The 121,896-nt window shown below is 57.9% G+C and overlaps 11 protein-coding genes and 6 non-coding genes across 24 annotated transcripts; 11 read left to right on the top strand and 6 right to left on the bottom strand.

The window, feature by feature from the left end:
• Positions 1-1,279: 1,279 nt before the first annotated feature.
• On the top strand, positions 1,280-42,779 carry PER1 (period circadian regulator 1). Of its 7 annotated transcripts, none has more exons than XM_048516362.1 (23): positions 1,280-1,379; positions 20,894-21,308; positions 21,723-21,821; positions 22,481-22,635; positions 23,589-23,710; positions 24,796-24,997; positions 25,444-25,498; positions 26,407-26,564; positions 27,559-27,637; positions 28,667-28,773; positions 28,927-29,080; positions 29,195-29,303; positions 29,677-29,808; positions 30,357-30,465; positions 30,753-30,906; positions 31,600-31,730; positions 32,170-32,370; positions 34,426-34,674; positions 35,046-35,779; positions 37,530-37,710; positions 38,737-38,929; positions 40,003-40,153; positions 42,036-42,779. In XM_048516362.1, the coding sequence occupies exons 2-23, from the start codon at positions 21,070-21,072 to the stop codon at positions 42,243-42,245; spliced, it is 3,924 nt and encodes a 1,307-aa protein (XP_048372319.1). In that variant the 5' UTR covers positions 1,280-1,379; positions 20,894-21,069; the 3' UTR covers positions 42,246-42,779. The 7 variants fall into 7 exon arrangements, with proteins under 7 accessions (XP_048372319.1, XP_048372325.1, XP_048372321.1 ...); XM_048516364.1 differs by lacking the exon at positions 1,280-1,379 and adding an exon at positions 15,138-15,397 and having other exon boundaries at positions 30,369-30,465; XM_048516365.1 differs by lacking the exon at positions 1,280-1,379 and adding an exon at positions 15,139-15,397 and having other exon boundaries at positions 26,422-26,564.
• LOC125443959 (histone H2A type 2-C-like) lies at positions 41,114-56,650 on the bottom strand. Its single transcript, XM_048516376.1, has 3 exons — positions 56,218-56,650; positions 41,596-41,599; positions 41,114-41,125 (listed from the first exon to the last, which is right to left on the bottom strand). The coding sequence occupies exon 1, from the start codon at positions 56,606-56,608 to the stop codon at positions 56,219-56,221; it is 390 nt and encodes a 129-aa protein (XP_048372333.1). The 5' UTR covers positions 56,609-56,650; the 3' UTR covers positions 41,114-41,125; positions 41,596-41,599; position 56,218.
• LOC125443954 (histone H1-like) lies at positions 46,886-47,730 on the top strand. Its single transcript, XM_048516370.1, has one exon. The coding sequence runs from the start codon at positions 46,945-46,947 to the stop codon at positions 47,635-47,637; it is 693 nt and encodes a 230-aa protein (XP_048372327.1). The 5' UTR covers positions 46,886-46,944; the 3' UTR covers positions 47,638-47,730.
• On the bottom strand, positions 51,160-51,615 carry LOC125443957 (histone H3). Its single transcript, XM_048516375.1, has one exon. It carries the CDS (start codon positions 51,597-51,599, stop codon positions 51,189-51,191), a length of 411 nt encoding a protein of 136 aa, XP_048372332.1. The 5' UTR covers positions 51,600-51,615; the 3' UTR covers positions 51,160-51,188.
• On the top strand, positions 51,897-52,261 carry LOC125443963 (histone H4). Its single transcript, XM_048516381.1, has one exon. It carries the CDS (start codon positions 51,918-51,920, stop codon positions 52,227-52,229), a length of 312 nt encoding a protein of 103 aa, XP_048372338.1. The 5' UTR covers positions 51,897-51,917; the 3' UTR covers positions 52,230-52,261.
• An 8,767-nt stretch (positions 56,651-65,417) lies between the features above and the next one.
• Positions 65,418-65,488, top strand: TRNAG-GCC. The gene has a single exon. It is a non-coding gene; the product is annotated as a tRNA-Gly (tRNA).
• Positions 65,489-66,214: 726 nt separating this feature from the next.
• LOC125444426 (transcription initiation factor TFIID subunit 9-like) lies at positions 66,215-69,995 on the top strand. The gene is made up of 5 exons (XM_048516836.1): positions 66,215-66,356; positions 67,693-67,774; positions 67,906-68,042; positions 68,917-69,051; positions 69,855-69,995. Exons 1-5 carry the CDS (start codon positions 66,297-66,299, stop codon positions 69,993-69,995), a joined length of 555 nt encoding a protein of 184 aa, XP_048372793.1. The 5' UTR covers positions 66,215-66,296.
• Positions 69,996-91,154: 21,159 nt separating this feature from the next.
• KIF4A (kinesin family member 4A) lies at positions 91,155-105,072 on the bottom strand. The gene is made up of 14 exons (XM_048516369.1): positions 104,845-105,072; positions 101,685-101,824; positions 100,955-101,069; positions 100,152-100,342; positions 99,896-99,988; positions 96,948-97,114; positions 96,577-96,671; positions 95,851-95,970; positions 95,535-95,710; positions 93,551-93,612; positions 92,820-92,952; positions 92,313-92,371; positions 91,611-91,716; positions 91,155-91,319 (listed from the first exon to the last, which is right to left on the bottom strand). The coding sequence occupies exons 2-14, from the start codon at positions 101,805-101,807 to the stop codon at positions 91,248-91,250; spliced, it is 1,512 nt and encodes a 503-aa protein (XP_048372326.1). The 5' UTR covers positions 101,808-101,824; positions 104,845-105,072; the 3' UTR covers positions 91,155-91,247.
• A 200-nt stretch (positions 105,073-105,272) lies between these two features.
• On the top strand, positions 105,273-110,524 carry PDZD11 (PDZ domain containing 11). Of its 2 annotated transcripts, none has more exons than XM_048516372.1 (6): positions 105,273-105,629; positions 105,949-106,032; positions 106,164-106,220; positions 106,638-106,736; positions 108,556-108,616; positions 109,391-110,524. In XM_048516372.1, exons 1-6 carry the CDS (start codon positions 105,471-105,473, stop codon positions 109,423-109,425), a joined length of 495 nt encoding a protein of 164 aa, XP_048372329.1. In that variant the 5' UTR covers positions 105,273-105,470; the 3' UTR covers positions 109,426-110,524. The 2 variants fall into 2 exon arrangements, with proteins under 2 accessions (XP_048372329.1, XP_048372330.1); XM_048516373.1 differs by having other exon boundaries at positions 105,284-105,569.
• Positions 110,525-112,962: 2,438 nt separating this feature from the next.
• TRNAQ-UUG lies at positions 112,963-113,034 on the top strand. Its single transcript has one exon. It is a non-coding gene; the product is annotated as a tRNA-Gln (tRNA).
• Positions 113,035-113,708: 674 nt separating this feature from the next.
• On the top strand, positions 113,709-113,781 carry TRNAF-GAA. Its single transcript has one exon. It is a non-coding gene; the product is annotated as a tRNA-Phe (tRNA).
• A 485-nt stretch (positions 113,782-114,266) lies between these two features.
• Positions 114,267-114,348, top strand: TRNAS-GCU. Its single transcript has one exon. It is a non-coding gene; the product is annotated as a tRNA-Ser (tRNA).
• A 1,055-nt stretch (positions 114,349-115,403) lies between these two features.
• Positions 115,404-115,475, top strand: TRNAD-GUC. Its single transcript has one exon. It is a non-coding gene; the product is annotated as a tRNA-Asp (tRNA).
• A 902-nt stretch (positions 115,476-116,377) lies between these two features.
• On the top strand, positions 116,378-117,172 carry LOC125443956 (histone H3). The gene has a single exon (XM_048516374.1). It carries the CDS (start codon positions 116,414-116,416, stop codon positions 116,822-116,824), a length of 411 nt encoding a protein of 136 aa, XP_048372331.1. The 5' UTR covers positions 116,378-116,413; the 3' UTR covers positions 116,825-117,172.
• Positions 117,173-117,978: 806 nt separating this feature from the next.
• On the bottom strand, positions 117,979-118,433 carry LOC125443961 (histone H2B 1/2/3/4/6-like). The gene has a single exon (XM_048516378.1). It carries the CDS (start codon positions 118,398-118,400, stop codon positions 118,020-118,022), a length of 381 nt encoding a protein of 126 aa, XP_048372335.1. The 5' UTR covers positions 118,401-118,433; the 3' UTR covers positions 117,979-118,019.
• Positions 118,434-120,940: 2,507 nt separating this feature from the next.
• Positions 120,941-121,012, bottom strand: TRNAA-UGC. Its single transcript has one exon. It is a non-coding gene; the product is annotated as a tRNA-Ala (tRNA).
• A 116-nt stretch (positions 121,013-121,128) lies between these two features.
• LOC125443962 (histone H4) lies at positions 121,129-121,848 on the bottom strand. Its single transcript, XM_048516380.1, has one exon. It carries the CDS (start codon positions 121,827-121,829, stop codon positions 121,518-121,520), a length of 312 nt encoding a protein of 103 aa, XP_048372337.1. The 5' UTR covers positions 121,830-121,848; the 3' UTR covers positions 121,129-121,517.
• Between the last annotated feature and the right edge of the window lie 48 nt (positions 121,849-121,896).

Raw genomic sequence — 121,896 nt, 5'->3', positions numbered from 1 at the left:
TATCATGTAGGGTGTGTGTATGTGCCCAATCAATTATATGCATGCTTTATGAAAGACCACACATTCAATTTAGTGGGCTAATTGAAGCATAAATCAGGGTTTTTTTCCTTTGCAAAATAAATGTTTTATAAACTCATTTATGTATAGTGTATTTTTGTTCGTTTCATCTGGCATACCCCCGGTAACAGTTGCTGGCCCTCTTTCTAGTTATGTGTTTCTCTCACTGAATTTTATAATTAGAATTTTTTTTAACTTTTATTTTTAATTGCTCAAATGTTTCTGTCCCTGCCAACTTGTGGACTCCAGCTGCGGAAGGCAGCGTTAAAACATTTTAAATAAAATAAGCGCTACCCTTTTCGTGTATACAGGCACCAGATATGCATGGATATAATTAGACAGGCACGTGAGGCATACGACATTTTGTGTGAGGTTTTACACATGTTTATGTCACAATAGTCACAACAGTCTTGTGTTATATAAGCAGCACTTTCCTATAAACTGCGAGTATAGACTGTTGCATTTTCAAGGTGCATTAGCGACAGGAGAAGTAAAGTTTTAAAATGTAGTCCTGCAACTTTCATAGTCTGGGCGGGTTTGATCGAAAGGGGAGCTTTCCGATAGCCTGGATCATAATCCCATCAGCCCTGCCATGCGGCCAACTGCCAGCATGGCGGGGGCTGATGGGATTTGTAGTCCATGAACATCTGGAGAGCCGCAGGTTGCAGACCTTGGGAAGGATTTTGCTCTAGTCTTCAAAGACTCTCGGCACCAGCACAGCCCCGCCCCCTCTGCCACAACAGCTTTCCAGCGGAGGCCACGCCCCCACTCCTGCCACGCCCCCTTGCGCACTCTCCGAGGATTGTAAACAGTCGCAGCAGCAGCCGCCTCGTGAGCCCTTCCCGCACGTTTTTCCTTCTGCTGCGGGCCGGGCCTGCGCGAGCCAATCGGGAGCCTGATAGGAGGGCCCAGCCAATCGGTGCAGGAGGAGGGCGCGGCCGGAGCACGCGGACCTTAGCATGCTGCCGCGCAGCCACCCAATCAGAGACGCGCCGAGGCCGACCGGAGTCAAGCGCTCCGGGAGGGGGCGCACCTGCGCAGGGACAGGCTTCGCTTCACGTGTCTTTGTGCATGTCGCGGGGCTGGGTGACCAATGATGCGGCGGCCTGGGGATGACGTCCGGGAGAGAACATCCAATGGGAGCCGGCGGGGGAAAGGGGGCGGAGAGTGGTCACCGAGTCGGCCAATGGGAAGGCGGGAGTGAGGGGGCGTGCCCAACGGTATTGCAACTCACGCAGACGGGTGCATGGTGCCTGAGCCGAGAGCGCACGTCTGGATTCTTGGGCTGAGCGGAAGGTCGCAGGAGAGGGTCGGCTGTTGAAGTAAGGGGAGCTGAAGGGGGGCGGGACCTAATAGGGCAAATGCAGGATCCTAATAGGGCAATTGCAGGATCCTGGAGGGCGGCAATTGGGCGCCAGGGGAAAAAAAAGTAGAGGAAAGAAGATCGCTTATGGGGTGGGATCAGGGAGGGCAGCTTGTGGGGAGGAGAGTTTGGGGTCCAAGTGGGTCACAGTGGCGAAGGGCTTGAGGTGGAGGAGTGGGGCTTAGGGGGGGCCATTGGGGCAGGCTAGGTCTCAGGCGACGAAAGGGAATTCTGGGTGGCTTTTGAGAAAGGAGGGGCAGGGTTGCCAGTTTCCAGGTGGAGCCTGGAGTTCTCCCGGAATCCAGCTGAATTCCATACTAGAGATCAGTTTCCCTGGAGGAAAAGCTTTGGAGGGCAAACTGTTAATACCATAAAGCCAGCCAAAGCTTCAAAGCAAACCTAAGTCCCTAGAGTAACAAATTGTGACTCTGCTGAATTCTCTCTCCACAGGGCTGCAAAAAATCTCCTCCGGGGGTTTCCCAATCCAGAGTTGAATATTGTCCCACAAGGAGGGAAGAGAAGGGTGGGGGAGGAGTGCCTATTGGGAAATTGGGGGGGGGGGGGGTTGTAGGGTTTGAGTTGGGTGGGAGAAAATATTGGGATGGGTGAAGAAAATGGGTGTCAGGAACCCCAGAAAGGATATGATTTGGTAGCTAGGGGCAGGCAAAAATGGAAGAAATGAAGGCTGTAGAAATAGAAGGAAGAGAGAATGTTAGAAAACATCTTGGAGTGGGAGATGAGAAGGGATAGGGCGGGGTTCCCTAGGAGAAATTCCAGATTGGGGCTTAATTTTAATTATGTCACTTGCAGTTTGCTTTTCCTCACTTGGGCTGAAGGCAGATTACACAGAGTGAGTCAACACAATTGAAAGGCTCAAGGGACAGTCAGTAAACAATCCAGCAGCATTTAGGGTTGTAGAATCAATCAGAGGTCTAAAAATAGAACTGAACCAAAGCCTATTAACATGATGCATGTTGAGTAGGGGGGCTTGAGCAAAGGTGAGGGCATTTAGAGTGGGGGTGTGTGTAGAGAAATCGGGGAGGGGAAGGCTTTGGGTGGGGTCAGAAAATTAAGGGAGGTTGCTGAGGAAGGGAGTGGTTCAGGATAGGAAGGGGACTTGGGGATCTTGTGGTTGGGAAGATGGGATTTTGGGTTGTGAGGGGTTCAAAAAGAGACAGGGTCTGCAACCTGCAGCTCTCCAGATGTTCATGGACTACAATTCCCATCAGCCCCTGCCAATGTGGCCAATTGGCTATGCTGGCAGGGGCTGATGGGAATTTTAGTCCATGAACATCTGGAGAGCCACAGGTCGCAGACCCTGAACTGGTTTTGGGTGGGCAGTAAAGAAATGGGATGTGAAGGAAAAAGGCATTAAGGACCGTAGGGGGCCGAACAAGCCGGGGAGGTCTGAGAAGCAGAACTAAGTGTGACCTCCAAGAAAAAAAGAAAAGAGGGTTAAATGGTGGAGGTTGGATGGGATGGAGGGAGAAAGTTGATTGGGGTTGAGGCACCGGAGGAAAATTGGGAGGCACAGGTTGGGTTTATGCCAGGCTGTTCCATGCTAATATTTTCAAAGTCCCCCCCCCCACCTTTTCCCCCAAATGCATTGTACATGAACTTTACTAAAGGAAGCTGGTTTCATATCCAAACATTCATGTAAGGAGGAGTCTTCAGCCTGAATAGTTTGGTCTTTACTAAAGATTTTATTTGTGTTTTTGATAAACATGTCAACGAACAATCCCCATTGTCTCTTTCTATGTAGCCTCACGACTCCTATATATAAAAAAGAGAGCCGAGATAAATGTTTGGAGGGGGTGTGCGTTTAATTGTTCAGCAGCCTGGGTTTCAGAAAGGGACAATGGGGGCGTTGCAGATAATTGGACGATGTCAGGAATTCACACTATGAGAAGCGGGGAAGATAAAAAAGGGAGGGGCATTTTTGTTTTGGGGAGAACATTCAGGCAGATTGAAGGACTCCAGTCAGGATGCTCTTGAGGAAAGGTAGCTGATGCCTTTGGCAGAAAAGTTAGACGTGAAAGTTGTGAATAACAACAACAACAACAATGATGTATTATCAGACGTCTAGGAAAAGGGGTCTGGTGGGAAAAGAGTGGAAAGGTAGCCTGGGGTGAGCATGGTCTGGATATGCCACGCAGCAGGACTGTACCACTTCTAGGCTATATCATTTGGGACCAGTGGTCTGTTGGTCTGTTGAAAGGCTCCTTAGGGAGTTCTACTTTCATGGGGAGTGGGGGATTTGGACCAGAGGTATTTGTGTCAAGTGTGTTTCTGTACAGAGAGATCATTTAAGCACAGGAGAGCAAGAAAGCATCCCAGTACGGGAAGGATCAAGAGCAAGACATCTCTTAGGTGAATCGAGGGATAAAGCAATACAACGAGGGCACAGGGAGATCAGGAGAAGCTGATTATTGTAGGTCAGGCTAGAGCGGTAGTACTAAGTAGCGTGTTTGCAAAAAAAAATAATCAGCTGATTGGTGTGTTGTTCCTATTTAAATTGGTTTCAGTCTGGCTCTTGAAAACTCAGGCTGTGCACATTTACAAGCAGGTAGGGATCCCAGGGTTGTGTGTGTAGAAACCGGAACAGCTTTTGCTGTGTTTGTTGTGCAGCATCGTGCGTTCCCTGGGCTCGGGTGTTGTATTCCCCACCTGCGTGCGCCTCTGAGATCTGGGGCGCTGCCTGTTTGGTTTTCTTACCGCTAGTGGGCAGAAGTCGAAGCCTCCCTTCTCGCAGCTTCAGATGGCTGAAAGAGATTAGAGCGACGGACAACAGCAGGTCCTGCCATCTGAAATACTCTTTCTTGAAAGTTGCGCGTGTCTGATTTCTGCGGGTGCCGGGAACCCGGGGAAATAGTGTTGTGCCTTATGCCGGTCCAGGCCGGCGTCCTTACCTGCGTGCGTCTTTCGTAAGAACGCAGTGATTAGGTAACTGCTGCTTAGGAATTGTGTGTGGCACCGGCTATCCGCTGATATTATGTAATAACGGGGCAGGGAAGCGAGAGCATCTTGCGAGAGGGGCCTGCTGGGGTTTTGCGCTCATGTAATATTCCTCGCCAGAGTGAGTCATGTTATCTCACCGGGGCTTCACCTGCTTCGCTGTGCGGCCCTGGGGTTTATCTGAGTGGGTGGGTGCACAGAGGGGGAGAGTTAGGGGCCGTGGGTGGGGAGCTGCTTGGTTTGGAGAGGGAAACGTGGTTTTACTCGTGGCAAACAAGCTATTGTGCTGACCTTTTAATTGTCCTGGTTTTGTAACAGGGTGCAATTTGTGCCCACGTAGGCAAGTTAGCGACCAAGAAATGGTCAATATTGCCTCCCTCCCAATGTAGAACAATGAGTGGGGGCATCCCGGAAGGCCTTCTCAACAGTGGCCCCCATACCATGGAATATCCACCCTCCAGAATGTTTGCTAGGCACCTACTCTCTTGGAGTTTCATCACCTGGTCGTTTGACTGAGCCCCTTCACTTGGAGGGGTCTGCTGAGGTTCTGTTCACCTCTCCCATTTTTGTGGGTGGGTGGGGTCGGTGTTTGAGGTTTTAGATTGTTTCAGGGCATTTAGGATGGGGTTTTATTGTAATTTTTATCATTCTTGGATCAGATTTTGTAGAGTTTTTTATTTTATTTTCACTCGCCCTGAGAGTGTGGTAAAGGGCCAGGAATAAATGTAAACAAATAAACATTATTCAGCATATCTGAAAAGCCTTCCTGGTTCAGACAGATAGTCCACCATCTTGTCTTAAGCAGCAGCCAATCAGTTTCTCTGGAGGGCATAGAGGCAGAGGCCTTCTCCATATGTTGCCTTGGGGCACTAAAATTCAGAGGTAGACTGCCTTGGATCGTGGAGGTTCTCTTGTAGTCACCATGGCTAGAAGCCACTCCTCCGTTAATCTGGCTAACCCCCTTTTAAAGCCATAGATGCCTGTGGCCATTAGTACATCCTTTGGCAGTTTTGTCTGCCCCGACGAAGGAAACGCAAGTGAGCATTTTGTCAACGAAAGAGAGCAACGCAGCCGACCGATTGTTCAGGTGTCCCAAAAAGGTGCAGCCATAGGCCAGGTCGATGGAAATAGCTCAAGCTGCAGTTAGCAATTGGTTAACTTGCGGTACCTGAAAACTGACATCTGACCTGGGTCTTTTGAATTCCTTCTTGTGGCCTGTGGTCATCTTGTACCAAAAGCTCCTTTTCTTGCCTAATCGTTGAGTTCTGTGGCTCGTGAAAAGTGCATTGTTCAGGTGGGAACGTCTCCTGCTCAGACACTGCTGCATAGGTGTCAAACTCACGCCCCTCCAGATGTTATGGACTACAGTTCCCATCTCCCCCTGCCAGCTGGCAGGGGATGATGGGAACTGTAGTCCATAATATCTGGAGGGCCGCGAATTTGACACCTGTGTGCTAGATCGCTTCTTTATGAAGGTTAGGGAGACTTGCGTCCTGCCGCTCACTTTTCCAGGCATCTGCGGTGAATTTGTTTCCCTGTTCTTCATTTGCATTTCCTGCTACTAAGTTCCTTTGTCAACGGAAAGCAAATAATTGTCAGTGTAGCCCCAAGCAGAAATAAGCCTCGGATGATTCCTGAGTGGCTTTAATAGCAGGACCGACGTGGCAAACGAATCCTCAGCAATGCTCCCCCCACCCCCAAAAAATAGCCATACAGGATTTCCTGCCTCTTAGTCTTCTGTTCGTTCCTCTGAAGATATAAGAGGCATTTTGCTGGCAAGGAGGGCCGTAAAATGAAGCCCCCTTTCCTAAGGTGCGCTGTGGAAATGTTACCTAGAGCAGGGGTCTGCAACCTGTGGCTCTCCAGGTGTTCATGGACTACAATTCCCATCAGCCCCTGCCAGCAGGCTGATATGCTGATGGGAATTGTAGTCCATGAACATCTGGAGAGCCACAGGTTGCAGACCTCTGACATAGAGGAAGGCCACGAGCTTGGGGGTTTATATTCCCACCCCCTTCCAGTTGTCTCTCCCCCCCACACACACAGAGCGGGAGATGGATTGCTTCTCTCCTTTTCTGACATTCCTTTTTGGATGGGTGTCCCGCCCCCTCCCTCTCAGCTTCCTGTCATTGTGTGGGGGTCAGTCTTTCGTGCCTCCCATTTCTGTCAGCTGAGGATGAGTTGCATTCATTGGTGGGAAAGTCCAGCGCGATGGTGGTACTGGAAGGAAGGAAAATTAAGACAAGAGAACATCGGGCAGATAGATAGAACCCAGCTCCGGTGGGCAGCTGAGACGCTTCCAAAGCAGAAGACGAAAGGGTTTGACATGTACGCTGCGTATGGGTTCCTGAACTTGTAAATGACGCTCCCACCCCCCCTGCCATGATCCCTCTGTCATCGCCTGACCCAGAAAGCCGGTCAGATGGAGTGCAGAGACGTGGCGAATGCCGCCCTACGTGGTGCTGCCGCCGGGCCAGGCAGATGGTGGGACAGAGCGTGTGACGGAAAAAGGACGGCTAAAGCGAAGCTTAATTCTTGACGGCCGTGATGAGCGGGCTCCCGAGAGCTGCAAGATTAGCGCCAAGAACATCCAAGCCTGGGGCATCCCGGCAGGGGTCAAGGCCCCTCTGGCGGGATCAGTTATAATTATCCGCAGCCGTTAACCGGCCCGTTAAACCGTGTTCCCGGCGAAGGCACGGCTGGCATTCCGGTGCAGGGACAGGTTTGCAAAGTTTGCAGCTTCCTGCAGGTGATCCGTCGGGTTCCCGAGGAATGACCCACTCGAAGGTACCAGTTTCTTTCTTCCCTGGGATGTGAAGGTGAGAATGAAGGAAAAGGGGCGTTCGAAGTATCTTGGTCTGGGGCCACGTTGGTTGGTGAGGTGCTCCAAAGTGGTCAAAAACGTTAACAGGCAACAGGGTTGGGTGCGACGGAAAAAAATATCAGCCGACGAGACGTGCCTCGCTGGTCACGGAAGCGCATTTGTATTCCTGCAGAATCTTTTTAGGCTCCGTTAAGGACTTTGGGTGCTGCTGAATCCTCTCTAGTGGAAGCGGTATCCGAAAAAGCAAGGCGGACTTTATATATCTACTGCATCTTGATCTGGCGTTGCAGAGTGCAGTCAAAATGGGCATTCCTGACCAGCTCCCTCCTTTTGCCGGGTCTGCCAACTTTACAGTAACAAAATGTTCCCCCTGTACAGTAGGACAAAGGTTATTGGGGAGGCTGGGTGGAGCCGCGGTGACTCAGGTTCTGGGTGCCGATCTCTCTGCCAGCAGCGTCCCGGGGCGTGTGTTGCGGAGCGCCGAGCCACGTGTGGGGCTCTTTTTCCCAGCGTCTCTGCCGTGTGCTACTTCTCCTCCAAGGCGCTGCCCCACTTCTGCTGTTCTGGAACATAATGTCCCGGAGAAGTGTGTCTGGGCGAGGCGCTCCTGCAAGAAACAAAAACTGTCAGGCCGACATTCCTGGGCCAAGCTGGGCGCTGTCAGCAGAGGGCAGCCATCTTTTGAAACCGGAGAATCTGGAAGCACGGCACTGACCCTGATGCAGCATTGTTATTATTATTTATTGACTTAATTTACACTTCCCCTTTCTCCCCAGAGTGGTTTAAAGCAGTGCCCTCCCCTCTGTTTCGTCCTCACAACAAATCTGTGGGGTAGATTAGGCGGAAGGGATATTTCTGGCCCAGGGTCGGTTCCGTAGCCAAGCAGGGATTCGAAGCTGGGTCTCCCAGATCGTAGTCAGAAATACTGCCTTTGGGGTTGGTTGCAGCCCACAACAGCGTCTAGGCCAGGGGTAGGGAGCCTTTAACAATCAAAGAGCCATTTGGACCCGTTTTCCACGGGAAAAGAAAACACTTGGAGCCGCAAATAATTTTTGACATTTAAAATAAAGATAACACTGTATATATTGGGTTTTTTTACCTTTTACTCCACTCATTCTGAGAGGCGCATGGATGCACCCGCCCTGCAGGGCGGGCAAGGATGGGGCCAGCGGCTCGGCCTTGCCGGCCGCCGGGAAAGCACCCGCCCCGCTCGAACAAGGCGGGTGAGAGGGGAAACCTGCGGCACTGCCCAGCCGGCCGCGGGCAATTGGTGCGCCCGCAAGGATGAAGCCGGTGGCTCAGCCTTGCTGGCCGCTGGGAAAGCACCCGCCCTGCTCCAACGGGTCGGGTGAGAGGGGAAGCCCGCAGCGTGGCCTAGCCGGCCGCGGGCAATTGGTGCGCCCGCCCTGCTGCCTGCATGGTGGGCAAGGATGAAGCCGGCGGCTCGGCTCATGGAGCCGCAGTGGAAGGGCAGAAGAGCCGCATGCGGCTCTCGAGCCGCAGGTTCCCTACCCCTGGTCTAGGCTGTGAGTGGTGTCAAGAAAGGGGGCGGTGTGTGTCTTTAACTCTGCCAGCAAGGCCTTTTGCTGTGAGAGACAGCTCCTTCAGCAACTTGATTTGGAAGGAGGGCAGGTCATGGAGGCCTTCCTGGGTGATTCATCATCATCAGTTCTACAGAGCCAGCTGCATGCTAGTCTTTTGCACCAATAAAGAAACAGTCTCGTGGCTTCTTAAAGACCAGGCGTCAAGAGGTGCAACTATGTGCATTTGGGCCAGGGTCCAAAGGATGGCGTAGGGTCCAAAGGATGGCGTAAGAGCAAGACACTGGCTCCTCACAAAATTTGATACCTCGGGGAGTTTTAGGATCCATCTTGTGTCTCCAGCCCGGGCAAGGAAGCAGTTTGCTGCTGAACTTTCATGCCGGCACTCAGGTGCACCTGGCTGGACAGCGGGTCTAGCTAATTCCCACGGTTTTACCCTAAAATGATTTAATGATTTAATCGGTCTGCAATTTAATCCCGAGCAGACCGTCGCTTACCCTATCTGCACTCATCTTGGCCACCAGTCAGTATTCAAGGGGACAGCCCAGGAATTCTCTTGGGTCCTGGCGACTTATCAAGGCTCTCCTATCTTTTTGTGGGCCCCCTGAAAAATAAGTCAATTCTTTGCCTCTTGGCTTTACCTGCCAGTTTCCCTCGTACTATCTCAGGACCCATTTGGGGGTATAAAAATTGGTCCTTTGTCCATTCAGTGTGTGCATGTGTGTGTGTTTTCTGCATCCATATGTTCACCCTTCCTTGCGTGCGGGCTCGTTGTTTTGTTCCTGGAAGCTCTGGTTGTTTTCCTCTTCGACATCGCTTTCCCTGGACGTCACTTCCAACCTGGTAACTATCACCGATCAGTTTGCAGCTGCCTCGCTTTCCTCTCAGCCGGCCCTCGTGTGCCCTGTATGGATTTTCTCATAGCTTAAAATATATATTTCTTGCTTCCACTACTGAATTCTTCAATAAAAATCCCCTTCAACGAACCGTTCCTGCTCATTTGAGAGTTTTCACCTAGGACTCTCCTGTTGTGTGTAAATTATTGCTCCCGGTTATCCCCTCTTGCCCCTTGTCTCCAGCTAATCCCCCCCCCCCCCACTAAAGTGGAGACCTCCTAAAGCACAGGTGTCAAACTCACGGCCCTCCAGATGTTATGGACTACAGTTCCCATCATCCCCTGCCAGCATGATGCTGAACTGTAGTCCATAACATCTGGAGGGCCGCGAGTTTGACACCTATGTCCTAAAGGATAACATAACCCTGTAAGATCATTACCCCTCGCCCTCCCTTCCCCAGTGATTGGAAGGAGGATTCAAACCCACAGCCGTGGGATGGCGGCTCCCACCTCCTGCTGGTTTTCCGTGTTCATCTCTCAATCTTCCCCGTCCCCTGCTTCGCCATCCCGATTCACACCCCTCCTTTATGCTGTGTGTACCTACCACAAATCGCTTCAGGTCTCCCATTCCCCTTTCTCGGGGCTGCTTTGCAGACACTCACAGAGATGAATGCAGCAGTGGGTGGCTTTTAATATCTTCCCCTTCCTCTAAAAAAAGAAAGAATTGGAATCTGAGCCTCCGTGCCTTCCCCAGTGCCTTCCAGCCTAGGCTTGGTTCTCCTCGGTTTGCTCCTCTGATGCTGACTCCCTATTCATTATCTTGTTCCCGTCTGTTTGAAGAGCCAAATTGGAATGTTTACTGTGGAAAGAAGGGCGGGCAGCTGGACCTGTCGACGGCGGAGCCAGAAGAACACAATGTTCCCGCCTGCCTTATATGGGCCACCGCCTCTTGTTCCTGCCGCTGGCGGTGTGGAAATAACTTGCGCTTGGCAGTCCAACATGCATGCAGGCAGGCGGGTGAGAGGGAGGGAGGGAGGGAGAGGAGGGGCTTGCGGCAGAAGCTCCGCCTCCTCCCAGCTGTGGGCGGGAAGGAGGGAGGGTTGTACAACACAACACAGTCTGGCCCGTGTGAGCTCAGCTGGGAGGTGTTACATAAGAGGTGGCTGCGGCCCGGCGGCCGGATCAGATGACCTGGTTATGGAAAGAATGTGGCCCACACTCGCTGGAAGCCAACGCTGGCTCTGGTTACGGGCCGAGGCGGAGAGCTGGTGTGTCTGGGGGGGCATTCTTGGACAGCGTTGCCAATCTCCAGGTGGGGCCTGGAGAGTTAGCAGCTGATCTTCAGACGTGCACACCCCCTGGAGGAGATGGCTTCGAAGGGCGGACTGAAAAGCATCAAAGCGCTGCTGAGTTCTCATCTCTCTGCCACCCCAAATCTCCAGGACTTTTCCCCCCAACCTGGACTTGGCAAACCCTTTTCCGACACGAAAGCTTGCTTGCTGGGTTCCCTGGGTTCCTGTCACGAGCTCTCAGCCCGGCCTGCCTCACAGGGTGGTTGTGAGGAAACGGAGAGAGGGGAGAATGGCGTTTTAAGCCGCGACGAGAGAGAGAGGAAGTGGGATGTAAATAAATAAACGAGATGACGTTTTGCCGAAAGTGCGTCACTCTGGGAGGGTCCTGCAGGACCAGAAATGCCCCCTCCCCTACTTCTATGCCCTGCTTATAAGCAGTTTGGGTGAGTAGGTGTCAGGGATGCCAACCTCCTGGTTGGGTCTGGGCAGTGGTAGGATCCAAAATTTTTAATAACAGGTTCCGCTGGTGGTGGGATTCAAACAGTGGCGCCGCCGCACACACGCACCTCCAGTCCCTGTTGGACTGGGAGGTTGCCTTAGTGACCCCCTTCTCGGCACTCAGAAAAAATTAGTAACCACTTCTAGAGAAGTGGTGAGAACTGGTTGGATCCCACCTCTGGGTCTGGGTCTTTCCTGGGATTATAGTTTATCTCCAGACTATAGAGATCAGCAGTGGCGTAGGAGGTTAAGAGCTCGTGTATCAAATCTGGAGGAACCAGGTTTGATTCCCGGCTCTGCCGCCTGAGCTGTGGAGGCTGATCTGGGGAATTCAGATTAGCCTGTGCACTCCCACACACGCCAGTTGGGTGACCTTGGGCTAGTCACAGCTTCTCGGAGCTCTCTCAGCCCCGCCCACCTCACAGGGTGTTTGTTGTGAGGGGGGAAGGGCAAGGAGATTGTCAGCCCCTTTGAGTCTCCTGCAGGAGAGAAAGGGGGGGGTATAAATCCAAACTCCTCTTCTTCTTCTTCTTCTCTCAGAGAAAAGGGATGCTTTGGAAGGGGGTGGGCTCTATGGTATTGCCCCCCCCACTGAGGCTCCAGTCCTCACCAGGGCCCACCCCCAATCTCCAGGTGTTTCTCAGCTTTGAGATGGCAACTCTGCCCCCCCCCCCCAATCCCCTCCTGCTGGTCGCTGGGCGGACCCAGCAACCCCGGTTGGTGTCCAAGCCTCATTTGACGACAGGCCTGCATTTTAATGAATAGCCAAACCAGAAGACGCCCCCCCCCCCCGCCGCCCCGACCGAGGGAGAAGGGGGTCGGAGGCGAGCCTGTGTCACTCCTGGGTACGCAGCGGAGGATTGATAGAAGACGTAATTATGACTGATGCGTCCCAGCTTGGGCACTGAGGGCGAAGAAAACGGACCAGGGGAGTCATTCAGAATCCCGCTGTTCCCGGCGACAAAAGATTTCGCAACGGGGGGCTTGGTGGCTTTTGTAAGGGGAGTGTAAAGGTTGTGTGTGCGTCTGAGGACCGGCGGCCAGCAGCTTTCTTGCCTGACTTTCTATTGACGCACGCATGAATGATTTGGGGCAGCTACGTGGAAAACAACATCCATTGCTTTCCTCTCTGCTACTCCGGCTGTAGTCTCTCTCTTATGGTTTCCCTCTACTATGTGTACTTTTTTTGGGGGGGGGTGACTTTTAAAGCATGCCCCTCCCCCCCATTGGGGATTCCATATTAAGATGCCAAACAAATAAGCTCAGATCTTTGCAACACCCATAAAAAGAGGGACGTGCCGGCAAAAAGGTGTAGTGGTCGGAGCGTCCGTCTGGTATTTGGGAGACTCGGGTTCTAATCCTCCCTCGTGACACGAAAGCTTTCTAAGGTATATTGGGCCAGTGACATTATTTCAGCTGAGCCTACCTCACAGGGTTGTTGGGAGGATAGAATGGGGGTATGGAGAAGCAGTGTACGGCACTTCCAAGTTCTCATTGTGGAGAAAGATGGGAGTAATGAACTGAATAAATAAAATGGTGCAGTCATGTGAGGTTTAAAGTGCTTTAAACGCCCGCCTGCTGGTGATGACTATTTGTGAGGCTTTTTTGTATGTGATAGATGCCAAAAAAAATTGTGGGACGGCCTCTCTTTTTTTATTTCCCTTTGTACCTAAATCCAGATGGATTCTTGAAGGACAAACAAACAATGACATGTATAAGCGAAATGGACACATAGGACAAATTGAGCAAACAATTACATAATATGTCCTAGCAGCTTTAGTGTGAGTAAATCTAGATACCTGTGTACAGGAACTCATTGTGGAAACTCCCTGTCCCGAAGATTTTACTAAGTGCCCTCCTTATGTATGCAAAGGAGGATGTGTTATTTCTGTGAGGCAGCTTCCATAAAAAGCGCGTGAGTCACTCGGGACAGTCACAGTCTTTTTGTGACCTCTGGGACTGAATGCCTTTTTTTGTGGTTTCTTACAGTGGTCTTTTTCTTGGCTTGCTTTGGAAAGGAGCTGGATAGTTTTCATTTCTGATTCTTAGCTAGAATGCAGGCAGAAGCAACTACTCTCCTTTACAGTCTGTGGTCAGTTTGGATCTCCTGCCGGTGATGAAGCATGGAAGTTTTACACGTTCTTTTTTTAAAAAAAAACACATGGTAGTCTGCCTCGTAAAAAGCTTATAGCGTGATTACTTTTGTTGACTGGTTTCACAAGGTTGTATGCAACCTGTCAAAGCATTCCAAGGTATGGGGAGGTTGTGAGGTCTCGTAATGAGCCACAGAGAGACGACGTGAACTTGCCCCCGGGTTGCAGAAATGTTGGTGGACTTTACACCCCTCAAAGCAAAGAGCATTGTTGTGAGTGGAGCGGGGTGGGGGTGGGGGGGTGATCGGAAGGGCCTTAGCAACCTTTGCTTCATTGCTCTGGAAGCTGCTACTAACCAAATATTGATTTGGAGGTTTATTGTGGGAAAGTCATGAGTTATGGTTTTCAGATAATAAAACCCAGAGTCAATATTGTTATACCTTTTCCTCTGAGGCCCCACTAGGTGCCCCATTCTGCTGGCTTCTGAGGCGCACCAGATTTCACAGACCGCTGGCCTGTACAGATGCAGAAGCACTTGTGATGACTGAAGTGGATTTTAACCACAGGCTTTGCTTACTTTTGCCGCTGTTTGAATGGCATGTGGGCCCTTGTCCTAGCCCCCCATTCCTGCTTTTTCAGTGGGTGGGTGCTTCATATTTGTGACATTCTTCTGGAAGAGGTTGGGGGTGGGGGGGATTCTAAACTCCTGGCTTTTCAAGGAGGCTTGAAGACCAAATTATTTCCAGATAATTTTTTTGTGTGGCAGTTTTAGGATTGCCAAACCAGGTTGAGGGATTTTTGGTGGTGGAGACTGGGAATACTGAAGTTTGCAGGGTTACCTGCTCCAGAGTGGGGAAATCCTGGAGATTTGGGTGTGTGTGGTGGTGGAATCTGGGTAGGAACTCCAGCGGGCGATAATGCTACCTCCCAGAGCAGTCATTCTGGCCTGGGGAAATTATATGCTGAAGCTGTCATTTACTCACAGGGGTCTGCAACCTGCGGCTGTCCAGATGTTCATGGACTACAGTTCCCATTTGATGGGATTTGTAGTCCATGAATATGTGGAGAGCCGCAGGTTGCAGACCCCCTTCTCCGGGGGGGGGGGTGATCCCCCCAGCTTCCGGATGGGATTCTGGGAGGTCTCCATGCCCCACCTGGAGGTTGGCAACCTCTAGCTTCAGCACAGACGTCCATCCGTAGAGTCCCATCTGCTGCCGCTGTCATTGGGCACTTTTGCACATGCAGAATAATGCACTTTCAATCCACTTTCACAACGGGTTGCAAGTGGATTTTGCTATTTCACACAGTAAAATCCAGCTGCACGGTGCATTCAAAGCGGATTGAGAGCGCATTATTCTGCATGTGTGAAAGTGCCGCACAGAGGGGGGAGTGATTCCCGCAGCCTCGGGAAAGGATTCTGGGAGGCCTCCAGGGCCCACCGGGAAGTTGGCGACCGTCGCTCCCTCTGTTGGCTTCGGGCTCCCCTCCCCTCCCGCGAATGGCGAGGCGTCTGCCGCCGATTATGCAGTCGGAGCGCCGCCGCCCGATTGGCTGAGCCGCCAGCCAATGGGAGCGGTCCCGGAACCGCTGGTGGCAGCACCAGGGTACACGTGCGGCGGGCTGTGGAAGGCGGGCGGGGAGGGAGGGGGGCGGTTCTTGCGTCAGCGGTTCCGCGGCTGCTCCGCCCGGCTGTTACCCAACGGGGCCAGTCCTCGCCCGCCCGCCCCGGCCCCGGCAGACGCTCCAGCGCAGCAGCTCAGGCTGAAGAGGCTCCGCCGCCCCCCCTCGTCTGTCCGAGCCCCCCCCCCCCGGGAGGATGTATTTGATCCGCGACGGAGCCCCCACCCGCGGCTGCTCGAGAGGCTCGGGAGAGCAGCTGTCCCCGGCCCAGGCGTGCGTCGGCTAAGCGCGCCCGCATTCCTCGCCTCGGCCGCCCCTGGTGAGTGCGACCCCCGCCGCTGGGCCTTTCTGGAGACCCCCTCCTCATTTGCGCCTCTCTTGCATGACCGCGGGGGGGGGAGGGAGGGGGGGGTGGGAGAGGGAAAAAAATGGAGCGTCTTTGCCCCGCCTCAAGCTCGGCCCCCTCGGCCGTCACGTGCGCCGCCACTGCGGGAACGGAATGTTCCCTGCGCCAAGCGGGTTCCCAAGCCCCCTGGCCTGCCTGTGGGGGCGGGAAGGCGGCAGGAAGGCCCCCCCCCCCACCAGGCGCTGCGGCCAGCCTGAGAAGCGCCCGGCAACTTTGGGAGGGGGGGGGCGTGACGGAATGTAGACCCCTTGGAGGGGGGGCACACGTTGGAAGGGAGGAGGTGGGAAGCAAACGGGCAGGCTGCTAAAGGGGCGATCCGGTGGGGTGGGAGCATGGCACTATGGGAGGGAGAAGTGTGGGGGTACATCCTGCAGGAGAGAAGAAGTTGGGCGTATATAGGAAGTTAGTGGCAGAGGCTGTGGCTCAGTGGCGGAGTGTCATCTGGGCATGCTAAAAGTCTCAGATGCAGAGCCTGGCATTTTCAGTTAAAGCAGGGGGTGTCCGACTCTGGCAGGGGCTGATGGGAATTGTAGTCCATGAACATCCGGAAGGCCAGAGTCGGAGACCCCTGAGTTAAAAGGCGACACGAAAGACTCTGCCTGAGACCGCATCTTGCCGCGTCATGTGTACATAAGGATGCCCAGTTGGCGGAGGAAAAGGGGGTGTGGGGGTCTTAACAGGGGCGTGTCCCTCTCTTAATAGGAAAAAAGGGGGTGTGGTGGAGCCTAATGCAATCCCCATCTTGTGGGGGGGCGGGTGTCGAATTGAGTTGCCAAAGCGACGCTTCTGTTGCACGCTGCTGAGCAGTTTCGAGATTGGCCCAGGGGTGCGTGGCCTTCGGACGTCAGCGTAGCGGAATTGATCAGCATCAGCCCTTTAGAAAGGACGGAGTCGAACCGCAGTGTGACGGTACACCTTTGTGCAAAGTCCCCAGTGGCAGGCTCTTGTTTGCAGGTAGTTTTTTGTTTACTGTGTGACGGCTTTTGGGGGGTGGGCGGGGACAACAACGTGGTTTGGCATGTGTGTGCCTTTGTATTCTCTTTTGGGGTTAAGCAGTTTGCCACAAATCTTAAAAAATGGCCTTTCAGTAAGTTTGACCAGAAACCTGTAATGCCTTTGTGCCTGGTTCCAGAGGTGGTTTTCTCGCCGGCTCCTGCAGGTGAGGCTAATGGGGTGTTTGTGTGTTTGCATGGGCATGGGCGGGGGGGGGGGGGGGAACACACCCAGACAACCGTGCAGTGTTTTGTTCGACTTTGTCTCCAAGCTCTGGAGTTGCTGGCCTGCCTATCTCCTCCTCCTGTACCTTTTTGGCAGCAATTTGCATTGCATACGTTGCTGATAATAATATTTATCGTTGTGGCGAGAGAGCGTGGGGCTGCCAATTCCTGCGCATCAGACAGTTGTTGAAGGTGCGATAGCGCCCCCTTCTCCAGTTAAAAGTGCTAACTGGGGCGTGAGGTGAGGTTCGCTGGGAAAAAATATCTATTTCTGTTATGTCGCTGAAGTCTCTTTTGGAAAATAGAAGGAAATTATAGACTGGCTCTTGTTTTTGAAGCTTGCTTAGAGGCCTAAAACAAGAAGGTTTCTTTTTTTAATCTGCTTAAGGGCAAAACGAAAGTGGCACCTCATGTGTTAACGTGGTGTGAATTTTTGAAGCGGTTTTGTCATCCAAGAAATGTGTCGTTGATGAACTGCCCGGCTGGATTTTCCAACCAGCTCAGCAACTTGCAAATCCGTGTTCTGCCTTCCAAAAGTGTTAGGAATGTTCTGAAATCCAGCTTGACTCAGTTCCGAGTACATATGATTCATTCCAAAACATTCAACAATTAAATCAAACCTTGGCAGGAACTCGGCACCTTTTCTACAGATGCAGCCGTTCAGTTCAGAGTATGACTTATTCTTGTCCCAGGACAGGAATGTTCTTGGGCTAGAACAAATCCTGACTCTGGCAGGGAGAGGCCGCTTCAGTCGCGATGACGGGTGACAAATCTGGGCTCACGGTTGCCAACTTTGGCAGGGGAGGTTGGAGAGGGGAGGAATCTCAGCGAACCATAATGACATAGATCCCATCCTCCAAAGGAGCCATTTCATGGGAATTTTGCTGAAGAGATTAGTTGTAATACCAGGAGATCTCCAGGCTGGAAGTTGGCAACCATGTTTGGGTTTGGGTGGAAAATTTTTTAAAAAATGTGAACTAATTAAGGAAGTGTTGGGTTTTTTTTCTCTTTCTAAGAGAAGGACGCTTTTTATCTAAAGGAAACGTTGTTCCTTGAGTGTTACGCGTAAATGGTCCTCATTGCCGTCCACCCCAAGGAAGAAAACAAACAGTAACAAATCCATAAAAACGTGAATGAAGGCGGTAGGAAATGCTGATGAAGTATTACCCTTTAACCCTTTTTTTCTTGGGGCGGCTGACTTGCTGTTGATGGCCTTCCCGCGGAACAGACGGTCGCAGCTCTCCTATTTCCCCACCGCTTATTTGGGGATTAAAAAAAAGGAAACCTACTCAACTGAGGAGGGCCGGGGTGCGTAGCCCAGCAGAGACATTTTGCCATCTCGCAAGGCTTGCCCTTCAGAAGAAGACGGTCTTTGCAGGATGGCTCGACATCTCGGTTGGGCTATACCAATTGGCCATGCTGGCAGGAGCTGATGGGAATTGTAGTCCATAACATCTGGAGTGCCAAAGGTTCGCCACCACTGGGCTATACTGAGTGGGGTGGGGAGTAGAAACCGTCTTGCTCCAAAGCCTTAAACACACTTAGCAGAGGTTTAGTCACAACAAAGGATGCGCTTGCAGGAAGAAACGGCGCTCCCTGCCGCTAGGTGGAGGTGCTCGGCGTGCGCAGACGATGCAGCTGGAACCTGGCCAGGGTTGCCATGGCAACCACTCGCTTCCCCCCAGCGTCTCCGGAAGAGTCACGCTGCATAGCTGGCATCCTTTGCAACGGGCCAGCATCATAAACAGGCTACTGAGTGGTCTTAAAGAACCAGGGTTGTGATGCATGATGTATGCATGCATTGTGAATTTGCGGGCTGGAGAGAAACTTTTCATGATGTTTCTTTCATGCAACAATTAATTGTCATTTATATTTGAATATATTTTTTTTTTGCCGTAGATTTCTCTGATTCCCAGAATTCGGCCTTTGGTACTCCCCGATTGTATTCCCGGCAGGGCTGTTGCTGCCGCGCGTGCTGCATAAGACACTTTCGATCTATTTTGCAACTGGATTTTGCTGGACGGAACGGCAAAATCCTCTTGCAGATGATCCCTAAAGTGCGTTATTCAGTGCGTGTGGAAGTGCGAACAGGTGTGTATTTGTGTGGGGGGAAGGTAGAGGTCACCTTCGCCCACACGCAGCATGCCAGTGCAACGATGGGGGGGGAGTTGCTCCTGTTGAATTCCAGCCTGCAACACACCTGTTGAATGCACAGCATTGCCCCTGCTTGAGAGAGGGGGAGTTTAAGGGTTTGCATATATATCTTTTACCAGAAAGTGGAATATTTTTTTTTTTGCTTGATGCTACTTTAGTTGAAATGCCTCCTGATTAATAAAAGGGCAGTGGAAGTAATTTTCTGCAGGGGGGGGGGAATATTAAATTGGTAGGATAGAAAGGGTTTATGGTCAGAAAAGATACGCAAGTTGAGGCACCTGTGCGATCTGCTTTCTGACTACACTTTGTCACCAGGTTTCCGGCCCTGGCTTATTCCTCCTCTGTGCTAGAGCGTAGAAAGAGGGGATTAAGGTTTTTTTTTTTTCATTTGAAGGCACGTATTAGTGACGTAGGTCAGCCACAAGAAATCATCCCCGAGCTCTTTTTATAGAAGCGTGGCGGAGGGAAAAGAGGAAATGGTTTGTGCCGAAAGCGTTCTCCGAAACCATTTTCATCGCTCTCTTGTTTGCCGGAAGAGCTGATAAAGGACCGGAACGTTCAAGAACGGCCGATCAGCCCTTCGGTTTACTGGAGTTGTCATTATTTCTCGTGGTCGTTAAATCGGTGGCTGTACGGTGTCCAGCAAAAAAAGTGAAACAAAAATTAGGGGGAGGGGGGGATCAGGTCTTTACCCTGAGAAGCTACCCTTCTTGAACTGCACAGATGCTAGCCCAGGGATGGCGAACCTATGGCACGGGTGCCAGAGGTGACACTCGGAGCCCTCTCTGTGGGCACGCATACACAGAGTTCGTCATGTGGGGAGTGGAAAATCACCCACCACCCCCCCACACACACACACACATCTAGGCTGGCCTGGGCCACTGAGCACGAGGTGCGTGCACCGTGGTGAGCAGGGAGGACTCGGCTGGCGGGGTAGGGGTGCAGAGGAGGCAGAGATGCTAGAGAGGCACAGAGCAGTGCGCACAGGACTTGCTGAAGGCTAGAGCAGGCTGGCCCCTGCTCGAGCGGGTGGGGCGAAGAAAGAGGGAGCCAACCAGTTTTTTTCTAAACTAAAACGTCAGCATTCAGGTTAAATTGCCGGGTTGGCACTTTGCGATAAATAACTGGGGTTTGGGTTGCAATTTGGACACTCGGTCTCAAAGAGGTTCGCCATCACTGTGCTAACCAGTAGAGCCTTTATTGGCATAAACAGAACAACAACAAAAAACCCACAGCAAACAATAGGGTTTTAAGAACATAAGAAGGAGCCAGCTGGATCAGACCAGAGTCCATCTAGTCCAGCTCTCTGCTACTCGCAGTGGCCCACCAGGTGCCTTTGGGAGCTCACGTGCAGGAGGTGAAAGCAAGGGCCTTCTGCTGCTGCTGCTCCCGAGCACCTGGACTGTTAAGGCATTTGCAATCTCAGATCAAAGAGGATCAAGATGGGTAGCCATAAATTGACTTCTCCTCCATAAATCTGTCCAAGCCCCTTTTAAAGTCCAAGCCCCTTTAAAAGCAAAAATATATATAGCCGATAAATACAGATTGTTACTGACTCTGAATTACCTTCCGTAACAAAGCTCGCAACCTCTTCACAACAAAAAAACAACAACAGCCAAGCCAAGAAACCTGGAGGTTTGAGGAAGGACCGGGGCAGGAGATCGAATGGGGACGTTGTATAGCTGTCGTGTTGTATAGACCTAGACGAGAGCAGCTACTGATGCTGGGTCTGATAAGGAGGCCGTTAAGAACTCATTACTTAATAATGCATGTTTTGGTTGCCCGGCATAAAGGCTGACACTCGATGCTCGTTCGGCGGCGCGCTCAGGCCACATCCCACACGGAAGAGCCGCAGAGCAGAAGGTGGGGGCATCGCATTTCCAGGGGGTCCTCCGTGACGCACAGGCCCCTCCCCGCTTGCTTGCGTACCTGTTTACTTGCGCAGGCACCGGTGGGCTGACTCCACGGCGTGTTTCCATTGTGCTTAATCCAGAACCGTTGTTTAATCTCTCTCTCTCTCTGTCATCTCCCTCCGTAGGTATCGCTTGAGACTCGCTCTGCTCCGATCCGACTGTCCTCCTGCATCGCCGGCCGAAGAGATCTCCTCTCGCCCGTTCTCCATCCTCCTCGAACGCCTCCGTCGTGGAAGTCCCCACCTTTTTCGGCCCCCTCCCCCTGGTTCCCCAGGCAGGCGCCCATGTCCCAGAACCGGTCATGAGCGCCGGCTGCGAGCCCGCCCAGCGCCCCTATGAAGGGACTGGCGGGGGCACCTCGGGAGCCCCCCGCAGGGCCAGAGCGCAGCACGGGGGAGACGCCCAGGGCCAAGCCAACGACGACATGGACGCCAACAGCAACGGCTCCAGCGGCAACGAGTCGCACGGCGATTCGCACAGCAGCTCCCGCAGCAACGGCAAGGATTCGGCCCTGCTGGAAACCACGGAGAGCAACAAGAGGTGAGCCTTAGGGGGCGGATGCGTGGGGCCGGCATCCTTCGTTCAGGCTGCCCTCGGCCTCTCTGCCCTGCGGTTGGCCCTCCGGAGGGGCTGGTTGGCCAAAGTATCAGAAGGATGCCGGTTTTGATGGGCACTCGCTGGTCTGATCCAGCAGGGCTCTTGTGATGCTCCGAAAGTTGCCCCGTTGCATGGCTGGATGGGCACCCCCCGTGCCGCGGGGGCCTGAATGGGTGGGAGGACTCCTGCCTGTGCGCTCGATTTTCCCGGGGGTTGTTGTTGGTCTCGAAGGGCGGGAATGTCCCAAACAAGCAGAAAAGCGGTCTCGCTTATTGGATTGGCGTTGTTTGGCCAGCTTTGGAGCGCCACGGGAGGTACGCCATCCCGCGAGGCTGACCTTGTTGCGTCTTTCCGCAGCTCCAATTCCCAAAGCCCGTCTCCTCCGAGCAGCTCCATCGCCTATAGCCTCCTCAGCGCAAGCTCGGAGCAGGACAACCCATCGACCAGCGGCTGCAGGTGAGTGCTTCACAAGAACGTTATGTGTTACATAACAAGAATGTTATGCAACGAGAACATTGTAAGTTATATATACAGTTGGAAGGGGGCTTCTTGCCCAGGTAAACGGGACTGTGGCTTATCTGCAGGTTGCAGACCCCTGTCTAAGTATACTAGGTAGTTTCTACACCACCTAACAGGTCACGTTCAATTCCTCCTGCTCTGTTTGAGCCTTCCGTTTGTTTTCGGATTTCTGTAATCCCAACCTGTTCAGTTGAAATCGTTTCAGCTCGTTGAGATCTAGAAGTGCGTGACGCTGACATACACCTGCCCTTGTAAAGAGGAATCCCTTTCTGAGTTTTTGTTTTTTGCCATGCACGGAAGATACACCGTTTAGAGAGATTGGAAAATAGAAGGACTCTTATTAGGGGCAGCAGAAAATGAGTTGGAAGAAATCAAGAAGTCTTCATCGGGATTATTTAGCATTAGGATTGTTTAATCAAAATGGACATTTTTACTTGATTTTTTTAAAGAAGTCCAGTAACGTAGAATAGTGTTTCTTTCAGTGTTCGATGCCAGGGGAGGGGACAGTTTGAATATGGCAGGAGAAGTGGTAGAACGGTTGTGGTTAGTCCTTGTTGCTACAACTCCCTTTCTCTTCCAAATCCGTGCCTCTGCAGTAGCGAACAGTCGGCACGAGTGAAGACTCAGAAAGAGCTCATGAAGGCGCTGAAGGAGATGAAGATCCGGCTGCCCTCTGAGAAGCGCAGCAAGGGGAAGTCGGGGACCCTGGCCACCCTGCAGTACGCGCTGTCCTGCGTGAAGCAAGTCCAAGGTAGGCTCCGTCCGCTGTCTGCCGCTCCGCTTTTGCGGGAGCGGAAACCAGAGTTGCTTGGGGGGCCTCAGAATTGGGCAGTACTGATGAGCCAGAAATTGCTAGCACAAGTTAAGGCGAGGGTGTCAAACTCATGGCCCTCCAGATGTTCATGAACTACAATTCCCATCAGTCCCTCCCGACATGAGCATTGGCTGTACTGGCAAGGGATGTTGGGAATTGTAGTTCAGGAACATCTGGAGGGCCGCAAATTTGACACCTGTGAGTTAAGGCCTAGAGGAGCCCAGGCAGGGCCTATTTGCACACCTCCCCATTGACGTGACTAGGACAGAGTTCAGAGGGAAGGAGAGGAGGTTTCAAGAAGAACTGCTTCCTGGTGGAGCGGCCCGGCGGATTTTGGGTCACGGAGACGAATTTTGCTTTCTCCTTGCAGAGTGCCTCTGCTGGTGACCCCGAAGCTGCTTCTGTCATGAACTATCTATCAGTCAGTTTATTATTACAGTCAAAGACCAGCAAGTTACAGTCAGGGACCGACAAATTCTAGACAGCAAATTACAGTCAAGGATCAACAAATTCTATACACACTCTCAACCTTGTGATTCCCAGTGTAATTGTAATATATAAAATACCCTAAAATCAACACTGAGGCCTAATTTGTTTCACTTGTCCCATACATACGGTAACTTAGCGTTAAAATACATCCAGTCCATAACTGAGCTGCTTCTGTCTGATTTTAATAATAATGTTTCTAGGGAATTGACTGTTGTTTTGTTATGTTGTAAGCCGCCCTGAACCCTTTGGGGGAGGCCGGCCGACAAGTCGAAAATATAAACAAACATATAAATAACGGCAGGGCTGCAAAGGTGCCGATTCCTTGCGCCGGCTGCGTGTTGATCTTTTTTTCCAGATTCTGCGTCTAATCGAGTTCTCTTCCTCCCCCCTCTGCGTTTCAGCCAGCCAAGATTACTACCAGCAATGGACCATTGACGATAGCCAGTCCTGCAACCTGGACATGTCCACGTACAGCATCGAGGAGCTGGAAAATATCACCTCCGAGTACACCTTGAAAAACCCCGTGAGTGTTCCGGTTCCCTCCCTGTGGGATCCTTTTCTTGGGAGTAGTTAGTGAGTCTTGCCTCTTAAGAACATAAGAACATAAGCAAGAGCCTGCTGGATCAGACCACAGTCCATCTAGTCCAGCTCTCTGCTACTCGCAGTGGCCCACCAGGTGCCTTTGGGAGCTCACATGCAGGAGGTGAAAGCAATGGCCTTAAGAACATAAGAATGAGCCTGCTGGATCAGACCAGAGTCCATCTAGTCCAGCATTCTGCTACTCGCAGTGGCCCACCAGGTGCCTTTGGGAGCTCATGGGCAGGAGGTGAAAGCAAGGGCCTTTTGCTCTTGTGGAAGGTGCCCTGGGACCTGCAACCCAGCAAAGGGTGGGAGCCCCCTGCCCCTGTGTTTTCCTCATGGGCATCATGGGCTTTCTGTGGACTGTGTTGGGTTAAGCTCCTCATGCTAAGAACGCAACAAGTGAGCCAGACACAGGGCTTCCTAGACCACCGCTCCATCTTCAGCAGCAACCAGGCCTATAATTATGGAACCCTGCCAGCCATCTGAGTAGTATTCAAGTGGGAAGTAGCTGTTGACACTAGAGCAGCGGTGGCGAACCTATGGCACGGGTGCCAGAGGTGGCACTCAGAGCCCTTTCTGTGGGCACACGTGCACAGAGTTCATCATGTGGGGGGGAGAATCACCCCCCCACACACACACACACATCTAGGCTAGTCTGGGCACGATCCTTTACCTGGGAGTAAGCTCGGTTGCTGGCAATGGGGCTTGCTTCTGAGTAAATCCTCCTAGGGTCGTGATTCACCCATTTGAAGTGTTGTACGGTTGCTTCACCAAGCTTACTCCTGAGTAACGCGCGCCTCGGAGCCAACCATTTTTTCTAAACGAAAACCTCAGTATTCAGGTTAAATTGCCGTGTTGGCACTTTGCGATAATAAGTGGGTTTTGGGTTGCAGTTTGGGCACTCTGTCTCGGAAAGGTTCGCCATCACTGCGCTAGAGCTCAATTTCTTAGTTGTGGTTCTGTGACGCCTTTGGCCAATCGGTGGCTCCCGTCTCCTGACACTTCCTGTTCCTTTTGTCCTCAAAGGACACCTTCTCGGTGGCCGTCTCCTTCATCACGGGGAAGATCGCCTACATCTCAGACCAGGCTGCCTTCATCCTGCGCTGCAAGAGGGACGTCTTCAAGGGGGCCAAGTTCGCCGAGTTCCTGGCGCCCCAGGACGTCAGCATCTTCTATGGGTCCACCGCACCGTATCACCTGCCCTCCTGGAGCATCTGCACCTCTGCCGGTAAGCTCTGCCTGGGCTCAGAGGGTGGCGGAGGCCTGCTTGTAAGCAGAGGCCAGGTTGGCTTCAGGATCTGTTGTTGTCGAGAAGGGCTCTTTTGGGGAGGGGCTCTGGCCAAGTGGCAGGGGCTGATGGGAATCGTAGTCCATGAACCTCTGGTGAGCCACAGTTTGCAGACGCCCGGGCTAGGAGATAGCCAGGGTCAAATCTACACTCTGCCACGTAAGCTGACTGAGTGAACCTTGGGCCAGCCACGTCCACTCAGTCAGACCTACCTCTCAGGATTGTTGTGAAGATTAAGTGGAGAAGGGGAAAATGGCATCAGCCACTTTGGATCCCCGTTAAGGGGAAATGACTGGGTGTGAATGAAGTAAACAAAGAAATAAACCGTGATCGAGTGCGGTCCTGTTTATTACAAATTTTAACACCCAGTTTCTCTCTCTTCCTAGCTGGTGCTGCCGCCATGGATTACACCCAAGAGAAATCCGTCTTCTGCCGGATCAGGTGAGTTCCAGCTTGCGGGAGGGGGGAATAAGAAGAAAGGGGGGGGGCGTTTGTGGGAAACCAGTCTGTATAGGTGTTGAGCAACAGGCCGCTTAGGTGGAGTGGGCGGGATTTTGTAATCAGGGCTCCTTCTCTGCCCATTCTCTCACTTCACGCATACTTTCAGGATTAAGCGGCACATGGCACATGCCTGCCACCAGCAAAGGAGGAAGGAGGTGTGGGATTCTAGCGTGGTGGCTGCGCGTGCAATCTTTGCACGCGCAACTGCGTTTTGAGAGTTGTGTGCTCCAAAAACGTCCGGCGCCACAGCCAAGCGTGCGTGAACTCGTGCTTTCTGGGTCCGCCTGTTCACACACTCCCCCTTTTCCCATCTCTGGCCGGGTTAGGGATTCCAGCCCGCCAGCCGGTGCTTTCTCCTCTGCCGAGTAACTATTAATCATGTTCTCGGTTTGTTGTGCAAGCTACCTCGAGCGCACAGCAGTGGCCAGAATGTGACTTAGAAATGTAAACAGTCTCAGTCCTGGGTTCAGGTGTCCCGCCGTACAATAGCCTGGACAGGTGTCCCAAGGGGTCACGGGTCCTCTGCCTCAGTTTGTCCACCTTTACCTTTGTAGCATTGTTGTGAGGGCCAACTACCCGAGGATGGGCGGAGGTTCTTGCCTCCATGTTTAGGGGTTCCGCAGGGAGAATAAATGCAGAGTTAGTGTAAAGATCCAGAGAGCACATATCTTACCGTAGTAGTTAGTGAGGAACCCTCCGCTGGGCCTGGGCAGTATCCTGATGGGTGCTCCGTAGGTGACGGTGGTACTCAGTGAGCTGTGGGAAGTGGGGTGGGGTGGGGTGGGGGGTCGAGGGTTGTGCTCCCTCCCGGTCGTCCTGGTCTCCTCTGGCCTCTGGTCTTATTGCAGGCGTTTGTTTCTCAGCGGAGGCCACGAGAGCGGGCGGGAGCTGCGCTACTACCCTTTCCGACTCACGCCGTACCTGACCAAAGTGCGCGACTCGGACAGCGCCGAAGGACAGCCCTGCTGCCTGCTGATCGCCGAACGCATCCACTCCGGCTACGAAGGTGAGAGAGAGGCGGCGCGCGTGGAAAGAGGGGGGGCTTTGGGAATTGGCCTCCTCCCTCCTCCTCGGACACATGGGCATGGGCAGTCACAGTTCTCTCTGGACTCTCTCAGCCCCACCTGCCTCACAGGGTATTTGTTGTGGGGAGAGGAAGGGAAAGGAGCTAGTAAGCCACTTTGAGTCTCCATACAGGAGAAAGAGATGGAGTATAAATCCAAACTCCTCTCTCTCTCTCCTCTCCCTTGATCTTCCTCGGTGGCCTCTCATTGAAATGCTAACCGGTGCCTTAACCTGCTTAGTTTCAGAAATATGGTGAGAGCAGGTTAGCCTGGGCCACGCAGGTCAGGCATAGCTTGGTTAGCCTTTAATAAAGACGTTGGGTGCGCTCTTAGTTTCTGTCTGCAGCGGAGTGGAGTTGCATTACTGTGACATATTCCCCATCTGACCACAAGAGGGCAGGAGGGGGTTAGTCTATGTTCAGTCTTCCTGCCCTTCGCACAAAATGGCGTGGAATACGTCCCGCCCCACATTGTACAGCTTCCCCCTTATAAAAAAATCTGCCTGATTCAAGTCCTTTGAGACCGACAGGATTTCCAAGGTGTGTCCTTTTGAGAGTCGAGTTTTGACTTTCGACAGCTCACACCCTTGGACGTCTTGGTCGATCTTTAAGGTGCTTCTGGGCCCAAATTATCTCTTCTACTGCAGACCCGCGTGGCTACCCTTGGAAATCTTTTTGTAACAAACCCACCTTGGGAGACTCAAGCGCCCCGGCTTGAGGAGGAGGGGTGCTTCACGCTCTCACACGCTGGGTTTGGGTCCCACACATCTTTTCCGCAACTTGTCACACTGTCTCCTCGACAAGACGAGGCTCTTGCATTTGGGAGCACACCGCTGGCGAGGGGACAGTGTCTCCTGTGTGTGTATCTGTGTGTGATGCAGGGGGAGGTCTGTAAAACTGCCCTAACCCATGTCCTGTTTCCCTCCTGCTCCCGCAGCACCCAGAATCCCTCCAGATAAGAGAATCTTCACCACCAGACATACTCCCAGCTGCCTGTTCCAGGACGTGGATGAGCGGTAAGGAATATGGGAGGAAGCAAGATAAAGGTTGGAGGGGGTCGTCTGGAAGGAGGGGGTCTTTTTCTCCGGGCTGCGAGGTCAATTGCCTGGGGTGAGCAGCAGCGGCATAGTGGTTAAGAGCAGGTGCATTCTAATCTGGAGGAACCGGGTTTGATTCCCAGCTCTGCCGCCTGAGCTGTGGAGGCTTATCTGGGGAATTCAGATTAGCCTGTGCACTCCCACACACGCCAGCTGGGTGACCTTGGGCTAGTCACAGCTTCTCAGAGCTCTCTCAGCCCCACCCACCTCACAGGGCGTTTGTTGTGAGTGGGGAAGGGAAAAGAGTTTGTCAGCCCCTTTGAGTCTCCTTAGGAGAGAGAAAGGGGATATAAATCCAAACTCTTCTTCTGTGTGTGTTTGTGTCCCTGTGGTGCGACCGTCCAGACCTAAAAAAAGCCAAACATCCCGGGAATGTCAGACTTGGGGGTCGGTCATTTTAGTGGGCTGGCCCCCCAGTCAGGGTTTGAATTAGGCCATTCATTCGTCCACTCAGCAACTCTGCCTGCAGGGGTGCTCCCATTGGACAGCCAGGAGAATTGCTTCCCGAAGAGAGCCAGTGTGTTGTAGGGGCGAGAGTGTTGGACTAGGATTGTGGTGGCGAACCAATGGCACTCCAGATGTTCATGGACTACAACTCCCATCAGCCCCTGCTAGCATGGCCAATTGGCCATGCCGACAGGGGCTGATGGGAATTGTAGTCCATGAACATCTGGAGTGCCATAGGTTTGCCACCACTGGAATCCCTCCCCCCCACTCTGCCACGGAAGCTTACTGAGTGACTTTGGGCCAATCACACACCCTCAGCTAGGCTTACCTCGCAGGGTTTGGGTGAGGATGTAACAGACAAGGGAATTATGTCAATCATCTCGGGTCTCCTTTGGGGAAGGAAAGTGAGGTATAAATGGAGAAAAATGAATAAATGCAGAGGCAGAAGTGACCTCTCTGCATGGGCACCGTTGTGATTGCTGGCCTGCTCTTCCATTTCAGGGCCGCCCCCCTACTCGGCTACCTTCCCCAGGACCTGATCGGAACCCCCGTCCTCTTCTACCTGCACCCGGAGGACCGGCCTCTCATGCTGGCCATACACAAAAAAAGTGAGTCCCGAGCAAAGCGGGAGAGCGGCCCAGGAGGCCGATCTGCCGCAGAAAGGGCTCAGAGCGCTCGAATCCAGTCGGGCTGAGCGGAGGCGGCCGTTTGGGTGCCGGCTGCCCTCTGATCCCCTTTCTGACCCGTGCCGTCCTCTCCAGTTCTGCAGTACGCCGGGCAGCCCTTCGACCACTCCCCGCTCCGCTTCTGCGCCCGCAACGGCGAATACGTCACCATCGACACCAGCTGGTCCAGCTTTGTCAATCCTTGGAGCCGCAAGGTCTCCTTCATCATGGGGAGGCACAAAGTCCGGACGTGAGTGGGCCTGCCTTTGGGGGTCTTTGGTGGGGGGGGGGGTTTGCCTCGCGCTCCCCTAAGCTGGATCCCCCTTGCCCTGACTCTCGGCTCCTTCCCTCTGCGTCCCCACAGGGGTCCCCTCAACGAGGACGTCTTCACGGCCCCCAAGGCTCAGAAGGTGAAGCCGCTGGAGCAGGACATCCAAGAGCTGTCTGAGCAGATCCACCGGCTCCTGCTGCAGGTGAGGAGCGCCCCCCCCCCTTCAACCTCCCCTCCCTCCGTCCCCACCGGCGGGTCCTAACTGAGAGCAGGCGTGGCGTCATGCTTAACACTCTCATCCGGAGAACCGGGTTTGATTCCCCGCTCTGCCTCTTGAGCTGTGGAGGCTTATCTGGGGAACCCGGTTAGCTTGTGCACTCCCACACGCGCCGGCTGGGTGACCTTGGGCTAGTGGCAGCTCTCTCAGAACTCTCTCAACCCCACCTCACAGGGTGTTTGTTGTGGGGGAAGGGGATTGTAAGCCCCTTTGGGTGTCCTTGCAGGAGAGAAAGGGGGGGATATAACTCCAAACTCATCTTCTCTTCCGCCCCCCATTGTCCTCCCCCCCCTTGCAGCCGGTGCACAACAGTGGGACCATGGGGCTGTGCAGCATCGGCAGCAACGCCTCCCACGAGCAGTTCCTGAGCATCGCCTCCTCCAGCGACAGCAACGGCATCCCCAACGAGGAGGCGCAGGCCGTGCGGCCGGTGAGCGCAGGGGGGGTTCGCCAAATGGGAAGCCAGTCTCTTAAGAGCCGCCTCGCAGGGGTGGCGTTGTGGGGATACAGGAAGCGAAGCTGTGGAGTAGCAGCGGTCGATGCAACCGGTGGGAAGGGAGTGGGCCGTGTGTCATAGGCCAGACAGGGGCTGATGGGAATTGTAGTCCATGAACATCTGGAGTGCCAAGGGTTCGCCACCATGGTCATAGGCCCTAGCCCCATGGTAGTGAACCTATGGCACTCCAGATGTTCATGGACTACAATTCCCATCAGCCCCTGCCAGCACGGCCAATTGGGAATTGCAGTCCATGAACATCTGGAGTGCCATAGGTTCGCCCCCACTGGCCTAGCCTCACGTTTTGTGCTGGCTACGCACCTTTGTCTTTTGGATGTTCCTTTCCTAGAGAGATCTGGGGGGGGGGTTTAGGGGAAGGGAAACCTATATCAGGAAGTGCTTCCAGAGTGGCGCTCTCTCGGAGGGTGGGGCTTGGGGTTCCGTGGGCGGCGGCTCTGACCGGTCTCCCTTCTTGACCTCAGATGACCTTTCAGGAGATCTGCAAAGACGTGCACATGGTGAAGAACCAAGGCCAGAAGGTCTTCATCGAGTCCCGAGTCAGGCCGCCGGCCGCCAGGCAAGCCCGAGCAGGTGAGGTGGGGAGGGTCTGTGGTTCACCTCCCCTCCGACCCCCCAGTCCCACGCCCCAAGGGCTGCCGGGTGCCCCTCGTTTCGCTACGTCCCCGCCGAGGTCTTGCTCTGAGGCTGCTGCGGTGGTGGTTCAGAGTGTTGGGCTGTTATCTTTAGGAGACCTGGGTTCGAATTCCCACTCTGCTGCAGACGATCCGGGTCGTCATAACGCAGCTGCGCGTGTGTTCGTGTGACTGGGGTGGGTTTGGCCCAGTTGTAACCCCCCCTCTCCCCCGGTTCCTTCTCAGCTCTTGAAGCGCCAGCCGGTCGCAGTGTGCAGCCAGTGAAGACCCTGAGGGTGCTTGACAGACCTGGGAACGTGGCCACTTCCGAGGAATCCGTCAGGAAGGAACCCTCCAATTACTCCTACCAGCAGATCAACTGCCTGGACGGAATAATCAGGTGGGTCTTGGGAGGAGAATTCCCCGGCGACTCTCTCTCTTGGTTAGGGGGCAGCTGGAAAGGCAGGAAGGGGAGCCACGAAACAGGAAGTTGCATTGGCTTCTGGGAAAAGACAGTCAGGCGTTTGCTTTCCATTTCCCCCCTCTCCTTTCGAGAGGCGAAACGTGAGAAAGGAAACTGTGTGGTGCTGTGTTGGCCAGGGGAGCATTATCCAGACATTTCCCCCCCCCCCTCAATTTTCCTCCCATGTTTCATGTTAAATCCTGATTGGTTGCGGGCTCTGTCACGTGGTCCTACTTGGCAGCGGTGGTGGTGTAGAGGAAAGTGCCATCAGGTCGTGGCCAACGTATGGTTACCCCGTAGGGTTCCCTAGTCGGAAGACGTTCAGAAGTGGTGTGGCCATTTCCTGCCTCTTCCTGCCAACCCTGAACCGCCAACGGTGGTCTCCCATCCAAGTTAGGCGTGAACCCTGCCTAACTTCCCGGATCTGACAAGATTGGGAGAGCCCGGTCCTCCCAGGTCAGGTACTCTCGAGCTTCCACGCATAACACCTCCACCTATTCTTTTGAGACAGCAGCGATAGCTTTCTAGCGAATTTGAACGAGCAGCGTCAGCCGTGCCGCAGAAGGGGCGGGGGAACGCTTCGAAACGCCGGGCCCTTTCCTTAATTTCCCCGCTTCCTCCTCCCGACAGGTACCTCGAGAGCTGCAACATCCCGAGCCGGGTGAAGCGCAAGTGCGGCTCCTCCTCCTACACAACGTCCTCCAATTCGGACGACGACAAGCAGAAGGCGGCGGGCGAGGAAAGGACCGGCCTCAGCAAAGGTGACTTCCCTTCCTTCCCGCTTTGGCCCCGCCCCCGGCAGCCCGGTGTCCCCGTTTCCCTCCTCAGGGCTTCGTTTCTGCCCCACCTTGCCTCCAAACGCAGCGACCCACATTCGTTGCTCGGCCTCGCTTCTCCTTGCTCGCTCTCCCGTCCGGAATCTGGCTGTTGTAGGGAGGAGGCGGAGAGGGGCTGTTCCCTCGCAACACGGGCAGCCCCGGATCTCCCCCTCCTCGCTGCGAATGCTCTTGATGCCGGCGGTCTGCCGGACTGGCTCTTTTGACGCTTCCGCCAGGCCGGCTCCTCGCCCGGGCCTGGCCGCCGCCTCTTGATGCCCATTCTTGCCGGTCGGCGCTCTTGAGGCCCCCCGTGGACGTTTGCGTTCCTGATTTGCTCCCCCCCTCGGCCCCGATGCTAACACACTGTTGTCTCTTTGAACAGATGTGCCGGAGGAAATGCTGCAGACCTTGGAGAGCCAGCCCGAGAGGGAAGAGCCTGGGACGGCAGCAGCTGCCGTGGTCGGAGGCCCGCTCACGCCGTTGGCCTTGCCTAGCAAAGCCGAGAGCGTGGTCTCTGTGACCAGTCAGTGTAGCTTCAGCAGTACCATTGTCCACGTCGGAGACAAGAAGCCCCCTGAGTCGGGTATGGGAGGTGGCGATCATATTCTTCTGGGAAATTACCAGGAGGGGGACGTGGCGGGAGGGGCATGCTCGTGAAGCGTAGCGTGGCGGGGTGATGGGTGGGGAGGGGAGTCTGGAGGAGAGGCCGCTAACCGCTTCACCCCTCACGGCCACCACAAGGTGCGGGGGCTTTGCTCTTTTGCTTCCCCAGTTGGTGGTATGAACAGAGATCCTTCAACCCATGACACACGAGTAGCTCTTGGAACACACAACCCCCTGATGCCCCCGCTGGCTGCGGGCATCTCTTTGCTCAAAGGCAGGGTAGCGGGGGAACGTGCCACGGAGCTGTAGCTGGCTCATGGCGTTCCGACAGGGCTTTCAAGGCAAGAGGTGTTCAGTTTGCTCCTCGCCTGGCTCTGCGTGGCCACTCTTGCGTGGCTGCGGTGGTCTCCCATCCAAGTACTAACGAAGGATGATCCTTCTTAGTTTCTGAGGCCAGGGTAGCTTTTGGGTATTGTCACCTTGCTGCGCTTGGGGTCTTCCTGCAGCATCTGTCTGGTCAGAGGTGCAAAGGGAGGGTGACCTTGGGCGAGTCACAGTTCTCTCAGAACTCTCAGCCCCACCCACCTCACAGGGTGTTTGTTGTGGGGGGGAGGGAAGGGAGATTGTCAGCCCCTTTGAGTCTCCTTAGAGGAGAGAAAGGGGGATATAAATCCAACTCTTCTTCTTCTTCTTCTTCCTCTTCTTCTTCTTCGTTTACATGGCAGTTCTTATCAGTATGCCAAGTTCCAGAGGCAGCCAATCCCAGTCATTAGTATATAAATGGTCCTCTGCTCATGTGCAGCTGGATGGTGCCAGGGCTATCAGTAGGGCTAGGTCGGCTCTCGGTGCCCGCCTGCCACGCCTTGAGCTGGCCACGTGCTCTTTTATTATTCCGTTCTTCACCAGCCCTCCTTTTCATGGCCGGGAACCCGAAAGCCCTCTCGTGAAGGGACATCTAATGCAAACACCCCACCTCCTCCCCAGCCGTCAAGCAGTGGCTGGACACACACTCGCCAGGCTGGACCCTGCCTTGAGCAGGAGTCGGACTTGATGGCCTTTAGGGTCCCCCTTCTTGCTCTAGGATTCTGTGATTCTACTTGGGCTGCCGAACTCGAGTCTCCTTTCGGTGCTATGTTCCGGCTCCGCCGCCCTCTTAACTTCTTTGTTTCGAAACCTTTTTTGAAACACACGGTTGGAGCCTGCCCAGCTTTTCAGGGAAGTAGCCCGCAACCCACCTTGTCCTCCCCGCTGTCTTCTTGCAAGCTAGTCAGGGAGCATCCAGGAAAAGGGGGTCAGACAAATTTCCCTGCAGCTCTTTCTTCCCCCCTTCCTACCTCTTCTCTTCAAAGAACAGCCCTCTCCGGCTTCTGCGTTATGCAGCAGCTCAGACCCAGGAGCTCTGCTCCGCGTGGGCCTCGGCCTCCAGCTGCCCCAGTTTGCTGGCGTTCCTTCTCTCTGCGACTGTCAGTCAGAACTCTCCCTTGAGGACTCAGTTTGCACTCTGCTGTTTTTAACTGGGGGGGGGGGGGTTGCGTCCGGTGGGGCTTTAAGCTGTCCTTCTCATTTGAGAGTTTTCACCCAGGGCTTTCCTGGCCCACACAGGTTTACCTCCCCTGGCCAGCGTGGGTGTAGTGGTTAAGAGCGGGTGCACTCTAATCTGCAGAACTGGGTTTGATTCCCCACTCCACCTGAGTGGCGGAGGCTGATCTGGTGAACCAGATTAGCTTGTGCACGCCAACCCACAGCAGCTGGGTGACCTTGGGCTAGCCACAGTTCTTCGGAGCTCTCTCAGCCCCACCCACCACACAGGGTGTTTGTTGTGGGGGGGGGAGGGCAAGGAGATTGTCAGCCCCTTTGAGTCTCCTTACAGGAGAGAAAGGGGGGGGTATAAATCGAAACTCCTCTTCTTCTCTCTGTATGCCCCTTCTAAATCGAGGCTGGAATTAGACCTGTCGAATGCTGGAGATTGTGTCCATCAGGACATGGTGACAGGTGAGCTAACCACTTCCTTTCTTTTCCTCTCCCCTCTCTCCAGACATCGTGATGATGGAAGAGGCCGCCCCCAGCGCCACCCCTCCGGCCCCGGCCCCCAGCGTCACCCCAGACCGGGAGCAGCAGTACCGCAGAGTGGGGCTGACCAAGGAAGTGCTCTCCGTCCACACCCAGGAGGAAGAGCAGGCCTTCCTCACCCGCTTCAAGGACCTCAGCCAGCTGCACGTCTTCAACTCCCCCTCGGGGATCAGCTGGCAGGAGCTGCGCCAGGCGGGACCCCGTGCCGAGCAAGGTAAGCCGGGGGCGGACCGTAGCGGAGCGATGGGGGCCGTGGCGGAAGAGAAGGGGCGTCCCTCAGCCAGCGTGGCATAGTGGTTAAGAGCAGGTGGATTCTAATCTGGAGGACCGGGTTTGGTTCTGAGTAGCAGAGGCTTACCTGGTGAACCAGATGTGTTTCCACTCTCCCACATTCCAGCTGGGTGACCCTGGGCCAGTCCCAGTTCTCTCAGAACTCTCTCAACCCCACCTACCTCACAAGGTGTCTGTTGTGGGGAGAGGAAGGGAAAGGAGCTTGTCAGCCACCTTGAGTCTCCCTACAGGAGAGAAAGTCGGGGCACAAATCCAAAATCTTCTTCTCACCACCTTTCCTTCCTGTTTCCTCAGGGCACAAAGGTCCACGCCAAGGGGCCCGTGGTCCCGGCTGCCGCGGCCGGAGCCGGAAGTCGAAAGCCAAGCGTATCAAGCAGAACAAGTCGTCCGACAGCACCAGCTCCCCACAGAACTCAACCGCCCCGCGGCAGACTCCGGGAGCCCACCCCACCCCCTCCTGGCACCCCTCGGCCAACTCCCAGGCCAGCCTGCCCACTATGCCATACCCAGCCGTCATGCCCACCTATCCCATCCCCGTCTTCCCCCCTCGCCCTGCCCCCCCCTCCGGCACTGAGCCTTCCCCGAATGCGCTCCCGGCTGCCCAGTTCCCCGCACCTCTGGTCACCCCCATGGTCGCCCTCGTCCTCCCGAACTACATGTTCCCCCAGATGAACTGCCCGATGCCCCAGTCTTACTTTCCCGGCGGACCCGTCTTCCCCTTCGGCCCCCAGCTGGGCAGCATGCCCGTGCCCACGCCCGAAGCGGGCGCCCAGGCGCCGTCGCGCTCCTCCACCCCGCATTCCATGAGCCAGCCCGAGCGGGCCAAGTCGCCCCTCTTCGAGTCGCGCTGCAGCTCCCCCCTGCAGCTCAACTTGCTGCAGATGGAAGAGATGCCCAAGGCCTGCGACCGGCCGGAAGCCGCCAGCGCCAGCCAAGCGGCGCCCGCCAGGACCGCCAGCGACTGGACCGGCATCGCCAACGGGCCGGGCCTGGCGAGCGAACTGGGCGCTCAGAAAGAAACGTGCATGGTAAGTCCCGCCTGTCTGCCCGAGGGGGAGAGCACGTCCTTCCCCTGTGCGTTGTGGGAGGGCTCCGTTGTGGATTGGGGAGGTGCGTAGACCCGGCGGCAGATCCCCCCCCCCTCGGCGTTCCTTCTGTCTTTGGCTACGGAGCAGCTTGTCATTGGGTGCCTGCTAGTGGTGACGGGAAACGTCCTAAAACCACGGCCAACATTGCAAGGATCTATTGCTCCAGCCCGTAATTGAGACTCAAAGGGTTCCAGAGCTTGCTTGCTTGCTTTATTTATTATTTAAATTTATAGACATCATCTATATACAATATATAACAAGGGTCACAATAGTGACCATATATACTAAAATTCATTAAAACCATTAAAAACCACGTAAACGGCGGTCAAAAACAGTAACAATAAAAATGGCGTCCTGCAACCCAATCCCTTTAAAACCACCCCAAAAAGAAGGGAGCGACCAAACTCCTCCCTAAAAATAGCAATAAGTATGCAATGAGCTTTATTGAACTGTGTCGGGACCTTAGCTGTGGGAAGCCACAGCTGGGGGCTCGGGCTGCAGCTCGCATCTCCAAACTTCCCCGCTTCTGCAGGCTCCCCCCTCCCACCTGTTCCCACAATAGAGAGGATTAGAAGGGCAGCGATAGACTCATCCGACCTCGGGGAGGAATGAGGAATGCGTTTTTCACTAGTTACGAGCACCGCGACTGAAGCAGAACGGCCCGTTGACCTTGGCACCAGCCGGTTAATGTCCAGGCCTGGGCAGGAGCCAGGCCTGACAGACACATGGCAAACCCGTCACGCAGGGGTTGTTGAAGCAGCAGATTTACTCGGAGTAGACCACCTTGCAGGACGCAACGTAGACAAGAACTGATAGACACACAGTCACCAGTTCAGTTCTGTTTATTGCTATCTACTGGCAAAGTGCTTCGCCAGCCCACAGGTGTTTTCAGGCACACCTCACTCTGCTGTCTGTGCTAACTATATACAAAAGTAGTACCAATCAGGTGCCCTTGCCTTATCAGGTTTTGCACATGGTACAAGCTGTGCCCTCGGTACTAATCTGCACACGGCACCTGCTAGAAGGAGGGTCCAGCTGTCATTTAGATTTTGTTCATCTACACATGTTCTGACAGGGGTGTCCAACTCGTGGCCCTCCAGATGTTCATCAACTACAATTCCCATCAGTCCCTCCCAACATGAGCATTGGCTCTACTGGCAAGGGCTGATGGGAGTTGTAGTTCATGAACATCTGGAGGGCCGCGAGTTGGACACCTGTGCCGGCATAGGGTGTTGAAAGGAAGGAATAAAAGAAGGTGCATTGCCGTCGATTCCCTCCATGTAGCAAACCACGGCGTGGCAAGAGCTTTGGGAAATCAATCCTCTCGTGCCCTGGGATTGCTCGAGTCTGCCAGAATTGTGAGGCTGGACATTTTGAAGTCATTCTGGGAAGGTTTGGGGGGGGCAAGAAACTACTGTAAGAGAGGAAGAGATCGCACAGAAAGGATGTCCTGGAACGGGAGCAGAGTGGTACTAGCTTTGGGCAGCAGGCAACTCACACTCTGGATGGGCAAGGGTTAACGTGCCCCCTCCCTCAGAAGACCTCCCCCCTTCTGTTTCTACCTGGGAGGAATGCCGGTCCTGCCTTCTGGCTGGTCAGAAGCATCGAAGTCGGGGTTTGTCCCCTCCCATAATCCCCCTGTCTGGATCTGCCAATCACAGCCTTCCCCCCACCCTCCATCTCATTGCAGGTAGAAGCGCACGACTCCTCCAACAACGACGCCCTGTCCAGCTCCAGTGACCTCCTGGACCTGCTGCTGCAGGAGGACTCGCGCTCCGGCACTGGCTCGGCGGCCTCCGGCAGCGGCTCAGCAGCCTCGGGCTCCATGGGCTCCGGATCCAACGGGGGCAGCACGTTAGCCAGCGGCACGAGTAAGTCAGCCGCTCTGCGTTCATCTCAGAGTGGGAAGCCGAGCGGGGTGTATTGCCCGGCTCACTGTGTGTGAATGGGGGTTTTGCAAGGCGGAGTGGGATCCGTGCCACAGGGGCACCAAGTGGGGGGCGGCGGAGTCACTTCCCGTTCCCTGCCCTGTTTGCCACTAGCCCCAGGAATGGCTCTTTGCAGCAAGCACAGCATATGCCAGCTTCCTTAGGGAGCGAAGGGCCGCCCAAAAAGGATCCAAGGAACACTGTGTGTGCCTCGACGAAGGCTTTCCTGGTCAGCCATTGTGGATTTTCTGGGCTGATTGGTCTGGTAGTTTTTGGTCTGGCAGTTTTTCCTCTTAGAAGAAAAGAAAGAGTTTGGATTGATAATCCCCCCCTTTCTGTCCTTTAAGGAGACCCCAAAGGGGCTGACAATCTCCTTGCCCTTCCCCCCTCACAACAAACACCCTGTGAGGTGGGTGGGGCTGAGAGAGCTCGGAAGAACTGTGACTAGCCCAAGGTCACCCAGCTGGCGTGTGTTGGAGTGCACAAGCTAATCTGGTTCGCTAGACAATCCTCCACAGCTCAAGTGGCAGAGCGGGGAATCAAACCCGGTTCCCCAGATTAGACTGCACCTGCTCTTAACCACTACCAGGGGACTGCAACCTATGGGCTCTCCAGATGTTCATGGACTACAACTCCCATCAGCCCCTGTCAGCATGGCCAATTGGCCGTGCTGACAGGCTGATGGGATTTGTAGTCCATGAACATCTGGAGAGCCACAGGTTGCAGACCCCTGATTCTACACCATGTTTTATCTGCATCTGCAATGGGTATACCCTTTATTAAAAGGACCGGTTAATGCTCAGCTGAATAGTAGAACTGTACCTTGCTTGAACCCCCCCCTCCCTATTTTTGCCAGAGATTCCCCCGACTTTTCTTTCCCCTGTGCACTTTGAGCTGAGCTGCTGCTCGTTCTTCCTGGTTCTCCACGGGGTCTCAATTGCTTCTCTCCTTTCCCTCCGGCCTCTCCAGCCAGCAGCAAGAGCAGCAACACCAGCAAGTACTTTGGCAGCGTCGACTCCTCGGAGAACGACCTGCGGGGCAAGAAGCGGGCTGAGGCGGAGGACAACGAGCACTTCATGAAGTACGTCCTGCAGGACCCCATCTGGCTGTTGATGGCCAACACCGACGACAAGGTCATGATGACCTACCAGCTGCCTTCCAGGTGAGGAGGACCGGCCCAGTGGAAACCCCTCCCACACTGATGGAAATATCCCCCTTCGGGCCACCTTGCGGCTCCTCTGCTGCACGCCGTCCCTGCGATCTGTGCACCCTCTGGACCCCGAATCCCTGACTCCCACCTGAGGGTTGGGGGTTTGGAAGAAGAGTTTGGATTTATATCCCCCCCTTTCTCTCCAGCGGCTGACAATCTCCTTTCCCTTCCCTCCACAACAAACACCCTGAGAGGTGGGTGGGGCTGAGAGAGCTCCAAAGAACGGTGACTAGCCCAGGGTCACCCAGCTGGCATGTGTTGGAGTGCACAAGCTCATCTGGTTCCCCAGATAAGCCTCCACAGCTCAATCTAGTTCCCCAGATAATCCACAGCTCAATCTAGTTCCCCAGATAAGCTCCACAGCTCCCCGCAGAGCAGGGAGTCAAACCCGGTTCCTCCAGATTAGAATGCACCTGCTCTTAACCACTACGCCACTGCTGCTCACCCCTGGCAATTGACCTCGCAGCCAGGAGAAAAAGACCCCCTCCTTCCAGACCAACCCTCCAACCTTTATCTTGCTTCCTCCCCCATTCCTTACCGCTCATCCACGTCCTGGAACAGGCAGCTGGGAGTATGTCTGGTGGTGAAGATTCTCTTATCTGGAGGAATTCTGGGTGCTGCGGGAGGGGGAGGGAAACAGGACATGGGTTAGGGCAGTTTTACAGACCTACCCCTGCATCACACACAGACACACACACAGGAGACACTGTCCCCTCGCCAGTGGTGTGCTCCGGAACGCAAGAGCCTCGTCTTGTCGAGGAGAGAGTGTGATGGGTCGCGGGAAAGAGCGCACCAGCTAGTTCCCCAGATAAGCCTCCACAGCTCAAGTGGCAGAGCGGGGAGTCAAATCCGGTCCCTCCAGATTGAGTGCCCCTGCTCTTAACCACTAGGCCACCGCTGCCCCTCCTTCGCACAGAAATGTCTACCGCCTTCTCTGACCCAGCGAGGGGGGTCCTCGTTTTTGTAATCACAGCGGTTCCCTTGGAGCCTGTTCCTGACCCCGCGGCCCCTCTGTCCCTTTGCAGAGACCTGGAGACGGTGCTGCAGGAGGACCGGGAGAAGCTGAAGCAGATGCAGAAACGGCAGCCCCGGTTCACGGAGGAGCAGAAGAAGGAGCTGGCCGAGGTGCACTCGTGGGTGCAGAAGGGGGTCCTGCCCAAAGCCATCAACATCACGGTGAGGGGGCGACTCTTAGGAGGGAAGGGGGCGGGAACGCAATTTAAGAACTGTTGCCAGCAGCAGCCTAGTCATAAGAACATAAGAACATAAGAACAAGCCAGCTGGATCAGACCAGAGTCCATCTAGTCCAGCGCTCTGCTACTCGCAGTGGCCCACCAGGTGCCTTTGGGAGCTCACATGCAGGAGGTGAAAGCAATGGCCTTAAGAACATAAGAAAGAGCCTGCTGGATCAGACCAGAGTCCATCTAGTCCAGCACTTTGCTACTCGCAGTGGCCCACCAGGTGCCTTTGGGAGCTCACGTGCAGGATGTGAAAGCAATGGCCTTAAGAACATAAGAAAGAGCCTGCTGGATCAGACCAGAGTCCATCTAGTCCAGCACTCTGCTACTCGCAGTGGCCCACCAGGTGCCTTTGGGAGCTCCCATGCAGGAGGTGAAAGCAAGGGCCTTAATAACATAAGAAAGAGCCAGCTGGATCAGACCAGAGTCCATCTAGTCCAGCTCTCTGCTACTTGCAGTGGCCCACCAGGTGCCTTCAGGAGCTCACATGCAGGAGGTGAAAGCAAGGGCCTTCTGTGGTTGTTGCTCCCGAGCACCTGGTCTGCTAAGGCATTTGCAATCTCAGATCAAGGAGGATCAAGATTGGTAGCCATAAATCGACTTCTCCTCCATAAATCTGTCCAAGCCCCTTTTAAAGCTATCCAGGTTAGTCCTCTCCGAACTGCAAAACCTGCCTCGCCACACTCTCAGAGCCCGGGCCCCCCGCACCTTTTGAGCTGGTGGAGAGCTCTGGGATGCTGATAACGAGTGGCGGGCGCACCCCCAATATGGCTTCCGGAGGTAGGGCCAAAGAGAGAGGAAGTCCCAGCTGCAGGGGAGAGGAGGGGCGGTTAAAAAACAAAAAAATGCTGGGAAAGAGGAGCGAGATCGAATGATGCCAACTCTGTGGTGGTGGGTCTGCTGGCAGGGGCTGATGGGAATTGTAGTCCATGAACATCTGGAGCGCCGTAGGTTGGCCGCCCCTGTCTTAGGGGATCTCCCACCAAAGGATGAACCAGGACTGACTCCGCCCAGCTTTACGAGATCTGGCAAAACTGAGCTGGACGGGACGGGATAGTCTCACTAGATTGGGTGCTGTGTGGTTTCCGGGCTGTATGGCCGTGTTCTAGCAGCATTCTCTCCTGACGTTTCGCCTGCATCTGTGGCTGGCATCTTCAGAGGATCTGATAGTAGGAATGGAAAGCAAGTGGAGTATATATACTGTGAGGTCAAAAGGTGAGGCCCTCTGAATAGAGTAGCCTGGTATGTGAGTCACAAAGAAGTCTGTAGCCTGGGAGTAACAATGAAGATAGCAAGGTCAATAGGTGAATGCATCTGAGTAGAAGTATCCTGGTCTTTGTTTCCTTGGTTGCTTCTACTCAGATGCATTCACCTATTGACCTTGCTATCTTCATTGTTACTCCCAGGCTACAGTCTTCTTTGTGACTCACATACCAGGCTACTCTATTCAGAGGGCCTCACCTTTTGACCTCACAGTATATATACTCCACTTGCTTTCCATTCCTACTATCAGATCCTCTGAAGATGCTAGCCACAGATGCAGGCAAAACGTCAGGAGAGAATGCTGCTAGAACACGGCCATACAGCCCGGGAACCACACAGCACCCCAGTGATTCCGGCCGTGAAAGCCTTCGACAATACATAGTCTCACTAAATAATCTATCCAACGGGAGATCCTGGTTGTCCGGGTTGCACCCATCGGAGGAGGCTGGCTTGAGAGACCCGAGTGAGATCCCAGTGGCGCAAAATGCTGGCGCCCAATTCGAAGGCAATAACGGACCCGCTCAATATGTCTCCTCTCCTCTCTCTGACCCCCCCAGGCCTGCGTGGAGTGCGGCAGCAGCGCCGTCTCCAAAGTCGCTCCGCCCTACGACGTCGAAATCCACGACATGGACCTGAACAGCCTGCTGGAGCCGGTGCCCATGGAGGAGGGCAACAGTGGGCACAGCTGCCTTCCCTCTTTGTCCCAGGAAACGGCCATGGAGGAAGAGGAAGCCGGGCGAGAGGCGCCGGCAGAGAACTCGGGCTAAGCACCAAGGTGCCAAACCACAAACTTCTCCCTGCAAGCCGGCAGCCACGTCTGCTTGCTCTGGACTGAGGACGCTGCCACGCGGTGGGCAAGGCCTGGAGGCTGGGCCTCACACAGCTGTTGCCTGGCCGGAAAGAAGTGGCCGGCGGGCTTGCAGACATGCGGCCGGCTGCGTGGTATGCAGGAGAGACCACGGACGGCCAGTTGGGACGTTGCACTCGGGCCTGGCCTGGGACGGCCGCGGCTCCTGGGCTGTGGACAGGCCCTTCTGCCCTTTGCCGTTGGACCAGCCGCCCTATCCTTATGCTGCCTTACTGAGGATTTCTTCACAGACCTCCTGTAAAGCCGGGTGGGAAGGAGGGAGGGGAGGGGACCGACTGTAATTTATTTTTTTTGCAGAATTGTCTGTCTGTTGTGTATTTTTTTGTTTTTGTTAAAGAGACTTTCTCTTTTTTTTTTACTGATCTGTGAGCGAGCTCTTGACGGGCTTGTTTGTGGCACTTATAATAAAAAAATGAAAGAAAACAAAACAAAACTGGAAAGCCCAAATCCTTTTTCTCTTAGCTTCGCGAACTTCCCCCCCCCACCCCCTTCACCACAAACCTATGAGTTCTTTCTTCTTATGAAATGAATGTGCTACGTTCAAAACAATATAAGATACACAAACACTCGTGGCATATAGGCGCTGGCTCAAGCAATTTATATTACCTATCAGTTACTTGTAAAGTATGCCAAATGGTTGGCTAATAGATTTATCAAACTATTATATCTCCATAACACATATATATCTCCCCTTTAAATCAAATTCATGCAACAATTTATTACAAGACAGCCGTGTTGCATGTATCTTATATTCTTCTTATGCCTTTGCACTGGGGAAATCTGCAAGTTTCTGCTTTCCTTGGTTCTGAAAAACACATCCTTGCATCTGCACAAAACCTTCCTTTAGAATAGGGGGCCCAGCCTTTTTTTAGCCGGTGGGCACCTTTGGAATCCTGATACTGCGGTGGGGGCAGGAGCTGGAGACAACCGCACACAGAAAGGCCGGTGCAAGGGAGAAGAGGGTTAAAAATACACTGTACAAAAGAGGAGTGAGAGAGAGAGAGAGAAAAAAGGCAAGGCCTTGGGGGCGGCAGCATCTGTTATTTTAATCCACGCAGCCACTCCACCACTGCTGGGCAGATATCCCAGCGGCCCCACCCAATTTCTGACCTCACTTGGGTGCCAGGAAAAGTGCCGGCGACCACCAAGACAGCCACAGGGGCCACGTCGGGGACCCTGCTTTGAAAAGAATCTGCTTGGAGGAGAGCGGTGGCAAAGAGCCCCCACTAACATTGCAGAACGGGAGAGAAAGCTGGTGCAAAGGTGCCTTTTCTTCTCCGCAGGGGCAGGGCAACAGCCCAAGCCGCCCCATCTTGGAGACTCTAGGTGGGAGAATTGCCGGCTTCGACCAGGCGGGAGGACACATAGCCCCCGTCTCCCAGTGGTGGTGGGTGCACAGTGTGGGTTACGTAGAATTTTGCTTTCCACTGCCTTTGCCTGCCTCTCTGCTCCTGGTGGGGGGTGGAAAGGGCTGTGAAGTCACAGACGATGTAGGGTGGGTGGCCCTGTAGGGTGTTCAAGATGGTTTGCCCTTGTCTGCCTTTGTGGACCAATTTTGGACTCTCTCATCCAAGCAGAGGTGATATCCAGCAGGTTCTCACAGGTTCCCAAGAGTAGGTTACTAATTATTTGTGTGTGCCGAGAGGGGGTGACTAATGGGTGATTTTGCCACGTGATTTTGGCCTTAGTTATGCCCCTCCTCTCAGCAGTAGCGCGCAGAACTGGAAGCAGTCTAGCAGGAGGTTCACCTGCGTGCGTGGCACCCTGTGCCTGTGTGCATTCGTTTTCCGCCCAAGGACCGCCGCAGCGGCTGCGTCCTTGCCACAGCCCCGCCCAGGAATGCCCGGCCACGCCCCCGTCGTGCCCTGCCCAGCCCCATTGGCGCTTCGCCACAGTTTGAATCCCACCCCCATGGGAACCTGTTACTAAAATTTTTGGATCCCACCACTGCATCCAAGTGTAGTATGGTGTAATGGTTCAGAGCAGGTGCACACCAATCTGGAGAACCGGGTTTGATTTGCAGCTCTGCCACTTGAGCTGTGGAGGCTCAAGACTACGCCGGGGCTCAGTTTGTCCCCTTTACTCCCACGAATCTCAGCCATAATTAACAGGATCTTCATACTGTAGGAAAACTCTCCACCACTGGCCGAGGGCCTTCTCCCCTCCCCTTCTTTACTTGGTTTATACTTTGTCTTTCTTCCTCATGGGGCCCCAAAACAGCTTACGTCCTTATCTATTTTATCACAACAGCCTTGTGAGGTAGGTCAGGCAAAGAGTGTGTGACTGGGCCAAGGTCACCCAGTGAGCTCCCCCCCTTCTTTACTTTGTTTATACTTTGTCTTTCTTCCTCATGGGGGCTCAAAATAGCTTACGTCCTTATCTATTTTATCACAACAGCCTTGTGAGGTAGGTCAGGCGAAGAGTGTGTGATTGGCCCAGTGAGCTTTACACGGCAGAGTGGGGATTTCAAACCTGAGCACCCCCAGATTCGAGTCTCACACTCCAACCGCTATGCCACACTGTCCAAAGTGTCACTACCCCCTTTCCCTCCCTGGGCTAAGTGGTGGTCTCCCTCAGGGGGTCTGTGATGAGGGCATGCTACATACAGGTGTGGGACCCGATGCCACTCGTGCTCCTTCACAGACACGCTCACAAATTCTTCTTCACTAGTTCATAGCAACAGGCTTCTGCCTCAGGGTGAGACCAAGAGATGTAGCACAATGACCACAGTGCCTGTTCACACACAAGTGAGGCTGATCCACCTTCCCACGTTAACCCCATAAATAATGCAACTAAGTTAGAATCCGAGAGCTGGAAGAGACCCCCAAAGGCCATCCAGTCCAACCCCCTGCCATGCAGGAACACACAATCTAAGCACTCCCGACAGATGGCCACCCAGCCTCTCTTGAAAAACCTCCAACGAATGAGACTCCACCACTCCCCGAGGCAGTGAATTTAACTGTCAGACAGCCCTTCCCTGCCCCCCCCCCCCTGTTTAGGTGGAATCTCTTCCCCTTCCCCTCGAACCCATGACTCCTGTTCCTAGTCTCTGGAGCAGCAGGAAACAAGCTTGCCCCACCTTCAACATGACATCCCTTCAAATATATAAACCAGGAGTCATGGGTTCAAGGTCAAGGGAAAGAGATTCCACCTAAACAGCAGGAAAAACTTCCTCACAGTCAGGGCTGCTGGAGGGTGGAATGAACCGCCTCAGAGGAGTGTGGTGGAGTCTCCTTTGGAGGTTTTTAAAGAGAGGCTGGATGAACATATGTCAGGAGTGCTTTGATTGTGTGTTCCTGAATGGCAGGGGGTTGGACTGGATGGCCCTTAAGGTCACCTCCAACTCTATGAAGAAGAGTTTGGATTTATATCCCCCCTTTCTCTCCTGCAGGAGACTCAAAGGGGCTGACAATCTCCTTGCCCTTCCCCCCTCACAACAAACACCCTGGGAGGTAGGTGGGGCTGAGAGAGCTCCGAGAAGCTGTGACTAGCCCAAGGTCACCCAGCTGGCGTGTGTGGGAGTGCACAGGCTACTCTGAATTCCCCAGATGAGCCTCCACAGCTCAGGCGGCAGAGCAGAGGATCAAACCCGGTTCCTCCAGATCAGATACATGAGCTCTGAACCTCCTACGCCACTGCTGCTCCATGATGCAGTCCAATCACCTTCACAGCTCCCGGAAGGAGATACACAGCAAAGTGGGGGGGGGGGGGGGGGGGGCAGTTTTTGTAAACAGCCAGGTGATATAGTTTACTTCAATATAGTTTTTAAAACGAGGTGAATGAACGGGCATCTTCCCAAGGCTGGCTGCCCCAGAAAGCCTTCCCAACACCTTGCACTTGGCAGCTCCCAGAGGGAGGCAGAAACAGCAACAGTGAAGGGGGGGGGGGGCAGTTTTTGTAAGCAGCCAGGTGCAATTGTCACTGCTCAGCAGAATCAGGTCATTTAAAGCGGCTCCAGCCCCCCCGCGCCCCGCTGCCGCTCTGGTCCTGGGGGCCGCCGAGTCAGGCCGCCTTCTGCCAGCTCCGTCCCGAGCTCCTTCTCGGATGTGTTACTTGACCCGCTTCAAGAAGCGACTGCGGCGAAGGGACCGGCCCGAATCCCCCCCTTCCTCCACGGTCCAGGAGCAGACCCTCTGGCCTTTCGGAACCGGCAGCTGCCCCGGCCCCCGCGGGGGCGGGCCCGGTGCAATTTTCACCCAAAAGCAAAAGTTTGCAACCGGAGAGGCGGCCGGAGCCGGCGGACGCTGCTTTCCCGCCCCGTTTGCAAAGCGATGTCGCCTCTCCCGGCCGTGCAAACGAGGCCACCGGGCCCGGACCGTCTCCTCTCGGATCCCGCCGGGTCTGGGGCCGATCCGCCGCGAGGCTTCCGAGTAATCGGTTGTTTTGTGCCGAGCAAGAAACACAAAGTTGCACCGGCCCAGGGGGGACAGCTCCGGGCCGCGGAGAGAGGTGCGGGGAACGCACCAATCAGAGCGCAGCTCCGCCCCTATAAATACCCGGCGGCTGCCTGCGAGGCGCTCATTCGGCGCTTGCCCTCGAGAGAAGAAAGAGCTGCTGCCGCTGCTGCCGTCGCGAGGGGACTTCAGGACCGCAGGACGATGACCGAGGAGGTGCCGGCCGCGCCCGCCGCTGCGCTGCAGCCCGCCAAGGCGCCGGCGAAGAAGCCCAAGAAGGTGGCCGCGAAGGCGGCGCGGAAGCCGTCGGGCCCGAGCGTGACGGAGCTGCTGACCCAGGCGGTGTCGGCCTCCAAGGAGCGCAGCGGCGTCTCGCTGGCCGCGCTGAAGAAGTCCCTGGCGGCCGCCGGCTACGACGTGGAGAAGAACAACAGCCGCATCAAGCTGGGCCTGAAGAGCCTGGTCACCAAGGGCACCCTCCTGCAGACCAAGGGCACCGGCGCCTCCGGCTCCTTCAAGCTCAACAAGAAGCAGCAGGGCGGCGGCGGCGGCGGGGCCAAGGAGAAGGGGGCCGCCTCCGTCTCTGCCCGGAAGAAGCCCGCTGGCGCCGCGGCCAGGACCAAGAAGCCCTCCTCCGCCGCCAAGAAGCCGGCCAGCAGCGCCGCCAAGAAGGTTAAGAAGCCCGCCGGCGCGGCCGCCAAGAAGCCCGTCAAGAAGGTGGCCAAGAAGCCTGCCGGGGCGGCCGCCAAGAAGGCGGCGGCCAAGAGCCCCAAGAAGGTGGCCAAGCCCAAGAAGGCCGCCCGGAGCCCCGCCAAAGCCAAGAGCGCCAAAGCTAAGCCTAGGACGCCCAAGGCCAAGACGGCCAAGCCCAAGAAGGCGGCGCCCAAGAGGAAGTAGGGAGCGAGCGAGCGCGCGCCCTCCCGACCACACACCCCCTCTCCCCAAAGGCTCTTTTAAGAGCCACCCACCGCTTCCCGGAAAGAGCTGAATGTCCACTCGTGGATCCTTCACCAAGTGATCCCCTCTTAAGTTTGGGATGGCCTATGATCTGGGAGGGTCCCCAACACACGTGTAGGGCAGGAACGTGGGGATTTCTGCACTGGTGACGGGTGGGTTAGGACTGGGATCAATTCCCTTCTCCACCATGGACAGCGATCGCCAAGCTTAAGAGATAACATGAAGTCATGTTAGGTTTCTGGTGGTGTAAGTTAGAGTAAGCCTTTTAGTGGCATAACAGTAGCAGAAACGTGTATGTATATGGATACTATAGGTATAAGAATAACAGCTTAGTTTATTTAGGGTTAACAACCAGTAAAACAATTCATAAGGAGCCAAATTCCAAATTATTTATAAATGCAGGGTTAGAAAGTTACAAATATAATTAAAACTTATTTTGCCATTCCTCCATAGGAATGAAGGGTCTTCTGTCCGCCTGCTCTCCTGTATTTGAGCAATAAGCGTAAAATGCACAAAATAAACAACATAGAGTGTGTGTGTGTAATATTTCCAAAAGATAATCTGCAGCCATCACAGAAAGAGGGATCTGGGTTATGTAACAAATAGAATAGTCTAAATAAATCAGGGAGATCAGTTTGGAATAAGGGGGTAAGGTTCATAAACTTAGATCTGAAATCTCTCTAGAACAATGCAATAATTGCTGGGCCAAGGATTCAACATGTCCATATTTCTGCTGGAGTGAAAAAAAAAAACCCTTTCCAAATTGGGGAGTCCAGGAAGGGAGAATTTGCTTAGTTCAAAGGATAGCTTTAATGTAACAGCTACACATACTGGATTTATTTAATCACTACTGTGCACATTTCCTGGTCACACAAAACAATGTTACATTTCCTTGCTGCTTACAAGTAAGGGACATAACTTACACATGCTGCCAGATTCAGTATTACTAAACAGTCTGTATTACTAAACAGGCGTAATGATCTCATAGTTAGCAATTTTATTGCCCCCCCCAATCCCCATTTTAAAAGTTTTTACAGACCTTTTAAATGAATTGATCCTGTTATATTTATATTTGCAACCTTTAAACACTTAATCTTTTCAGTATTTATGCTCTGCTCCCATTAATTACAAACCAAATTGAGGAAATTGGCATTTCTCGTGAATCTTTGGGTATGTTGTCCCTTTTTGAAACCTATAATAGTTTGAGGGGGAAAAGATGACTAGAAACAGAATCTCAAAATCTATTTCCAGCGGCATTCAAAACATAATTCACCCCTTAGCTCTTGGATACCTTTTAGACAGGGATGCATAGCAAATTATATGTTTATCATGTTATGATCCTATTTATTACCCCATATTTATTGATGGTTGTTGTATGATGTTATAATTTATGATGTTATGTTTATTGACCCTGTTTACTGATGGTTGTTCTACAATGTTAGGTTTATTGATGTTGTTATGTGGTTGTGCAGGGCCCTGAGTCTTTGGGGGGGGGGAGGGCGGTGTATAAATTAAATATACAGTATGCATAATGCTGAACCCTAGTCTTAGGAGAGCCATATCAGCGGCTAGGTTTAATGTTCTGCTCTCAGAGCTGCTATATGGTAGATTTTTAAAAATAGAGTCAACAAAGAGACTCTGTTACTTAAATCAACTGGAAACTTTAGCCCACTCCCCCTCTTCCATTGCATGAAACATGAGGGAATTAGGGGGAAAATATGCCATTGCTCTTCTCTTAAACTGTGACAGGATATCAGGATAAGCATTTATTGTCATTGTGCACGCACAACGAAATTTACAGCAGCATTCCTCGATGCACACAATTCCAGACTCATACATCATACTCATACAATTTCATACAATACATCATACTCATACAATTTCAGACTCATACATCATCCTCACTTCCCCCTTCCTCCACCCATCCCTACACAGCCCCAAACACATCAACATGAAGCCGCGGAGTTTAGCATAGCCACAGCTCTAGAGGAGAAGCTGTCTCTAAGCCTCTTTGTCCTAGTTTTGATAGACCTGTATCATCTACCGGATGGTAACAGTTCAAAAAGAGAGTGTGCTGGATGAGACGGGTCCTTCAGAATATTTTGGGCTTTTTTTAGGCTTTGGGAATTATAGAGTTCTTCCAAGGAGGAGAGAGGGCAGCCGATAATCCTTTGTGCAGTAGTGATCACCCTTTGGAGCGCCTTCCTATCTGCCACTGTGCAACTGGAGAACCATACACAGATGCAGTAGGTTAAGACACTCTCTATAGCACAGCGGTAAAAGGACACCAGGAGTTTTCCATCCAGTTGTTGCTTCCTTAAAAGTCTCAGATAGTACAGTCTTTGCTGGGCCTTCTTAACCACCGCGGCAATCTGTATGCCCCAGGTTAAGTCCTCTTTAATCATAACGCCCAGAAATTAAAAACTAGCCACCCGCTCTTCTTGATCTCCATTTATAGTCAAGGGCTGAATTTCTGAACTATTCCTTCTATAGTCCACTATAAGCTCTTTTGTCTTGTTAGTATTAAGAACCAGGTTATTTTCCCTGCACCATGAGAGCAGTCGGTCCACCTCACTCCGATATCAGATGCTCAAAAGGTCTTATACTTGCTAAATAACTTATTTTTTGTAAAAAAAATTATTGTATCATTTGAATATTCCATTTTATATTAATACTCTTCTTCATAAGTTTTCAAATAATACATTTTCCCTTTCCCCCTCCCCCCTGTATTTTCTTCATAATTTTATCAAACAAACAGCTAAACAACTTCTGACCCTGTTTATCTAGAAATTATATACCCTAAAGGACAGAATCCTAGAGTTGGAAGAGACCCCAAGGGTCATCCAGTCCAACCCCCTGCCATGCAGGAACACACAAAGCACTCCCGACATATGTTAATCCAGTCTGTTTAAACAGCTCTGGATAACTGTGTTTAATTGTCAGTTATAGATTATCATGCCATCTCCGCTACATAGAGGAAGACTTAAAGGTCTTTCAAGCGATAAGAGGTTCTGTCCCTGTAGCATAGGGCAGCTGGATTCCATCCCATCCATTCTCCTGAACTGCTTATTATACCAAGATCTCCGATCCAGCCTGTTATCCCAAGCTATAGACTCTATGGTTTATACTGAATCAGATAAAGTAGTCATGCTTTTAAATTGTCAGGATTCTCATTGTTGCCTTATAGTGGCAAAGTTTTTGTCAGAAGTTTGTAAATTGTAGATTATTATTCTATCTGGGGATTTTTTTCAATTTGTTTTTTTTTTTGTAACCTGTATTGTCATATATGCCAATAAAGGCTTGTTTGGAAAACTTTTTGCGCTGGACTATTAACCTAAGTAAAAACTGATTTGCTTTTAGAGTAAGTTTTCAACGTACATACTACAAAAGTAAAAGCTTATGAGTTCATGATTCAGCCGTTTCGTGTTTATGTGGGTGGCTCTTAAAAGAGCCTTTGGGTCTTTGGATTGGCAGCGGTCTTTGCAGTGGCCTTAAGCCCTCTCCCCGCGGATGCGTCGGGCGAGCTGGATGTCCTTGGGCATGATGGTGACGCGCTTGGCGTGGATGGCGCACAGGTTGGTGTCCTCGAAGAGGCCGACCAGGTAGGCCTCGCTGGCCTCCTGCAGGGCCATGACGGCCGAGCTCTGGAAGCGCAGGTCGGTCTTGAAGTCCTGCGCGATCTCGCGCACCAGGCGCTGGAAGGGCAGCTTGCGGATCAGCAGCTCCGTGGACTTCTGGTAGCGCCGGATCTCGCGCAGGGCCACGGTGCCCGGCCGGTAGCGATGGGGCTTCTTCACCCCGCCCGTGGCCGGAGCGCTCTTGCGGGCAGCCTTGGTGGCCAGCTGCTTGCGAGGGGCCTTCCCGCCGGTGGACTTGCGCGCCGTCTGCTTGGTACGAGCCATCCTGCCTGCACACAACAACGAGCTGCAGCAACAAACGAGGCCGGTCGGGCGGCTGGGTATTTATAGGCGACTTCTCCCGTCCTGATTGGCTGAACATAGCCCAGCAGCCGTTGGAGCAATTTGAATTTCCCACGCTCTGCAGCGATTGGCTGTATAGCAACGGCAGCACTTCCAATAGGCTTGTCGTTCGAAAGGACCTTTCTCAGTAGACCATGACTGCAGTTTTCATTCTGGTCGGACTTCATTCTATATAAGCGCTAGAATCGCTTTGGAAGGGACAGTCTTTCAATTGTAGAAGTTGGAGAGAGATTGTTGAAGATGTCTGGTCGCGGCAAGGGAGGCAAAGGGCTGGGGAAAGGGGGCGCCAAAAGGCACCGCAAAGTGCTCCGCGACAACATCCAGGGCATCACCAAGCCGGCCATCCGCCGCCTGGCCCGCCGCGGGGGCGTCAAGCGCATCTCGGGCTTGATCTACGAGGAGACCCGCGGGGTGCTGAAGGTCTTCCTCGAGAACGTCATCCGCGACGCCGTCACCTACACGGAGCACGCCAAGAGGAAGACGGTCACCGCCATGGACGTCGTTTACGCTCTCAAGCGCCAGGGACGCACCCTCTACGGATTCGGCGGCTGAGCCCCCCCGCGCCCTCCCAACACCCACCCACACAAAAGGCCCTTTTCAGGGCCACCCACTTTCTCCAAGAAAAAGCTGATTTCCTTGTGCTAGTTGAACCTAATAGCAAAAATGTAGCCTCAGTTCAAGGGGGACGTGTGCTGATTATGTTGAGTCACTGAAGATTTTATTTAGAAATCGTGTTCATGGGGTTGAAAGTATTGGAAAGCATTCAATCAATATCAACAAGCCTCTATTGGCATACGGAACATATAGTATAAATACAGTTAAAACCATAAGGTAAAAACTTCACATTTGATCATAAGTTCAGTTTGCAAGCTTCAGCCAGGAACTTTGCCACTGTGAGACAACAGTTAAAATCATTGCAGTTGTTTTTAAAAGCATATTTACTTTATCTAGCTCTGTATGGGTTTTCATAGAGTCAATAACCTGTGATAATAAGCTGGATCTTAGATTCTGGTAAAATAGGCAGTGGAGGAGAATGTGCGGAATGGAATCCAGCTGCCCTGGACTGCAGGGGCAAAGCCTCTAATCGCTCGGTAGACCCTTGAGTCTTCCTCTATGGAGCGGGGATGGCATATTGGAAAGCATTGTATGACATTAATCAGCCATTGAGAATAGCAAAAAGGAAAACATAAGATTAAAGTCAAAGTTGAAGGAGAAGGAAGAATCAGGCAGAAAAAGATTGTAAAAGAATATTGTGGGGGTTTTAAAAATTCATGAAGGATAAAATCTTTACAAGACTTAAAAGGAGTCTTGATTGTATCCTTTTGCAGGGGAATGGCCTCCTGTCTTAGGAAGAAAGCAGCGCAATAGGCTCATCCTGCCCCAGTCAGTCCACTGACTGCACATCCCTTTGGGAATTGTTAAAAAGAATCCCTTTTTGTCCGGATCTGAATCTTGCTCCTCTGTTGGGTCTTTGTGCCGGTTTGAATCTGGATTTGAAGGGGGGCTGGAAGGGTCTGTTGGGGGGAGGGGGCTGGAAGGGTCTGTTGCTCCCTTTCTGGCTCGTGAATCTCAGTTTAATCAGTTTTATTACAGCCATTATTTATTCATTTATTGGGGTGCTGTGTGGTTTCCGGGCTGTATGGCCGTGTTCTAGCAGCATTCTCTCCTGACGTTTCGCCTGCATCTGTGGCTGGCATCTTCAGAGGATCTGATGGACTTGATCTGATGGACCATCAGATCCTCTGAAGATGCCAGCCACAGATGCACAAACTCAGGAGAGAAACCGAGAAAAAATATACAACCGCTAATCCCAATCTTCAGTCGATGAAAAGCCTTAAGACAATACATATTCATTTATTTATTCAAATTATTCACATGTACAGAAATCCATGGTATAAAACCTACACGCAAAAATATAATCAGCTTGTAAAATTATTACAGTCACCATCATGCAATATGGCTCTCTATCCTAACATGGATCTACGCTTATTATGTGCCAACATACAAAATTAGGCTACCTGCTGAGATATAAAGGAAACTGGGTCTTCCAGTAAAATTCTTACAAGAGCTGAATCAGGATTGATTGAATTTGTATAATGAGCTAACAGTGGATGCATTGAAGACTTCCTTTCCGCTTTATGGAGCTCACAAGGCAATAGGAAGGATGTGTGACACTTCCCCTGAATTGTTAACACATACTCTCCCATGCCCTGGGATTTTTTGAAATCTTCCTATTAGACTGGCTGATTGAAAAGTGCCAAAATGGGGCCTAAAAAAGACCCAACGGAATTTTGCAGCTACTATGTTAAACCAGGTAAGGGACAGCCAAAATATCATTAATGTCAAATTTGCCTGGTGATTGAAGTGAGCCCAGGAGGGCAAGATGGCTTCCCACGCACTCCCCACCCCCCCACCAGACGTTTGCTGGCTGCATCTGCTTTGATGTACGCTGCATGCTTCATGCATCAGGTTTTTCTCCTTGATCGAAATGACTTTATTGTATGGCTTGGGTAACAGCTGAAGGTACATCAGATTTGTATATAGGCATTTTATTGACGAAATGTTGTAGAAACTTTTAAGGGCTGGTCTTTGACCGTAATAATACAGTTCTGTTCTGCTCAAAATGACCCCCCCCCCCCATCCTTATCACATCTGAAATACTTGAGTGAGCCCCATTGAATATAGGGGGGTGTCTACAAAAATCGTGAAGGATAAAATCTTAAAGGAGACTGGTTCTGGTGGGTTTTCCGGGCTGTGTGGCCGTGGTCTGGTTCCACAGACTTTTCTCTGTGATACACCTCTGAATATGCCAGCCACAGATGCAGGCGAAACGTTAGGAACAAAATCCACCAGACCACGGCCACACAGCCTGGAAAACCCACCAGAACCAGTTGAATCCGGCCGTGAAAGCCTTCTTAAAGGAGAGTTTGCATGGTATCCTTTTCCCTTGGTTACAGCTACAGCAGTGAAAGGGGAGGGGGATATAAATCCAAACTCTTCTTCATCCTGCAGTCAGTCCATTTGTTACTTCAGACCAACCTGCTACAGCAAATAACCACACATAAAAATATTATAAAAGTAATATTTTTATTTTCGAGAGGCTGGGGTCCCTTCAAATGTGGGAAATGAGCTCCCTGAACACAGAGAAAGGCAAAACTCTTATAGGAAATCAAGAGCACACATCACAGGCATTAGTTGCTATGTAGCAGGGCAAACATGGGCCCATCAAGGACCCCCCCCCTCCCCCCAGACATCCTGGCACTTTAATGGTTTAATTGTTTTCACACCATTTCCCCCATCCTTGGGACTTGTTTTGCTTATCTCTGAATGTTTCTTTTATGGCAGCTTGTAGTAACAAAAGATGTTCTCTGGTTCTCATCCCATCTGGGCATCCTGACATACGGGCGGCTGAATAGATATTGAAATTGTTGCCTATTGCTTGGGGAGACTGGGCTTCGTGTTTCTATTACTGTGAGTTCCAAAAACAAGTTTCGCAACTATGGCTCTTTTGTTATTTTGATCCCTGGGGCCCAATGGTGCTATCTGTTGTTGTGTTTCTCTTTCCCCTGCCTACTTGATAAGTTGTATGAATCCCATGAATCCCATCATTGTGAACAAAGGGATTTGCCTGACACTCGAAATTCCTTTACCCTGATTTATCCGGTTTCTTCCTTATCTCAGGCGTGGGCCATCTGCAAAGCCAAGCTATAATTCAAATGGGGCCTCCATTTGGACCCAAAGAATGAACCAAAGGAGCAGCAGTGGCGTAGGAGGTTAAGAGCTCATGTATCTAATCTGGAGGAACCAGGTTTTATTCTCCGCTCTGCCGCCTGAGCTGTGGAGGCTTATATCTGGGGAATTCAGATTAGCCTGTGCACTCCCACACACGCCAGCTGGGTGACCTTGGGCTAGTCACAGTTCTTCCGAGCTGTCTCAGCCCCACCCACCTCACAGGGTGTTTGTTGTGAGGGAGCAAGGGCAAGGAGATTGTAAAACCCTTTGAGTCTCCTTACAGGAGAGAAAGGGGGGATATAAATCCAAACTCTTCTTCTTTTAAATATGCTAAAAGAGACATAACTTATATTGGCAGGCCTAAACTCAAGACAAAAAAGTAACTCTAAACTCTGTAAAGAAATGTGTGTGCCTAGGTACATCTAGAATGTGAAAATAATACTTCTTAATATTATTTCTAACTCTTAATACTAGAAACCTTACAACCTGCCTACACACTGACAGCGCACATCTCTTATATGGATCAAATCCAAGGTAATTGCTATGCAGATCTGGCCTTTCCTGCAGAGTAGACTTGTTCATGGACTACAGTTCCCATCAGTTCTGCCAATTGACCCTGTGAGCAGGGGCTGATGGGAATCATAGTCCATGAGCACTTGGGAGTAGCCATAGATTGGCCAGCGTCCCTGTTGCCCGCTTGGGGCGTCACCAGGTTAGGTGGCCTCTTGAGCAGCGTCACAAGCTCTTTTAGGATGGGGTGGGTGGCTCTGAAAAGAGCCTTTTTGTTTTCAAATGGGGGGGGGGGCGCCTCACTTCCCTTTGGCCTTGTGGCTCTCGGTCTTCTTGGGCAGGAGGACGGCCTGGATGTTGGGCAGGACGCCGCCCTGGGCGATGGTGACCTTGCCCAGCAGTTTGTTGAGTTCCTCGTCGTTGCGGATGGCCAGCTGCAGGTGGCGCGGGATGATGCGCGTCTTCTTGTTGTCGCGGGCCGCGTTGCCGGCCAGCTCGAGGATCTCGGCCGTCAGGTACTCCAGCACGGCGGCCAGGTAGACCGGCGCCCCGGCGCCCACCCGCTCGGCGTAGTTGCCCTTGCGCAGCAGCCGGTGCACGCGGCCCACCGGGAACTGCAGCCCGGCCCGAGAGGAGCGCGTCTTCGCCTTGGCCCGCGCCTTCCCGCCCTGCTTGCCGCGGCCGGACATGATGCTCTTAGAGGCTCACTGAATAGGAAGTAACTGCAGCAGAGACACCAAAGTAACCACTGACGGCGCTCTCCGTCCGGCTGCTTTTATTGTCTCCCCGCGGCTCCTGAACACTCCTTTCTGATTGGACGAGGACAGACCCTGAAGCTCGGCGACCAATCAGAGCGCGAGGGTTCGTTCCCGCCACCACAGAATGGCAAAACCCTCCAGGATGGCGAACGATGCGAGTCTTAATCCGCGTTCCTCTACGGCAGCGGTGATTGGAGGAGAGGCGAGCCAATGACGATGCTCCTTCCTTATTCCCATTCACACAAAAAAAAGGGGAAGAGGGGATTATGTTAATAGACCAATCAGGAGGCGCCAACGTTTGGGAACCAGGCGGCATCCTCTGATCTTTCCGTCGTTCTGGGGTCGCTGCGACCCAATTGGCGGTGGGGCTGTGGGCGGAGTCACTGGCGGGGACGGAAGGTGGGGGAGGGCGTGATCTGAGTTCTGCAGGGAAACTTTCTCTTGCAAACTTTCCGGATGGGTTCCCAGGACCACCCGCCGACACCTCCGCCAGAGACTCCCCCCGGCTCCGGAGCAGCCGAGCCGCGGCACCGAGCAGGACGAGAGATGGGGAGCGCCCCCCCTGCGGGTGAGTCTCCGCTTCCAACAGACCCTTCCCCGGCAGTTCCTGGGGGCGGAGGAGCTGAGTGCCGGAGTGGGGGCGGCTGCGGGGAAACCGGCGTGGCGCCCCCCGGACCCGCTGACCACCTGCCGCCCGAGACTCCCCCCGACTCCGGAGCAGCCGAGCCGCGGGACCGAGCAGGACGAGAGGCGGGGAGCGCCCCCACTGCGGGGGAGTCTCAGCTTCCAACAGACCCCTCCCCGGCAGTCCCTGGGGGCGCTGAGTGCGGGGGCGGCCGCGAGGAAACCGGCGTGGCGCCCCCCGGCCTTGCTGAGAGCTGCCCGGCGCTGAAGGTGCCCCCGGGGGACGGTGCTTTGCAGCCAGAGGCGCGGGTGGAAAAGGGCCGAGGCGGCCGTCGCACCTTCCATGACTTGGAGCAGGATGTGAAGCGTTTCACGGAGCCTCTTTCGAGGGAAGCCCGGAGCCACCGCGCGAGGTGGCGCCCGCACGACATCAGCTGGCTCTACCGGGTCAACCGTAAGGAGGCTGTCCAGCAGATCCTGGACGGCCGCGCGCCGCCCTGCCCGATCCCGCTGGAGAAACTGCAGCGCCACTTCGAGGAGGTGTTCGCCAGAGACGATGCCAGGAGAGCGCCCCGCCCGCCCCGCCTGCCCCCTCTGCCCTCCGTGGAGGCCCACGGGGTCTTGGGCGAGGCCTTCACCCCCAAGGAAGTCTTGGCTGCCTTCCCGCACGGCAAAGACCCCGCGCCTGGGCCGGACGGCATCAAATACAGCCAGCTGAAGGAGGAGGACCCGAAGGGCAAGACTATGGCATCTGTCTTCGAGGAATGCCGGCAGTTCAAGCTCATCCCACCCGCCTGGAAGGTGGCTACCACCAACCTCATTTTCAAGGGTGACCTGGCTGACCCCAAGCTTCTGAGCAGCTGGCGGCCCGTTGCCTTCTGCAACACCATGTACAAGTGGTACGGCAGGTGCCTGGCCACACGCATCTCCCAGTGGGCCCAGGCAGGCGAGGCATAGCGTCCTCTCCAGCCCACAGCTGAGGCAGCGTCCTCGAGCAGCATTTAGATCTTGCAGTCCCACTGCTGCCTTGCAGGCTGCATAATCGTCTCGGGAGAGGAATGCGCCCGTGAAAGCGCTTCCTGGACCTCAAACCGGCGCTCCGGCAGCATCCTCCGCTGCCACATCTTTGAGACGCTGGCGGAGTTCGGCATGCCTGCCGACTTCGTCGACCTGCTCCGGGAACTCTACAGTAGCTGGACCACCACCGTGAAAGTGAGCGGCAAAGAAACGGCCAAGATCCCTCTCCGGACGGGACTGAAGCAAGGGTGCCCCCTCAGCCAGGTCATGTTCCGCCTGGCTATAGAACCACTCCTCCGATTCATCAACAGCGACTCAGGCGGCTTCTGCCTATATGGCACAAGAGTCAGCGTTCTGGCTTATGTTGACGATCTGCTGCTGGTTGCTGAGAGCGCCCAAGAACTTCAGAGCATGCTCGATGATGCCACAGCTGCTGCGGATTGGATCGGCCTGCGCTTCAATGCCGGGAAGTGCAAATCACTCCATTTCAAGGGAAAAACCCTTCAGGCCACGAAGTTCACCATCCAGGAGAAAGAGATATCTTCTCTTAAGGAAGGGGAGACTGTCAGATACCTGGGAATGCCCATCGGCTTACAAAGTCAGTCAGAGACCATCATTAGTGACCTTAAGACTGATGTGGATAAGATCGCGAAATCGCGTCTGTCTTGTTGGCAGAAAGCGGACATGCTGAACCGTATCGTGTTGCCCAGAACTTTGCGTGCGCTGAGAGGTTGCCATGTTGGAAAGGAAGGACTGGACCGGATGGACGTTGCAATCTCCAGGCTGCCTTACCCTAATCCCAGAGATGCGGTGGAACTGAGAATGGCAGACCTAGGAAGTGACGATTGGAAGTGAGGTTGCTCCACGCGCATTCCATATGCTCTCCACCAGCCCAGCCCGATGAGGGAGAATTGCGTGAAAGTGTGCCTTAGCTGCGGTTTTGCCCTTCAAGATATCGTCCGTGAGAGCTTCAGCAGAGATGGACTTAAAGAGGTCAACTTGTACCTGAATGGGTTTAAGGGAAAAAAGGTTTATGGCACTCGTGGAGATATAGTTCCCCTGTGGATCCGTGCCAGGGATGCCACTTGGCGACTGTGCGAGTTTGTTGACTGTGAGTGGGTCTATGGCAGGGAGGTCTGCATGAAAGTATCCAAACAAGTGATAGTCCCAAAGCAAAGGAACCGCTTGGTGGATGCTCTGAAGCGTGCCCTTGTCAACGCGCTCGCTGCAGAAGAGGCATACTATGCATGAAGTGAAGAAATTAGTCATGTGCCATAACCCCTTTGTTTTAGCGCACGCTATGTTTTAAATTGTACTTTCCCTTTTCATTGTATTGTTGAAGGCTTTCGCAGCTGGAATCACTGGAGTGTTGTGTGGCTTCTGGCTGTCTACCACCAGATCCTCTGAAGAGGCCAGCCACAGATGCAGGTGACAGGAGAAAATTCTACTAGAACACGGCCATACAACCCAGAGACAACCAACATCCCATTTTATCAGCATTTTTTGAAGGAACATTACAATTAAGTGCCCACTGGATTGTATTTCCTTTGCTTTTCATATAGCTTCTGGATTTGAATGATTTGTATTTCCCATGATATGTTTCCAGCATCTAAGTTTCTTCTTGTGCCACTAACGCCACCGTTTGAGCTTGGTAAACTGCTTTTCCATTCTACATCATCAACATTCTTAGCATATGATTGTATTCTGTGCCTTTTGTTTGGAGTTGTGTGCTGTCGGCACATGATTTTGCACTGTTTATCTATGCAGTAAAAAAAAGCACAATTTTTCTTTAAAAAATCTCAGGCATTTGCTTACCGAATCTTATTTTTAATTGTTTTCCCTAAAAGACGGCATTTTTGCACTGTAATGTGAAACAATCTCTTAATAATAAAAAGTTGAGCAAAATGAGCAGCCTCGAATTTGCTTCTCTCAGAGGAAGAGCTTGCGATGGGCGAGGGAGTTTGAAAACTGTGTGTCTCACTTCCCTCCACAGCAGAGGCGTAGCTCCAAGGGGGTAATGGGGGGGTGCATGACACACCAGGCCCTGTGGGGGTGTGGCGAGCGCGTTGTGGGGGCGGGGCAGGACGGGGTGGACTGGACGCTTTTCCCCCTTGGTGCGCCTCTGCTCCACAGGCACACATACATTCACTGGAATCTTTATTTAAGGCTCTGATTATCTCAAACAACCCATCTGAGTCCCTCTCTGCTGAGTCTTTCTGCCTAGTCTGTGGCATGGCGCTTGGCTACTCCTTCTCAAGAGATCCAGACCGCCATGTTCTTCCCATCTTTGGGGAGCTGCTGCTGGGACCAAGAATAGGATGCTGCCTTCCTCAGTAATAAAGCCAAAATAATTGCTGCCATTCCAGGTTGGTCACATGGCTGTTATTGGTCACGTGACTGTGGAAAGCCCCACTGAGTAGTAGCCAACTTATGGTGATCCCCCTAGGGCCATGGTGGCGAACCTTTGGCACTCCAGATGTTATCTGGGAATTGTAGTCCATAACATCAGGAGTGCCAAAGGTTCGCCACCACTGCCCTAGAGTTTTCAAGGCAAGAGATGCTCAGAGGTAGGTTTTTCATTGCCTGCCTCTGACTAACAGCCTTGTTTTTTCCACTCTGGTCTCATCCAGATACTCACCAGGCCCAAACCTGCTTAGCTTTCAAGATCTTACAAGATTGGACTAGCCTGAGTCACCATAGACACCTGGGGGAGTTCTGAGCGAACTGTAGCTAGAAGAAGAAGAAGAGTTTGGATTTATATCCCCCCTTTCTCTCCTGCAGGAGACTCAAAGGGGCTGACAATCTCCTTGCCCTTCCCCCCTCACAACAAACACCCTGTGAGGTAGGTGGGGCTGAGAGAGCTCCGAGAAGCTTTGTGACTAGCCACAAAGGTCCACCCAGCTGGCTGGTGTGTGGGAGGTGCCCAGGCTAATCCTGAATTCCCCAGATAAGCCTCCCACAGCTCAAGGCAGCAGCAAGCGGGGGGGAAGTCCAAACCCGGTTCCTCCCAGATTAGATCACCATGAGCTCTTAACTGCTCCTCACGCCACTGCTGCTCCTAGCCCCCAGGACACCAAGAAGTAGAGCTTTGGGAAGCAGGGAGGGAGTGTAGGGGTAAACAAACCTGGTTCTCCAAATAAAAGAGTCCGCCACTCATGTGGAGAAGTGAGGAATCGAACCCAGTTCTCCAGATTAGAATCCACCACTCTTAATCACTGCCCCATGCTGGCTGAGAGAGTTCTGAGAGAACTGTGATGAGCCTGAGGTCATCCAGCAGGCTTCATGTGGAAGAGGGGAGAATTGGAGCTGGCCCACCAGATTAGAGTCCACTGCTCAAGTGGAGAATCAAACCCAGTTCTCCGGATCAGAGTCTACCACTCTTCACCCTCCCCCCCCACCACCATGAAAGGCAGCTATCAAGCTTATATCCTTTAATTACTTCCTTATACCTCAACATTCTCCCCAATGGGAACCCATTCACCTTTCCTTCACTTTGTCGCCACAACAACCCTATGGGGTAGATTAGGCTGAGAAAGTGTGTCTGGCCCAACATCACTCAGCATACCTCCATGGCAGTGTGGGGATTCAAACTTGGGGCTCCCAGTTGCTGGTCAGACATTCTGACCAGCACATTACAAACATGCATGATCAAACTACATTGTAAGAGCATTAAAACTTCTGTGTCTACTTCAGGAGCAGCAGTGGCGTAGTGGCTAAGAGCAGTGGCTAAGAGCAGGTGCACTCTGATCTGGAGGAACCGGGTTTGATTCCCAGCTCTGCCGCTTGACCTGTGGAGGCTGATCTGGGGAATTCAGATTAGCCTGTGCACTCCCACACACGCCAGCTGGGTGACCTTGGGCTAGTCGCAGCTTCTCAGAGCTCTCTCAGCACCACTCACCTCACAGGGTGTTTGTTGTGAGAGGGGGGGGGCAAGGAGATTGTAAGCCCCTTTGAGTCTCCTATAGGAGAGAAAGGGGGGATATGAATCCAAACTCCTCCTCCTCCTCTTCTTCTTCTTCAACACTTTAAAAAATTGTTTCAATGATGTGTGTTTGGAAGGAGCCCGCCTCCCAAGCACAGACCCTTTAAATAATCCAAAAACAGTTAAAATACATACAAAATCAGCAAAAATGGTTAGGTAAGGGGGGATCGTTGAAAGAACAGCAATGGAATGGAAGTCTTGGGTTTTTGCAGAACCTAGAAGGCTCCCATGATCTAGAATGGCTGTGCTTTGAACAACAGGAAATCAGCAGAGAATCCCAGGGCTTCTGAGAAGACTTTTGGCTTCTGAGAAGACTTCAGTTGGGGAAGAAAAGGGAAGTGGGGGTGGGGGTGGGGGGTGGGGGGAGAGAAGGGAAATGTGATGCAAAGAGGAAATCCAAATTGAGTGGCAGCTGCAAAAAAGGAAGGAGGCAATTGAAGGAGAAGACCTTTGCTCCCTGGTTGCTGGGGGTTTTCAGCAGCCGTCCAAGAAGACACAAAGTTTTATTCGTTTTTCATGCAAGAAAATATTGTGTACTCCGAAGAGAAAGAGAGAGCCGAATCTAGCAAGCCAGACCAGCGTCGTTCCTCCCTCTCAAAAACCCCCTCAGGCAAACCAGCTTTTCATAAGCAGATACAAACAGCGTAATTAGAAACGGATTGCATCAGGAAGCACAGCAAAAGGAAATTGTTGCTGGTAATCAAGAAAAAAGGCTCGCCTTGAACTCAGATCCGCTTGTCCTAGTTCAACTTTAACTGGCCGACTGGAAGGATTACAAGCAACTTGGATAAGCATGATTTATAGACGTCCCATATAAGCATAACTGTTCTTAGATGCAGCTTCAATATTTTCCAAACTAATATGTGAAATATTACATTCTAAAGTATGTTCTGAATATGAATACTTTTAGTACCGTGTTTCCCCCAAAAATAAGACAGTGTCTTATATTAATTTTTGCTCCCAAAGATGCGCTACGTCTTATTTTCAGGGGGTGTCTTATTTTTCTGTGTTCTGTTGGTCGGGCATGCTTCCAAACAAAAACTTTGCTACGTCTTACTTTCGGGGGATGCCTTATATTTCGCACTTCAGCAAAACCTCTACTACGTCTTATTTTCAAGGGATGTCTTATATTCGGGGAAACAGGGTAGAATCAGTAGGCAGTGTATGAATTACTTCAGCATTAGCTAATACCGGTTCTGGGTGTCCTTGGGTTTAATTTCAGTTGTCCCCCCCACCCACCCCCATCCCCTTTCACCTCTACTTAGTGCACGGAGCACTTTTCTGCTTTCACTCAAAATTGTTATCAGTAGCAGGCTTGGGTTTCTAGGCAACCAACTACATTAGTAGGAACTTGGCACTGCCAGCCAGAAAGGCCCCTGTGCTTTGCCAGAAACATCCTGGAATTTGGACTGCAAGAGAAACTAAGGCTATCCAGTCTGAAGAAGTGCTGATAAGGAAGGTGTCCTTCTGAATGTATGTGTTTATGTTTATGTAGGTGCAAAAATGCGCATGTGCTGGTGTTAAGGAGCAGCAGTGGCGTAGGAGGTTAAGAGCTCGTGTATCTAATCTGGAGGAACCGGGTTTGATTCCCAGCTCTGCCGCCAGAGCTGTGGAGGCTTATCTGGGGGATTCAGATTAGCCTGTACACTCCCACACACGCCAGCTGGGTGACCTTGGGCTAGTCACAGCTTCTTGGAGCTCTCTCAGCCCCACCTACCTCCCAGGGTGTTTGTTGTGAGGGGGGAAGAGCAAGGAGATTGTCAGCCCCTTTGAGTCTCCTGCAGGAGAGAAAGGGGGGATATAAATCCAAACTCTTCTTCTTCTTCTTAACCCTGAAGCCTGCTGGCTCCTTTTACTTCTGCACAGAATAACAAAAGGGTTCTCATTTTTGTTATTCTGTGCAAAAGTAAAAGGTCCCGTATCTCCACCATTTTATTGGCTCTTCATGCACATAAGGCAGGGAACATGCCTGCTTGGGCTGTCAATTTGGGGGGGGGGGAGATGGAAAGAGGGGATTCAGGACTCAGGGGGACGATGCACAATTGACTAGAGCAGGGAGAGAACTGCACCCCAAAATCTTGCTGGACTCCAGTCTAGCTGCTGGGCTGCAGACCAACATTGCAACCCTTTGCAAACATTTCTTAAGATTTCAGTGTATTTAGAAGTGTGGGCTCAGGGTCAGAATCTTCCGAAGGCCCTGGATCCCGGCCAGGCGTTGCATCTGGCTGCTTGGAATGTGTAGTTATGAAAAACATTGCGAAACAGAGATAAGAAGCCAAGGCTGGCGAGTACGCAGCCCCGTCCAAATATTTTTAGCCTCTTCCCTGCAGTAACCGTGCAGTCTGCTTGAATGAACAGAATAAGTCTTTTACAGAATTTCTCGGAGAAATGGGGTGATCTGCGGCAGGTGCGATGGCTTGTAGTCTGGGTTGGCTCACATAAGAAAAGGGGGTGCAACAGTCAATATTAAAAAATATATATATTAATAATAATTGAACTACCACTACTGTTGCACTCTGGCTATAACTAATATTTCAAATACGTATATCTATATACATGAGTTTATATCATTGTTCATATTTTTTATATTTCATTAGTCGTAAATACAATAATTTCTTGTCGACTACATCCAACAGGTAAGTTCAACTTATTTTTAACAATTATAACAAATAAATTCAGGGTCATCCGTATTAAGGATTACCTTAAGGATGCTGAATTGATGGGAGAGTATGAACTAAATACTTACCTGAATTAATACGGATGACCCTGAATTTATTTGTTATAATTGTTAAAAATAAGATGAACTTACCTGTGGAGTGGAGTTCAAGGGAAGGGTTAACAAGAAAGGAGATGGGCGGGGGGGGGGGGGGGGGAGAGACTAAGGCTGAGGAAAGGGACCCAGAGTATCTCCTGGTGGCTAAGAAAGCCTTGTGGGCCCTGAACAGCAGCTGGAAGTGGACTGTGGCGACTTGAATATTTATTCAGAGTCTTCTCTGTTAACTTCCGGAGCTCGAAACTCCAGAGTTTGCAGCCACAAATATTTAGAGCCACTCTGGGCACAGGAGACAGTGTGGAAGACGTATAAAAATAATCATGCAACAGCACATTCTATGTAGCGCATTGGTGGTTCAGTGGTAGAATTCTCGCCTGCCACGCGGGAGGCCCGGGTTCGATTCCCGGCCAATGCAACGCTTCCTTTTTTTTTTTTTTTTTGGCAAACATTTTCTGAGCCTCCTTGCACGCGAGGAGGGGATCGCACAGCTTTAGTCCCCCTGCCTCCGCCCCAGGTCCCTCAAACCGTGTCTCCGTTTCCCAGCCTGCTTTTGAATCCATTCATTCCCCGGTCCCGATACGGAAAACCGGGGGTCTCGATCCGGGTGGCTGATGGAGGTGCATGGGAGTATGTTGTTGCTTTGATTTTTTTTTTCTTTGCAACTCATCGTGGTTTAATTATGGGAAAACAATGCAGTCTTTTACATTTCTTTGGTCACCTGGGGGGGGGGGGGGTACAACGGCCAGCCACGGTGCCCGCGCGCACCCTAGCAAATCTGCAATCTTGGATTTGAAGTCGCTTCGCACGAGAAGTGGGTGCGAAATGCCAGTAAATCACTGCTGCTTTGCGCCTTCCGAAACCAGCATCCGGCTGTTATTTTTTCCTGGACGGGGCAGCCCCCAAAGTGCCATAATGGGTGGGGGAGGGGAGGGGTTTTTTTTGGGGGGGGGCTTGCTTATGCACCAAACAAAACGGTGCTCTTCCTTCCTCGTCTATCCGCCCCCCCTCCCCGCCCTCCCCTTGGGAGCGCTGCTACCTCTTCCCCGTTGCTGCTTTGCCACCCCCAAAAAAACTTATTGCAGGCAGCAGAGGGAGGGCAGAAGGAAGGGCAACGGCGTCGGCTTCACTTTCCTCGCTGCACATGCGCAAAAACGGTCCGGGTGGGGAAAAAGAACGCGCATGCCAAGTGGGGCCGGCAGAAGCTGCTCCTGCCCTTTCGCGTCATGGCGGCGATGGAGGCGAGCAAGATGGCGTCGCCCAAGAGCGCCCCTAAAGATGCCCAGGTGGGTAGCTGGGGGGAGGGCAGGGTGGGGTGGGGGTCCCAAAGACTGTCCTTGCAACTTGCAGCTGGGTGTTGAGCGATTCAGAGCTTTGTGCAGTCCGGCAGCTTGCACAAAAACTGGACTAGCCAAAGATTTTTGCCTTGGGGGGGGAAACTAAGAATTTGGTAGAATTTGCAGGGTTGCCCCCCTGGAGGGGTGTATCTGTGTGTTTCCCTCCTGCAATAGTGCAATGCCAAGAGACCAAGTTGGGCACACGAGCCAAGCAGCACAAAGAGGGCAGGGCATCCCCTTCAGTTTAGCTCTGTTGGTAAAACAGCTGTGTGCCCAGGAAGGGAGGGGTTGGCTGCTTTGAACTGGCACAGGATGCGGCCCTTCTTCCAAGGAGGGTCCCAGGATCGGGCTTGACTACCCACCATCCCCATAAGACCATCCCCAAGGTGAGAGGGGTAATCCACTTTGTCTGGTTTGCAGTCCAGATAGGATGCTTGCAAAAGGCAGAAGCCAAAATAGTTGCAAAGATAAAGAGTTGTATGTGCTCCAGCATACGCCAATCATTCTTGCATTAGTCAACACATCACTTTGAGCTATCCTTTTGCACATGAAAATAGGTCAAGCCCTTTAAAAATATTTTTAATTATTTTCTCTAAATAATTATACAGAAGCAGAAGATAGCAAACAGAAAAACAAGAAAAATAATGCTGGAATAATAAACAGAAAAATACCTAACCATAAAACTAAAACACAACTGAATGCAACTGAATATTCTAACAAATTAACACATACACATAATACCACTTTGAGAGAGATCTTCTTTTATACCATCTAACATTCTGTTCTTAAATGGTTTCATTAACAACTATTGATGTATATCAATTTAACAAATACTTGTTAACCTTAACTATTAACGTGTTTTTGTTATTGATTCAGCCTCTAATGAAAAAAAATGCTTTCCGCTTCTCATCAAACTCAGATTTTGACTTTATGTTTACAAAATTCGTCACTTTGTAGCACATTCTCTTATTTTTATCTTCCCAAGTTTCCATATTTGGGCAAGTCTCGATCTTCCAGCTGGATGCTATTAACACTCAGGCAGCTGTTAACATAGACATAGTTCATTAAGTTTCTTTGGGAAGTTGGTGAAGCCCTCCCAAACAATCTCCCTGGGAGATCTGGCCTCTCTGACCAATGCTGTAGGCTGGAGAAGCTGTTGTAGAATGTCCATCAATACAGATGGAGAAGCTGTATTGCCCTTGTGTAGGATTTCCACTTTTCTTTGGGGTTGCCCTCAGATGTGGAATTTTAAAGCATTTCCTTTTTGTTTTATTGGACTGCACAGGTGATGGCCCAGATCTTGAAAGATATGGGGATTGCAGAGTATGAGCCACGGGTTATAAATCAGATGCTGGAGTTTGCATACCGTAAGTCCTCTTTGCATTGTGATATATTTCAACGTGTACTATTACTAGCTACTATTCCACACTGCCTTTGTTTTCTGGCTGCAAGAGGCCACACAGCCATTGTAAAGTTTCTGGACTTTGTTTCCTGAAAGGTTACGTGACGACTATCTTGGAAGATGCCAAAATTTATTCCAGCCATGCCAAGAAGTCCAGTGTCGATGCGGATGATGTGAGGTTGGCTATCCAGTGCCGGACGGATCAGTCGTTCACCTCTCCCCCTCCCAGAGATGTACGCTTGCTCTTCCGCTATGAGAGGGAACGAGATCAGTTCACGCTGATTTAGACAGCGCCCTTCCTGAATGTAGCCCATAGCTTTAACTGTATTTGCAATTGTATTATATTTTAATTGTATTTTAACCTGGTTATGGATCCTGAGTCCGCCCTGAGTCCTTTTCTTGGAATGCCACCCTGAGTCCTTTTCTAGGAATGGTCAGCCTATGAATCTAAAGACAGACAGACAGACATGGCAGACAGACAGATAGATGTCCCCAACACGGTGCCTGTGGCCACCGTGACATCCACCACTTTTTTTTGGTGTCCTCCCACCTTTTTAAGAAAGCGCTGGGGCTCTTGCCCAGAAAGGACCTGATTGGCTGATGAAAATCTGCTCAGCTGTGCGGATTGTAGAAACATTGTTCCAGTAGTAGCTACCACCACAATGTTTGCCTTGTTTTGCCTCCCACCCGCCCGCACTTTGGCTATTTTGTGGCTCCCATTTTGTGCCCACAGGCTGGAAAAGGTTGGGGACCCCGACACAGTAATGCCAGCAAAGGAGAAGGTCCCCGCTGCGAGGAGCTTATGGGCTTACTTTCAGCGGGCGGGGAGGGAAGGGAGGTGGGGAAGTGAGTCAGGAGAGCTGCATGTGCTCAATTGCCTAGACCAGTGGTGGTGAACCTTTGGCACTCCAGATGTTATGGACCTCAATTCCCATCAGCCCCTGCCAGCATGGCCCATTGACCATGCTGGCAGGGACTGATGGGAATTGTAGTCCATAACATCTGGAGTGCCAAAGGTTCGCCACCACAGGCCTAGACTTTAGGAAGGTGTGATTCAAAGCTGTGGAGTGGACAAAGTGTGAATTAATCCAGCGTCTCTTTTCCCAGTTTTTGCTGGACATTGCCCGGCAGAAGAACCAGATGCCGCTGCCGCTAATTAAGCCATACTCGGGCCCCCGGCTGCCCCCAGATAGGTACTGCCTGACAGCGCCCAACTACAAACTGAAGTCCTTGCAGAAAAAGGTGGGAACTGGAATTGGAGTGTGTGTGTGTGTATTTGTGTCCTTGGTCTGTGGGATGGTCCCGTTGTCCAGCTGAGCAGAACTTTCCTGCCAAGCTGGTAGCTGGCCCAAAAGCTGCTCTCAGCAGTGATAGAAAGCTGAGCGTGTGTGACTGACCCCAAGTCGTCCTGCAGGCTTCCATGGCAGAGTGTGGGTTCGAACCTGGGTCTCCTAGATCAGTGATGGTGAACCTGTGGCACGGATGCCAGAGGTGGCACTCGAAACCCTCTCTGTGGGCTCGCGAACACAGATTTCGTCACCACCACCCCCCCACACACACACACCTAGGCTGGCCTGGGCCACTGAGCATGACGTGCGTGCATCGCGGTGAGCAGGGAGGACTCGGCTGGCGGACCTGGTGCCTGTGCTCTGGGTGGCTGCTGCCGGGGGGGGGGGGGTCATCAGTGCAGAGGAGGCAGAGATGCTAGAGAGGCACAGAGAGGTGCACGCGGGACTTTCTGGAGGCTAGAGCAGGCTGGCCCCTTTTCAAGCGGGTGGGGCAGAGGAAGAGGGAGCCAACCGTTTTTTTCTAAACGAAAACTAAAACCTCAGCATTCAGGTTAAATTGCCGGGTTGGCACTTTGCGATAAATAAGTGGGGTTTGGGTTGCAATTTGGGCACTCGGTCTCAAAAAGGTTCGCCATCACTGTCCTAGATCCTAGTCCAGCCTTCTAGCTACCACATCATTCTGGGACAGAGCCATTTCAGTCATGGCAGATCCTAGTCCGATGCTCTAACCACTGCACCCTGTTGGCCTTTTCCCAGGTCTCTTCCTCCGCTGGAAGGATAACCGTGCCACGACTGAGCGTCGGAGCAGTCACGAGCAGGCCCAGCACCCCAACTCTAGGTACTGTTCGGCAGCTCAGAGGAGTTGTGCTCCCATATTGCTGTGTCCTCCTTGTGTGATCCTTCCAGTTGCTGACTTATTTGTACCATTTTGGCTTGGAAGCTGAGCTCTGTGGCCGTGCCCTTTTCTCCCAAATGTGTTTCCCTGCAGCAGTGGCGTAGGAGGTTAAGAGCTCGTGTGTCTAATCTGGAGGAACCGGTTTGATTCCCAGCTCTGCCGCCTGAGCTGTGGAGGCTGATCTGGGGAATTCAGATTAGCCTGTACACTCCCACACAAGCCAGCTGGGTGACCTTGGGCTAGTCACAGCTTCTTGGAGCTCTCTCAGCCCCACCTACCTCACAGGGTGTTTGTTGTGAGGGGGGAAGGGCAAGGAGATTGTCAGCCCCTTTGAGTCTCCTGCAGGAGAGAAAGGGGGGATATAAATCCAAATCTCTTCTTCTTCTCCTGAGAGGCATCTCAGTTCAGCCGTCTGGGTAACCCAAATCCTACTTTATTGTTTATTGATTGTGCCATCTTGTCAATCATATTGACTCACTTTGTGTAATTCACCTTGAGTGGGAAACAGACCATAAATAAGGTACATTTGCCCATTGGCTATTGTGGGTTTTCTGGGCTATGTGGCCTCGAGCTTGTGGTTTTATCTCCTGAGGTTCCGCCCGCATCTGTGGCTGGCATCTTTCAAGGCACGTCACGGTAAAACATGTTTCCGTCGTGCCTCTAAAGATTCTAACCACAGACGTGGGAGTAACAGGAGCTAAAACCGCCAGATCGCGGTCTCACAGGCTGGAAAACACATAACATCCAATTGATTTCAGCTGGGAAAGCCTTCAAGAACACACTAAGTTTGGCCATCTGTAAAATTTATCAAACCAAACCAAAATGGAAATACGAAGACTGATTCTAAATATAAAAAAATGCAGAAATATACCCTGTTTCCCTGAATATAAGACATCCCCTGAAAATAAGACGTAGTAGAGGTTTTGCTGAAGTGCGAAATATAAGGCATTCCCCAAAAGTAAGACGTAGCAAAGTTTTTGTTTGGAAGCATGCCTGACGAACAGAATACAGAAATATAAGACATCCCCTGAAAATAAGACATAGCGCATACCCCCCCCCCCCCCCACCCCCCCCCCCCCCCCCCCCCCCCCCCCCCCCCCCCCCCCCCCCACACCCCCCCCCCCACACCCACCCCCCCCCCCCCCCCCCCCCCCCCCCGCGCCGCCCCCCCCCCACCTACCCCCCCCTCCTCCCAAACCCCCCCCCCCCCCCCACCACCCCCCCCTCCCACCCCCCCCCCCCCCCCCCCCCCCCCCCCCCCACCCCCCCCCCCCCCCACCCCCCCCCCCCCCCACCCCCCCCCCCCCCCACCCCCCCCCCCCCCCACCCCCCCCCCCCCCCACCCCCCCCCCCCCCCACCCCCCCCCCCCCCCACCCCCCCCCCCCCCCACCCCCCCCCCCCCCCACCCCCCCCCCCCCCCACCCCCCCCCCCCCCCACCCCCCCCCCCCCCCACCCCCCCCCCCCCCCACCCCCCCCCCCCCCCACCCCCCCCCCCCCCCACCCCCCCCCCCCCCCACCCCCCCCCCCCCCCACCCCCCCCCCCCCCCACCCCCCCCCCCCCCCACCCCCCCCCCCCCCCACCCCCCCCCCCCCCCACCCCCCCCCCCCCCCACCCCCCCCCCCCCCCACCCCCCCCCCCCCCCACCCCCCCCCCCCCCCACCCCCCCCCCCCCCCACCCCCCCCCCCCCCCACCCCCCCCCCCCCCCACCCCCCCCCCCCCCCACCCCCCCCCCCCCCCACCCCCCCCCCCCCCCACCCCCCCCCCCCCCCACCCCCCCCCCCCCCCACCCCCCCCCCCCCCCACCCCCCCCCCCCCCCACCCCCCCCCCCCCCCACCCCCCCCCCCCCCCACCCCCCCCCCCCCCCACCCCCCCCCCCCCCCACCCCCCCCCCCCCCCACCCCCCCCCCCCCCCACCCCCCCCCCCCCCCACCCCCCCCCCCCCCCACCCCCCCCCCCCCCCACCCCCCCCCCCCCCCACCCCCCCCCCCCCCCACCCCCCCCCCCCCCCACCCCCCCCCCCCCCCACCCCCCCCCCCCCCCACCCCCCCCCCCCCCCACCCCCCCCCCCCCCCACCCCCCCCCCCCCCCACCCCCCCCCCCCCCCACCCCCCCCCCCCCCCACCCCCCCCCCCCCCCACCCCCCCCCCCCCCCACCCCCCCCCCCCCCCACCCCCCCCCCCCCCCACCCCCCCCCCCCCCCACCCCCCCCCCCCCCCACCCCCCCCCCCCCCCACCCCCCCCCCCCCCCACCCCCCCCCCCCCCCACCCCCCCCCCCCCCCACCCCCCCCCCCCCCCACCCCCCCCCCCCCCCACCCCCCCCCCCCCCCACCCCCCCCCCCCCCCACCCCCCCCCCCCCCCACCCCCCCCCCCCCCCACCCCCCCCCCCCCCCACCCCCCCCCCCCCCCACCCCCCCCCCCCCCCACCCCCCCCCCCCCCCACCCCCCCCCCCCCCCACCCCCCCCCCCCCCCACCCCCCCCCCCCCCCACCCCCCCCCCCCCCCACCCCCCCCCCCCCCCACCCCCCCCCCCCCCCACCCCCCCCCCCCCCCACCCCCCCCCCCCCCCACCCCCCCCCCCCCCCACCCCCCCCCCCCCCCACCCCCCCCCCCCCCCACCCCCCCCCCCCCCCACCCCCCCCCCCCCCCACCCCCCCCCCCCCCCACCCCCCCCCCCCCCCACCCCCCCCCCCCCCCACCCCCCCCCCCCCCCACCCCCCCCCCCCCCCACCCCCCCCCCCCCCCACCCCCCCCCCCCCCCACCCCCCCCCCCCCCCACCCCCCCCCCCCCCCACCCCCCCCCCCCCCCACCCCCCCCCCCCCCCACCCCCCCCCCCCCCCACCCCCCCCCCCCCCCACCCCCCCCCCCCCCCACCCCCCCCCCCCCCCACCCCCCCCCCCCCCCACCCCCCCCCCCCCCCACCCCCCCCCCCCCCCACCCCCCCCCCCCCCCACCCCCCCCCCCCCCCACCCCCCCCCCCCCCCACCCCCCCCCCCCCCCACCCCCCCCCCCCCCCACCCCCCCCCCCCCCCACCCCCCCCCCCCCCCACCCCCCCCCCCCCCCACCCCCCCCCCCCCCCACCCCCCCCCCCCCCCACCCCCCCCCCCCCCCACCCCCCCCCCCCCCCACCCCCCCCCCCCCCCACCCCCCCCCCCCCCCACCCCCCCCCCCCCCCACCCCCCCCCCCCCCCACCCCCCCCCCCCCCCACCCCCCCCCCCCCCCACCCCCCCCCCCCCCCACCCCCCCCCCCCCCCACCCCCCCCCCCCCCCACCCCCCCCCCCCCCCACCCCCCCCCCCCCCCACCCCCCCCCCCCCCCACCCCCCCCCCCCCCCACCCCCCCCCCCCCCCACCCCCCCCCCCCCCCACCCCCCCCCCCCCCCACCCCCCCCCCCCCCCACCCCCCCCCCCCCCCACCCCCCCCCCCCCCCACCCCCCCCCCCCCCCACCCCCCCCCCCCCCCACCCCCCCCCCCCCCCACCCCCCCCCCCCCCCACCCCCCCCCCCCCCCACCCCCCCCCCCCCCCACCCCCCCCCCCCCCCACCCCCCCCCCCCCCCACCCCCCCCCCCCCCCACCCCCCCCCCCCCCCACCCCCCCCCCCCCCCACCCCCCCCCCCCCCCACCCCCCCCCCCCCCCACCCCCCCCCCCCCCCACCCCCCCCCCCCCCCACCCCCCCCCCCCCCCACCCCCCCCCCCCCCCACCCCCCCCCCCCCCCACCCCCCCCCCCCCCCACCCCCCCCCCCCCCCACCCCCCCCCCCCCCCACCCCCCCCCCCCCCCACCCCCCCCCCCCCCCACCCCCCCCCCCCCCCACCCCCCCCCCCCCCCACCCCCCCCCCCCCCCACCCCCCCCCCCCCCCACCCCCCCCCCCCCCCACCCCCCCCCCCCCCCACCCCCCCCCCCCCCCACCCCCCCCCCCCCCCACCCCCCCCCCCCCCCACCCCCCCCCCCCCCCACCCCCCCCCCCCCCCACCCCCCCCCCCCCCCACCCCCCCCCCCCCCCACCCCCCCCCCCCCCCACCCCCCCCCCCCCCCACCCCCCCCCCCCCCCACCCCCCCCCCCCCCCACCCCCCCCCCCCCCCACCCCCCCCCCCCCCCACCCCCCCCCCCCCCCACCCCCCCCCCCCCCCACCCCCCCCCCCCCCCACCCCCCCCCCCCCCCACCCCCCCCCCCCCCCACCCCCCCCCCCCCCCACCCCCCCCCCCCCCCACCCCCCCCCCCCCCCACCCCCCCCCCCCCCCACCCCCCCCCCCCCCCACCCCCCCCCCCCCCCACCCCCCCCCCCCCCCACCCCCCCCCCCCCCCACCCCCCCCCCCCCCCACCCCCCCCCCCCCCCACCCCCCCCCCCCCCCACCCCCCCCCCCCCCCACCCCCCCCCCCCCCCACCCCCCCCCCCCCCCACCCCCCCCCCCCCCCACCCCCCCCCCCCCCCACCCCCCCCCCCCCCCACCCCCCCCCCCCCCCACCCCCCCCCCCCCCCACCCCCCCCCCCCCCCACCCCCCCCCCCCCCCACCCCCCCCCCCCCCCACCCCCCCCCCCCCCCACCCCCCCCCCCCCCCACCCCCCCCCCCCCCCACCCCCCCCCCCCCCCACCCCCCCCCCCCCCCACCCCCCCCCCCCCCCACCCCCCCCCCCCCCCACCCCCCCCCCCCCCCACCCCCCCCCCCCCCCACCCCCCCCCCCCCCCACCCCCCCCCCCCCCCACCCCCCCCCCCCCCCACCCCCCCCCCCCCCCACCCCCCCCCCCCCCCACCCCCCCCCCCCCCCACCCCCCCCCCCCCCCACCCCCCCCCCCCCCCACCCCCCCCCCCCCCCACCCCCCCCCCCCCCCACCCCCCCCCCCCCCCACCCCCCCCCCCCCCCACCCCCCCCCCCCCCCACCCCCCCCCCCCCCCACCCCCCCCCCCCCCCACCCCCCCCCCCCCCCACCCCCCCCCCCCCCCACCCCCCCCCCCCCCCACCCCCCCCCCCCCCCACCCCCCCCCCCCCCCACCCCCCCCCCCCCCCACCCCCCCCCCCCCCCACCCCCCCCCCCCCCCACCCCCCCCCCCCCCCACCCCCCCCCCCCCCCACCCCCCCCCCCCCCCACCCCCCCCCCCCCCCACCCCCCCCCCCCCCCACCCCCCCCCCCCCCCACCCCCCCCCCCCCCCACCCCCCCCCCCCCCCACCCCCCCCCCCCCCCACCCCCCCCCCCCCCCACCCCCCCCCCCCCCCACCCCCCCCCCCCCCCACCCCCCCCCCCCCCCACCCCCCCCCCCCCCCACCCCCCCCCCCCCCCACCCCCCCCCCCCCCCACCCCCCCCCCCCCCCACCCCCCCCCCCCCCCACCCCCCCCCCCCCCCACCCCCCCCCCCCCCCACCCCCCCCCCCCCCCACCCCCCCCCCCCCCCACCCCCCCCCCCCCCCACCCCCCCCCCCCCCCACCCCCCCCCCCCCCCACCCCCCCCCCCCCCCACCCCCCCCCCCCCCCACCCCCCCCCCCCCCCACCCCCCCCCCCCCCCACCCCCCCCCCCCCCCACCCCCCCCCCCCCCCACCCCCCCCCCCCCCCACCCCCCCCCCCCCCCACCCCCCCCCCCCCCCACCCCCCCCCCCCCCCACCCCCCCCCCCCCCCACCCCCCCCCCCCCCCACCCCCCCCCCCCCCCACCCCCCCCCCCCCCCACCCCCCCCCCCCCCCACCCCCCCCCCCCCCCACCCCCCCCCCCCCCCACCCCCCCCCCCCCCCACCCCCCCCCCCCCCCACCCCCCCCCCCCCCCACCCCCCCCCCCCCCCACCCCCCCCCCCCCCCACCCCCCCCCCCCCCCACCCCCCCCCCCCCCCACCCCCCCCCCCCCCCACCCCCCCCCCCCCCCACCCCCCCCCCCCCCCACCCCCCCCCCCCCCCACCCCCCCCCCCCCCCACCCCCCCCCCCCCCCACCCCCCCCCCCCCCCACCCCCCCCCCCCCCCACCCCCCCCCCCCCCCACCCCCCCCCCCCCCCACCCCCCCCCCCCCCCACCCCCCCCCCCCCCCACCCCCCCCCCCCCCCACCCCCCCCCCCCCCCACCCCCCCCCCCCCCCACCCCCCCCCCCCCCCACCCCCCCCCCCCCCCACCCCCCCCCCCCCCCACCCCCCCCCCCCCCCACCCCCCCCCCCCCCCACCCCCCCCCCCCCCCACCCCCCCCCCCCCCCACCCCCCCCCCCCCCCACCCCCCCCCCCCCCCACCCCCCCCCCCCCCCACCCCCCCCCCCCCCCACCCCCCCCCCCCCCCACCCCCCCCCCCCCCCACCCCCCCCCCCCCCCACCCCCCCCCCCCCCCACCCCCCCCCCCCCCCACCCCCCCCCCCCCCCACCCCCCCCCCCCCCCACCCCCCCCCCCCCCCACCCCCCCCCCCCCCCACCCCCCCCCCCCCCCACCCCCCCCCCCCCCCACCCCCCCCCCCCCCCACCCCCCCCCCCCCCCACCCCCCCCCCCCCCCACCCCCCCCCCCCCCCACCCCCCCCCCCCCCCACCCCCCCCCCCCCCCACCCCCCCCCCCCCCCACCCCCCCCCCCCCCCACCCCCCCCCCCCCCCACCCCCCCCCCCCCCCACCCCCCCCCCCCCCCACCCCCCCCCCCCCCCACCCCCCCCCCCCCCCACCCCCCCCCCCCCCCACCCCCCCCCCCCCCCACCCCCCCCCCCCCCCACCCCCCCCCCCCCCCACCCCCCCCCCCCCCCACCCCCCCCCCCCCCCACCCCCCCCCCCCCCCACCCCCCCCCCCCCCCACCCCCCCCCCCCCCCACCCCCCCCCCCCCCCACCCCCCCCCCCCCCCACCCCCCCCCCCCCCCACCCCCCCCCCCCCCCACCCCCCCCCCCCCCCACCCCCCCCCCCCCCCACCCCCCCCCCCCCCCACCCCCCCCCCCCCCCACCCCCCCCCCCCCCCACCCCCCCCCCCCCCCACCCCCCCCCCCCCCCACCCCCCCCCCCCCCCACCCCCCCCCCCCCCCACCCCCCCCCCCCCCCACCCCCCCCCCCCCCCACCCCCCCCCCCCCCCACCCCCCCCCCCCCCCACCCCCCCCCCCCCCCACCCCCCCCCCCCCCCACCCCCCCCCCCCCCCACCCCCCCCCCCCCCCACCCCCCCCCCCCCCCACCCCCCCCCCCCCCCACCCCCCCCCCCCCCCACCCCCCCCCCCCCCCACCCCCCCCCCCCCCCACCCCCCCCCCCCCCCACCCCCCCCCCCCCCCACCCCCCCCCCCCCCCACCCCCCCCCCCCCCCACCCCCCCCCCCCCCCACCCCCCCCCCCCCCCACCCCCCCCCCCCCCCACCCCCCCCCCCCCCCACCCCCCCCCCCCCCCACCCCCCCCCCCCCCCACCCCCCCCCCCCCCCACCCCCCCCCCCCCCCACCCCCCCCCCCCCCCACCCCCCCCCCCCCCCACCCCCCCCCCCCCCCACCCCCCCCCCCCCCCACCCCCCCCCCCCCCCACCCCCCCCCCCCCCCACCCCCCCCCCCCCCCACCCCCCCCCCCCCCCACCCCCCCCCCCCCCCACCCCCCCCCCCCCCCACCCCCCCCCCCCCCCACCCCCCCCCCCCCCCACCCCCCCCCCCCCCCACCCCCCCCCCCCCCCACCCCCCCCCCCCCCCACCCCCCCCCCCCCCCACCCCCCCCCCCCCCCACCCCCCCCCCCCCCCACCCCCCCCCCCCCCCACCCCCCCCCCCCCCCACCCCCCCCCCCCCCCACCCCCCCCCCCCCCCACCCCCCCCCCCCCCCACCCCCCCCCCCCCCCACCCCCCCCCCCCCCCACCCCCCCCCCCCCCCACCCCCCCCCCCCCCCACCCCCCCCCCCCCCCACCCCCCCCCCCCCCCACCCCCCCCCCCCCCCACCCCCCCCCCCCCCCACCCCCCCCCCCCCCCACCCCCCCCCCCCCCCACCCCCCCCCCCCCCCACCCCCCCCCCCCCCCACCCCCCCCCCCCCCCACCCCCCCCCCCCCCCACCCCCCCCCCCCCCCACCCCCCCCCCCCCCCACCCCCCCCCCCCCCCACCCCCCCCCCCCCCCACCCCCCCCCCCCCCCACCCCCCCCCCCCCCCACCCCCCCCCCCCCCCACCCCCCCCCCCCCCCACCCCCCCCCCCCCCCACCCCCCCCCCCCCCCACCCCCCCCCCCCCCCACCCCCCCCCCCCCCCACCCCCCCCCCCCCCCACCCCCCCCCCCCCCCACCCCCCCCCCCCCCCACCCCCCCCCCCCCCCACCCCCCCCCCCCCCCACCCCCCCCCCCCCCCACCCCCCCCCCCCCCCACCCCCCCCCCCCCCCACCCCCCCCCCCCCCCACCCCCCCCCCCCCCCACCCCCCCCCCCCCCCACCCCCCCCCCCCCCCACCCCCCCCCCCCCCCACCCCCCCCCCCCCCCACCCCCCCCCCCCCCCACCCCCCCCCCCCCCCACCCCCCCCCCCCCCCACCCCCCCCCCCCCCCACCCCCCCCCCCCCCCACCCCCCCCCCCCCCCACCCCCCCCCCCCCCCACCCCCCCCCCCCCCCACCCCCCCCCCCCCCCACCCCCCCCCCCCCCCACCCCCCCCCCCCCCCACCCCCCCCCCCCCCCACCCCCCCCCCCCCCCACCCCCCCCCCCCCCCACCCCCCCCCCCCCCCACCCCCCCCCCCCCCCACCCCCCCCCCCCCCCACCCCCCCCCCCCCCCACCCCCCCCCCCCCCCACCCCCCCCCCCCCCCACCCCCCCCCCCCCCCACCCCCCCCCCCCCCCACCCCCCCCCCCCCCCACCCCCCCCCCCCCCCACCCCCCCCCCCCCCCACCCCCCCCCCCCCCCACCCCCCCCCCCCCCCACCCCCCCCCCCCCCCACCCCCCCCCCCCCCCACCCCCCCCCCCCCCCACCCCCCCCCCCCCCCACCCCCCCCCCCCCCCACCCCCCCCCCCCCCCACCCCCCCCCCCCCCCACCCCCCCCCCCCCCCACCCCCCCCCCCCCCCACCCCCCCCCCCCCCCACCCCCCCCCCCCCCCACCCCCCCCCCCCCCCACCCCCCCCCCCCCCCACCCCCCCCCCCCCCCACCCCCCCCCCCCCCCACCCCCCCCCCCCCCCACCCCCCCCCCCCCCCACCCCCCCCCCCCCCCACCCCCCCCCCCCCCCACCCCCCCCCCCCCCCACCCCCCCCCCCCCCCACCCCCCCCCCCCCCCACCCCCCCCCCCCCCCACCCCCCCCCCCCCCCACCCCCCCCCCCCCCCACCCCCCCCCCCCCCCACCCCCCCCCCCCCCCACCCCCCCCCCCCCCCACCCCCCCCCCCCCCCACCCCCCCCCCCCCCCACCCCCCCCCCCCCCCACCCCCCCCCCCCCCCACCCCCCCCCCCCCCCACCCCCCCCCCCCCCCACCCCCCCCCCCCCCCACCCCCCCCCCCCCCCACCCCCCCCCCCCCCCACCCCCCCCCCCCCCCACCCCCCCCCCCCCCCACCCCCCCCCCCCCCCACCCCCCCCCCCCCCCACCCCCCCCCCCCCCCACCCCCCCCCCCCCCCACCCCCCCCCCCCCCCACCCCCCCCCCCCCCCACCCCCCCCCCCCCCCACCCCCCCCCCCCCCCACCCCCCCCCCCCCCCACCCCCCCCCCCCCCCACCCCCCCCCCCCCCCACCCCCCCCCCCCCCCACCCCCCCCCCCCCCCACCCCCCCCCCCCCCCACCCCCCCCCCCCCCCACCCCCCCCCCCCCCCACCCCCCCCCCCCCCCACCCCCCCCCCCCCCCACCCCCCCCCCCCCCCACCCCCCCCCCCCCCCACCCCCCCCCCCCCCCACCCCCCCCCCCCCCCACCCCCCCCCCCCCCCACCCCCCCCCCCCCCCACCCCCCCCCCCCCCCACCCCCCCCCCCCCCCACCCCCCCCCCCCCCCACCCCCCCCCCCCCCCACCCCCCCCCCCCCCCACCCCCCCCCCCCCCCACCCCCCCCCCCCCCCACCCCCCCCCCCCCCCACCCCCCCCCCCCCCCACCCCCCCCCCCCCCCACCCCCCCCCCCCCCCACCCCCCCCCCCCCCCACCCCCCCCCCCCCCCACCCCCCCCCCCCCCCACCCCCCCCCCCCCCCACCCCCCCCCCCCCCCACCCCCCCCCCCCCCCACCCCCCCCCCCCCCCACCCCCCCCCCCCCCCACCCCCCCCCCCCCCCACCCCCCCCCCCCCCCACCCCCCCCCCCCCCCACCCCCCCCCCCCCCCACCCCCCCCCCCCCCCACCCCCCCCCCCCCCCACCCCCCCCCCCCCCCACCCCCCCCCCCCCCCACCCCCCCCCCCCCCCACCCCCCCCCCCCCCCACCCCCCCCCCCCCCCACCCCCCCCCCCCCCCACCCCCCCCCCCCCCCACCCCCCCCCCCCCCCACCCCCCCCCCCCCCCACCCCCCCCCCCCCCCACCCCCCCCCCCCCCCACCCCCCCCCCCCCCCACCCCCCCCCCCCCCCACCCCCCCCCCCCCCCACCCCCCCCCCCCCCCACCCCCCCCCCCCCCCACCCCCCCCCCCCCCCACCCCCCCCCCCCCCCACCCCCCCCCCCCCCCACCCCCCCCCCCCCCCACCCCCCCCCCCCCCCACCCCCCCCCCCCCCCACCCCCCCCCCCCCCCACCCCCCCCCCCCCCCACCCCCCCCCCCCCCCACCCCCCCCCCCCCCCACCCCCCCCCCCCCCCACCCCCCCCCCCCCCCACCCCCCCCCCCCCCCACCCCCCCCCCCCCCCACCCCCCCCCCCCCCCACCCCCCCCCCCCCCCACCCCCCCCCCCCCCCACCCCCCCCCCCCCCCACCCCCCCCCCCCCCCACCCCCCCCCCCCCCCACCCCCCCCCCCCCCCACCCCCCCCCCCCCCCACCCCCCCCCCCCCCCACCCCCCCCCCCCCCCACCCCCCCCCCCCCCCACCCCCCCCCCCCCCCACCCCCCCCCCCCCCCACCCCCCCCCCCCCCCACCCCCCCCCCCCCCCACCCCCCCCCCCCCCCACCCCCCCCCCCCCCCACCCCCCCCCCCCCCCACCCCCCCCCCCCCCCACCCCCCCCCCCCCCCACCCCCCCCCCCCCCCACCCCCCCCCCCCCCCACCCCCCCCCCCCCCCACCCCCCCCCCCCCCCACCCCCCCCCCCCCCCACCCCCCCCCCCCCCCACCCCCCCCCCCCCCCACCCCCCCCCCCCCCCACCCCCCCCCCCCCCCACCCCCCCCCCCCCCCACCCCCCCCCCCCCCCACCCCCCCCCCCCCCCACCCCCCCCCCCCCCCACCCCCCCCCCCCCCCACCCCCCCCCCCCCCCACCCCCCCCCCCCCCCACCCCCCCCCCCCCCCACCCCCCCCCCCCCCCACCCCCCCCCCCCCCCACCCCCCCCCCCCCCCACCCCCCCCCCCCCCCACCCCCCCCCCCCCCCACCCCCCCCCCCCCCCACCCCCCCCCCCCCCCACCCCCCCCCCCCCCCACCCCCCCCCCCCCCCACCCCCCCCCCCCCCCACCCCCCCCCCCCCCCACCCCCCCCCCCCCCCACCCCCCCCCCCCCCCACCCCCCCCCCCCCCCACCCCCCCCCCCCCCCACCCCCCCCCCCCCCCACCCCCCCCCCCCCCCACCCCCCCCCCCCCCCACCCCCCCCCCCCCCCACCCCCCCCCCCCCCCACCCCCCCCCCCCCCCACCCCCCCCCCCCCCCACCCCCCCCCCCCCCCACCCCCCCCCCCCCCCACCCCCCCCCCCCCCCACCCCCCCCCCCCCCCACCCCCCCCCCCCCCCACCCCCCCCCCCCCCCACCCCCCCCCCCCCCCACCCCCCCCCCCCCCCACCCCCCCCCCCCCCCACCCCCCCCCCCCCCCACCCCCCCCCCCCCCCACCCCCCCCCCCCCCCACCCCCCCCCCCCCCCACCCCCCCCCCCCCCCACCCCCCCCCCCCCCCACCCCCCCCCCCCCCCACCCCCCCCCCCCCCCACCCCCCCCCCCCCCCACCCCCCCCCCCCCCCACCCCCCCCCCCCCCCACCCCCCCCCCCCCCCACCCCCCCCCCCCCCCACCCCCCCCCCCCCCCACCCCCCCCCCCCCCCACCCCCCCCCCCCCCCACCCCCCCCCCCCCCCACCCCCCCCCCCCCCCACCCCCCCCCCCCCCCACCCCCCCCCCCCCCCACCCCCCCCCCCCCCCACCCCCCCCCCCCCCCACCCCCCCCCCCCCCCACCCCCCCCCCCCCCCACCCCCCCCCCCCCCCACCCCCCCCCCCCCCCACCCCCCCCCCCCCCCACCCCCCCCCCCCCCCACCCCCCCCCCCCCCCACCCCCCCCCCCCCCCACCCCCCCCCCCCCCCACCCCCCCCCCCCCCCACCCCCCCCCCCCCCCACCCCCCCCCCCCCCCACCCCCCCCCCCCCCCACCCCCCCCCCCCCCCACCCCCCCCCCCCCCCACCCCCCCCCCCCCCCACCCCCCCCCCCCCCCACCCCCCCCCCCCCCCACCCCCCCCCCCCCCCACCCCCCCCCCCCCCCACCCCCCCCCCCCCCCACCCCCCCCCCCCCCCACCCCCCCCCCCCCCCACCCCCCCCCCCCCCCACCCCCCCCCCCCCCCACCCCCCCCCCCCCCCACCCCCCCCCCCCCCCACCCCCCCCCCCCCCCACCCCCCCCCCCCCCCACCCCCCCCCCCCCCCACCCCCCCCCCCCCCCACCCCCCCCCCCCCCCACCCCCCCCCCCCCCCACCCCCCCCCCCCCCCACCCCCCCCCCCCCCCACCCCCCCCCCCCCCCACCCCCCCCCCCCCCCACCCCCCCCCCCCCCCACCCCCCCCCCCCCCCACCCCCCCCCCCCCCCACCCCCCCCCCCCCCCACCCCCCCCCCCCCCCACCCCCCCCCCCCCCCACCCCCCCCCCCCCCCACCCCCCCCCCCCCCCACCCCCCCCCCCCCCCACCCCCCCCCCCCCCCACCCCCCCCCCCCCCCACCCCCCCCCCCCCCCACCCCCCCCCCCCCCCACCCCCCCCCCCCCCCACCCCCCCCCCCCCCCACCCCCCCCCCCCCCCACCCCCCCCCCCCCCCACCCCCCCCCCCCCCCACCCCCCCCCCCCCCCACCCCCCCCCCCCCCCACCCCCCCCCCCCCCCACCCCCCCCCCCCCCCACCCCCCCCCCCCCCCACCCCCCCCCCCCCCCACCCCCCCCCCCCCCCACCCCCCCCCCCCCCCACCCCCCCCCCCCCCCACCCCCCCCCCCCCCCACCCCCCCCCCCCCCCACCCCCCCCCCCCCCCACCCCCCCCCCCCCCCACCCCCCCCCCCCCCCACCCCCCCCCCCCCCCACCCCCCCCCCCCCCCACCCCCCCCCCCCCCCACCCCCCCCCCCCCCCACCCCCCCCCCCCCCCACCCCCCCCCCCCCCCACCCCCCCCCCCCCCCACCCCCCCCCCCCCCCACCCCCCCCCCCCCCCACCCCCCCCCCCCCCCACCCCCCCCCCCCCCCACCCCCCCCCCCCCCCACCCCCCCCCCCCCCCACCCCCCCCCCCCCCCACCCCCCCCCCCCCCCACCCCCCCCCCCCCCCACCCCCCCCCCCCCCCACCCCCCCCCCCCCCCACCCCCCCCCCCCCCCACCCCCCCCCCCCCCCACCCCCCCCCCCCCCCACCCCCCCCCCCCCCCACCCCCCCCCCCCCCCACCCCCCCCCCCCCCCACCCCCCCCCCCCCCCACCCCCCCCCCCCCCCACCCCCCCCCCCCCCCACCCCCCCCCCCCCCCACCCCCCCCCCCCCCCACCCCCCCCCCCCCCCACCCCCCCCCCCCCCCACCCCCCCCCCCCCCCACCCCCCCCCCCCCCCACCCCCCCCCCCCCCCACCCCCCCCCCCCCCCACCCCCCCCCCCCCCCACCCCCCCCCCCCCCCACCCCCCCCCCCCCCCACCCCCCCCCCCCCCCACCCCCCCCCCCCCCCACCCCCCCCCCCCCCCACCCCCCCCCCCCCCCACCCCCCCCCCCCCCCACCCCCCCCCCCCCCCACCCCCCCCCCCCCCCACCCCCCCCCCCCCCCACCCCCCCCCCCCCCCACCCCCCCCCCCCCCCACCCCCCCCCCCCCCCACCCCCCCCCCCCCCCACCCCCCCCCCCCCCCACCCCCCCCCCCCCCCACCCCCCCCCCCCCCCACCCCCCCCCCCCCCCACCCCCCCCCCCCCCCACCCCCCCCCCCCCCCACCCCCCCCCCCCCCCACCCCCCCCCCCCCCCACCCCCCCCCCCCCCCACCCCCCCCCCCCCCCACCCCCCCCCCCCCCCACCCCCCCCCCCCCCCACCCCCCCCCCCCCCCACCCCCCCCCCCCCCCACCCCCCCCCCCCCCCACCCCCCCCCCCCCCCACCCCCCCCCCCCCCCACCCCCCCCCCCCCCCACCCCCCCCCCCCCCCACCCCCCCCCCCCCCCACCCCCCCCCCCCCCCACCCCCCCCCCCCCCCACCCCCCCCCCCCCCCACCCCCCCCCCCCCCCACCCCCCCCCCCCCCCACCCCCCCCCCCCCCCACCCCCCCCCCCCCCCACCCCCCCCCCCCCCCACCCCCCCCCCCCCCCACCCCCCCCCCCCCCCACCCCCCCCCCCCCCCACCCCCCCCCCCCCCCACCCCCCCCCCCCCCCACCCCCCCCCCCCCCCACCCCCCCCCCCCCCCACCCCCCCCCCCCCCCACCCCCCCCCCCCCCCACCCCCCCCCCCCCCCACCCCCCCCCCCCCCCACCCCCCCCCCCCCCCACCCCCCCCCCCCCCCACCCCCCCCCCCCCCCACCCCCCCCCCCCCCCACCCCCCCCCCCCCCCACCCCCCCCCCCCCCCACCCCCCCCCCCCCCCACCCCCCCCCCCCCCCACCCCCCCCCCCCCCCACCCCCCCCCCCCCCCACCCCCCCCCCCCCCCACCCCCCCCCCCCCCCACCCCCCCCCCCCCCCACCCCCCCCCCCCCCCACCCCCCCCCCCCCCCACCCCCCCCCCCCCCCACCCCCCCCCCCCCCCACCCCCCCCCCCCCCCACCCCCCCCCCCCCCCACCCCCCCCCCCCCCCACCCCCCCCCCCCCCCACCCCCCCCCCCCCCCACCCCCCCCCCCCCCCACCCCCCCCCCCCCCCACCCCCCCCCCCCCCCACCCCCCCCCCCCCCCACCCCCCCCCCCCCCCACCCCCCCCCCCCCCCACCCCCCCCCCCCCCCACCCCCCCCCCCCCCCACCCCCCCCCCCCCCCACCCCCCCCCCCCCCCACCCCCCCCCCCCCCCACCCCCCCCCCCCCCCACCCCCCCCCCCCCCCACCCCCCCCCCCCCCCACCCCCCCCCCCCCCCACCCCCCCCCCCCCCCACCCCCCCCCCCCCCCACCCCCCCCCCCCCCCACCCCCCCCCCCCCCCACCCCCCCCCCCCCCCACCCCCCCCCCCCCCCACCCCCCCCCCCCCCCACCCCCCCCCCCCCCCACCCCCCCCCCCCCCCACCCCCCCCCCCCCCCACCCCCCCCCCCCCCCACCCCCCCCCCCCCCCACCCCCCCCCCCCCCCACCCCCCCCCCCCCCCACCCCCCCCCCCCCCCACCCCCCCCCCCCCCCACCCCCCCCCCCCCCCACCCCCCCCCCCCCCCACCCCCCCCCCCCCCCACCCCCCCCCCCCCCCACCCCCCCCCCCCCCCACCCCCCCCCCCCCCCACCCCCCCCCCCCCCCACCCCCCCCCCCCCCCACCCCCCCCCCCCCCCACCCCCCCCCCCCCCCACCCCCCCCCCCCCCCACCCCCCCCCCCCCCCACCCCCCCCCCCCCCCACCCCCCCCCCCCCCCACCCCCCCCCCCCCCCACCCCCCCCCCCCCCCACCCCCCCCCCCCCCCACCCCCCCCCCCCCCCACCCCCCCCCCCCCCCACCCCCCCCCCCCCCCACCCCCCCCCCCCCCCACCCCCCCCCCCCCCCACCCCCCCCCCCCCCCACCCCCCCCCCCCCCCACCCCCCCCCCCCCCCACCCCCCCCCCCCCCCACCCCCCCCCCCCCCCACCCCCCCCCCCCCCCACCCCCCCCCCCCCCCACCCCCCCCCCCCCCCACCCCCCCCCCCCCCCACCCCCCCCCCCCCCCACCCCCCCCCCCCCCCACCCCCCCCCCCCCCCACCCCCCCCCCCCCCCACCCCCCCCCCCCCCCACCCCCCCCCCCCCCCACCCCCCCCCCCCCCCACCCCCCCCCCCCCCCACCCCCCCCCCCCCCCACCCCCCCCCCCCCCCACCCCCCCCCCCCCCCACCCCCCCCCCCCCCCACCCCCCCCCCCCCCCACCCCCCCCCCCCCCCACCCCCCCCCCCCCCCACCCCCCCCCCCCCCCACCCCCCCCCCCCCCCACCCCCCCCCCCCCCCACCCCCCCCCCCCCCCACCCCCCCCCCCCCCCACCCCCCCCCCCCCCCACCCCCCCCCCCCCCCACCCCCCCCCCCCCCCACCCCCCCCCCCCCCCACCCCCCCCCCCCCCCACCCCCCCCCCCCCCCACCCCCCCCCCCCCCCACCCCCCCCCCCCCCCACCCCCCCCCCCCCCCACCCCCCCCCCCCCCCACCCCCCCCCCCCCCCACCCCCCCCCCCCCCCACCCCCCCCCCCCCCCACCCCCCCCCCCCCCCACCCCCCCCCCCCCCCACCCCCCCCCCCCCCCACCCCCCCCCCCCCCCACCCCCCCCCCCCCCCACCCCCCCCCCCCCCCACCCCCCCCCCCCCCCACCCCCCCCCCCCCCCACCCCCCCCCCCCCCCACCCCCCCCCCCCCCCACCCCCCCCCCCCCCCACCCCCCCCCCCCCCCACCCCCCCCCCCCCCCACCCCCCCCCCCCCCCACCCCCCCCCCCCCCCACCCCCCCCCCCCCCCACCCCCCCCCCCCCCCACCCCCCCCCCCCCCCACCCCCCCCCCCCCCCACCCCCCCCCCCCCCCACCCCCCCCCCCCCCCACCCCCCCCCCCCCCCACCCCCCCCCCCCCCCACCCCCCCCCCCCCCCACCCCCCCCCCCCCCCACCCCCCCCCCCCCCCACCCCCCCCCCCCCCCACCCCCCCCCCCCCCCACCCCCCCCCCCCCCCACCCCCCCCCCCCCCCACCCCCCCCCCCCCCCACCCCCCCCCCCCCCCACCCCCCCCCCCCCCCACCCCCCCCCCCCCCCACCCCCCCCCCCCCCCACCCCCCCCCCCCCCCACCCCCCCCCCCCCCCACCCCCCCCCCCCCCCACCCCCCCCCCCCCCCACCCCCCCCCCCCCCCACCCCCCCCCCCCCCCACCCCCCCCCCCCCCCACCCCCCCCCCCCCCCACCCCCCCCCCCCCCCACCCCCCCCCCCCCCCACCCCCCCCCCCCCCCACCCCCCCCCCCCCCCACCCCCCCCCCCCCCCACCCCCCCCCCCCCCCACCCCCCCCCCCCCCCACCCCCCCCCCCCCCCACCCCCCCCCCCCCCCACCCCCCCCCCCCCCCACCCCCCCCCCCCCCCACCCCCCCCCCCCCCCACCCCCCCCCCCCCCCACCCCCCCCCCCCCCCACCCCCCCCCCCCCCCACCCCCCCCCCCCCCCACCCCCCCCCCCCCCCACCCCCCCCCCCCCCCACCCCCCCCCCCCCCCACCCCCCCCCCCCCCCACCCCCCCCCCCCCCCACCCCCCCCCCCCCCCACCCCCCCCCCCCCCCACCCCCCCCCCCCCCCACCCCCCCCCCCCCCCACCCCCCCCCCCCCCCACCCCCCCCCCCCCCCACCCCCCCCCCCCCCCACCCCCCCCCCCCCCCACCCCCCCCCCCCCCCACCCCCCCCCCCCCCCACCCCCCCCCCCCCCCACCCCCCCCCCCCCCCACCCCCCCCCCCCCCCACCCCCCCCCCCCCCCACCCCCCCCCCCCCCCACCCCCCCCCCCCCCCACCCCCCCCCCCCCCCACCCCCCCCCCCCCCCACCCCCCCCCCCCCCCACCCCCCCCCCCCCCCACCCCCCCCCCCCCCCACCCCCCCCCCCCCCCACCCCCCCCCCCCCCCACCCCCCCCCCCCCCCACCCCCCCCCCCCCCCACCCCCCCCCCCCCCCACCCCCCCCCCCCCCCACCCCCCCCCCCCCCCACCCCCCCCCCCCCCCACCCCCCCCCCCCCCCACCCCCCCCCCCCCCCACCCCCCCCCCCCCCCACCCCCCCCCCCCCCCACCCCCCCCCCCCCCCACCCCCCCCCCCCCCCACCCCCCCCCCCCCCCACCCCCCCCCCCCCCCACCCCCCCCCCCCCCCACCCCCCCCCCCCCCCACCCCCCCCCCCCCCCACCCCCCCCCCCCCCCACCCCCCCCCCCCCCCACCCCCCCCCCCCCCCACCCCCCCCCCCCCCCACCCCCCCCCCCCCCCACCCCCCCCCCCCCCCACCCCCCCCCCCCCCCACCCCCCCCCCCCCCCACCCCCCCCCCCCCCCACCCCCCCCCCCCCCCACCCCCCCCCCCCCCCACCCCCCCCCCCCCCCACCCCCCCCCCCCCCCACCCCCCCCCCCCCCCACCCCCCCCCCCCCCCACCCCCCCCCCCCCCCACCCCCCCCCCCCCCCACCCCCCCCCCCCCCCACCCCCCCCCCCCCCCACCCCCCCCCCCCCCCACCCCCCCCCCCCCCCACCCCCCCCCCCCCCCACCCCCCCCCCCCCCCACCCCCCCCCCCCCCCACCCCCCCCCCCCCCCACCCCCCCCCCCCCCCACCCCCCCCCCCCCCCACCCCCCCCCCCCCCCACCCCCCCCCCCCCCCACCCCCCCCCCCCCCCACCCCCCCCCCCCCCCACCCCCCCCCCCCCCCACCCCCCCCCCCCCCCACCCCCCCCCCCCCCCACCCCCCCCCCCCCCCACCCCCCCCCCCCCCCACCCCCCCCCCCCCCCACCCCCCCCCCCCCCCACCCCCCCCCCCCCCCACCCCCCCCCCCCCCCACCCCCCCCCCCCCCCACCCCCCCCCCCCCCCACCCCCCCCCCCCCCCACCCCCCCCCCCCCCCACCCCCCCCCCCCCCCACCCCCCCCCCCCCCCACCCCCCCCCCCCCCCACCCCCCCCCCCCCCCACCCCCCCCCCCCCCCACCCCCCCCCCCCCCCACCCCCCCCCCCCCCCACCCCCCCCCCCCCCCACCCCCCCCCCCCCCCACCCCCCCCCCCCCCCACCCCCCCCCCCCCCCACCCCCCCCCCCCCCCACCCCCCCCCCCCCCCACCCCCCCCCCCCCCCACCCCCCCCCCCCCCCACCCCCCCCCCCCCCCACCCCCCCCCCCCCCCACCCCCCCCCCCCCCCACCCCCCCCCCCCCCCACCCCCCCCCCCCCCCACCCCCCCCCCCCCCCACCCCCCCCCCCCCCCACCCCCCCCCCCCCCCACCCCCCCCCCCCCCCACCCCCCCCCCCCCCCACCCCCCCCCCCCCCCACCCCCCCCCCCCCCCACCCCCCCCCCCCCCCACCCCCCCCCCCCCCCACCCCCCCCCCCCCCCACCCCCCCCCCCCCCCACCCCCCCCCCCCCCCACCCCCCCCCCCCCCCACCCCCCCCCCCCCCCACCCCCCCCCCCCCCCACCCCCCCCCCCCCCCACCCCCCCCCCCCCCCACCCCCCCCCCCCCCCACCCCCCCCCCCCCCCACCCCCCCCCCCCCCCACCCCCCCCCCCCCCCACCCCCCCCCCCCCCCACCCCCCCCCCCCCCCACCCCCCCCCCCCCCCACCCCCCCCCCCCCCCACCCCCCCCCCCCCCCACCCCCCCCCCCCCCCACCCCCCCCCCCCCCCACCCCCCCCCCCCCCCACCCCCCCCCCCCCCCACCCCCCCCCCCCCCCACCCCCCCCCCCCCCCACCCCCCCCCCCCCCCACCCCCCCCCCCCCCCACCCCCCCCCCCCCCCACCCCCCCCCCCCCCCACCCCCCCCCCCCCCCACCCCCCCCCCCCCCCACCCCCCCCCCCCCCCACCCCCCCCCCCCCCCACCCCCCCCCCCCCCCACCCCCCCCCCCCCCCACCCCCCCCCCCCCCCACCCCCCCCCCCCCCCACCCCCCCCCCCCCCCACCCCCCCCCCCCCCCACCCCCCCCCCCCCCCACCCCCCCCCCCCCCCACCCCCCCCCCCCCCCACCCCCCCCCCCCCCCACCCCCCCCCCCCCCCACCCCCCCCCCCCCCCACCCCCCCCCCCCCCCACCCCCCCCCCCCCCCACCCCCCCCCCCCCCCACCCCCCCCCCCCCCCACCCCCCCCCCCCCCCACCCCCCCCCCCCCCCACCCCCCCCCCCCCCCACCCCCCCCCCCCCCCACCCCCCCCCCCCCCCACCCCCCCCCCCCCCCACCCCCCCCCCCCCCCACCCCCCCCCCCCCCCACCCCCCCCCCCCCCCACCCCCCCCCCCCCCCACCCCCCCCCCCCCCCACCCCCCCCCCCCCCCACCCCCCCCCCCCCCCACCCCCCCCCCCCCCCACCCCCCCCCCCCCCCACCCCCCCCCCCCCCCACCCCCCCCCCCCCCCACCCCCCCCCCCCCCCACCCCCCCCCCCCCCCACCCCCCCCCCCCCCCACCCCCCCCCCCCCCCACCCCCCCCCCCCCCCACCCCCCCCCCCCCCCACCCCCCCCCCCCCCCACCCCCCCCCCCCCCCACCCCCCCCCCCCCCCACCCCCCCCCCCCCCCACCCCCCCCCCCCCCCACCCCCCCCCCCCCCCACCCCCCCCCCCCCCCACCCCCCCCCCCCCCCACCCCCCCCCCCCCCCACCCCCCCCCCCCCCCACCCCCCCCCCCCCCCACCCCCCCCCCCCCCCACCCCCCCCCCCCCCCACCCCCCCCCCCCCCCACCCCCCCCCCCCCCCACCCCCCCCCCCCCCCACCCCCCCCCCCCCCCACCCCCCCCCCCCCCCACCCCCCCCCCCCCCCACCCCCCCCCCCCCCCACCCCCCCCCCCCCCCACCCCCCCCCCCCCCCACCCCCCCCCCCCCCCACCCCCCCCCCCCCCCACCCCCCCCCCCCCCCACCCCCCCCCCCCCCCACCCCCCCCCCCCCCCACCCCCCCCCCCCCCCACCCCCCCCCCCCCCCACCCCCCCCCCCCCCCACCCCCCCCCCCCCCCACCCCCCCCCCCCCCCACCCCCCCCCCCCCCCACCCCCCCCCCCCCCAGGAAGGGGCTGATGGGAATTGTAGTCCATAATATCTGGAGTGCCAAAGGTTCACCACCACTGAACGGCCAGGTTTTTATGCACAGTCATGAACAAGCAATCTTAATTTTGTTTTGCACTTTATTTTTAAATGTTTGTATTCTATTTTAATTTCTGTAACTTATGCCATTAAAGGTTATCCGTATCTATTGATACATCGAACTCAGCTTTTACTCACAGACTCGGAACCTTGTTCAGATGTGTCCATTTCGTCAACGCAAGGAGGACTTTCGTTCTGCAGAGAAAACACGCGTCATGTCTGTGCCTCACCAAGCTCCTGCAACCCGCCAATACCTCTGTTTAATTCAAAACCGTGTGCCCTCCCAACAAAATGTGCTGGCAACATGATGCTGCTTTAAGTCCTGCGGACAGCTCCTGCCAGCCTCTTCCGGAGGCCTCAGCACCAGATTCCAGAATTAGTGAGTCCTTATTGCTCAAGTGAGTCCCTGGTGGGTTGGCGGCCAGAGAAGATCTCCGACTGGGACACAGCCAGGGAAATGCCTCCTCCCTGCCTTCCAGCGCCCACCTGTAGCCGGGCAATTGCTTGCTGCAGGCTGCAGAACGACTTCACTTGATGTTTTAGCTCATTGTCCTCCAGCGTCTCGAGTGTTTTCTGTAGATCCAGGTTCAGCCGTACAGAAAGTCCAGACAGCAGAATGCAATGCGTCAGCCTGCATTGGACTTTACCATACCCCAGTCTTCAGCAGCAAAGTCCTACTCTGCCCACCCAACCACCCACACAACCAGGGCCGGAGGCTTGGGATTGGGTCCTTACGGCCTGGTCCTTAAGGCACCAGAAGAGCCCTGCTGGATTAGACCAGCGTCCACCATCCTGTCTCACGCAGGGACAAACCAGTTCCTTTGGAGATCCGAAAAAACAGGGCATAGAAGCCGAGCCTTCCTTGTTCCTGGGATTGCGACTGACTTTCTCTGAACAAGGAGAGTCCCTTTAGTCCTCATGCCCAGTAGCCACCCATAGGCCCCTCCTCCATGAATCTGTCTACACCCCTTTGGAAACCGCCTGTGTCGCTGGCCATCCTGACATCCCCCTTGCAGCAGATTTCACAATGTAATCATTTGTTGTGTGAAGAAGTTATTTCCCTTGGCCTGTCCAAGTCACACGTTTTGCTCTGAAGTTCCATCTGAACCAGGACCAAAACCAGGGCCCAAACCGTCACAAAGACATGGAACTCCAAACCATTCTGAGCACACGGAACGGGGAACTTACGCTTCGTGCTGCCGGAGCTCCTCCATCTTAGCACTGGTCTTCTCGTTCTGCTGCTCCGTCTATAGAAGAAGACATTAGGTTGTGAACCAAAGTGCTGTTTAAGTTGCACATTAAGTGGACAGCATGCCAACCTTGGGGCAGTTTTTGTCTGGGAGGCGAAGCTGGATCCAGGAGACTCTGGGTTAGCCTTTCAGTGAGCCCTGCTAAGTATTTATGAAGGATCTGCTCTCCACTGGAAAGCCCTTTCTAGATCAGGATGAAAAGGTCAACGATAAAGGAGCGGTGAAGGCAAAATAGCAACCTAGCAACCCTGAAAAGCCAGCTAGAAAATCTTACATTCCCATGCCCCTTCTGTGAGTACAGACTCCTAAAGCTGTCAAAGCCACAAGCTTTTTCCCCGAACCTTGTCTTAATTCTAATGATGGAAAAGCCACCAAGTCCTGCAGAAAGATACAGGCACGCACACAGACGCCCAAGTCAAAACTGCCGGTTTGGAAAGAGCCTCACCATGATTATCCTCTCGAGCATCTGGGCGATCTGACCAGAGGCCTCGCTCAGGCCACGGCTCAGTTTCTCGTTCTCCTCCGCCAGGGCCTGGTTTTTCTCCATCAGGGACTGCAGGTTTTCTGAGGGCTCTCCGCTAAATCAGACAAAAATGTTTTGTCGGGGGGAATCAGGAAAGGCCAGAGTCCCGACGATATGGAGATGCTGCTTGATGCAGAGATACGGATTCAAGAAGCTGCTGGGTCTAAACCAGTGTCTTTAAAATAGATAAGCATCTCTTATCCAAAGTTAAGATGGAGGCAGAGACTACGCAGTGGTACAAGAATAGATCTTGAGAAGTATGGAATGCGTTAGCAGTCCTGGGAACTGCAAGATGCTCTTCTCCCAGGCTCAAGCATCCTCCACACAGGGAGCTGGGTGCTGCATGGCCAACAAGGGAGTTCTGACCATAGATTTCCTGGCAACTCCTAGAGCTACCCGGAAGTGACAAGGGTAACTCTGGAAATCCCCAATTCTTGCAAACAGATGAGCTTTTATTTTTCTTTTTGATCCCACTGCACACTCTGTCCTCCTCCCCCACTTCCTGCCTCCAAACCTAGCTGTGGCCAGCTTCACAGAAATCAAATTTAACAAAACAATGGAAACAAAAGCTCTCAAATGCTAAAAACAACTGTCTCCACAAACTAACGAAAACCCTGTTGGGACCATAAGGGCCACTGATTCAGAAATCTTACCCAATAGACACTGGTAATGTTCCACCATGAGCCTGCAGGAGTAAGACCTGGAGCTGTTGAACCTGGAAAAAGAGTGGGTGGTTGCCGTTCATATCATCTCTTGCCATTGGTTCACCTTGTGGGAGGAGGCCCTGGGATGCCCACTCTTATTCCTTTGTAAATAGGTTCACAATAATGGCTATGTATTCCTTACTTTCTCCATTCAGTGGTGGCGAACCTATGGCACTCCAGATGTTCATGGACTACAACTCCCATCAGCCCAATTGGCCCTGCTGGCAGGGGCTGATGGGAATTGTAGTCCATGGACATCTGGAACGCCATAGGTTCACCACCACGGCCATATATATTCGGCTGCCATCAGGAATTTAACTCCAAACCCCTTTACACTTCCTTCTGAAGCAGTGTGTCCAAACTTTAAAGCAGTTTCAAAGGGCTACATGGGTCTGAGGAAATGACTAGTGTGGGATTCCAGGTTATTCGACAAATACATTTATATATATATATATGTTCTTTGGCTTAAACATTTCAGGAAATATTTTACAGTAAACAAAACAAACTGAGGCAACGGCCGTTGCTGAGGTGACTTTCACTTCACGTCAGTTCCCTCTTTCTTCCTTGACATATAAGAGATCATATTAGGATTTGACTCCAGTCTCTCACTCTCAATACAGTGCAGTCTCTCTCTCTCTGTCTGTCTTCAATACTGAAACCGTCTCTCTCTCTCTCTGTTCAGCATATAATATTTTCTCTCACTGAAGTTCTGCACACCCTCTGATTCAGGTTAGCTCAGAGGGACTCCCTGACAGTCTCCAGCACAAACTGCTGTTTTCTACCAGTTCAGCACACATCCTGCTCCGGCACACTTTAGTGTCAACCAATCACCCTGCCCTTGCATCCCCCTTTCACCCCACTTCCTTCTTGGAGCCAGCATGGCGTAGTGGTTAAGAGCAGGTGCACTCTGATCTGGAGAACCAGGTTTGATTCCCCGCTCTGCCACTTGAGCTGTGGAGGCTTATCTGGGGAACCAGGTTAGCTTGTGCACTCCAACACATGCCAGTCACAGTTCTTTGGAGCTCTCTTCAGCCCCACCCACCTGACAGGGTGTTTGTCGTGGGTGGGGGAAGGAAGGGAAAGGCGTTTGTCAGCCCCTTTGAGACTCCTTACAGGAGAGAAAGGGGGAATATAAATCCAAACGTTGTCTTCAATAATTGACCTCTCATTTTAAAGGAACATACACACGTAGAATTTTAAAACGTTGCAGGTCTCCCCCACCCCAAACATGGGAAGCTGGAGCCAGTCACCAAAGCAGTGACTTACAGCAACATGCTTCCCTGGGCCTAGGGCAGTGGTGGCGAACCTTGGGCACTCCAGATGTTATGGACTACAATTTGTCAGGGAAGCAAAGTAAATATGGTGTGCATCTTGTGCACAGATCTTGGTGATGTGTAATGTAACCATGTAAAATGTATTGTAAATAAATAATCTGTACCCAAGATGAGAAGGTGTGTCAGGGAAGCAAAGTAAATATGGTGTGCATCTTGTGCACAGGTCTTAGTGATCTAAATGACAGCACCTGTCATCCAGGGTCAGTTGGCAAAAGCCTGATGCAACTGAACCAAACCAGTCTGATCCGGTGCTGTGACCTTCTCAGTGATTGGGCAGTGTTTGTATATTAGCAGAGCACTATCAGTGCACATTATCTGCTAGGGATTCTTGTTTACTGCGAGGCATGCTGCCGGTTTGTTCCTTGATGTTCACTGTATATAGCTTGCACCTGAAAGTAAACTTCTTTGAAGTGAAGCTACTGTGTGGTGTGGAGTTATTCATCTGCTGTGCCAAGCCGTCTTCAACTGCACTTATCTTTCTCTGGTAACGCACCTATCCGTTGATAAACCGCTTACTCTGTCACAATTCCCATCAGCCCCTGACAGCACGGCCAATTGGCTCCCTCTCTTCTCCGTTCCACAGACACAGCACTTCGTACCTGCAGTCTTAGCTGGTTGTTCTCTGCTGCCTTGGGGTCCACGTTCACTATAGGCTTGTTCTTTATCTTCCTGGCCCTGTCGGCGTAGCGGAGAGTGTTCAGTGTCTCTTCCATGTTGGAATCCGCCGGGCTCACGCAGGCGATCATCAGAGTGTGGCTGTTGCCCCCCAAGGAATCTGGAGAGGGTAATAAAGAGTCAAAAGCACGGGCCAACAAAGCAAAAAAGAAATCCTTTTGGTGAATTGCAGCAGCAGAGGGGGAGAGGGTATACACAGGCACCAGGCAACACTCCCAATGGCTTGCATTCCACCCTTACCTTGCAAGAGGCGTGTGAGCTTCGAGTCCCTGTAAGGGATGTGGTGCCCTCGCTTGGATTCATCCCCAAGAGCGCTGATGACGTTTCCCAGGGAGAGGAGTCCTCTGTTGATATTAATTCCTGAAAACAAAAGCAGAACCCTGACCTCTTGGCTTCCCGGCAGTAACAAAAGCCCCTTTGAAAGAAGCTTGGCTGAGAATTCCCAAAAGCGTTTAACATTAAGTGCTAAGAGAGCAGCAGCGGCGTAGTGGTTAAGAGCAGGTGCACTCTAATCTGGAGACCAGGGTTGAGCTGTGGAGGCTTATCTGGGGAACTAGATTAGCCTGTGCACTCAGGACAACAGAAGGGCCCAGCAAAGCACGGGCCTCAGATTTGAAAGTAGACACTGTCTCCTCGACCTGCCAGCATTCAAAAGCAAGAATTATCCCTCTTTGAGGAAGCAAGAATATTGACTACGCAAACGATCGCTGCCCCCTTCCAAGTGGCCGTCACACGAACACATGAAGCTGATTCACACTGACTCAGACCCTGGTCCACCAAAGTCGGTATTGTCTACTCAGCAGGGTCTCACTTGGTCTCTCACATCACCTATGTTTGCCTTTTAAGATGGCGATGCCAGGAATAGAACCTGGCACTCTCTGCGTGCCAAGCAAAGGCTCATCGCCTGAGCCACAGCGCCTCAAGGAAACAGGCCCACGTGGCTGCCCAAAAGTTCATTCCGCTCACCTTCTTTCAGCCGTTCTCCTTCTGCTTTGGTCTTCTTCTGCCTTTCGGAACCGGCCAAGTCCACGAGGTGCAGCTTGGAATGGAAGCTGAGGTTCCTAAGGCAGACGAGGAGGAGGTTCACACCCAAGACAGTGAGAAAAACTCAGAAGAGGATCAGTATGAAGCTGGGCTCTGAGGTTCACTCTTATTCGCTAGTTAACATTTTGGATATTAAGCCGTGGCTCATGCCAGCCAATTACCGGCTTCCAAAGTTCCATCATTCGTGTTCTATCTTTAAAGTGATGCAACTCCCTCCCACCCCACAAAAGTAGTTCAACCCAAAGCTGCTATCATAAACCTTCTTTCAACAGGCCACGCCCTCCCTTGCTTACACGTCCTTCTTGCTTTTCTGTTCAATTAAAATGGTGAAGATCGCGTGGGACCTGGACGACTGCGTGTTCATTGCTGTGGCAGCCACCGTCCGAGAATTGTTCCCCTGTTCCAGGCAGATGACCGTCTCTTTAGCACCGGTCACCACGTGTTCGGTCAATCCCACAATCTGCATGAAGAGGAAAAACGGGTTGCTTTCCATTCCCACTCTTTCCCTTCTTTGACGGTTTCTTGTACATATTGCGCTTTGCTGCATTTTTGTCTAGACCACAGGTGTCAAACTTGCGGCCCTCCAAATGTTATGGACTACAGTTCCCAACATCCCCTGCCAGCATGATGCTGGCAAGGGATGATGTGAACTGTAGTCCATACCATCTGGAGGGCCGCGAGTTTGACACCTGTGGTCTAGACCCTCCTCTGTGAAAATAAGACCTCAAACACCCCCCGACTGCACATCCAGCCCCACTGGTCAGCCTGCATCATGAAGCACCATCTGTTAATTCTGTGACTGGCTTTAAAAGGGCTTCTCGTGACTGTGACTGGCTTTAAAAGGGCTTCTCTCCACCGGGCCTTTGGAGTGTCCAGCCGCTGATATAAGTGCCCCCACCTCCTCCTACATTTTGGGCCCATTACCATCTATGGGCCCACTCTTTTTCTCCCCTTCTGGGAGAGTTTAACAGGGATTGTTGCGGGCATTGCTGTTATTAGTCATTCTTAACTGCTGCATTTTAACTTAACTTATTTACAGTCTATTATGTAACTGTTATTTTATGTTGTTCACCGCCCAGAGCCCTTCGGGGGTTGGGCGGTCTAAAAGACTGAGAAATAAATAAAATAAAATAAAATAAATGTTCCACTTGCTGCCCCTGTCTCCCTTTGAGGGCATGGCTTGATTCAAAGATGCCAGGTCTGATCAATTTCCAGTGGGCTTTATGCAGTGGTGGGATTCAGCCAGTTCGCACCCCTTCGGCAGAACCGGCTGTTAAAATGGTGCTTGTCAACAACCAGTTGTTAACTTATTTGAATCCCACCACTGGCTTTATGTCCAAACATAAGTACCCGGGGAAAGTAGAGTTTAATGTATTGTCGAAGGCTTTCACGGCCGGAATCACTGGGGTGCTGTGTGGTTTCCGGGCTGTATGGCCGTGTTCTAGCAGCATTCTCTCCTGACGTTTCGCCTGCATCTGTGGCTGGCATCAGATCCTCTGAAGATGCCAGCCACAGACGCATGAAACAAAAAATATCAGGAGAGAGTACTGCTAGATCTGTCCCTTATCCCGGAAAGCTCCCTAGCTACAAAGTAGAATTTGTTTCTCCACACAAAGACCCCAGGAATAAACCCGAAACTGGAATTTCCATTTACGGGTTATAAACTCCACGTTGCTCAGGACCCTGGATTCTGACGTTATGGCGAGGCACAGCTTCATCGGGCCAGACTTAGGATCAAGCATGCAAATAAAGCGAAATGGGAGAGCTAAGGGCGGCATATCAGCACACAGCAATCCACTTTTGTGCCCACGACAGGCCAGCTAGATTCAAGTCCACCTGCACCTTAAAGGCCAGCAAGATTTGGGGAGTCAAAGCTCCCTTCGTCAGACACCTTGGCCCCTTCCGCACACACAAAATAATGCGTTTTCAAACCACTTTCACAACTGTTTGCAAGTGGATTTTGCTATTCCGCACAGCTTCAAAGAGCACTGAAAGCAGTTTGAAAGTGCATTATTCTGCATGTGCGGAATGAGACCTTGACTCTCGAAAGGTCAGCAAACAGAAGTTGTACCTGGTCTCTCAGGTGCTACTGGACTTGCATGTAGCTCTTCCACACAGACCAACATGGCTACCCTCCCAAAGCAGTCGGTATTTGTCAGGGAGCTGAAATGTGACCCTTTGAAATACTGGCTGTTTTGAGGCAGAAGGGTACTTATCCCAGATTAGCTATGCAGTGGCGTAGGAGGTTAAGAACTCATGTATCTAATCTGGAGGAACCGGGTTTGATTCCCAGCTCTGCCACCTGAGCTGTGGAGGCTTATCTGGGGAATTCAGATTACCCTGTACACTCCCACACACGCCAGCTGGGTGACCTTGGGCTAGTCACAGTTCTTTGGAGCTCTCTCAGCCCCACCCACCTCACAGGGTGTTTGTTGTGAGGGGGGAAGGGCAATGAGATTGTAAGCCCCTTTGGGTCTCCTGCAGGAGAGAAAGGGGGGATACAAATCCAAACTCTTCTTCTTCTTCTTCTATGGGACATACCAACAGAGTGAGGAGGAGGAGGGGGGAGATCTTCCTCTTTGGGAAGTGAGAGCTGCAGTGCAGATTACGAGGGACCTAAGCTACCCTCAAGTGAACTCCCTGTTCTCTGGGACTGAAGTCGCTCTTCTGAGTCAGAAGCAAACATCAGAATACATTTTGTTGGGAGGAGTGGAGATCTGTGTTGTAAGATCCCCAGCACCACAAGCCGAGTTGAAGACATCAAGATTACTGGCACCTTCACTGAGTGCAGCTTAAATAAAGATTGAAAGCAGACTTTCAGTCTATCAGTCAGCACCATCCTCAGACTGGCAGTAACTGCCAAGTGTCTCAGACAGATGCCTTTCGCATCACCTACAGCAGGGGTAGGGAACCTTTAACACTCAAAGAGCCATTTGGACCCGTTTTCCACGGGAAAAGAAACACTTGGAGCCGCAAATAATTTTTGACATTTAAAATAAAGGTTTTTTACCTTTTACTCCGCTCATTCTGAGAAGCGCATGCGGCTCTTGAGCCGCAGGTTCCCTACCCCTGATCTACAGCTTAGATCTTTGTCACTGAAGACTGGAAAGACTGAACCTGCGTGCCAGGTAGAGACCACTAGCTGCAGCCCATCTCCATGGTGGACGGCACCCGGCAGCCTCACTTCTATGTTATGCTGCCGATTCCACTCTAAACATCGAGGGCCAGCACAGAAGCCCACCTTTATGCCTTCCTTGGGGTCTTCACGTATGCTGATCTGAGCTGAACGTTCTCTGGGCGGGGCCAAGAGGTCCAAGATGTCTTCGTTGTAGACCTGAAATTTTTTGTTCAAAAGAGAGGGTTAGGTCTTGAAATCCAAAATGGAACACAGAGGAGCAACAGGGAAAGGACACTGCAGGGCTAGTTTTAAAGCTGCGCCCAGTACAGCAACAGGCCTTAAAGGAGACAGATATGTGGAAACACACAAAAGCTTTTACCTCTAAATAGGAGACTTTCAGGGAAAACTGCCAGTCCACCCTCGCTTCCATTTCGCCAAAGAGCAGTTTGATCACGCGGGGGATGGCTCCCACAGTGGGGTCATTCCCTTGGTCTGCTGTGTAGGCCCCACCCATGGAATAGGTCTTCCCAGACCCCGTCTGCCCATAGGCCAGAACTGTGGAATTGTAACCTGCGGAATTAAGACCAGGAGAAACCAAAAGGGGTCATTTGCGCAAAGAAAACAGAAGACCTTTCTTAGCATGAGTAAAAATACGGCTGAAGTACCACAATGCCTCCAGGTTGAGCAGTTTTGGAAAAAGGTGCACAATTGCTGCAGATTACGTAGCGAAGGACAAGAAACGTACACGCAAAGAAAACCACCGCGTACAAGAAGAAAAACACTAGAGGCGGAGTACAGAAAAGCATACACAGAAGAGAAACGGCACAGAGCATGAAAGGAAAATGGAGTCAAGGAGAAGAACAAAGGAGTTCAGACGACGAAGAACTTCGGAAGCAAGCCCAATTAGCGATGAAGAGCGTTACCGTAAGAAAGAAGGGGTGTTAGGGAGTTCCTGCCAATTATGTTACTTTTAATTATGTACAATGGTCCGACACATCACTAACACAAAGGTCCAGCGGGGGTGGGGTGGGAATGGGACTTCTAATGCAGCAAAAAGAAGCGAGGCCATTTTAGATGCAAGCAAACCGAGGAACATCTCACTCTCAGGACACAAGAACTTTGAAGACATATCCCTCCCCCTCCCCCACCCACCCCCACGTCTTAACCGGCACACCCTCTCACCTTTAAAAATGCCTTTTACAAGGGGAGCAATGCACGTGTTGAATACTTCCTCTTGCTCAGCAAAAGGGTCAAACACATAGTCGTAGGTAAAAGGTTTGTCGTTACCCAAAATTACCTGTGAGGAGGAAGGGGGAGAGAGTGAGGGTTACGTTGCTGCCGTTTAAAAACTCGCCTCTGTGGAACGATGTGGTGAGGCTGGCCTTAACGGCTGACTCTGGACCCTCCAGTCACCTCCGATCCCCCCCCCCCTTAATATGAGAGGATGTTTTGTAACACACATGACCTCCCCCCCCCCCCCCCCCGGTTGTTTTCCCCACTCCCTCACCTGACACAAAGTCATCCTCCTCAGCATCTGGCTGCAGGAACTGAATCTGTTTTTGCCTGCCCTTAGCTTTCCAAGCCCCACACCCCGTTTTCTGCTCTCCTGGCAGCCCTGTTGCCAATAGTCAGCCATTGTGGGAGTGCCAAGCCAGCTTTCAGCTCTCCCCCTAAATGCCGCTGTTTCCTGCAGCACTTCCTCAGGCCGGACTGGGGGGCCACTCCAGTTGGCCTCCGCTGCCTTTTGGAAGCTTGGCACCCTGAATCAGCAAGGCGACAGGGCTGATTCCAGGTGCCTATCTGAACCACAGCACTGCTCCAGAAGACAGATGCACGTCTGCTACAGCACCAAGACTACTTCAGACTGAGTCAACATACACCAAAACATTCCAGCTGCCCGTTCTTTTTTCACCTGAGGTTGTCCACGGACAAAAGACAAACACATCTGGCAACCCTCTTCCGTTTCTTTGGGGACGAGAGGGCGGCACCGGAGAGCCACCCTCACAGGGATCGCCTTGGCGTCTTCTTTTGACATTTTAAAAGAGGATCCTCCTGAAAGGAACCGCAGGATAAGACAACATTATTTCGATGAAACACACCCCCCCAGTTGCGTTTACTCAGTGGTGGCAGGGAGCCATTTCTAAACCCAACATGAACGTTTCTCTTATTTATTCATTTCATATTTATATCCCGCCCTATCCCCACAGGCCCTGCAGGGGTCTGCAACCTGTGGCTCTCCAGATGTTCATGGACTACAAATCCCATCAGCCCCTGCCTGGAGAGCCACAGGTTGCTGGTTATGCTGGCAGGGGCTGATGGGATTCGTAGTCCATGAACATCTGGAGAGCCACAGGTTGCAGACCCCTGCCACAGGGGATAGCAACACAACCGGGAGGACATATCATGCCTGAGAGGAACCAGCCTGCTGCCAAGGGAACTTGATTAGCTTTGAGCAAACAAAACATTAGGATAGGAAAATAGAGTTTGGATTTATACCCAATCTGTCTCTCCTGTAAGGAGACTCAAAAGGGCTTACAAACTCCTTTCCCCCCCTCTCCCCACAACAGACACCTTGTGAGGCAGGTGGGGCTGAGAGAGTTTTAAAGAACTGTGACTAGCCTAAGGTCACCCAGTAGGAATGGAGGAGTGCGGAAACACACCTGGTTCACCAGATAAGCCTCCACCACTCAGATGGATGAGTGGGGAGTCAAACCCGGTTCTCCAGATTAGAGTGAACCTGCTCTTAGCCACTACACCACGCTGGGAGAGGCCACAGCTCCCAGTTGAAAGGATCAGGTAACACCTCTGCCTGAAATCTGGAGAACTGCTGACCATTTGAATGGACAACCTTGATTGGTCAATGATCTGATTCAGTATAAACAACATCACGCAGAAGGAGGGAGGGAAATAAGCGTAAACAATAAATAATTCTCTCAGCCTCAGCTCTACAATTTCTAGTTGCATCGCATCTCTTCTGAGATATACTGCCCCATTCATTCACAAAGTGCCATGCACTTTGAGTCTCAGTGAGAAAGTCAGACTGCAACATAAACGGAGAGCCTGCTGAGGCAGAAAGGCAGCATCAAAATGCTCTAAATAAATAAGCATACAATGATTTTTAAAATATTATTTTCTCCTCTGAAAATAAGGGACTACAAGGAGATGGCAGGGTGATTCCAGGTGCCTATCTGAACCACAGCACTGCTCCAGAAGACAGATGCACGTCTGCTACAGCACCAAGACTATTTCAGACTGAGTCAACATACACCAAAACTGGAGAAAGTCCCCACCACCAACACCACAATAAATAAGTAAACAAGCCATCAAGCACCTTCAAGACGTTTTGCCTAAACAAAAATAATGATTAACTTAATTTGTAAGCCACCTTTTCTCACATGGCCTCAGGGGGGCTGACAACAATAATTAAGAACAACACCACAATAGCGCTTTGCTAAAACATTCTTGTCTCATATCTGATGCCATGAATCTCTATAAGGGTCAACCATCAAAGTCTAAAACAGATATTCCCAAACTTTTATAAGTTGCAGACCACTTTTTAGGAGAGAAATTTGTCATGGAACATTATTGTCGCTTTTATGCCAAAGGCACATAAGTACATTCTTGACTGCTTTTATCCAACTGCATATTTCAAGTCATTAGTCTTATCGTACGTATAACAAAAACACAAATTATTTTTTTCAAATTCTAAACAGCTTAAATTTTGAACCAAATTTAATTTCTGCCACTGAAGGTTGTTAACAACTGAAACTTTGAATTTTGAGATCAGGTCACGTTTATTCCAATCTGCTCTAAACTAATCCCCATAAGAAAACATTTGAATTAACATATCGTCATGGGAAAGAGGAAAGGAAAGAGGGGGCAGTTAGACAGATCCCGAGGCTGCCCTCAACCGTATTATTCCTCTCCTCATGATCAATAATCATTATTGTCAAAGGCTTTCACGGCCGGAATCACTAGGGTGTTGTGAATTTCCCGGGTTGTATGGCCGTGTAGTATTTATTTAGTATTGTATGGCCATGTAGTAGTATCTTCTCCTGACGTGTCACCTGCATCTGTGGCTGGCATCTTCAGAGCATCTGCATTTGGCCCCTGAAGATGACAGGTGCAGGCAAAGCGTCAGCAGAAAATGCTACTGGAACCCACAACACCCTAATAACCATGATGATGGTGATGATAATAGATTTCACAGCTGCCAGATCTTTAGCTGGTTGTCGGCCTTCATTACAATTCGAGCCTCACCCAGAGGCCTAGGAAGTTGTTGTTATTAAGTATTATTATTATTGTAGATTTCACAGCTGTCAGATCTTTAGCTGGTTGTCGGCCCTCATTACAATTCAAGCCTCACCCAGAGGCCTAGGAAGTTGTAGTATTATTATTATTATTATTATTATTATTATTGAAGAAGAAGAGGAAGAAGAGGAAGAGGAAGAAGAGGAGGAAGAAGAAGAGGAGGAGGAGGAGTTATATCCCCCCTTTCTCTCCTGTAGGAGACTCAAAGGGGCTTACAACCTCCTTGCCCTTCCCCCCTCACAACAAGCACCCTGTGAGGTAGGTGGGGCTGAGAGAGCTCCGAGAAGCTGTGACTAGCCCAAGGTCACCCAGCTGGCATGTGTGGGAGTGCCCAGGCTAACCTGAATTCCCCAGAGAAGCCTCCACACAGCTCAGGCGGCAGAGCTGGGAATCAAACCCGGTTCCTCCAGATTAGATACACGAGCTCTTAACCTCCTACGCCACTGCTGCTCCACTGCCTTCATTACAATTCGAGCCTCACCCAGAGGCCTAGGAAGTTGTATATTATTATTATCATCATCGTGGTTTAATTCCAGAACCTTAAAAGGTTTCCTCTCTTCCCTCCCCCCACCCCACCCCACCCCACCCTAAAAGCCCAAATAGGCGGCGAAAGTCCCACAATGGGAAGCGAACTGGCGGCCACGGAGGGGGGGGAGGGGTTCAGAAGAAATTCGCCTCCCCCCTCCCTTATTAAAAGGGGGCTTTCAACAACCTCACACACACACACACACACACACACACACGCACACCACCAGACACACCCCAACGTCTTTTCTCCTCACGGAGCCGCCACCCGCCGCCGTTGCTCGGTCTCCCCTCCCGACTTCAGCCGCCGCTTCAACTTCCAACATTCAAACGCTCCGCGCTCATCCGGGTAACGAGCAACGTCACGCCCTCGCCAGGGGGGACAGAATAAGAGGCCAATGGAGAAGGCGACGGTGACGTCACGACGCGCGCCTGGAAGAAGCGAGCTTCTTTGTGCGCGGGTCGGCTTCCGTCTTGAGGGAGCATGTCAGAGAGGGGCCCCGCCCATGTCATCGATGTCCCGCCCCGCCGCGTCGTGTCGTGTCGTGTCAGCCAATCAGAGCATCGAGAACAGCACCCGCCGGGGACCGCCTTTCCCCAGGCAGGCTGCCCTTTCCCAGAGAGATTTGGCTGTCGCTCCTTCTGATTGGTTGCGCGCTGCGACCGAGCGTTCTGATTGGAGGAGAAGGAGGAAGAGAAGACTTTGCTTGGGCTTTGGAACCTGAGCTTCAGCCGCCACTCCCTGCCCAGAGGTGGGCCGGTTCCGCCAGTGGTTGACCAGCAGCGGCGGCAGCACCTGTTGGGTGGCTTCCTTTGAGTGGCAGGAGCAAGCGGGCCTCTCCGGCTTACACGGACTTCCAGAATGGACGGTGGAGGAGGCGGCCGTCTTGCATATGATGATTACCCGGTGGTATTCCTCCCTCCCTACGAGAGCCCCCCGGTGTGGATCCCTCCTCATGAGGTGCGTAGCTGCAGGCACTGCTTTGCTTACGATGACTCTCTGATAGCAGCAGAAGATCAGGTCAGAGTCCTTGTTTGGAGTTTCCATTGCATTTTACATGCATCCTTCCAGCAATTCCTTCTGACTTCTACCCAGCCTTCTTAGAGCAGAACTAGGGCCCCTTCCGCACATGCAGAATAATGCACTTTGCAGCTGGATTTTACTATGCAGAACAGCAAAATCCACTTGCAAACAATTGTGGAAGTGGATTAAAAATGCATTATTCTGCATGTGCGGAAGGGACCGAGGGCATAGTGTAGTTGTAGTAGGATGAAGACTACCTGCCTAAGGTTTCCGCTATGGCTTTAACTGTGGCATTCATGTTAATTTTCCCCCCTAGAGAATCTACCATTCGGATTATAACAACGAGCTGACCCAATTCCTGCCCCGCACAATTGTGCTGAAGAAGCCACCTGGGGCTCAGGTACGATTCGGGGGGCCTGACTCAGGCAGCAGGGAAAGGTTTTGCATTTGCTGGTGTGATTATTCTGCTTTGTTAATTAGAATGCCCGACAATTCCTATGTGAGAACATTTTCACCCATTCTCTTTTGTAGCTGGGCTTTAATATCCGCGGAGGAAAAGCTTCTCAGCTTGGCATCTTCATCTCAAAGGTTTGTGGATTTCTTTGACTCCATCGTGTGACTGACTAGTCCTGCTACTTCCACAGCCAGCCATTAATAATGGCTTCATTCGTTGATTTTTAAAGCTTGAGTCCTGTGCTACTACAAATGCTCTGGACAAATGAAAGGTTTACTTCTTTGCCCATTTAGGAAGCTGTAGTTTAACTTTTTTCCCCCAAACTGTATCTCTATCCCTTCCAGTTTCAGAGTCCCTACAACATGGCTCTAATTCTTTCTCTTTGGTTATTGGTTCAAGTGCCAGGGGAGTTGGGCATCTGGGCGTGATCTTAGCAGGATGGTGAGGTGGGCAACTGGCGGGGACTCCTATGCTCAAGATGCCCAAGAGACTTAGTGGCAGCCCTGCCATTGCTGTGGTGGCTCTGCTCACGATACCTTTCCTGCTTTCAGGTGATCCCAGATTCAGACGCCCATCGAGCTGGCCTGCAGGAAGGAGACCAAGTCCTGGCTGTGAATGATGTGGACTTCCAGGATATTGAGCATAGCAAGGTGAAGGGTTGTCCTCACTACTGGAAGCCTTGTCCTTTGTGGGGGCAGGATTTATTTATTTTAAACCTTTAAACCCTGCTGTAACGGAAGAGCTGGCTTCCTGCCACTTTTTCATTAGAAACGTGGGTTGGGATTTTGTCATTTAGCGTGCAAAAAAATCACTGAAAACAAAACGGTTCTTGGAAAAATATATATGGATGTTTATTGAGTTCTGCACCTGCTCAATAAACTGAAAATGCAAAAGTTAAAGTGAAAACAATAACTTAAAATTTCCAGTAGCGTAGGTTTGTTACAACGAAATGCAAGCAGAGACTAAACACTTAACTGTGACAAACAATATTCCCTGGCAGAGATTAACAACCTAAAACATAGATAGATAACAGGCAGAGTTTACAAACTGAGCAACAGCAAGCATAAAGAGGTATAGAAAGAGAGAGATAAACTAATGAACTGCTGAAAGGCAAATTATACAGAAATTGTCTGTCAGCTGATGTAAACGGACCAATCATTCTTTCTTGATAATTAGCTGAGTCAGCTTGGCAAAAATCAAAAGTTGCTAACAGGTGTTAATCATTTGAGTCCTAACTAAAGGGAACATGCTCTACAGCTGGGGCTCTACACTTAGCCAAACAAGCTACCAAAATAGAGAAATTTAAAATGATAGACTCAATTTCTCTACACCTGCTTTTTCTCCCCCTCACTCCCCGGCCGACTGGCTAAAGCATTTCTCTAACCACCATGCTAGTTCACCGGCTGGCATGCCTCTTAATTCCAGGAAATGGTTTTAAAGGCACTCAATGCATCATCCTTGCTGGAGTTTAGCTAACCAGTGTCTGGTCTGTGCTTGAGACTGCCTGGGGCGGAATGCTGCCCTGGGTTCCAAGGAGGAAATAATCTGGTTCATTGAGAGATTTGTTTGTTTGCTTATTAATTATACCGCCCATCCCCGAAGGGCTCTGGGTGGTGTACAATTCTTGAAGCATGCCTTTATTGGCATAGGCAGCAGTACAACAATAATAAAAACAGATTAAAAAGCATATACAATACAGGATATACATGTTAGGACAAAGGAAATCTACTGGCATTTAGTAATTTCCAGGAGAAAGTCTGCCACTATCATACAGAGAGAAGGATCAGGGTTGTCCAACAAGTAGTGTAATCTAAATAAATCGGGGAGATCGGGTAAATGTAAAGGAGTAAGATTCACATACTTGGATCTGATTTCCTTGAATCTGAAAGGCAGCAAGTAATTGGTGTTTGGTATCCAAAATTCAACTGAACTATCGTTACAAAAGCACAATCTTTTAGCACTTCGTTTGCACAGCATTAAATTCTCGCTGCATATAGCAAAGGGTGGTGTACAAGCTAAAATATCAATTAAAACACATCATAAAAGCCTTACAAAACAGCATACAAATAAAAATATGGCAGACTATATTGAAACAAATTGCACATCACAGGTTGGATCCACCCAGCTTTTTCATCCAATCTGTCCTAATTCTTCTAGTTAGTGCAGCACCAATCGTACAGGACAGTCGTCCATGCAAACCTCATGTTCCTCAGCATACCTTTTTGAATGGTCAAAAGGTCACCCGTTTGTCTTTTCCCCCTCTCAGCACTTTTCAACCACCAGTTGTTCACAATTAGCATACTTTTAAGTGTGCCTCAGCTTTCTGAAACTTGTTGGCCAATGCAGGGCCTCTTCACGAGTTCTATATTTTAAGACGACCATCTTAAGAGCTTTTCTGCATAGGGGCTGGTGATGGTTCTGGCCTCATACTGCTTCTTGTGACCGTTCCCTTTATCCTTCTTCCTGCAGGCCGTGGAAATCTTGAAAACTGCCCGGGAGATTGTCATGAGAGTCCGTTTCTTCCCTTACAGTGAGTATTTTGTGTATTTATTCACTTCATTTCTAACCTACCCTTATGGGGACCTAAAGCAGCTCTCATCCTTCCATTTTATTCTCACAACAACTCAGTGAGGTTGGGTAGGATTAGAGTATGTGATTGGCCCAGTGTCAACCAGTAAGCTTCCGTGGCAGAGTGGGTATTCAGTCGTGGGTCTACTTACACAGTCTGACTTTGTAACCACTGTACCGCACCAGCTGTCCATTACCTGCTGCTAATCTGTATATAATCTTGTCCTTTTCTAGCAAATTTATCTAGCAACGTACAGCCCCCATTTGCTCCTACTAACAACCTTGCAGTGTATGCTGTGCTGTTCCCATTTATAACATTTAGGAATCTCAGAAAATAGCTTACTCTTATATTATAAATCCCTAGTTGAAGTGAGATAAAGTATTTTCTCATGATCCATCATATGGATCAGCATAACAGCATGGACTTTGTAATGTATATTCAGGCTGGGGAAGAACCAGGTACCTTTATTTTAGCCTTGATTGCTTAAATTTTATTTATTTTTATTTGATTTTCATATTTATACCCTGCTCTCCCCATAAGAGCTCCTGTCCAGAGGCAGTATGCCCATAAGTGCCAGCATAGAGGAGGGAACGTCCATTGCCATCATACCTTGGTTGTGGCTTCCCAGAGGCACCTAGTTGGCCATTGTGAAAATAGGAAGCTTAATTAGAGGGATCTTTGTGCAGATCCTGACAGGCTGTTTCATTCACTCGTGTTTTTTTTTCCCCTTTCCAGATTACCAGAGGCAGAAGGAAAGGACAGTTCACTAGAAAACACTTCTCCACACATAAAGTTCTCCGGCCTCCAACCAGATCTCTCTTTCTGTGACTCTCTTGTGTTAATTCTGTGCAGGGCTCCTATTTGGAGTGCGTGACGAACTTATTGGGAGGTGGGGGGTGGTACTCAAGGCCACCATTTCCCAAGGAGGAAGCGGGCTTTTAACGTGTTTCCCCGAAAATAAGACAGTGTCTTATATTAATTTTTGCTCCCAAAGATGTGCTATGTCTTCTTTTCAGGGGATGTCTTATTTTTCTGTGTTCTGTTCGTCGGGCATGCTTCCAAACAAAAACTTTGCTACGCCTTACTTTCAGGGGATGCCTTATATTTCGCACTTCAGCAAAACCTCTACTACGTCTTATTTTCAGGGGATGTCTTATATTCGGGAAAACAGGGTAATTCACACATTGTGCTGCCCCTGAAGCAACTTGGTGGCACAGGATGGGGAGGGGGGCAAAACTGAGTCTGCAATCTGATCCCTGAGATAGGAACAGGATTTGGATGTTCTGTACATCCTGGATAATTTTTTGGCTGGAGCTTCCTTTGCATAGGAAGTGGGCCTGCAGGGGTCTCTTCGGGCATATAGCCCGTTTACTGCAAACAGTTGCGTCGAGGCTTCATGAAATGAAGGGGAGACATTTTCATTCACTTCACAGGAAACCTTCCAGATGGATTGACATTCCACTCCCAACCCTTAGGCGTCTAGGAATCTTTCAGGTCCTTGAATATTGCTGGGGCGGTAGAATTAACAGCTCCCACAGATTCCCCGGAAAGCATTATTGGTTTGTTTTACAAAGGATATTTCTAGTCCTCGTTATTAAGCAGAACTACCATGTTGTCTTCCTCTAAAGTAGGGTGGCCAACTGTGGTGCTCCAGATGTTCATGGACTACAATTCCCATCAGCCCCTGCCAGCATGGCCAAGAGACCCCTGCTCTAAAGGTTTAGATAGCAGCAGTGCCCTCTATAGGGAACGAGGTATCTGTTTGGAACATAGCATCACCATGTTTATTTTGCTACCAGTGTTACATATGTCGTTTTCTTCCCGTTTAAACAGTCCACATTTGAGATAAATATTCAGATTTCATACACACAAAGGTCTAATGAGTATTAATTTCTTAAAATGAAAAAAAAATTGCAGAAACTGCTTTGCCCCTTGGTGGGATTGCACGCAAACAGAGCTACGGCTCCACCGGTAATCCTAGTAGTCTGTTTCAGAGATCATCTACGTTGGTCTGCAGTAGAACAGCTAGATATGGAGTTCAGTAAGCACTGTATGTCAAAGGCTTTCGCAGCCAGAATCAACCATCTGTGGTGGGTTTTCTAGGCTATGTGGCCATGATCTGGTAGTTTTTACTCCTAATGTCTCTCCTGCATCTAGGGCTGGCATCAAAGCTCCCTAATGCCAAGAGATCAGTAGCAACTCTGAGAAATCATCAGTCCTTCCATGTCTATGCAGGCAAAACATTAGGAGTAAACACTACCAAAGTCTGACCACACTGCCCGAAACCCCCACAACAGCCAGTAAGCACCTTAAAGCATCAACAAGAGTTTTGACATTCAAAGGTTTGTGCCCCAAAAACGTTGCTGAACTTTAAGGTGCTAGTAACTAGACTCAAATCAGGCAATCCTAACATGCCTAGAAATTGTGGCTTGGGAGGATCAATGTGTTCAAGCAGCAGTGGTGTAGGAGGTTAAGAGCTCGTGTATCTAATCTGGAGGAACTGGGTTTGATTCCCAGCTCTGCCGCCTGAGCTGTGGAGGCTGATCTGGGGAATTCAGATTAGCCTGTACACTCCCACACACGCCAGCTGGGTGACCTTGGGCTAGTCACAATTCTTTGGAGCTCTCTCAGCCCCACCTACCTCATAGGGTGTTTGTTGTGAGGGGGGGGAAGGGCAAGGAGATTGTCAGCCCCTTTGAGTCTCCTGCAGGAGAGAAAAGGGGGATATAAATCCAAACTATTCTTCTTCTTCTCAGTTGCATCCTGGCACAATTTTTTTCTGCTGTTCTACTTGCTGTTCCAAAGCAGGAGTTGCTGTTTAGTTAAGTAGCTTGAATATCAGTCTTGCTGGGGGTGAAGGAGGGAAGCACATTTCTGCCCTCCCTGCAAACCGATCCAGAGGAACCAGCTACTCCACTGTGGTCACCACTGGGCGTTGATCGTCAGAGTAAGCTAGAAAGGTAGTCTCTGCCTTCAGACTTCAATTGTACTTCTGCTTCTGTTCCTTTTGGGGCAGAAAGTGTAGGTCCTGGGGTGCTTTGGGGCTGTTAACTTTGGGAGCCTGCCTTGTCCTCAACCGAGCTTACGAGAGACAATATAGTCTTGTGACCACTTGAACCAGCCTTCAGGCCAGGTCAACATTGTCTACTTCGGCAGCTGCGCTTCCAGGCTTCAGGTAGAGAAGTCTTCCCCATCACATCCTACCTGAGCCAGGGCTCCTCCTCCAACCTCCATCTTTGAAGTAAAATATTAGGCTCCTTCCGCACCTGCAGAATAATGCACTTTCAAACTGCTTTCAATGCTCTTTGAAGCTGTGCGGAATGGCCAAATCCACTTGCAAACAGTTGTGAAAGTGGTTTGAAAACGCATTATTTTGCGTGTGTGGAAGAAGTAGTCTATGGGAAGAAGTAGTCTATGGGATGCTTGAGAGGGAAGTATGGGGCGCTTAGCTTTTTTGTTTACTGCTTGTGACGGAGCCCTTTCTAGTCATCTGCTCCGTGGAGCCGGTCTCTGCCTTTCCATGGGCAAAGAGGAAGGGAAGAGATTCACCTGGCCTGTTTCTCCAGGAGTGTCTGTTGCAAGGGAAGAGCAGCCGCGTTATAACGGCCATTGCCAGCATTATAATGGTGTTGTAACGGCATTATAATGTGGGGAAATGGGGTAAAAGGGGCACAGGAGGTGGTGATGGCCACTAACCTGGATAGCTTTAAAAAGGGCTTGGACAGATTTATGGAGGAGAAGTCGATCTCTGGCTACCAATCTTGATCCTCCTTGATCTGAGGTTGCAAATGCCTTAGCAGACCAGGTGCTCGGGAGCAGCAGCAGCAGAAGGCCATTGCTTTCACATCCTGCACGTAAGTTCCCAAGGCACCTGTTGGGCCACTGTGAGTAGCAGAGTGCTGGACTAGATGGATCTGGTCTGATCCAGCAGGCTAGTCCTAATGTTCTTATGTTCTTATCGTCCTCCTCTCAAGCTGCAGTGGGTTCCTCCCAGTATTATGGCCCATCCCCCCCTTCCCATAATGCTGATCTACTGCTGGAAAAGCAAACCAAGGTTTGTGTGCCAAATACAAGCTGGCCAAAACTCTCCCAAATCCCTCTGCTATTTTTCCAGCCTGCTGGGAAGAGAGAGTCCCTGGGGAAGACCAAGCAAACCAGCTATTTCCCAATTTTCTGTAAGGTCCCGGAGATGCCAGATATTCCTGGTGGCAGCGGGAGCAGGAGAGAAAGGCAGGTGTCTTGAGCAATGCTTTGGTGTGTCATAACTCTGGAAGAAAGACAGGTGACAGGAGATGACTCCCAGGGTTGGTTCCATGGTGTAATGGTTAGCACTCTGGACTTTGAATCCAGCGATCCGAGTTCAAATCTCGGTGGAACCTCCTTTTGGAGGGACGGAGGTGAAGTTTCCAAGGTGCTTTCCCCCGCCCCCAGCACTTTCCCTTTAGAAGTAATAAAAAAAGCATTTGGTGCAAGCGCCTGAAATTGGGGGCTGGGGTGGGCCGTGCAGGAGATTCAGGGTAGGGAGAGAGAATTGGAAGGTGTGGTGCGAGAAACCTCTGAGCGTGTGCAGAGTCCCTTTTTGCCAGGGCTCGGAATGCCCCTTGCGAGCGCATCTGGCTCCATCGCAGGGTCTCTCGGGGGTTAGATCTGAGTAACGACGCGGGTCCAGGTGCCGCCGGCCCCGGGAAAACACATCAGATCTGCTTCGTGCATGAACTTTCACCTCCCCAAGCCCCTTTGAGATGTGTGGGGGGGCCCAGTTCTGCTAAACTCCGGAAGGGCCAAATCTTCTTCCGGGGACCGACCCAGGATGCCCCGTCGTCCCTCCTGCACCAACAGGCTGGTCCATGCATTGGTGGCTTAGTGATCAAATCCGGGCTTATCAGACAGGAGAGTCGATTTCGAGTTTTGGTGACTGCAGTTGAACTTTGCAGGGATTTGGTTTAAATGTTGGTTAAATCTTTTTTCCGGTTGCAACCCAAGCAGTTTTAGGAAAAGGAATGGGTTGGAAAGCGAGATTACCTAAGAAAAGCAGACACATGTGCGACAGCGAGCCGAAATAGCTCAGTTGGGAGAGCGTTAGACTGAAGATCTAAAGGTCCCTGGTTCGATCCCGGGTTTCGGCAGAGTATTTTTTTTTTTTGAAGAGTTGATTAAAAGTCGGCCACAGTTCTTTAATACTTCATTTCTCCCTCAGCGTCTGGGCTGAATATGTTTTTCACGGGATTCATTAAAAGGAACACTTGATTTGGGGAGTGGGCGTAGGAAGGGGTAGACCACATGGTTCTTTTTCAGGCATTAAGATAAAATGAACAACCTGAAATACATGGGATTTGCCAAAACGATGCAGCCGATGGTTTGCTTTTTGCATCTGATTACTGGCAGAAGGTCTAAAATAGACTTATTTTTCTCCGGATTCCTCTGAAAGCAACGGCGGGCCCCGGCAGGAGAGGCGACTCAAAGGGGCCGCAATGGCCGGTAGTCCGCCTGGGCCTCCGGAGTCTCCCCCACCCCCTTATTTCTTGGTGTAAAAGAAAATATTGATTAAAAATCTTCCATGAGAGGCTCACGCTCTGTAGCAGCAAAAGACCCGGAAGTTTTATTTTTGAATGACGAGGTGGCCGAGTGGTTAAGGCGATGGACTGCTAATCCATTGTGCTCTGCACGCGTGGGTTCGAATCCCACCCTCGTCGGATGAATAAGTTTTTTAAAATGAAAGATTAACATAAGTAAAAAAACAAAAAACCACCCAACAAATTGTCACAAACATTTAGGCAAGGAAAAATTATGGAAGCACCCCCCCTCCCCAATTCGTCGTCGCCCCATGTATCATTGTTTCTCTGATGTCCAAATTTAGACCGTAAGCACCTCGGGGCAGAGATCTGTCTTGCATCTAGGATGCTGTACAAAGATATATGAATGTAGCATATTTGCTTTAGGTATAATTTAATAACGAAATGCTAATTTCATCAATATGCTGTCACCTGTTCTCGAAATCCTAGGGGTTTTATGTACATCCTAAACAGGAAAACTCTATGTGTAGGAAGAGTCTAATCCAGGCCCCGAAATAAGTTTTTAAGATTGATGTTTTATAGACTATTGAGCCAACTGACCAAGTGCTACACATCACATTAACTAACACACGAGTGCATCACGGTATGGACAAGTACTTACGGGATGTTCAGTGTCCACTTGATTTTGGCTTTCTACAGAGCTGGGAATCTTGGTAGATCCACAGCCGGTGCATTGTGGCTCAAGCCACCAGGTCAGTCATTCCCAGATCTGCCCAGCCCTTTCCTACTATTTGCAGCAAGTTAGAATCATCTGCCCAGTTCTGTCAGCTACTTACTCTTTCTCACTTATTATTTTGCACCGGGAAGCAAGAAGGATTTTTTTAAAAGCCAGGCTTTTAAGCAGAAATCAGGAGTCACTACTTCTGACAAAAAAAAACACCCAATTTTTTTTTGTTTGCAGTATTAGAACTATGTTCCAGTTACATTTTGTTAATCCACCTTCCTTCCTATAAAGACAGAGGGAACATGCAGGCAAGCAGATGCTTGTATTGTTGAAGTCTGGCCAAAATGGCTGCTGTTGCAATTTCATAGTGAACTAGGAAAGAGGAGGGAAGTCCAGGTAAAGTAGAGAAAGGAATCAACTTCAGTTCCCAGGACAGGGTTACATTAACAAGACACAAAACGGAAGTTCCGTATCATCAAATAGACTAGATAGGAACCACTGATCAGCAAGTTCCTCGTTAGTATAGTGGTAAGTATCCCCGCCTGTCACGCGGGAGACCGGGGTTCGATTCCCCGACGGGGAGAACGTGCATATTTTGGAAGAGTTGCTCTCCTATCTTTCTTTCTTTAAAAAAAATGCCGCTAAAGGAGAAGCACTTTTCATTTTATAAGCATCTCATGTAAGCATTTCAGTTCTTTTTTAAATCCCACAAGGTTCTAGCCGTCAACAGTTAAACAGATTTTTAGTCCACCGATTCGCTTCGCAGGTGTTCTGACCTACAAAATTCTCTTTTCGGTTGTTTGCCACATCAACCTTTTATTTTCATCTGTCAGAAGATTTTGGCATCGGTCAGTTGTTATTCCAATCTAAACCCTGTCCTGGATTACACTGTTAGTAGCCTCCAAAAGGAGAACATGGTTGCTTTACACGGATTGGACGAAAAAGCTACCAGCCAATCAAGTCTCAGCGCGGGACATTTAAAAACCTCCTCTTTCATTGAAAAATGGAAGTTTTAAATCCCATTTTAATTTTATTAGTTGCGATCCTTGATCAATTAAGATTGCTAAAGATTTTAATTAAGAAGGACATAGGAAGAAAATCAGGCAAGTTTAGGGGGATTTGACTTTATGCCCTGAATCGTCTCCCCCAGTTCTACACCCTTAATGTAAATATGGGATATTTTACTGTCCTATTTAGAGGGAAAAAATCGTGTCGTTCCAGAGGGTCATTAATTGGTTTAAAGTCGAGGCGTTTGGTTAATGGTGGCTTTGCGCATGCGCTCTCTGATGCAGAAACTGTATATCCTGGCTCAGCTTGCGTTTCCTGAGAGAAGCTCCGTGGATGTGCGCTATCTTGTCCAATCACCGCTTAGCGCGGAAAATTCAAATGCGGCGATTGGTTGTTGCTTGCAGCCAATTAAAATAGAGAAAAAAGAGTATAAATACTTTAACGGACGGCTGCGAGGGAATCAGTGTTGCCTGCTGTTGGAAGGAAGGAGGTTTCGCATTTCACCGCTGAGTCATGGCCAGAACCAAGCAGACGGCGCGCAAGTCCACCGGCGGGAAGGCCCCTCGCAAGCAGTTGGCCACCAAGGCTGCCCGCAAGAGCGCTCCGGCCACGGGCGGGGTGAAGAAGCCGCATCGCTACCGGCCGGGGACCGTGGCCCTGCGCGAGATCCGGCGCTACCAGAAGTCCACGGAGCTGCTCATCCGCAAGCTCCCCTTCCAGCGCCTGGTGCGCGAGATCGCGCAGGACTTCAAGACCGACCTGCGCTTCCAGAGCTCGGCCGTCATGGCCCTGCAGGAGGCCAGCGAGGCCTACCTGGTGGGGCTGTTCGAGGACACCAACCTGTGCGCCATCCACGCCAAGCGCGTCACCATCATGCCCAAGGACATCCAGCTGGCCCGACGCATCCGCGGGGAGAGGGCTTAAGAAGGTGCTCCGAGTCCCCTACCCCCACCATCCCAAAGGCTCTTTTCAGAGCCACTACTTTGCCTTGAAGTAGCTGGAGTTGCACAATATGCATACAAATGCCTTTTTTCTCACAATGCGAAGCGGAAGTGGCTTATAATTCTTTCCGCCCTCAACCCAGTAGTGAGTTAGGCTGAGTTTTAAAAGTAACATTGGGGTTTTTAAAAAAAATAAAAAATAAAGCAGCCCTTCGGGGGAGGGGCAGTATGCAAAATCAATTATAAATAAATTTTTGCATCTGTTTTTGATCTTTTCAAAAGCAGCAAACTGCAAAAATACATGATAATAGGGGATTTTATAGGCTTTTTAAATGTGGTATTTATCGCCATCTGTTGGTACTGGTTTTATCCGCATGTAGCGACCCCATGTGGTTTTAACTGCTGTAAGCCTGCCTCAGGCTGGCTAGGGCCAGCGATGAGCACGATACAAATATATCAAAGTATACATGAATAAATAAAATGCTACAAGAAATAACTCTCCCAAAGGATCCAAGAATTCCAGCCGAAGAATTAAGCTTGCATATGGGAAAAGCTTTTAGATCCAAGCCTACTTTATGGGATGCGTAAAATATTGCCTGGAACTGTTTTGAATAAAAAATGTATGCTTGTGGGGGCTGCACTATAAAATGGAATAGCCTTTTTAACTAAACAGCTGCCAGGGGATTTCAAAAAAATCCAGGAAGATTTGTGAGCCCATAAGCTATTTTATTTATTGGCTGCAGCTGTTTAGAGACAAGGGAGTTGGCTCTTAAAAGAGCCCTTAAGTTTAAAAACGAGGTTTCTCTTCTCAGGAGGCACCCCGTGCTTCACTTGGAGCTGGTGTACTTGGTGTTTATGCAATCTTGTACATTTTTGGTTATATAGTTCCAGACTTCTTCCCTCCCTATTATTTTGCTTACTGAAGGCCCCATTTTGTTGACTGCATGTGTTGAGTCCCCTGCAAAGCAGATTATAAATGGGCATAAAGTAAACAATACAACTCCCCAACTTTACCAAAAGAAACCTGCACGAGGCTACCCAAGAACGAAGCTTAGCAGTCAGTGCCCTTTAAACCTTCAAGTGTCTCAGATCTTTTATCAGAAAAAGTGGGTGGCTCTGAAAAGAGCCTTTGGGTTGAGATCTGCGGTTGTTGGGGATCTGCCGGTGCCAGAGGCTGCTCACTTGGAGCTGGTGTACTTGGTGACGGCCTTGGTGCCCTCGGAGACGGCGTGCTTGGCCAGCTCCCCGGGCAGGAGGAGGCGGACGGCGGTCTGGATCTCGCGGGAAGTGATGGTGGAGCGCTTGTTGTAATGAGCCAGGCGGGAGGCCTCAGCAGCGATGCGCTCGAAGATGTCGTTGACGAAGGAGTTCATGATGCTCATGGCCTTGGAGGAGATGCCGGTGTCCGGGTGGACCTGCTTGAGCACCTTGTAGACGTAGATGGAGTAGCTCTCCTTGCGGCTCTTCTTGCGCTTCTTGTCGCCCTTCTTCTGGGTCTTGGTGACGGCCTTCTTGGAGCCTTTCTTGGCGGCCGGCGCGGACTTGGCGGGCTCAGGCATGGTGCTGCTCACACAACCACAATAAACGAAATCGCTGACAAACTACGCAATGAAGATGGACCCGCGGCGCCTTCTATTTATGCGAGCTCTCTGCAGGAAGGCTGCTGCGACCTCTCGCTTCCCTATTGGCTGTTTAGAGAGATGGCGTCATTAACAAAAAAGAATATGCAAACGAGCAGCATTCAAATACTAGGTTTCCATTGGACAAGAGAGCGCGTCCTTTTCATTGGCTCAGGAGTTAAAGTAGATTGGCTTCTCAGAATCCTATTGGTTATCGAGGGGCGGTTTTATCATTGGCCAACCAAAGCCATCTATTAGACTGGCTAGAGTTAAGGTAATATAGGTATTTGCATGGATATTTTCGAAAATGAAATAAGCAATAGTGGGTTTCCTTGATTAGTGCCAACTAAAAAGCTGCAGGCCTGCAAATCCAGTTAAATGATGACCTAGTTTTTGAGTTTCAGGGAATTCTTTGTCTTATGATATATCATATATTTAATTATAAACCACCCTCCCATGAAAGACTCAGGGCATTGTACAAGAACAGTGACAATATCAATAGTCACAACATAAACATCAGTTAGGTATAGTCAACCAACAACTTCAAATAAGCATAACATTATGAATGGCAAAATATTAGACAAAGACATGAGTAATATAATCAACAATTAGCAATAACCATAACTACACATTATGAAAATACCATAAGCATACTATCACAAAATGGAAAACATCAATAAACAGCGCATTAGAATATACTCCTTGTCAAATTTAATGATAAACAGCTGGGGACAGGGTGGGGGTTGAACCTGGATAGAAGCCCCTGACTTTCTTTGATTCTGGAAGCCCTTGGCTAATTAAACTACCTACATCCAGTGCAATTAAATTTCAGGTTGCACCAAATCACATTTGAAATAATGACAGTGTGCTTGGTCTATATATAATAATAACCAGCGGCTAACAAAATTCAGTCCAGTTTGAGGAAGGCAGCCATTCTAGTGTGCAGTAGAAGGTCTAGATAGGAGTCCAGTAAAGACCAAGAAGATTTTGGGGATATGAACTTTAAGAATGTAGTCTAGCTGAAGTGTTCCTAGTGGAATAAACCTGGTCTTGAAGGTGCCTTTTAGTTTGCAGGGCAGAATAACAAAAGTGCCCTTCTGGAATATTATGGCGAGAGCTGTTTTATGAGCAGATCTGATTGTGTATGATGCACTGAAAATAAAAGCTAGGTCAACCAACCAAAAGGGCAACCGAAATGACACCAAATGTGCCAGTGTTTGAATTCTGCAGGAGGATTCCTCCAGTTAAACTATAGACCTCCAGGCCAGGGCCTCAGATATCCATCTTCCTTGTCTCCTGTATTTGTTTTCATACAGTCTGAATCCTGTTCTGGAGAACTCAGAAATTTGTAAACTGTTTTGTGCCAAGCTTGGGCTGCCAGTTCCTATTTGGGAGCAGAAAACAAGAGGTGAAGTGAAGACGTATACTTGCCTGTTGGTTTTTCCCCACGATGTTACAAACAGTTGGAGACACTTTAGGTGGCTAGACCCTAGAAATGTGTTTGTGGACTGCAGCCCAATTCATCAACCACTCTCGTCTACAAAAATGTACTGCACCTCTACATCTGTCATTTTAAAGCATTCCTGGTTTTGCAACCACACTGAGGTCCCACGCTTCCCCAGGTTACACCCCACAAACATCCAGGAATTTCCCCAGCCGGAGTTGGAAACCCAGAGAGATCCATTTCCTGCATTCGTCCATTTCTCTGCATAAATTCGTTTTCATAAGGAGTAAACACAAACTTTTATTGTCTGTGTGTTTGTTTCTGAAGCAGGGAGAGGGCCAAGGAGAAAGCAATTCTCGCTCCTGAACACAGCACGTACAGAAATCTTACTTTTGAGCCAAATCCTCCCCTATCCACAGAAATTCCCTGGCAGGAAATTTTTGTTACCTTCTCCTCCTCCTCCACCATACCCACATTGAACAGTAGATCAGTAGCTCAGTGCTGACTATGCATGGTTGCTTGGCAGCTAATCTTTCTGTGCTCACTGGCTATTTACTTTAAAGTAAACTTGTATGGTTGTTTTAGCCTAAATTTCATCAGCCTATCCGTTGTTCTCCTTATGCATAGCACATACATACATACATACATACATACATACATACATACATACATACAACCTTTAATGGCACAAGAAGTCCAATATGAAGAGAAACAAATAAAAGAATATAACACACTTTAAATAAAGGCGTAGCAATTATAAGTTTTTGGAGCGAATCGTGATAACTTGGCCATTGTTTCCAAAATATGTAAATCTTCATGATTCAGCAAAAATAGTCCCATGCAGATCAGATTGGTAATCAGAGCCTAATGCATAGCAAAGGGGAAAACGGGCTCAGCGGGTTCTGGTTCTCAAATTATCCAGTTATAGAAACTCTAGTGGTATTTTATGTGAGACTGCTCGCTGAAAAACCGATTTGGAAAAAGTACTGGTGCCGGATACGCAGTGCTACTTATTTATCGAGAGGACAAAAATTACTGGAGATGCCGGGGATCGAACCCGGGGCCTCATACATGCAAAGCATGCGCTCTACCACTGAGCTACATCCCCGACCGTGCTCCCATCCTTCATTCCATGTTGTTGCATACACCAAAGGACAGAAATGCAAACCAAAAACATTTTACTGCAGGTAAGATAGTCTGGTCAATGTTTTAACTGCTTTTATGTCCCGAGCCCCAAAGGAGAGACGGCATATTCAATCCAATAAATAAAATTTACGGCCGAGACCACTTTACTCAGTTACCGATGAAGTAATTTAATAAAAGGGTTCGAAGAAGCTACCAGTTCATAAAAGGAAAAACCTCCTTTGGCCAGGAATGAGCGGCATCGCCGACAGTGCTATATTTTGGAAGGGTTGCCATGTCGGTCTATGAGAGAAAAACCGGAGGGGAGCCCTTCGAGACCGACAAGATTTTATAGGGGTGAACTTAGGAGTCAACCCATTTCATTATATACACAATCAAGGTACAAGAACAGGAGTAACAGCCCTTCTACGGATACGTGGGTGGCCCTGAAAAGGGCCTTTTGTGTGAGTGGGTGTTGATAGGAGAGGAGCTCAGCCGCCGAAGCCGTAGAGGGTGCGTCCCTGGCGCTTGAGGGCGTAAACTACGTCCATGGCGGTGACCGTCTTCCTCTTGGCGTGCTCGGTGTAGGTGACGGCGTCGCGAATGACGTTCTCGAGGAAGACCTTGAGCACCCCGCGGGTCTCCTCGTAGATCAAGCCCGAGATGCGCTTGACGCCCCCGCGGCGGGCCAGGCGGCGGATGGCAGGCTTGGTGATGCCCTGGATGTTGTCGCGGAGCACTTTGCGGTGCCGCTTGGCGCCCCCTTTCCCCAGCCCTTTGCCTCCCTTGCCGCGACCAGACATCTTCACAACTCAATCTGTACCAACGCCTAACGAAACAATGGTGTAGAAAGACCGCGGGTTTGGTTTT

Source organism: Sphaerodactylus townsendi, linkage group LG15 (genome assembly GCF_021028975.2).
Source record: "Sphaerodactylus townsendi isolate TG3544 linkage group LG15, MPM_Stown_v2.3, whole genome shotgun sequence".
Lineage (NCBI taxonomy): Eukaryota > Metazoa > Chordata > Lepidosauria > Squamata > Sphaerodactylidae > Sphaerodactylus > Sphaerodactylus townsendi.
This window is presented reverse-complemented; position numbering and strand designations above follow the sequence as displayed.

What these genes read in the sequence shown, in the direction of transcription:
- LOC125443954 (XM_048516370.1), top strand. Translation starts at nt 46,945, where the DNA reads ATGACCGAGGAGGTGCCGGCCGCGCCCGCCGCTGCGCTGCAGCCCGCC.
- LOC125443962 (XM_048516380.1), bottom strand. Translation starts at nt 121,829, where the DNA reads ATGTCTGGTCGCGGCAAGGGAGGCAAAGGGCTGGGGAAAGGGGGCGCC.
- LOC125443957 (XM_048516375.1), bottom strand. Translation starts at nt 51,599, where the DNA reads ATGGCTCGTACCAAGCAGACGGCGCGCAAGTCCACCGGCGGGAAGGCC.
- LOC125443959 (XM_048516376.1), bottom strand. Translation starts at nt 56,608, where the DNA reads ATGTCCGGCCGCGGCAAGCAGGGCGGGAAGGCGCGGGCCAAGGCGAAG.
- LOC125443961 (XM_048516378.1), bottom strand. Translation starts at nt 118,400, where the DNA reads ATGCCTGAGCCCGCCAAGTCCGCGCCGGCCGCCAAGAAAGGCTCCAAG.
- LOC125444426 (XM_048516836.1), top strand. Translation starts at nt 66,297, where the DNA reads ATGGCGGCGATGGAGGCGAGCAAGATGGCGTCGCCCAAGAGCGCCCCT. An exon ending in GATGCTGGAGTTTGCATACC is followed by an intron (nt 67,775 to 67,905) that starts GTAAGTCCTCTT and finishes GTTTCCTGAAAG; the next exon opens with GTTACGTGACGACTATCTTG. An exon ending in CCTCTCCCCCTCCCAGAGAT is followed by an intron (nt 68,043 to 68,916) that starts GTACGCTTGCTC and finishes CTCTTTTCCCAG; the next exon opens with TTTTTGCTGGACATTGCCCG.
- KIF4A (XM_048516369.1), bottom strand. Translation starts at nt 101,807, where the DNA reads ATGTCAAAAGAAGACGCCAAGGCGATCCCTGTGAGGGTGGCTCTCCGG. An exon ending in AGGAGAACGGCTGAAAGAAG is followed by an intron (nt 95,971 to 96,576) that starts GTGAGCGGAATG and finishes TTTTGTTTTCAG; the next exon opens with GAATTAATATCAACAGAGGA. An exon ending in TGCTCGAGAGGATAATCATG is followed by an intron (nt 92,372 to 92,819) that starts GTGAGGCTCTTT and finishes CTTCTTCTATAG; the next exon opens with ACGGAGCAGCAGAACGAGAA.
- PDZD11 (XM_048516372.1), top strand. Translation starts at nt 105,471, where the DNA reads ATGGACGGTGGAGGAGGCGGCCGTCTTGCATATGATGATTACCCGGTG. An exon ending in TGATAGCAGCAGAAGATCAG is followed by an intron (nt 105,630 to 105,948) that starts GTCAGAGTCCTT and finishes TTTCCCCCCTAG; the next exon opens with AGAATCTACCATTCGGATTA. An exon ending in AGGATATTGAGCATAGCAAG is followed by an intron (nt 106,737 to 108,555) that starts GTGAAGGGTTGT and finishes TTCTTCCTGCAG; the next exon opens with GCCGTGGAAATCTTGAAAAC.
- PER1 (XM_048516362.1), top strand. Translation starts at nt 21,070, where the DNA reads ATGAGCGCCGGCTGCGAGCCCGCCCAGCGCCCCTATGAAGGGACTGGC. An exon ending in AGTACACCTTGAAAAACCCC is followed by an intron (nt 23,711 to 24,795) that starts GTGAGTGTTCCG and finishes TTGTCCTCAAAG; the next exon opens with GACACCTTCTCGGTGGCCGT. An exon ending in TTCCAGGACGTGGATGAGCG is followed by an intron (nt 27,638 to 28,666) that starts GTAAGGAATATG and finishes CTTCCATTTCAG; the next exon opens with GGCCGCCCCCCTACTCGGCT.
- LOC125443956 (XM_048516374.1), top strand. Translation starts at nt 116,414, where the DNA reads ATGGCCAGAACCAAGCAGACGGCGCGCAAGTCCACCGGCGGGAAGGCC.
- LOC125443963 (XM_048516381.1), top strand. Translation starts at nt 51,918, where the DNA reads ATGTCTGGTCGCGGCAAGGGAGGCAAAGGGCTGGGGAAAGGGGGCGCC.